Source organism: Chionomys nivalis, chromosome 1 (genome assembly GCF_950005125.1).
Source record: "Chionomys nivalis chromosome 1, mChiNiv1.1, whole genome shotgun sequence".
In the NCBI taxonomy this organism is placed as follows: domain Eukaryota; kingdom Metazoa; phylum Chordata; class Mammalia; order Rodentia; family Cricetidae; genus Chionomys; species Chionomys nivalis.
Window position 1 is genome coordinate 189195556 of NC_080086.1, and position 144179 is coordinate 189339734.

Consider the following 144179-nt stretch of genomic DNA (forward strand, 5'->3'; position numbering starts at 1 on the left):
GAGCGACTGCAGAACTTGGAAACTGGACATGTATGTGGTTTCTTCAAGCTGGAAAAAGCCCACAAAACAGTTCCCCCCTTGAATCTTCAGAAAGAATTCAGGTCTACTAGAAAACAAGTTGATTTTAAAACGATTTTTTTTTCTTTTCTGTTTCTCCCTTTTTTCATTTGCTTTTCTATTAAAGATGTTTTACACCACAGCCTAGTCTGGTCTTGAAGTCATGATCTTTCTCCTCAGCATTCTGAGTGGTGGGGCTGTGAGTGGACTTTTAGGACAAAGGTCTGAGCTCTGCGAGTCTAGAGATGAGTTGTAGTGAGGGCATAGAAAAGGGACAAAATCACTGTAGCACATGTCCATTATGGCTAGATCTGTCCTAAAATGTCTAGCAGGAACTTTCATGTTCCATAGGAAAGGAGTCAAAGGAGATGGTGGTGATATGCATAGTCAGATTAAGAGTTTTGCTTAGACCGGTGGTCAGAATTATCACGGCTTCAGCTTTGTTTCCACAAACTCTAGAGGGGTCACTGCCATCACTCTTTTCAAGAAACAGTGTAGTTCCCAGAGGTGACTACTCTAGTTCCTTGAGACCATTGCTATGACTATTATGGCAATGACCATGGAAGTACAAATCTCTCCTTTAAGTTTTGATTTCATTTCATGTTGATACACCCAGTAGTGGCATTCCTAAGTTATATGAGAAACTTTTTTGAGAAACATCTATAATATTTTTCACAATGGCTGTATCAATACTGTATGAGTTTGATTTTCTCTACATCTATGCCAAATATGTCAATCTTTGTCTTTTTGATAACAAACGTTCTAATAGATATGAGATATGAGATGCTGCTAACTAGTTTTTGTGGTTTAGATATATTTGCATGATGTTGGAATTTTTCTATATTCCTTCATATATATTTTTAGTGTCTTATTTTAAGACATACATATTTATTGAATGGGATCAAACTCAAAGAATTAATTTTTAAAACGGTTGCTTATTCTCTTCTGTGATTAATTTGGATTCTCAGAATGACAGAACTGATCAGTTAACATCATTATGACAAGTGTTTGGAACTAAGCAAAGGGACACCTCACAGGACAAATTACTGCATGATGGAAGTAATAGAAGGATGGTTGCCAACCCTGGTCTGAGTAACTCAGAAGTTGTTGGTCAAAGGATGTAAAGTCTCAGCTAGGTGGGATGGAAAAGCTTAGAAGAGTTAATGTTGGTGTGACCACTAACATCAATTACATGGTACAACTAACTTACTTGAAACTCACTATGAGTGCATCTTAAATACCCTCCTGTGAGAAAAAAGGCAAGTATGGAAAATTATAGATATAGTAGACATGCTAATAATATAGTCACTTCATAGGGTTTATGTTCATCAAAGTAAACATGTGTTGAGCCTGAGAGATGGAAACACGTACCTTTGTATGACCACCTGAATTAGAGACTCCTGGAAAAAGAAAATTACAAGTAGTCTTCTGACAGTCACACTTGTGCTATACCTATCTCAAATAAATACATGCAATAAAAATCCACATTACTATAGTTACTATATATTTTGATTTTTCAATTGTAAGCCTTTACAGATGGGGTGGGGAGAGAAAAGAAATACTCCATAAAGAATGAATGTCAACAAGGTCAAATATAGAGCAACTGATTTTATATTTCCATTTTAAAATAAATATATTAAAACTTTGTCTTATTTTAAGACACTAAATTTGTAATTTGTTAAACAACTGAAACCCAACAATATTTGAAGCCCTAAGAATTATTGTTCTTATTTTTAAAAGTATGAATAAAATTATACAAGTCATTTGAAAGTATTTGAAAGAGTAGATATTGATTTAAATAAACAAAATGACATTCAGAGCATAATTTCACCCCATGCAAATACCATATATGAGCTATTCTTGAAAGATCTTTATGCTCAGGGCTATTAAAATTGTCCAGCTGTTTAGGGAGATTGCTGCATAATCATGAAGACTTGAGATCAGATCCCAGCATTCACTTAACAAGTGAGACTCACCACAAATGCCAAGAATATTGGCTCTGACAGAGCAGGTCAACACATTGGTGTGCTCCTCTTCAAATAAATGCAGACAAACTCTCTCTCTCATTCTTTCATACACACATACACGTGTGTGCATCTATAAATACATATATGTTTGTGTGTGTATGTAAAATAAATCTAAAAATTTCTGTTGCTAGATGTGTTTTCACTACAGATGCAGATATAAAGAGCCCTGTTCCCTAATGAATGGACTTTACTCCCTAGAAGAAAATTGTCCTGGATATAGAATAAATACAGAGTTTACTTTTAATTCTAAAAATGACATAATTGGCGCAAGGGTGATATTTCCTGCAGTGGCTCACAGGGCTTGTAGGGGTCCTGGACCAGTGGAGCAACAACACAATAGGTATCTTTAAGTTTCTTGCCAAACCTTGTTAAGGACTGAACATAGCAGGGAGGAGCCAGTGACCGAGTCGTTCCTAGTTTATGAGAAGGAACAGCAAGTATTACCATTTTCCTAACCAGCGAAGAAAAAACACAAAGAGGATCCAAATAAAAAATTTTGGGGCCAGTAATGGCTTTAGCGTTTTCCTTTTAAAAATAAGCATTACATGATTCCAGGTCTATATGGAGCAGAAATGTTACGAACGAAACAGTTTATAATGCAGGTTTGAGGACATTCTCATTTTAGCTAACCACTGCTTTTCTTCATCACTGCATTTTAATGGAAGAAAGCTGGTCTCCTTTTTATTCATCCACATTGTTCTCATTAACTTTAAAGGAATTAACAAAGAGGAGCTGTTTTCAATGTGGGGAAAAGACTAAGGATGCCTGGCCTACGAGTGAGAGTTTGTTGGGCCGTCTCTCCTATGGTCTTTCAGTTACCTTGTCTATAGTTGACTTTAACACCACTATTAGTAATATAACATTATAATAATTTATGCCCATCACAATTTACTTGGCAAAGACCCAAACTTCTTCTCTCAGAAATTATTTTTTTGGGTAATTTCTCTATGGCCTAATATCTAGTCTAGCTGACCCTCAAGAGGTGACTATTTAAATATAACACATGACAGTATTTTCCCATTCTTTTACTAGTAGAATGCATGAGCAACAAAATATAAACGATACAAGCTAACAATTGTATCATTTATATTTTCTCCTAACCTCCAACAACATTTTTTTTTTAGGTTAAAGAATAGCAACAGAAACAAAATGTCTGTTTTAGTTAGGGTTTCTGTTGCTGTGAGAGAACACCATGACTAAGGCAACTCTTATAAAGGATAAACATTTAACTGGAGTGACTCGTGTTTTCAGAGGTTCAGTGCCTTATCTTTATGATGAGATATGGTGGCACACAGGGCAGACATGGTGCAGGAGAAGAATCTGACAGTTTTACACCTTGACCCACAGGCAACAGGAAGTTATCTGTGTCACTGGGTATAGCTCAAGCATAGGAGACTTCAAAACCCACCCCCACAGTTACATACTTCCTCCAAAAAACAACACTTCCTAATGATATCACCCCCTATGAATTTACATTACATTCAAGCTACCACAATGTCCAAACTCACAACCAAGTCCATGGAAAACATATAAGGAATATCACAGAATGACAGAGATGGATACTCCAAGGAATTATGAGAGGGTTCTCTGCCTGTGTTCTGATTGTTTCTGTTTTCCTCTTTCCCCGATCATGTGCTTTCCTGATCATTTTTTAGGAATGTGATTTATGGGATATTTCCTCTGCAGGCTCTTCCTCGTCTTTTGTCCTCATTGAGCACTCACTGTGCCCTTTCTCCTCTCCACAGCCTTCACTATTTGACAACTCCCAGAGTAAATATGACTTCACATCTGCTTTTGAAATCCCGTATATTCAGCTGCAATGAACCACACAAGTAACCCTATCCATTCTGTGGCAAGAGAATCTTTCATCTTTGTTTGACAGTACAGTGGCTAACATGACTTTGGCAAAAAACAAGAGTGCTCTTATTTAATAAAACATGTGGAATTTGTATAATATAAGCATAATTTCACTGTGTCCTGAATGATGCAGTATATTGTAATAGAGTAATAAAGAGAAACTACATGTCTTTATACAATAAGAGATAAGGAAAGACATAATTACATAGACTTTATCCATTGTTTTAATAACAGTAAATTATCATGTTTATTCATAATAGCTACTCTGAGCCAGGTATTAGACAAAGTGCCCCTTTCTCCTACCCCTTTACCCATGCACAAGCCTACAAACTCTTTTAATTCTTAAACTCTATGTGGCATTATTTTCATTGTTGTCATACAAGAAAAAAATGAAGTTAAGTGGACATGAGCATGGTGTTTGTTGCTATGAAGACAAGAAAAATGTATTAGACATGAAATCAGAATCCAGGTGCCCTGTAATCCCACAGTCATTGTGCCAGTCCACCTGTTATTCTTTCTCTCCTGGTGATATTTAATAAATTTACAAGTTGCATGAGTATTGATGAAGGTGTTATACTTACATTATTTTTTCATCTTTTCAACAATAAAATTCTAAAAAATTGAATATTTTACTGAGTTTTATCAATATCATGGCACATGACAAAATATTTTATTGTTCTTTTATTTCTTTCAATGTATACCCTTCTATAAATGCTTGAAGTTTCCAAGATTCATTTTCACTGAGGAGTGAGAAACATTGCTAAGTAATGTTTAGTGTGTTGCATGTTAGTTCATTTAATTGGAGGATAATTGGTCTTTGGTACAAAGCTAGTGAAAACTCACAGACTGGGAGCTGTAAATCTTTCACTGAGAAAAATAAAAACCCACTGTACTATAAACTGTATACTTACTGATAATGATGTAAGTGGCATTTTTATTCAAGCAAGTTATCAAAATTTATTTTACATATATTTCTATTTTAATTTACGAAGCACTGGCTATGATTTGATCCTGGTTATATTTATTATATCCTGATCAGTCATTTTCATCAGCTTAGACCATGAACCAATATGTATAAATAAATTCAACAGAACCACCAAATATGGGCTTCCCATGCATGCTTCAGCCAGAGTGCAAATATAAAAATTCAATATTTATTATATTATTCCTGGAGATTAAAAAAGCAGATAATCAATGATTTGTTTTTGTTTTTCTTTCTCAAATTTATTTGTAAAATCAAACAGCAAAAAAAAATCACAAATTAAGGAAATCTCTGAGTTTCATCTATCTATATTAAGACTTAGTCTGCAAATCATAATAGACTAAATAAGAAATTAGGTTTTATGCTTTGTTTTGTAAGATTTGGTGCCCCTTTGGCATAGAAGAAACTTACAAGCAAGTTTGGTGTGCCAAAGAGAATTTACTTCCCAAATGGGTTGTTTTCAATTGCTTTCAGTTTTGAGAAATATTTTTAAATGTTTTTGAGACCATTTTTTTTCAAATTTATATATATAAAGGGGATACACCATTTAAAACAGATTTTCTTAATGTTTGTGGCATTGTTTGTCTTCACCATCTAGACTACGCATTTCTTTAGGGAGAATGTAATCTGTGCCTGGGGTCCAGCAGGCTCTTTCAAAACACCTGTTCACCAGTGTCTCCTTTTCCTAGGATAAAGTTCTAGGTGATGGATCATAGGACACTGGCCTCAGCCTTCTAGGCAAAATCTCTGGGGGGTAAGGATTTATTTCAAAACATTAACACACACACATACACACACAGAGAGAAAGAGAGAGAGAAAGAGAGAGAGAGAGAGAGAGAGAGAGAGAGAGAGAGAGAGATCTGCTTTATTTACAGAGGCAAGTACACTTATGAAAACTCACAGGATGGGAAACCATTCTCAGAGCAGCCAGCAAGGTTAATGTGGTCCTCTACTGACAACTGAGTCAGCTCTAGGATTCGTTTATCAGTCCCTTAACTCACAAATTGTTGGCAAGCACCACACTGTTATCACATTGCTCTCTCTTCCCTACTCCCACTAATCATCAGTGAGTTTCAAGATGACAAGGGCATCTCTGGGAAGCATGCTCACCTGGAGAAGCAAAGAAAAGCTGCAGACACAGCTAGAAGATTAAGAATGTACCTACCCGGTCAGAGAAGATAGTTAAGGTAGTAAAATGCTAGCCCTGCATAAGAGTTTGATTTTAATACCCAGAAATTACCCAAGAAAGTTTCCTGTAATTATAGCACTGGTCAGGATCCCTGGACCTTGATGGCCACCCTACCCTATTTGCTATGCTCTAGGCTAGTAACTCTTTCTTAGAATCACATGGACAGTGGACAGCTCCTGGAGATTTAGGTTGGCATGTGGTTTCCACACACAAAAAAAATGCATTTTGACAGGAGTATAACTGAGCCAGCAACCAGAGTCAGAGCATGTCTGAGGCATCAAACTCCAAAAGAGCAGGGCTGAACCAGCAACCTGGGCCAGAGCAGACCTGACACAGTGAACTCCACAGGAGGAGGTACAAGGAAGCAACTGCTGAGCAAGTGGGCCAGAACCAGAAACCGCTGCAGGTCCAGGCATGAATCTGGGACTTTCAAGGGAGTAGACCTGAGCCAGGACCCCTGTAAGTCTAGGAGTCAGTCTAGGACCTCTGAGGAGCTAGGCATGAGCCAGGACCTCTGTGGGTCTAGGTGTGAGTGTGGGACCTCTGAGGGAGTAGGCCTGAGCCAGGACATCTGTGGGCTGGGCATTGGTCTGGGACGTCAAAGGGAGTAGACATGAATCAGAAACCTTTGCAGGTCCAGGCATGAGTCTGGGACCTCTGAGGGAGTAGGTCTAAGCCAGGTTTCTGGAGGTCTAAGAGCACCCAAGTCTGGGACCTCTGTGGAAGTAAATCAGAGCCAGAGACCTTTGCAGGATGAACCAAACCAGAGACAACTGCAGGAGCAGATCCAGACCAGGGACTTTAACAGAAACAGGTCTGAGCCAGCAACCTAGGCCAGAGCAGAAGTAGACCTATCAGAATTACACCTTACTTGTCATTGGAGACAATGAAAGCCAAAATGTTATAGTCAAGTGTTATGCAGACATTAAGAGACAGATGCCAGCCCAGTCTACTATACCCAGCAAAACTTAGAAGGACACAACAAGATATTCCATGACAAAACCAGATCAAACCAATACCTCGCCACAAACCCAGTCCTACACAAAATAGTAAAAGAAAAAATCCAACCCTAGGAAGTTGGCTACATTAACAAAAACACAACTGATGGTCTCATAATAGCAAATTCAAAAAAAAGGGGAAAACACAGAAAATAACATCACCAACAACAAAAACTAAATTAATAGGAGATAGCAATCACTGGTCATTAATATTCCTTAATATAAATGGACTCAACTCACCTAAAAAAGACAAAGACTAACAGATTGCGTATAATCTGTTGTATGCTGCATACAAGAAACACACCTCAACCTCAAAGACAGACATCACCTCAGAGTAAAGAGTTGGGAAAAAATTTCCATTCAAATGAACCTAAGAAACAAGCTGGTGTAGCTATCCTAACATCTGACAAACTAGACTTCAAACTAAAATCAATCAAAAGAGACAAAGAAGGACATTTCATACTAGTCATAAAAAAATCCATCAAGAGGAAATCTCAATAGTGAACATCTATGCCCCAAATACAAAGCCATCCTCATATGTAAAAGAAACACTTCTAAACCTTAAATCATACATTAAACCCCACATACTAATAGTGGGAGACTTCCACACTTCACTCTTACCATTGGACAGGTCAGTTAGGCAAAAAATTAACAGAGAAATATGGGAACTAACAGATGCTACGACTCAAATGGACTTAACAGATATCTATAGAATATTTCATCCAAAAAAAAGAATACAACTTCTTCTCAGCACCTCATGGACACTTGTCAAAAATTTACCAAATACTCAGTAACAAATCAAACCTCAAAAAATACCAAAAAATTGGAATAATGCCATGTATCTTATCTGATCATGATGGCTTAAAACTAGAATTCAACAGCAACACTAACTCCAGAAAGTCCACAAACACATGGAAATTAAACAATGCTTACCTGAATCATCCATGGGTCAAGGAAGAAATAAAGGGAGAAACTAAAGACTTCCTAAAAATTCAATGAAAATGACCACACAACATACCCAAATTTATGGTATACAATAAAAGCAGTGTTAGGAGTAAAGTTCATAGCACTAAATGGCTACATAAAAAAGCTGGAAAAATCCCACACTAGTGAATTAAAAGAATATTTGAAAACTTCAGAACAAAAAGAAGCAAACTCACCCAAGAGAATTAGACAGCAGGAAATAATCAAATTGAGAGCTGAAGTCAACAAAATAGAAACAAAGAAAACATACAAAGAATCAATGAGACAAAGAGTTGGTTCTTTGACAAAATCAACAAAATAGATAAACCTTTATCCAAACCAATCAAAAGACAGAAAGAGAATATACAAATTAACAAAATCAAAAATGAAAAAGGGACCATAACAACACACGTGGAGGAAATACAGAGAAGAATCATCAGGTCGTATTTAAAAAACCTGTACTCCACAAAATTTGAAAACTTAAAGGAAATGGGCAACTTTCTAGATAACTATCACTTTCCAAAATTAAATCTAGATCAGATAAGCAAATTAAACAGACCTATAACTGCTGAAGAAATAGAAACAGTCATTGAAAGTCCCCCCCCCCCCCAATAAAGGCCCAGGACAAGTTTCAGCTCAGAATTCTACAAGATTTTCAAAGAAGAACTAATATCAATATTCCCCAAATTGTTCCACACAATAGAAACAGAAGGAACATTGCCAAACTCTTTTTATCAGGCTACAATTAGCATGATTCCCAAACCACATAAAAATATTATTAAGAAAGAGAATTACAGACCAATCTCACTCATGGACATTGATGCAAAAATACTAAACAAAATACTGGCAAATCAAATCCAAGGACACATCAGAACTATCATCCACCATAATCAAGTCTGCTTCAACCCAGAGATGCAGGGATAGTTCAACATACAAAAATCTGTCAACGTAATCCACCATATAAACAAACTAAAAAATAAAAACCAATGATCATCTCATTAGATGCCAAAAAAGCTTTTGATAAAATACAACATCCCTTCATGATAAAGGTCTTGGGGAAAGCAGGGATACAAGAATCATACCTAAACATAATAAAGGCAATATATAGCAAGCCAACAGCTAACGTCAAACTAAATGGAAAGAAATTCCCAGCGATCCCACTGAAATCAGGAACAAGACCAGGTTGTTCACTCTCTCCACATCTATTCAATATAGTACTTGAGGTCCTAGCAAGAGCAATAAGACAACAAAAGGAGATCAAGGGGATACAAATCAGAAAATAAGAAGTCAAACTCTCACTATTTGCTGATGATATGATAGTTTACATAAGTAACCCCCAAAATTTTACCAAGGATCTTCTACAACTCATAAACACCTTCAGAAATGACCCTATCCTATAGCCATACTGATGAATATCTTGCATATCACCTTAGAACCTTCATCTGGCGATGGATCGAGATAGAGACAGAGACCCAAATTGAAGCAACGGACTGAGCTCTTAAGGTCCAAATGAGGCTCAGAAAGAGGGAGAACATGAGCAAGGAAGTCAGGACCACGAGGTGTGCACCCACTCACTGTGACAGTGGAACTGATCTATTGGGAGCTCACCAAGGCCAGCTGGACTGGGACTGAATAAGCATGGGATGAAACCGGACTCTCTGAACATGGCGGACAATGAAGGCTGATGAGAAGCCAAGGACAATGGCACTATGTTTTGATCATAATACATGAACTGGCTTTGTGGGAGCCTAGCCTGTTTGGATGCTCACCTTCCTGGACCTAGATAGAAGTGGGAGGACCTTGGAATTCCTGCAGGGCAGGGAATTTGAACTGCTCTTCAGTATTGAGAGGGAGGGGGAATGGAGTGGGGGGAGGGGGCAATGTGTGGGAGGAGGGGGGAGGGAAATGGGAAATGGGGAGGAGGCGGAAATTTTAATTAAAAATAATAAAATAAAAAATTATTCAAAAAAGTCAATAAATGGAAATCAAAATTTATTAAAAATTTAAACTCCATATAGTGGAATATGTCATATGATGATGCATACCTCTAACCCCAACTTGCTAAAGATGAGGAGGAAAGGAGTCAGAGCTTTAGGCAAGCATGGGGTAGAAAAAAAATCAGTAGCCCTACTGTACACAGATCATAAATGGGCTGAGAAAGAAATCAAAGAAACATCACCCTTGACAATAGCCACAAATATCATAAAATGACTTCAAGTAACTCTAATGGAACAAGTGTAAGACTTGTATGACAAGAACTTTAAATCTTTGAAGAAAGAAATTGAAGAAGACACCAGAAAGTGGAAAGATCTTTTATGCTCTTGGGTATGTAGAATTAACGCAATCTTACCAAAAGCAATCTGCAGATTCAATGCAATGCCCATTAAAATCCCAGAAAAAAATTTTCACAGATCTCAAAATAACAATACTCAACTTTATATGGACTTAAAGCAAATAACCTCAGGATTTCTGAAACAATCCTGTACAATAAAACAACTTCTGGAGGCATCACAATTCCTGACTTCAAACTCTACTACAGAGCTACAGTACTGAAAACAACCTGGTATTGGCATAATAAACAGAGAGGAGGACCAATAGAATTGAGAAGAACTGGATATTAATCCACACACTTTTGAATACCTGATTTTTGACAAAGAAGCAAAAAAAAATCAAATGGAAAAGAGAAAGCATATTTAACAAATGGTGTTGGCATAACCAGATATCAACATGTAGAAGAATGAAAATAGATCCATATCTATCATCATGCACAAAACTCAAATCCAAAAGGATCAAAGACTTCAACATAAAGCCAGGCACATTGAACCTCATAGAAGAGAAAGTGGGAACTACCCTTGAACACATTGGCACAGGAGACCACTTCCTAAATATAACCCCAGTAGCAAAGACACTGAGAGAAACAACTAATAAATGGGACTTCCTGAAATTGACAAGCCTCTGTAAAGCAAAGGACATGGTCAACAAGAAAAACTATCAGCCTACAGAATGGGAAAAGATCTTCACCAACCCCACATCAGACAGAGGACTGATCTCCAAAATATACAAAGAACTCAAGAAATTAGTCATCAATAGAACAACTAATCCAATAATAAATGGAATACAGACCTAAACAGAGAACTCTCAACAGAGGGAGGTAAAATGGCTGAAAGACATTTAAGAAAATGTTCAACATCCTTAGTCATCAGAGAAATGTAAATCAAAACAACTCTGAGATTCCATCTTATACCTGTAAGAATAGTCAAGATCAAAAACACTGATGACAACTTATGCTGGAGAGGTTGTGGGGTAAAGGGAACACTTCTGCATTGCTGGTGGGAACTGCTCCTTTGGATGTCACTGTGGCGATCTCTCTGAAAATTAGGAAACAACCTTCCTCAAGATCTAGAAATACCACTTTTGGGTCTATATCAAAAGGATGCTCAATCCTGCCACAAGGACATGTGCTCAACTGTGTTCATAGCAGCATTGTCATAGCCAGAAACTGGAAACAACCTAAATGCCCCTCGACCAAAGAATGGATAAGGAAAATGTGGTACATTTACACAATGGAGAACTACACAGCAGAAAAATAATGACATCTTGAATTTCTCAGGAAAATGGATGGAGTTAGAAAACATCACTTTGAGTGAGGTAACCCAGACCCAGAAAGACAATTATCTCATGCACTCACTCTTGAGTGGTTTTTAAATATAAAACAAAGAAAACCAGCCTACAAATCACAATCCCAGAGAATCTAGACAACAATGAGGACCCTAAGAGAGACATACATAGATCTAATCTACATGGGAAGTAAATAAAGACAAGAACTCCTGAGTAAATTAGAAGCATAGGGACCTTGAGAGATGGCTGAAGGGGAGTGAAGAGGCAAGGAGAGGAGCAGAAAAAAATGTGGAGCTCAATAAAAATCAATAAACTTTTAAAAAAGAATGCATTTATAACCAGATGCTGATGTTTCTTTCCTGTAAGCCCACAACTCAAGAGGCTGAAACAGAGCATTGTGAGTTCAAAGGCAACCTGAGTTAAGTTGTGGCACTGTAACACCAAAGAACAAAAAATAAATAAATAAAAAATAAAAATTCCAGACCTCAACAGAACAGTCAAGACTTCTTGGAAAGAATACACGTGAGGACTTTCTTAGTAATTTAGGACAGCAAAACCCTCTGTCAGAGCTACATCCCAGAGATCCAGGCAGGCTATGGTAAAGCAGGTGACATTCTAGGTAAAGTGACATCAACTCCCTGCTGGATGCTGCAGGTCCCCTGGGACAGTTTGGGCGTGGCTTTCAGAGAGGAGCTTAGCCAGGGTTGGGAGGAGGAGTCTGGGGCTGGCGCCAGGGTCCAGAAGTATCACTTAGGACTGGCTTATTGCAGACAGAGGTCTTGCAGCTCCGCTGAAGGCTGAGCGGAAACAGATTTTGAGACAGTTCAGGGAGTGGAGGGCTGAGGCCAGGTTCTCCCCATCTGTGAGACGCGCTGGGACGCACGTGATGCCTGGCGAAGCAAGGGCATGTCTGGTGACCGCGCTGATGCTTCTGGTCCTGGGGGAAGACCAGCAAGGTAGGTGACTGGAGAGGGTAGCACAGAGGCCGCCTGTAACTGCGCATGAGAACAGACTTTTCTGCTGACTCAGCGGTGTGCCCCTGACTTGGCACCATCTGGGCGCCTTTCACAGCCAACTTCTCCCTGCATTTACTTTTACTCTCAGCAGCCGGATCCTCCTCTTCCTGAAACGTCTTGGTCATTTATTGTTGTGGCTTTTGTTATTTTGTTTTTATTTTTTTTAATTCCCTGCGGATCTCTTGATACTTAAATCCCATTTAATTTGCTGCAAGAACTTTTGCCGAATCTGCCGGGTACTATACAGGAAAGTGGGTCCGAATTAGTTAGAAACGAATGAGCTCCACTCTCAGGCCACCTCTGGAAACAATTGGAGAAAGTTGCATCTTCACGTAATCCACTGGACTAGTTTTGTGTATGCTAGCTTTCGCATCGGCTGGTACAGTCAGTCTGCTTCTGCGAAAGCGAACTCGATGGATAGAATACACTCTCCCCCTTCTTCAAACCGTGACAGAAAGGTGTACAGTAGTGACCTTAATGACACAAAACAGAGCCACGTTCCTCAGCCTGTCTGAGCTTCTTTGTGCTCCTACCAATAAGAACATTTTACACAAAAGGTCACTTGTTCTTGTAAGTTGCTTATTCTTTTTAAGAAGTAAATGACACATACAACTACTACCCGCAACTTGAAGAAAAGCCACGTGCACAACTCTAAAGGTTGAAGATAAAATTGTCTTTGCGTCATCTTGTCAATCTTGAGCGCTTTTATTACCGCAAATTTGGTTTGAAAGAGCAGAACTGAAGGAAAAGCAGGCACTTCCCCCACGTGGATTTCTTTCTAAAAATACCATCAACACTTAATTTATTTCTAGAAGTGCATTTCCTTAACCAGGTGTCATTCATCTGTGACTTCTTAGGTTTGCCTGGATTTAGCAGGTGTTAAGAAAAGGCTTTCCGGGGTTTTGATCCTACTTCAGGTTCTGGCTTTGTGGGAGCCTAGACAGTTTGGATGTTCACCTTCCTAGATCTGGATGGAGGGGGGAGGACCTTGGACTTTCCACAGGGCAGGGAACCCTGACTACTCCTGGGACTGGAGAGGGAGGAGAAGAGAAGTGGGGGGAGGGGGAGAGGGGCGGGAGGAGGGGGAGGGAAATGGGAGGCGGGGAGGAGGCGGAAAATTTTTTTTCAATAAAAAAATAAATAAATAATAATTAAAAAAAGGAAAAGGCTTTTCTTAAATTAGCATGATATTTGTACATATTCGTAGGCACAGAACTGTGTGATTGCATCCAGGTACTCTGTGGGTAAAGGGCAAATCAGTCAATACCATCTCAGTCTTATTAAAGCTGTTTTTGTCACTGTTGCTAAGGACCTTTGGATTCTTCTCTTACTACTTCTTTATAAAGTATATGACACATTTGTGTCAACTGTAGTCACCTTATTGTGCTGCAGAACATCATAACCTAGTCCTTGTAGATATTTACAAGCCAATTATTTCATCAACTCTTCCTTCCCCCCTCACCCTTTCTAGCCCATAGAAGAAATGGTACAAACAACTTTTAAAACTCATGAATAAGTACTAAATATCCAGCCATTATATCTCTAGAAAAGGTCTGTAACATATTTATTAATACATTCAAGTATTTAGAAAGATGCTTCTACATTTACTGTAAGTCACATTAACAGCTCTTATTCGGGTGCGTCATAGACCATACATACCACTCACCTAAAGCACATTTGGGCATGACATCCACATAACCAGAGATATGTACAGCTATAGTCAGGATTAGAGTCAAAATGGAAAACCATGCTTTTGGATGTCAAAATTATTATCCCCATCACAATTCTGTTTAAGTGTTTGTCGAGTCTGTATATTTTACATAAACAGGATCATATTAAAGGTATCATTTTTCATATAGTACATTATTTTACAGCTCTAGCTTGATACACTAAGGGCCAGAACTTTATTTGTCTTTGAGTTTGAAAAACATTCCACTGCTAGGAGAAAGTACATTGTGTGTGTGTGTTTTCCTGTTGATGTATTTGTGTTTCTTCTGTCTTTCTGCTCTTATAGATAATGCTGCTATGAGCATCCCTGTACATGTGTTTATATGTACACATGCTTTTATATTTTCCTAGAAGGAGATTTACTGAGTCATACTTAGCTATGATTGACCATTTTTAGAATAGTTAATGCCTCTCCAAAGTGGCTGCACTGTTTTATACTCCTATAGCATATAAAGGTTTCAATTTATTCACATACCTGCTAACACTTAACATTACCTGATATTTTGATTTTAGCTAACCTAGTGGATGTTAGCTGGTATATCTTATTGTGGCTTGATTTGGATTTCCCTGATTAATGATGTCAAGCATGTCTCATTCATATGTTATATTGACATTTCATATATTCTTTGAGAAGAACCCTACTTAGATCTTTTCCCCTAAAAATAAATAAATAAACAAACAAACAAACAATGAGGTCTTGACCTTTTCGTTGACTTATATGAGTTGTTGGCATATTTTGCACTCTTACTACCTACATAATATGCAATTATTTTCCCATTATGTTTAAGTGGATAATCTTTTTGTTTGCTGCATGCTTTGCAGTACACAAGCAATTTTTTTTCTACCCCATGCTTGCTTAAAACTCTGACTCCTTTCCTCCTCATCTTTAGCAAGTTGGGGTTAGAGGTATGCATCATCATATGACATATACCACTATATGGAGTTTAAATTTTTAATAAATTTTGATTTCCATTTATTGACATTTTTTGAATATTTTTTTATTTTATTCTATTTTAATTAAAATTTCCGCCTCCTCCCCATTTCCCATTTCCCTCCCCCTCCTCCCACACATTGCCCCCTCCCTCCACTCCCCACCCCCTCTCCCCACTCCTCTCCCCTCCCCCCACTCCATTCCTCCTCCCTCTCAATACTGAAGAGCAGTCCAAATTCCCTGCCCTGCAGGAAGTCCAAAGTCCTCCCACTTTTATCTAGGCCCAGGAAGGTGAGCATCCAAACAGGTTAGGCTCCCACAAAGCCAGTTCATGTATTAGGATCGAAACATAGTGCCATTGTCCTTGGCTTCTCATCAGCCTTCATTGTCCGCCATGTTCAGAGAGTCCGGTTTCATCCCATGCTTATTCAGTCTCAGTCCAGCTGGCCTTGGTGAGCTCCGAATAGATCAGTTCCACTGTCACAGTGGGTGGGTGCACGCCTCTTGGTCCTGACTTCCTTGCTCATGTTCTCCCTCCTTCTGCGCCTCATTTGGACCTTAAGACCTCAGTCCATTGCTTCAATTTGGGTCTCTGTCTCTATCTCGATCCATCGCCAGATGAAGGTTCTAAGGTGATATGCAAGATATTCATCAGTATGGCTATAGGATAGGGTCATTTCGGGTTCCCTCTCCTCAGTTGCCCAAGGTACTAGCTGGGGACCTCTCCCTGGACACCTGCAAGGGCCTCTAGAGTCAAGTCTCTTGCCAACCCTAAGATGGCTCCCTTAATTAGGATATATATTTCTCTGCTCCCGTATCCACCCTTCCTATATCCCAACAATCCCATTCCCCCAAGCTCCCCTCATCCTCCCCTTCTCACGTTTCTCACCCCATTTCCCGTTAGCCACATGCCACCTCACCTGAAAGTTCCCAGTTTTTGCCCTGCAATCTTGTCTACTTCCCCTATCCAGGCAGATGACTATAGTTTTTCTTTGGGTTCACCTTCTTATTTAGCTTCTCTAGGATCACAAATTATATGCTCAATGTCCTTTGTTTATGGCTAGAAACCAAATATGAGTGAGTACATCTCATGTTCCTCTTTGTGGGTCTGGCTTACCTCACTCAGGATAGTGTTTTCTATTTCCATCCATTTGTATGCAAAATTCACGATGTCATTGTTTCTTACCGCTGAGTAGTACTCTAATATGTATATATTCCACGCTTTCTCCATCCATTCTTCCATTGAAGGGCATCTAGGTTGTTTCCAGTTTCTAGATATTACAAACAATGCTGCTATGAACATAGTTGAACAAATACTTTTGTCATATGATAGGGCATCTCTTGGGTATATTCCCAAGAGTGATATTACTAGATCTTGGGGTAGGTTGATAACAAATTTCCTGAGAAATCACCACACTGATTTCCAAAGTGGCTGCACAAGTTTGCATTCCCACCAGCAATGGATGAGTGTGCCCCTTACTCCACAACCTCTCCAGCAAAGGCTATCATTGGTGTTTTGATTTTAGCCATTCTGACAGGTGTAAGATGGTATCTCAAAGTTGTTTTAATTTGCATTTCCCTTATCGCTAAGGAGGTTGAGCATGACCTTAAGTGTCTTTTGGCCATTTGAATTTCTTCTGCTGAGAATTCTCTGTTCAGTTCAGTGCCCCATTTTTAATTGCGTTAATTAGCATCTTAAAGTCTAGTTTCTTGAGTTCTTTATATATTTTGGAGATCAGACCTTTGTCAGTTGCAGGGTTGGTGAAGATCTTCTCCCAGTCAGTGGGTTGCCTTTTTGTCTTAGTGACAGTGTCCTTTGCTTTACAGAAGCTTCTCAGTTTCAGGAGGTCCCATTTATTCAATGTTGCCCTTAATGTCTGTGCTGCTGGGGATATACGTAGGAAGTGATCTCCTGTGCCCATATGTTGTAGAGTACTTCCCACTTTTTCTTCTATCAGGTTCATTGTGTTCAGACTGATATTGAGGTCTTTAATCCATTTGGACTTGAGTTTTGTGCATGGCGATAGATATGGATCTATTTTCATTCTTCTACAGGTTGACAACCAGTTCTGCAAGCACCATTTGTTGAAGATGATTTCTTTCTTCCATTGAATACTTTTAGTTCCTTTATCAAAAATCAGGTGTTCATAGGTTTGTGGGTTAAAATCAGGGTCTTCTACTTGATTCCATTGATCGACTTCTCTGTTTTTATGCCAATACCAAGCTGTTTTCAATACTGTAGCTCTGTAATAGAGTTTGAAGTCAGGGATGGTAATGCCTCCAGATGATCCTTTATTATATAAGATTGTTTTGGCTTTCCTGGGTTTTTTGTTTTTCCATATAAAGTTGATTATTGTCCTCTCAAGATCTGTGAAGAATTTTGATGGGATTTTAATGGGGATTGCATTGAATCTATAAATTGCCCGTGGTAGAATTGCCATTTTTACCATGTTGATCCTCCCAATCCAAGAGCAAGGGAGATCCTTCCATTTTCTGGTATCCTCCTCAATTTCTTTCTTCAAAGACTTAAAGTTTTTGTCAAATAGATCCTTCACTTCCTTAGTTAGAGTTACCCCAAGATATTTTATGCTATTTGTGGCTATTGTGAAGGGTGATGCTTCTCTGATTTCCCTCTCTGCTTCCTTATCCTTTGTGTATAGGAGGGCAACTGATTTTTTGGAATTGATCTTGTATCCTGCCACGCCACTAAAGGTGTTTATCAGCTGTAGGAGTTCTTTGGTAGAGTTTTTGGGTTCGCTTATGTACACTATCATATCATCTGCAAATAACAACAGTTTAACTTCTTCCTTTCCAATTTGAATCCCTTTGATCCCCTTATGTTGTCTTATTGTTATTGCTAGAACTTCAAGCACTATATTGAAGAGGTATGGAGAGAATGGACAGCCTTATCGTGTTCCTGATTTTAGTGAGATGGCTTTGAGTTTCTCTCCATTTAATTTGATGTTAGCTGTCGGCTTGCTATAAATAGCTTTTATTATAGTTAGGTGCGACCCTTGTATCCCTAATCTCTCTAAGACCTTTATCATGAAGTGATGTTGAATTTTGTCAAATGCTTTTTCAGCATCTAATGAAATGATTATATGTTTTTTTTCTTTCAGTTTATTTATATGGTGGATTACATTGATAGATTTACGTATGTTGAACCAGCCCTGTATCCCTGGGATGAAGCCTACTTGATCATAATGGATAATTTTCTAATGTGTTCTTGGATTAGGTTTACCAGTATTTTATTGAGGATTTTCGCTTCGATGTTCATGAGTGAGATTGGCCTGTAGTTCTCTTTCTTGGTTGGGTTTTTGTGTGGTTTTGGTATCAGAGTAACTGCAGCTTCATGAAAGGAATTTGGTAATGACTTCTCTGTTTCTATATTATGAAATACCTTAAGGAGTATAGGTATTGGGTCTTCTTGGAAGTTCTGGCAGAATTCTGCATTGAAACCGTCTGGACCTGGGCTTTCTTTGGTAGGGAGGTTTTTTATAACAAGTTCTAATTCTTTGCGACTAACAGGTCTATTTAGATTGTTCACCTGGTCCCTATTTAACTTTGGTATATGGTACTTATCTAAAAAAGTGTCCATTTCTTTTACATTTTCCAATTTTGTGGCACACAGGCTTTTGTAGTAAGATCTAATGATTCTCTGAATTTCCTCTGTGTCTGTGGTTATGTCTCCCTTTTAGTTTCTGATCTTGTTAATTTGTGTATTCTCTCTGCCGTTTGATTAGTTTGGTTAGAGGTTTATCAATCTTGTTGATTTACTCCAAGAACCAGCTTTTTGTTTCATTGATTCTTGGGATTGTATTCTGTGTTTCTATTTTGTTGATTTCTGCCCTCAGTTTATTTCCTTTCTTCTACTCCTCCTAGTTGAGTCTGCTTCATTTTTTTCTAGAGCTTTCAGGTGGGCTGTTAAATCTCCAATGTGTGCTTTCTTCGTTTTCTTTAAGTGGGCACTTAGTTCTATGATGTTTCCTCTTAACTGCTTTCATAGTGTGCCATAGGTTTGAGTATTTTGAGTCTTTGTTTTCATTGAATTAAAGAAAGACTTTAATTTCTTTATTTCTTCCTTGATCCAGATGTGGTTCCGTAGTTGACTGTCCAGTTTCCATGAGTTCGTAGGCTTTCTGGGGGTAGCATTGTTGTTGAATTCTAACTTTAATCCATGGTGATCTGATAAGACACAGGTGGTTACTAATATTTTTTGTATCTGTGTAAGTTTGCTTTGTTTCCGAGTATGTGGTTAATTTTTGAGAAGGTTCCATGAGCTGCAGAGAAGAAGGTATATTCTCTCCTATTTGGGTGGAATGTTCTATAGATGTCTGTTAAGTCCATTTGATTCCTTACCTCCCTTAATCCTCTTATTTCTCTGTTAGGTTTCTGTCTGATTGACCTGTCCATTGGTGAGAGAGGAGTGTTGAAATCTCCTACTATTAGTGTGTGTGGTTTGATGACTGCCTTGACTTTTAGTAATGTTTCTTTTACATAAGTGGGTGCTTTTATATTAGGGGCATAGATATTCAGGATTGAGACTTCATCCTGATGAATTGTTCCTGTTATGAGTAAAAAATGTCCCTCTCCATCTCTTCTGATTGATTTTAGTTTGAAGTCCGTTTTGTTAGAAATTAGTATAGCCACACCTGCTTGTTTCTTAGGTCCGTTTGCTTCATAAACCTTTTCCCAGCCCTTTACTCTGAGTAGATGTCTGTCTTTGTGGTTGAGATGTGCTTCTTGTAAACAGCAGAATGTTGGATCCTGTTTTCGTATCCAATCTCTTAGCCTTTGCCTCTTTATAGGTGAGTTGAGTCCATTGATATTAAGTGATATTAATGACCAGTGGTTGTTAACTCCGGTCATTTTTTTTCTTTCTTTCTTTCTTTCTTTCTTTCTTTCTTTCTTTCTTTCTTTCTTTCTTTTTTTGGTAGTAGAATTTGTGTGTTTTCTTTCTTTGAGTTATGCTGGTGAAGGGTCATTAGATGTATGAGTTATTGTGAGCATTGTTGGACTACTTGGGTGTGATTTTCATTCAATTACTTTCTGTAAGGTTGGATTTGTGGCTACGTATTGTTTAAATTTGTTTTTATCCTGGAAAATTTTGTTTTCTCCATTTATAGTGAATGAAAGCTTGGCTGGGTATAGTAGTCTGGGCTTGCAACCATGGTCTCTTAGTTTCTGCATTACATCTATCCAGGACCTTCTGGCTTTCATGATTTCCACAGAGAAGTCAGGTGTAAGTCTGATAGGTTTACCTTTATAAGTAACTTGACCTTTTTCCTTTGCAGTTCTTAATATTCTTTCTTTATTCTGTATGTTTTGTGTTTTGATTATTATATGACGAGGAGTTTTTTTTTTTCCCAGTCTATTCGGTGTTCTGTATGCTTCTTGGACCTTCAAAGGAATATCTTTCTTAAGGTTGGGAAAGTTTTCTTCTATAATTTTATTAAATATATTTTCTGGACCATTGAGCTGTACTTCTTCTCCTTCTTCTATCCCTATTATTCTTAGGTTTGGTCTTTTTATTGTGTCCTAGATTTCCTGAATGTTTTGTGATGAGAATTTGTTGGTTTTGCTGTTTTCTTTGATCAGTATGTTTATTTTCTCTATGGTATCTTCAGTGTCTGAGATTCTTTCTTCTATCTCTTGTAATCTGTTGGTAGTACTTGTCTCTGTAGTTCCTGTTCATTTACCCAGATTTTCCATCTCCATCCTTCCCTTGGTTTGTGTTTTCTTCATTACTTCCATTTCATTTTTCAAGTCTTGAACTATTTCCCTTACCTGTTTGATTGCTTTTTCTTGTTTCTCTTGGTTTTCTTGGGTAACTTTAGGAGATTTATTCATTTCCTCTACCTTTTTGTTTGTAATCTCTAATTGATTATGGCAGTTTTTCACCTCCTGTTTAAGGTCCTCTATTATTTTCATATAATTCACTTTTGAGTCGAATTCTTCTAATTCTTCTGGAATAGGGTGTACAATTCTTCTTATTTCGGGATTCCTGGATTCTGGTGATGTCATGTTGCCTTTCAGGTTGTTGGAGGAATTCTTGCATTGGCGCCTGCCCATCTTTTCCTTCAAATGTAGCCAGGAGAGGCATGGTGTCTTGGTCCAGTCTTTACTGTGACTTACTCCCTGGGTGTATCTCCTCAGTGTAGGAGCAGGAACCGGTCCCTTCCAGATGAACTCCTCAGCTCCAAAACATGGACGCCTGGTAGTCCAATGACCAGGGGACAAAAGGGCAAATGTGGGGGGTAGTTTGGGGTCGAGTAGAACACAGGAGACCCTTGCAGCACAACCTGAAGGTGCCTGTGCTCCCTTTCGGGATCCTTGAGGCCTGCCTGGTAGGCAGACACTCACCACTCTGAGTGGGTAGCCTTCGTGTAGGAGCAGGAAACTGTTCCTCAGCAAAGGACCTTGCAGACAAGGCAGGCTTGGGGGGGGGGGGTCATGTGTAGGAAAGAAAGCCCTGCAGCAGGAACTGGGGGAGGGGGGTTTGTGCTTTCTTCCAGGACAGTCCACCCCTGGATAGCACACACTCACCCGTCCAGATGGAACTCCTCAGCAACTAAACAGGGACGCCTGGTAGTCCAATGAGCCAGGGACAAAAGGAAGAATGTGGCAGGCAGGTTGGGGTCCAGTAGAGCACAGGAGACCCTGTAGCCCAAGCTGAAGGTGCCCTCACTCCCTTGCGGGGGACTTTGAGGCCTGCCCGGTAGGCAGGCACTCACCGCTCTGGGTGGGTTGCCTTAGTGTAGGAGCAGGAAAATTGTTCTTGAGCAGAGGACCTAGCAGACAGCAGGGCAGGCTTGGGAGGGGGGAGCTGGGGGGCTGGGTCGTGTGTAAGAAATGCGGCCCTGCAGCACGAGCTGGGGGAGTGGGGTTTTGTGCTCTCTTCCGGGACAGTCCGCCCCTGGATAGCACACACTCACCCGTCCAGATGGAACTCCTCAGCACCTAAACAGGGAAGCCTGGAAGCCCAATGAGTCAGGGACAAAAGGAAGAATGTGGAAGGCAGGGTGGGGTCCAGAAGAGCACAGCAGACCCTGCAGCCCAAGTTGAAGGTGCCCGTGCTCCCTTGCGGGGGACCTGGAGGCCTGCCCAGTAGGCAGGCACTCACTGCTTTGGGTGGGTAGCCTTAGTGTAGGAGCGGGAAAATTGCTCTTGAGCAGAGGACCTAGCAGACAGCCGACATACTTCTTTTTAAAAAATATTCATTTATTTATTTATTTTGTATAAAATATTCTGTCTGTGTGTATGCCTGAAGGCCAGAAGAGGGCACCAGACCTCATTACAGATGGTTGTAAGCCACCATGTGGTTGCTGGGAATTGAACTCAGGACCTTTGGAAGAGCAGGCAATGCTCTTAACCACTGAGCCTTTTCTCCAGCCCTTATTGACATATTTCTGAAATAACTCTCAGTTTTTGATAATCATGATCTTGACTTTTGTAGTAAGCCAGAAAACAATCCATGATAAGTACCAAATATATCAAAAGGCCGTTTGCATATTCTCCCATTGGGGACCTACCATTTATAATGTGACACATTCTCTTAAAGTATTTGAAAACTAAGTATTGAAGATCTCATTATAAAATTGCTTAACTGACCTAAACAACATCAGAAAGTAGAGGAAGAAACAGGACTGTAAACTTATACGAACTTCTGTTTCCAGCAAAATACACTGAGGCTCTTCTGGAGAGTGTGTCAGTCAAGTCAGGCCACTGATGACTATGAAGGATTTGCAGAGCTATACATTCATTACTTGACCAAGATCAGCTTGCCCTTACACAAGACTCTAGACATCATCACAATGCTTGGTTACCCGTGGAGAGATTCCAGAGCCAAGGCTGTACTAAGACTTTTGCAGGGTGGCTTTTTCATTATGAGTGTTTTTTAAAACTCTCTACTCCACATCCTGTAAGAGACAAGTACATTTTTAAAGAAATAAATTATAAAATATCTAAAAATAAGAACTACTATTAATTCTATTTGCTAAGATTTTTTTCAATAAAATAAAGTGAAATAAAATTCTTATTTAAAAGTATACACTTCTCCAACATTGATAATGTCACATAGTAATGTCTTCTACAATTCTCCCTTCTGATGCTTTGGAATAGGGAACATTATTCAAAGCAGCATAAAAAGAAATGTGAGGAGTATAAAGAAACCGAAGGCGAAATAACACATAGAATTAAAATAGACTTTTGTGTTGGGAAAATTGCTAAGTGGTTAGACCACTCGCTATGCAAGAGTAAAGACCCAAGTTTAAATGTCCAAGGCCCATGTAAATACCCTATAAGCAGCCTGCACACACTTGCAAACATGAGTACACACATCACATTTCCATGCACATGAGAAAGAAAATAAACTTATTTTTTCCTAAAGAAAATCATATTGAAGGTAATAGATCAGTAAAAATATTTCTGTAATTCATGTAAATCCCATTACTATTGCCCTTTAGAATAATGTCTTTAATTTTTAATCAAGTGCATGTTCTTACATTGAAAGGTATTAGAATTTTTAAAAGAGCAAATGAAATTATGGTGCATATGTTTATTAAAATATTTATCATTAATATTTATGATAATTATCAAAGTTATTAGAGTTATGGAGGAGAAATTCTTCCTAAAAATGTGCATCTATGGAGGATTTTAAAATCTTGTAGTAAATACAGTAAACTTAGGTAGCAGGCATTTTACAATTGCAAAATAAGAATGTCATAGAACAAGGTGAGCATATTGCATTCTGCTGTCTAACAGAGGTAGGATTTTAGTGCTTGCTTTAGAGAAAATTTGTTCAGGGAAGGCCAGTAATGACATTGACATCTAGAGGGCTTGAACCAAGAGGAATCCTTTCAGCACTGGTGACTTGTGGTCACAATTAACACATTTTAATTCAAGAGCAAACAGCTCTGTTACTCTCTCTGCTCAAGTCAAATGAAAATAAAGACCTCAGTGCTTAAGTGTCTCAAGCATACACTGTGACTGGCCTTGAGTTGCTTGTTATAGCTACAGAAAGTGCAAGCTAAGTCATCTTTGACTTGCTAGACATCCCTGATACTTTGATGGCCTTTTTTTGGTGTGTGCAATAGTGAGTTTATTTTCTTTATTTGGGAAAGAGAATCAATTTTTATTTAAAGACTTACTATGCTGGTAAATGAATGGCATGGAAATTTTCTGTCTAGCTCCAGAATGCTCTCCTGGGGGCCACCAGTTTCTTCGGAGTCCTAACAGAAGTGTCCACTTTGACTCGGTGTACCTTCAGCATTCCGCTGCTCAAGACCTGATCTGTGATTATTCTCTAATCCCTGGATGGTACCGATTTCTCATCTTTGACAGACCTGCTGAGATGCCAACCAAATGTGTTGAGGTAGGTTTTTCCCTTACTGAAGTGTTACCTTCATTCTTTGTAGATTGATTTAATTTGAAATATTCCTGTAATACCTAGTTCAACGGTAATGGCTATAATAGAAATGTTGTGCTCCATTTAGTCCACAAGTGTTTTGAAACATAATGTCTTAGATAATTTCCACAGCTATGGAACACAATGTAATAGAAATCATTCTCCACAAAATTATGTGCAACAGATATATTCCTGGTTACCTATTAGAAGGTCAAAGAGTTAAATTTGAACATAGACCCAGGTATAACTGCAGGAAAATGCCATTAAGGAATACTGTTGAATTTTTGCTTCAGTGCTTCTTAGTTGCCACCTGAAAATTCCTTTCTTAACTACAGACTCATATATGTCAAAACCTACAAGCCCATCACCTTCTATTCCATAACTAAGGAAAACAGATTGCCAGTGAAGTTGCAGTGTTTTTCAGTGCAACATGTATGATTTGCATGGTGTGTGTGTGTGTGTGTGTGTGTGTGTGTGTGTGTGTGTGTGTGTGTAGAAGCCAGTTGATATTAGATGCCTTCTTCAACTGCTTTCCACTTAGGTTTTGAAGTAGGATCTCTTACTGAATCAGGACCTCCCCAATGATGCTTGACTGATGAGTCAGAAATCCCCAGAGATCATTCTGTCTCTAAATACTCAGTGCTGCCATTTATAGGCAGGTTACTTGTGACCAGTTAGGGTTTCATTCACCCCTGTTATTGCTGTTATAATCCTATCCACATAATCTACAGAATATGACTTAACTCTAAATATCGTAAAAACCTATTTCTTCAGAACCTCTGTTTGTGCTATGAAAATTATGACATTTGGACATGACATTTATTTGGCCACTAACATATTCCTTCACTGTGGATATTATAGGTAGGTAGCCTCACTCGATTTCACAGTGAGACTTTGAGGTAGCTAATGCACCTCATTATAAAAATGTGAATGTAAAATTTGAGTCATGTAACCAAAGTCTTTACAAATAGGAACAGGACAACATGCAATATTGCCAGAGATGAGTTCTTTGACTTATCACAAACCTCCACTGACTCAACAGAGGGTTCTGGGTACTGTCCAGGCACAAGTAACTTTTGGGTGAAATATGTATCTTTAAACTAGTATTGTAACGTTGAATAAATGTGCTCAAGTTGACAATCATCACTAATGATGGTGCTCTGTATCGCTCTGTATTGTACTACTCTTAATTTTTAACCTAGAAGACACAGCTATATATAAGACCTGCAGTGAGAATACATTACACAAAAAGACATCTTAGCAGAATATTGTATATATTATTGTCATATATATTTCAAGGGTTATTCAGATGTTTTTCTTGCTCAACACTAATGAAAAAAAAACCTCAAAAAAAGCATTCACTTTTTTTTTAAACAATGGTTAATGTAAATTTACATCAGAGCTGTCTTATTTTTTCCTTTCTTTCTTTATTTACCTTTTTAAAAAAATCACTTTTGTGACATTTTATTGGAAAGAAACCAAAAGTCATTAGAATTTGAAAGTAAAGTTTGAGGAAAAATTTGGTAGTAATCACAACATTATTAAGTATTTATGCTCTCTTTCTTTAGCTCATTTAGTTGATTCTAGAACCTTACAGACATGTGAAGATGAAACTGGCTATGCTTGGGTTTCCTGAAATTCAGCACATGAGTACATATCATCACGCTGTCTGTGGTGGAGAAGTGTCCACCGCCTACATGGTCTCAACAGTCAAGTGGTCCCCACCCCACCACACAGGATGATACAAGCCTGTTGAAATACATTTCTGTTCATTTGGTGTGAACTAATACACACGAAACCTAGGAAACAGAGCAAAGAAAGGATAGGCATTATAGCAATGTTTTTCATCATTAACATCTTCCTACTCTTTCCTCTTATTTATTTTGTTTGCAACATCCTTTTGTAGATAAATACACTATTAACATGTTCCTATATTGTAAATTATTTCATGTTATTTTAGAAATTACACATAATCATAGTAACTTTAGAATGTTTAATAAATTTTTATAAGTAAAATTAATGAAGACATCTTTTAAGACTTTGAAACATGTTTAATCTATTAGAAATGATGATAATATTTGTTATTATATCAATAGATAAAAAATACATCTCTTGATACTGCATAATCTCATACATCTATTAGACACTTGTATTTCTTCTGAGAATTATGAATTTGTGGTATTAGAATTTGTAAATGAATAAAATTACATGAATAAAATAAATATAATAATATAAATAATATAACAATGAATCACAGCATAGTAAAATACTATTTAAAATGTTTTTCTTATTTAATTCTTATTTAGTTTATATTTTGGGATTATTATTTAATTGTATCTATCAACCTTTACTTTAAAAATTTCCTTTGCTTTTAGTCATTGAGATAGAATGATTAACAACCATACCCTAGATAGTGATTCTTGCTTATTTCTACCTAGATGTTACATTTTCATTTACATTTTATCTGAGCTTTTGAAGACCTCTATTCCTACCAGAGTAGGATTCTGGGAACCTTGCCCGAAGTCATGTACCTTTTGGCTCTTCTCAAAATTGAGTTTTTTTGCCCAGCTTAATTTGCTATTGAATTATGTTTTTCTACCTGAAAATAATGTTGCTAGTAGGCCTCAAACAATGCTTTAATTCTATTTTCCAAGTTGCTAAATAATTTTTCTATAATGGGTTATAAATAGTACCTTTTTTTCTCCACTGTTGTTTGCTGCATCTTCACTCTGAATGAATATCAAATATACATTTTCTCTAGCAATTGTGCAAAAAAATCTCTAAGATCAGCTATATATTAATCAGCTATAAAAATCTCTAATATATAGTGCTCTATATTAATATACTTTTGGTTTAACTTGTCTTGTGTTATGATGCGCTCACTGTTTTAGTAAATTATTTGAAGTTGAATTTCTCATTTATAAAACAAATGTAAAATAAAAGTATATACATTGAATAGGTCATATAAGTATTAATTAATATTATATATTTTTTAGTGCTCTCTAAATTTACTTTCTCATGCAGTAGATATATAAGTGGTTTGGTTTTCTTAAAAGATTTATTTATGAGTATAAGTGTTTTGCTTGTTATATATTTACTTATACAACATGCATGCTGGGTTCATCTATATGTATATACTTATACAACATACATGCCTGGCTCCCAGAGAAGTTAGAAAAAGGTTCTGGGTCCCTTGAATTTGTAGTTAATGGTTATGAGTCACAATTTGAATGCTAGGCTCCAAGTCTATTTCTTCTGTGAGAACAGCAAGTGTTCTTATTTGCAAAGCCACATCTCCAGCTCCATTTTATTTAATTTTAGACTAATTGATAATTTACTACTTTGAAGATTATATTAGATTTGAATATTATTAAAAATGAACAGTTTTTTATTTGTATGAAATTAATTGGATTTTCAATTTCTATTTTCCTTTGATATAAAAGATGAACCACTGTGGAACTCAGGCCCCCATCTGGCTATCTCTGAGTGGTTCAGAAAATCTGCCTCTTCCTGGAGAGATCAAGCAACTGACAGCTTGTGCCACTTGGCAGTTTCTGTTTAGCACTGAAAAAGACTGCTGCCTCTTTCAAATCCCCGTGTCTGTTAGAAACTGTGGAGATTTTTTTGTGTACTTACTGCAACCCACTCAGGGATGCATGGCTTACTGTGCTGAAGGTAAGGAAACATCAGTAATACTTTCAACTGTTAATCGTGGAAGTGTATGTGAGTGCATTTGTACTCTGGACAGGTTGTACTGAGATAATGTTAGCAGGAAACTTGGTCTATCATTATTGCTAAACTGAAGCTAACATTCTGACTTCAGTTTTACAGGTTTGTTTTTAGATATTTATTAGTCTCTTAAAATGCTCAAAATTTTATGTTGCTGTGACTGTATTAAAGCAGACTTACTGTGCATAATGCCTGAAGGTCTTAAGAAACGTGATTTCTTCTTGCCCTTTCCTCTCCAGTTAAAACACGACAGATAGTAAGAAAAGGTGTGAAACTCTGGACTTCATTATTATTTTACTTTTAATTAGAAAAACTTAATGAGTCTTTATACAGATCCAGTAATTACTTTAATCCCTGGTGTTGGTTACTGTAAAGATCAAGATATGTATAATCTCTTCTGTAGTGGAAAACTTCAAACAAGTCATAAAAAGAAGCTTGATGTAACTCTCAACAAAGAGAATAAATAGCTATGTATTTCACATACAAAGTCCCCCTAAAGAAGAGTTTTCCGTCATGTTCGTCATGTTCTTGTATGTTGGAGTGCTTGCCTAACATCTACACAGTTTTAATCCTCAATAAAACAAAAACTATAAAATAAGAACAAACAAAACATTACCAAATAGTATGTGCAGTTTCTGTGTCACCTAGATTTTTGTCTTTATTTTTTGATTGTGGTCTGGACTTCAGAACTTGTTTGCAACTATCAGTGTATGGAAAAGAAAAAAACACCAGTGGTTTCACAGAAAAGAGGATTGCAAGATGCCGTTCTTGATTAGTGCTAGTATTCCTGGTGATAGAACAGGGGCTACAAGGCATTGTCCATGAACTTGCAATAAGGACTCTAGATGTCTTAATCTTCCTCAGAAACCAGCTCCTTAACCTAATCATGAGAAAATTTGTATGATATCAGATTAAGAAACACTCTAGAGAACACATGAATAATATGTTTTAGAAGTAATAAGAGCAAGAAAATTACAAATAAGAATGAGGAACTGTCATAGACTGGAGAAAACCATTCTGAGTGATGCACCATGATTTCCTGGAATGGATATTAGAACAGAAGATAGCACCAGAGGGGGAAATTGTTCTTTTTTTTTGACTAAATTAGTTCTAAAGTCAGTTTCCTAATTTTGACAAATACATCCTGGTCTTATAAAGTGCTGACATTTGCAGAAGATGGTTCAGAGATATATATGAGACTGTTTTGTGTTAAAACTTTTCTTGTGTGAATTTAAAACTCTTTAAAACTAAATATTTATAATAAAGCCAAATAATTTTTTGTTTTTCTATCATGTATTACATCCCCACTGAAGTTTTCCCTCTCCCCTCTCCTCCCAGTTCCTCCTCCCACCTCTTCTCTCCCCCTCATCCACTTCCTTCATTTTCCTTAAGAAAAGGGCAGGCCTCTCATGGATATTAACCAAACATGACACAGCTAGTTGCATTTAAACTGGGCACATCCCCTTATATTAAGCCTGAATGAGGGAAACAGCCACAAAGGCAGTCAAAATAATCAGAGTCAGCCCCACCCTTACTATTAACTGTTCCACAAAAATACCAAGTTATATAATATTAGCATATTGGCAAAGAATCTAGCTCAGGCTATGCTGGATCCCTGATTTTCAGTTCAGATTCTTTGAACTCCTATGAGCCCTCGTTAGTTGATTCTGTGAGTTTTCTTGTGGTGTACTCAAGCTTCTGGCTCCTATGATCCTTTCTTCCCCTCTTCTGCAGGATTCCCTCAGCTTTGTCTAATTTTGGGCTGTGGGTCTTTGCATCTGTTTCCATCAGTTGTTGGGTGATGTCTCTCTGATGATAATTAGACAAGGCATATGAGTATGCTTGAATATCATTAGGAATCATGTTATTGACATTTTTTTTTTTTTGCTGGTCATATTTGGTTTCATCCTAGGTCTCTGGGCTATCCAGCCTAGGATCCTGACCCTCCAGGTAGTGTCAGAGGTGGGCTCTCTCTCGTGGCATGGTTCTCAGACTGGATCAGTCATTGGTTGGTCACTATAAGCTCTGTACCACCTTTACCCCAGCCAATCTTATACGCAGGACAAACTGTTGTTCAAATGGCTGGGTTGATGTCCCAGTCCATTCACTGAAAGTTTTGTCTGGCTAAAGAAGATGTCCAGTTCAGGATTCATATCCCCCACTAATAGGAGTCTTCACTAGGGTCATCCTCTTAGATTCCAGGGAGTTTCCATTGCACTAAGTTTCTAACTTACCCCCAAATGTCCCTTCAGTTCCAGTTGTCTCTCCTCCACTCCTCAAACGTGACACTCTTATTCCCTTCACCACCCAGGCCCACTCCACCTGAAAAGTCTATTTCATTTCTCCTTCCCAGAGAGATCCATGTGTCTCCCTCAAGCTCTCCTTGTTACTTAACCCCTTTGGATCTATAGATTTTATCATGATTTTCCTTTACTTTACTTATGGACAGTTATAAATGAGAACTAGCTATTGTAGATCAGTCTGGCCTCACAGAGATCTGCCTTCCTTTGCCTCCTGAGTGCTGGGATTAAAGGCATGCGCCACCACCACCCAACTGGTTGTTGGACATTTCTTAAGTGCTTCTCAGCCATTTGATATTCCGTGTTGAGAATTCTTTGTGTAGATCCCCATTTTTATTTGGATTCTTTGTTTTGTTGATGTCCGTTTTCTTGAGTTTTTCCCAATACTATCAAATGCAAGGTTGGTGAATTTTTTTTTCTTTTTGTAGACTGCAGTTTTATCTTCTTGACAATATCCTTTGTCTTACAGAAGTTTTTTGGTTTCATGAGGTCCCATTTATTAAATGTCAATTATAGTGCCTGTGCTATTGGTGTTCTGTTAAGTAAATTGTCTCCCGTGCCAATGTATTCAATGGTATTACCCACTTTGTCTTCTATCAGGTTCAGTGAGTCGTTTTTTATGATAATATGTTTGATTCACTTGGACTATAATTTTCTGCAGGGTGAAATTTATGGATCTATTTTCATTCTTCTACATGTTGACATCTAGCTAGACCAGCACCATTTGTTGAAGATGCTTTGATTTTTTCACTGGTTTCTTTATCAAAACATAGGTGTCCATTGCTGTGTGAATTGATATCTGCATTTTTTATTTGATTCCATTTATCAAAATGTCTGTTTTTATGCCAATACTATGCAGTTTTTATTACTATAGCTCTGTAGTAGAACTTCCAACCAGAGATGATGGTACCTGCATGTCAGGGACCAGCCTTGACAAAAATACCTCTTGCCAGGGTAGAAACATGGGGATTTAGAAAATTTTAGTAAAGAATATGAAAACATGAAAGAAAATAATAAAATGGACAAGCATATAGGATAGTATTGGGAAGAAATTCCAGTGAGTATTGGAATTCACGCTTCCAATTACTTTAAATACCCCTGATCCTCCAAAATAGGAGTAAGATAAAAAAAAAACAACTGCATTAGCATGATACAGGAAGTGAATATACCAATTGAAGGTCACAGGCTACTTCTATAGTTAAACATTCTCTTGCTAGACATTCCTGCTCACACCCTTGACCAAAGCAATGTGTAGGCAAACCACTCCCTGTGTGGATTCCAGTGTTATCTCCATAAAGGAACTGGACCCTTAGTCAAATCTTTAGACTTTTGTTTATGGTAGAAACACATCTACTTCTCTATTCCTGAGATACAAGGTCTGTTTAAATGGGTATAACAACAGCATAGAATCTGCCTGGAGAGCTGGATCCTAGCTTGACTGTCCTGGCTCTCAATTTAATACACTTGTAAAAGACAGAAAGAAGAAAAATCGCTTGTAATAGAAGCTTAACAGTAAAACTGACAATACTAGAGATCAGATTAATATATTTTAAAGCAGGATTGTATTGCATATGCAGTAATTTTTGTAAGAGACTTAAAAGTATATACCAACTTTAAACATGAGACTTATTGTTTTTGTAGTCTGGAATGAGATACAATGAACAGATAACTGAGATGCTGGAGAAGGGACACCAGCAGTCCTGTATGCTAGTAGAAATTAGAAAGAAGCTGATAGGGTCACCTTGGTGGGTGGGAGACCGTATAGGTTGAGAGACAGACAGCTACATGATGCAGAGAGGCAAGTTTATTTAGTGAGTTATGGAGGGAAAAGGGAAAGGGGAAAGTGGAGAAAGCAGAAAGAGAGAGAAAGGAGAGAGAAGAGAGAGAGGGAGAGAGGTAAAGAGAAAGGGAGGGGGAGAGAGGAAGAGACAGTAGTTAACCTTTTCAGAAGAGAGATGGAAAGACAGAGAGCATAGATGGAGGAGGCAGGATATCCGCTTCCCTTAGTGGAAGGGGAGGGGTTCGGAGAAGGTGGGGCTTGTCTCTTAAAGGGACTGTGAATCCAGGTGACAGACCAGGCCAGCTGATCACAACACTGAATGTGAAAGATTTATCATGATACACTTCATCCTGAGCCATAAATCAAGGAAACAATATATTTTAAAAATGAAATAAATTAAAATTGGTGTTCATTGATCATTTACAAAATAATTAAGTACCTCAATTTACACATTTTGAGACTAAAGTAAATATAAATGAGTGTAATGTCATTTCAAATGTATTTTAATAAAGACTGCCTCAAGATCTGAGAGTAAACCAGTCTCACTAGTCAACCTTACAGACTAGGTTTTGGTAACACACACCTTTAACCCCAGTAGCCACCCTAGTTGCCATAAGAACCAGGCAGTGTATTCCTTTAATCCCAGTGGTGCACACCTTTGATGCCAGCCCTCGAGAGGAATATAAAACAAAAATGGGGTAGGGGAGGGACAGCTCTCAGATACACTCTCCTTCTGAGATTCCAGGAGGCAGGATCACCATTTAAGACTGAGGTCGAGGTAAGAGCCATAGAGTACTTATAAACTGAACAATCATGACTACAACTTTTATAAATATCTGTGTACATTTTTGTCCAGGAAGTCTCTCTAAAGTCCTTTGGGTAGTTATCAGAAAAAGAAGTATCTGCATTATGTTAAGAGTATATTTAGCATCAAATGAAAATGCCAAATTGTCCTACAAAATGAAGTGACTTGTCACTTTGTGTTTCAATAAAAAGTAAAGACTCCAGAAGCCAAAGAATTTGAAATTATAAGTGTGCTCTGATATTTAATAATGCAGACCCTAAAGGAGGTGTGAAAGCTACAAGTACTTAATACAATCGTTGATCATTGATCATTTCTGTTTGATCTTATCCTTAGAGGAGAAAAACCTTTATGAAAAAAATCCCAGAGAGAGCAACTAGGAAATCCTACGTCCACGTTAAAGCATACTCTCCCAAAGAACTGTTCATGGATATATGTGCTTTTACACATTTATAGTCATTTAATTAAATATACAAAATTTAACCTTTTGCAGCTATTTCTGATGTGAAGTTACACACATGTGGCCCTGGAGAAATAGAAATTGGAGGTGACTGTATTGGTATGTATGGCTTTGGTTTTTATATAATGTAGTTATAAGACAGTGACTTCTGTGAATTTGTTTGTTCTGTGGCTTTAATTTAATGTTGAATTATGCAAGCACCACCAGCCTGGTAGAAATCAGCAACAACAATAACTTATTTATTATGTGTGTAGAACATATCCCTGAGGTTGGCAGAAGCACAGAGTTAAAAACAACTGGAAATATTGGCAGATTTATTCACAAGAAAATTTGTCAATTAAATTTATTTTCATGAAAATTTAAATGTATATGTACCTACCGTTTTACTTTCAAAAAATCTACCTTCTAGAACTATTCAAGGAAGTGTGAAGCACAATAGTTAAAACAATATTTTTTCTTTTCATTTTATTTTGTATATGTGTGTGGTTTTCATGACAGGCTCTAATTAAAGCCTGTGTGTAACCCTGGCTGTCCTGGAACTCGCTCTGTAGACCATGCTGAGTTTGAACTCACAGAGGTCTGCTGGCCTCTACCTTCCAAGAGCTGGAATTAAAGGCCTAACCCACCAACCACTGGCTCATATTCTTTTATAATACGGAAAATATATATATTAAAAAAAACTGTAAATAAGCCAGTACACTGGTGTGCATCTTCAACTACAGTAGAAGCAAGAGGATTGTTGTAAGTTTCTCTCCAGCTTTGGCTCCATAGAGTAACCCTCCTCAAAACAAACAAACAAAAGTTAGTCATTTCATTGTGTCCACAGACAAATATGATTCCCTAAAATTAGGAGTTTTCATCTAGTTACTATAATTAATAGCTCTGGGTTGATTCTCTGTTCTCTTCCGGTTCCAGATTGGTTTGCAGGCATCTTTCCCAGTAATTCTATCAAACAATCATGGTGTCTCAAAGACTCTGCCTCATTTGAGCCTGTGATTTAAATGTTTATTATTTCTTTTAGTTTTTAGATTATAATAGTACAGAAAAGACAGTATCCCTTAATCATTGTAACAATAAGCACGTAATATGATTATTGATATACCATGGACATTAGGCATCTCCTAACTAGGTATCAGTATTAAAGAAATAAAACTCTTTTCCTTTTTGAATAAATACATTTCAGCTGGTGCTGGAGGTGTACTGAGTGATACAGAGACTTTCAAGCCCTGGTTCCAAATCCAAAATCACAGAAAGCAACATACAAACTCATTTACTTAACTTCTTTAATTACTTATTTTTCAAACTGCGATATTTAAAATATTTGTGCAATTACTTAGAAAAAAACCAAGCTATTCAAAACTGTAGAGAACTTAAAGCAACATGAGTGAAAAACTCCCTATGACTATGGTCACTTCGCTTAAGTAATACCTAACATATTTGTATCTGGACCTACTTTAATCTCCATATTTGGGAGGCTGAGGCAGAAGGACCAAGCTTCAGGCCAACCTGAGCTAACCTCCAAAGACCCTTCTTCAAGAGACTTCAACATGTTTATTGTTATTAATTTTGTTAACTGTAAAGGAATCATTTGCTGTTAGTCATTGGGATATGGTGTCTGACAAAATGATGCTTGAAAGAATCTGAATTATGTTTTCTCTATAGAAAGGCGTTAACACAAGCTTTCCAAAATCTGCAAGACAGATCTGGAAGGATAACTTTGTAACTGTCACAAAATAATAATGGATGTAATAGGAAAATGTGTATCTCAGAATATTTTTTAAAGTGTCTAGTAACATTTTATCAGTAGGATATTTTTCTATTTCTAAAACAAAACAAAATTCTTGCAAATTCTTCAATTTAACTTTGCAAATGTCTAGAATTATAAAACAAATTGTGAAGTATTTATATGGGTCCTAGAAGAAAATTCAGAAAAATGGTAAAAGAGTTGTCTAGGACTTCAAATTTCATTGCCAGCATAAGAACCATGCAATGAACCCCAAGTTATGATGAATTGAATTAAAAGCAAATTATAAAATACAAATTTGATTTGTTGTTATGGTAAATAGTTATATCTAAAATAACTTATAATGTCTAGTGACTAAATTTTGTTTGTTCTGTAGTTTAGAAAAGATGATTGCCTAAGAAATGTGAACCACTTTTCACAATCCAGAGTTTGCAAAGATTCTGCACAATTAACCTAAGTTTGAGTTAAGTTACCATGTTGTCAGTCAATATGCATAATAGTTTAAGCACAAGTGTTTCCCTTTGTTGCCTTCTGAAAAATAATCATTTTTCCAAACTTGCATCCCCATCTTCTTAAAGTCAGTCTCAATGCTAACACCAGTTTATTTATTATCTTCAGTTCCCTTTTTAGTAAGGTTGTTTTCTTTCTTCAGGATGCCTGACTCCTTCCTCCCTGTGCTTTCCTCCCACTATCCACAGTATCACCTCCTCCACCTCCGGGCAGTCCGAAGGTGACAGTGGAGCTGGTTGACTCGCAGGTGTTTTGTAGGTGTGCTTTTGATGTCCCCCCCATGAACAACTCAGTAGGATTCCTCATAGCCTGGTCTAGGTTTTCTTCCCAAGAAATCAAAGAAGAGCTGAGACAAGAGAGCACTCTTCAGGCATTTTCCCTCTTAGAACTTGATGGCATAAATCTCAGACTTGGAGATAAGGTATGTAAAGCAATACAAAGAAAACTTTGTATATACTTATCATGAATATATTGATTTTCAGAATTGGATGATTTAAAATTGTTTTTATTGAGTGATATATTTTTATCTTCACCCCTCCTTCTCCCCTCCCTTTCTACCTTCTCTGATGATCCCCACACTCCGTATTTACTTAGAAGATCTTGTCTTTTTCTACTTCACATGTAGATTAGATCCATGTATGTCTCTCTTAGGGTTCTTTTTGTTGTTCAGGTTCTCTGTGATTGTGACGTGTCGGCTAGTTTTTCTTTGCTTTATGTCTAAAGGACACTTATAAGTGAGTGCTTATAAGTGATATTTATGTTTCTGAGTCTGGGTTACCTCACTCAATATGATGTTTTCGAGATCCATCCATTTGCCTGCAAATCTCAAGATGTCATTATTTTTTTCTGTGTAAATGTACTATATCTTCTTTAACCATTCTTTGGTTGAGGGGTATTTAGGTTGTTTCCAGGTTCTGGCAATTACAAATAATGCTGCTATGAACATAGTTGAGTTCATACATAGTGTTCCATGTACCCCATATCCTCTCAGGCATAAGTTGTCATCATTGTTTTTGATCTTAGACATTCTTTTTTAATTTTTATTTTATTTATTTTAATTAATTAATTAAAAATTTCCACCTCCTCCCCTCCTCCCATTTCTCTCCACCTCCTCCCATTTCCCTCCCCCTCCCCCCATTCCCTCTCCCCCTCCATCTCCAGTCCTAAGAGCAGATAGGGTTTCCTGCCCTGTGGGAAGTCCAAGGTCCTTCCCCTCCATCCAGGTCTAGAAAGATGAGCATCCAAATAGACTAGTCTCCCACAAGGCCAGTCCATGCAGTAGAGTCAAAACTCAGTGCCATTGTCCTTGGCTTCTCAGTCAGCCCTCACTGTCAGCCACATTCAGAGAGTCCAGTTTGATCACATGCTCCATCAGTCCCAGTTCAGCTGGCCTTGGTGAGCTCCCATTAGATCAATCCCATTGTCTCAGTGGGTGGACGCACCCCTCACAGTCCTGACTTCCTTGCTCATGTTCTCTGTCCTTCTGCTCCTCATTTGGACCTTGGAAGCTCAGTCCAGTGCTCCAATGTGGGTCTTTGTCTCTATCTCCATCCATCACCGGATGAACGTTCTATGATGATATGCAAGATATTCATCAGTGTGGCTATAGGATAAGGCCAGTAGAGGCACCCTCTCCTCTGCTGCCCACGGAACTAGTTGGGGAAATCCCCTTGGACACCTGGGAACCCCTCTAGAGCCAAGACTCTAGCCAACCCTAAAATGGCTCCCTTGATTATGATAATTTTTCCCTGCTCCCATATCCACCCTTCCTCCATCTCAATTATCCCATTCCCCCAAGATCTCCCAAATACTCCCCTTCTCCCTTCTCTCTCCCCAGCTCCCGTTTCCCCCTAATCCACCCCACCCCCAATCCACCCCAACCCCCTGCTCCCAACTTTTGCCCGATGACCTTGTCAACTTCCAATATCCAGGAGGATAAATATATGTTTTTCTTTGGATTCACTTTTTTATTTAGCTTCTCTAGGATCACGAACTGTAGGCTCAATGTCCTTCGTTTATGGCTAGAATCCATTTATGAGTGAGTACATACAATATTCCTCTTTATGGGTCTGGGTTATCTCACTCAGTAAAGTGTTTTCTATTTCCATCCATTTGCATGCAAAGTTCAAGATATCATTGGTTTTTTTACCACGGAGTATACTCTAAAGTATATATGTGTCACACCGTCTTTATCCATTCTTCTATTGAGGGGCACCTAGGTTGTTTCCAGGTTCTGGCTATTACAAATAGTGCTGCTATAAACATAGTTGAACAAATGCTTTTGTAGTATGATTGGGCATATCTTGGGTATATTCCCAAGAGTGGAATTGCTGGATCCTGAGGTAGGTTGACTCCCAGTTTCCTGAGGAACTGCCAAACTGATTTCCAAAGTGGTTGCACAAGTTTACATTCCCACCAACAATGGATGAGTGTTCCCCTTACTCCACAACCTCTCCAGCATAGGCTATCATTGGTGTTTTTGATTTTAGTCATTCTGACAGGTATAAGATGGTATCTCAAAGTTGTTTTGATTTGCATTTCCCTGATTGTTAGGGAGGTTGATCATGACCTTAAGTGTCTTTTGGCCGTTTGAACTTCTTCCATTGAGAATTCTCTGTTCATTTCAGTACCCTATTTTTTTATTGGGTTATTCAGGATTTTAATGTCTAGTTTCTTGAGTTCTTTATATATTTTGGAGATCAGACCTTTTTCTGATGTGAGGTTGGTGAAGATCTTCTCCCATTCAGTAGGTTGCCTTTTTGTCTTAATGACAGTGTCCTTTGCTTTACAGAAGCTTCTCAGTTTCAGGAAGTCCCATTTATTCATTGTTGCTCTTATTGTCTGTGCTACTGGGGTTATACGTAGGAATTGGTCTCTTGTGCCCATATGTTGCAGAGTATTTCCCACTTTCTCTTCTATCAGGTTCAGCATGGTCAGTTTTATATTGAGGTCTTTAATACATTTGGACTTAAGTTTTGTGCATGGTGATAGGGATTTATTTTCATTCTTCTACATGTTGAAATCCAGTTGTTCTAGCACCATTTGTTAAAGATACTTTCTTTATTCCATTGTATAATTTTAGCTCCTTTGTCGAAAATCAGGTGTTCATAGGTTTGTGGGTTAATATACAAGTCTTCGATTCGATTCCATTGGTCAACATCTCTGTTTTTATGACAATACCAGGCTGTTTTCATTACTGTAGCTCTGTAATAGAGTTTGAAGTCAGGGATGGTAATGCCTCCTGAAGTACCTTTATAGTATAAGATTCTTTTGGCTATCCTGGGTTTTTTTATTTTTCCATATAAAGTTGATTATTTTTCTCTCAAGGTCTGTGAAGAATTTTGTTGGGATTTTGATGGGGATTGCATTGTATCTATAGATTGCTTTTGGTAGAATTGCCATTTTTACTATGTTGATCCAATCCAGGAGCAAGGGAGATCCTTCCATTTTCTGGTATCCTCTTCAATTTCTTTCTTCAAAGACTTAAAGTTCTTGTCAAATAGATCTTTCACTTCCTTGGTTAGAGTTACCTCAAGATATTTTATGTTATTTGTTGCTACCGTGAAAGGTGATGCTTCTCTGATTTCCCTCTCTGCTTCTTTATCCTTTGTGTGTAGGAGGGCTACTGATTTTTTGGAGTTGATCTTGTATCATGCCACATTACTAAAGATGTTTATCAGCTGTAGGAATTCTCTGGTATAGTTTTTTGGGTCGCTTATGTACACTATCATATCATCTGCAAATAACGAAAGTTTAACTTCTTCCTTTCCAATTCAAATCCCCTTGATCTCCTTATGTTGTCTTATTGCTATTGCTAGAACTTCAAGCACTATATTGAAGAGGTATGGAGAGAGTGGACAGCCTTGTCTTGTTCCTGATTTTAGTGGAATGGCTTTAAGTTTCTTTCCATTTAATTTTATGTTAGCTGTCGGCTTGCTGTAAATAGCTTTTACTATATTTAGGTATGACCCTTGTATCCCTTATCTCTCCAAGACCTTTATCATAAAGGGGTGTTGAATTTTGTCAAATGCTTTTTCAGCATCTAATGAAATGATCATATGGTTTTTTTCTTTCAGTTTATTTGTATGATTGATTACATTAATAGATTTTCATATGTTGAACCAGCCCTGCATCTCTGGGATGAAGCCTACTTGATCATAGTGGATAATTTTTCTAATGTGTTCTTGGATTCGGTTTGCCAGTATTTTATTAAGAATTTTTGCATCGATGTTCGTGAGTGAGATTGGCCTGTCATTCTCTTTCTTGTTTGAGTCTTTGTGTGATTTTGGTATCAGGGTAACTATAGCTTTATAAAAGGAGTTTGGCAATGACTCTTCTGTTTCTATTTTGTAAAATACACTAAAGAGTATAGGTATTAGCTCTTCTTGGAAGTTCTGGTCGAATTCTGCATTGAAACCATCTGGTCCTGGGCTTTTTTTTTTTTTTTTTTTTTTTTGGTAGGGAGGTTTTTGATAACAGCTTCTAATTCTTCGCAACTTACATGTCTATTTAAATTGTTCACCTGGTCTTGATTTAACTTTGGTATATGGTACTTATCTAAAAATATGTCGATTTCTTTTACATTTTCCAATTTTGTGGCATACAGGCTTTTGTAGTAAGATCTAATGATTCTCTGAATTTCCTCTGTGTCTGTGCTTATGTGTCCCTTTTCATTTCTGATCTTAATAATTTGCATGTTCTCTCTCTGTCGTTTGATTACTTTAGATAGGGGTTTGTCAATCTTGTTGATTTTCTCCAATAACCAGCTTTTTGTTTCATTGATTCTTTGGATTGTTTTCTGTGTTTCTATTTTGTTGATTTCAGACCTCAGTTTGATTATTTCCAGTCTTCTACTCCTCCTAGGTGAGACTGCTTCTTTTTTTCTAGAGCTTTCAGGTGTGCTTTTAAGTCTCTAATGTGAGCTTTCTCTGTTTTCTTTATGTGGGCACTTAGTGCTATGAACTTTCCTTTTAGCACTGCTTTCATAGTGTCCCATAGGTTTGGGTATGTTGTGTCTTTATTTTCATTGTATTCTAGGAAGACTTTAATTTCTTTCTTTATGTCTTCTCTGACCCAGGGGTGGTTCAGTAGTTGGCTGTTCAGTTTCCATGAGTTTGTAAGCTTTCTGGGGGTAGAATTTTTGTTGAATTCTGACTTTATTCCATGGTGATCCGATAGTATACAGGTGGTTACTACAATTTCTTTGTATCTGTGGATGTTTTCTTTGTTACCAATTATGTGATAAATTTTTGAGAAGGTTCCATGAGCTGCAGAGAAGAAGGTATATTCTTTTCTGTGTCCGTGGAATGTTCTATAGATGTCTGTTAAGTTCATTTGGTTCATTACATCTGTTAGTTCTCTTACTTCTCTGTTAAGTTTCTGTCTGGTTGACCTGTACATTGGTGAGAGAGGAGTGTTGAAATCTCCCACTATTAGAGTGTGGGGTTTGATGTATGCTTTGATTTCTAGTAATGTTTCTTTTACATATGTTGGTGCTTTTATACTAGGGGTGTAGATATTCAGGATTGAGACTTCCTCCTTATAAATCATTCCTGTTATGAGTATGAAGTGTCCTTCTCCATGTCTTCTGGTTGATTTTAGTTTGAAATCAATTATGTTATATATTTGTAATGCAACACCTGCTTGTTCCTTAGGTCTGTTTGATTGGAAAACCTTTTCCCGTCCCTTTACTCTGAGTTAGTGTCTGTCTTTGAGGTTGAGGTGTATTTCTTGTAAACAGCAGGATGTTGGATCCTGTTTCCATATCCATTCTCTTAACCTGTGCCTTTTTATAAGTGAACTGAGTCCATTGATATTAAGTGATATTAATGACCAGAGGTTGCTGACTCTGGTTATTTTTCCTGGTGGTAGTGTTTGTGTGTTTCCCTTCTTTGAGTTGTGCTAGTGGAGGGTTGTCAGATGCCTCTGTTATTAAGGGTGTTGTTGGCTTCCTTGGTTTGTGGTTTTCTTTCTAGTACTTTCTGTAAGACTGGGTTTGTGGCTATGTAATTTCAAATCTGTTTTTGTCCTGAAATATCTTGTTTTCTCCATTGATGGTGAATGCAAGCTTTGCTGGGTATGGTAGTCTGGGCTTGCATCCATGGTCTCTTAGTGTCTGCAGTACATCTCTCCAAGACCTTCTGGCTTTCATGGTTTCCTTTGAGATGTCAGGAGTAATTCTGATAGGTTTCCGTTTATGTGGTACTTGACCTTTTTCCCTTGCAGCTCTTAATATTTGCTCTTTATTCTATATGTTTTGTGTTTTGATTATTATATGTCAAGGGGATGCTTTTTTTTGATCCAGTCTATTTGGTGTTCTGTATGCTTCTTGTACCTTCATAGGAATATCCTTCTTTAGGTTGGGAAAGGTTTCCTCCATAATTTTGTTGACTATATTTTCTGGGCCTTTGAGTTGTAATTCTTCTTCTACCCCTATTATTCTTAGGTTTGGTCTTTTCATGGTGTCCCAGATTTCCTGGATGTTTTGTGTTAAGAATTTGTTGGATTTGTTGTTTTCTTTAATCAATGAATTTATTTCTTCTATAGTATCTTCAGCATCTGAGATTTTTTTCTTCTATCTCTTGTATTCTGTTGGTTATACTTGTCTCTATAGTTCCTGTTTGGTTACCCAGATTTTTCATATCCAGCCTCCCCTCGGTTTGTGTTTTCTTAATTACCTCCATATCATTTTTCAAGTCTTGAACTGTTTCCATTACCTGGTTGATTGCTTTTTCTTGGTTTTCTTGGGTATCTTTGAGAGATTTATTCATTTCTTGTATTTTTTTTGTTTATCTTCTCCATTTCTTTAAAGGAACTTTTCACATCCTGTTTAAGGTCCTCTTTTATTTTGATAATGTTATGTTTAAAGTAGATTTCTTCTACTTCTTCTGGAATAGGGTGTTCAAGTCTTCTTTTTGCATGATCCCTGGGTTCTGGTGTTGTCATGTTTCCTTTCAGGTTGTTGGAGGAATTCTTGCATTGGTACCTGCCCATCTCTTGCTTCAAATGCTGCCAGGAGAGTCTTGGTGTCTTTGTCCAATCTTTGCTGTGACTGACTGTGTACTTGGGGAATTTTCTTGGTCTGGCCTCTCTTGGGACCCTCAGCACTGGAGCCAGGCATGCTGGTGGATCTAAGGACCCCCACAGATGAAAAGGAATTCCCTCTGGCTGTATCTTCTCAGTGCAGGAGCAGGATCTGTTCCTGGGCCAAGGACCTCGCAGACAATAGGGCAGTCTTGGGGAAGGCAGGGTCATGTGGAACAAAGAAGCCCCTGCAGCAGTAGCTGTAGGGGCCCTGTGCTCCTGTCTGGACTTTCCCTCCCCCACCCCTCCCCCACCCCTCCCCCACCCCACACCCCCCTACCCCCGCGGGCACACACTCACCAGTCTCGATGGATCTTCTCAGTACAGGAAAAGGGACTCCTGGTATTCTAAGGACCCCAAAGACAAAAAAGCAAACTTGGAGGGGACAGGGTAGTGTGGAACAAAGAAGCCCCTGGAGCAGGAGCTGGAGGTTCCCTCCACTCCCTTCCAGGAACCTTCCAACCAGGAACCTTCCGACCAGGAACATCACAAGAAATGTAACTTAGAAGACAAAACTCAGAATCAAGCTGAGGAGTTAGATATTATGGGTGACAACATCATTTTGATTCATATATTAAGTAGTACATAAATCTCAATGGTGACATGAAATCCTTGAAAGTAACCAGGTTCTCCTCTGGTTGTGTCAGTAGGCATTTTTAATTTACATTTTTAATTTATTTTATTTTATTTGTGAGTGTTTTGTCTGCATGTGTGTGTACTATGTATGCATTTGATGTCCATGCAGCTCAGAACGTTTATTGGATCCTCTGAATCTGGAATTTTTGAGAGATATGAACCACCACGTGAGTGGTAATTAGAACCTGAGTCCCCACAAGAACAAGTGATCTTAACTATTGGCCCTCTCTCTAGTCTCTATTTCTTAATTTGATCATTTACTAACAATTTAATAAAGGATTTAAGGATAATAATCTTCATGTTTCTTTAATATGTCGCTACTAAAAGAATTTTCTTAACTGTATTCACAGATATTCTGCACTGCTTCCATCTTCTTATTGGAGAAACCAGATGTACAAAGCATTGCTGTTGAAAGCCAGGGATTTTTTGCAGGAATTAGGGTATGTAGCAGTAAGTATGAATGAGAAAGGTTATTTGCTATGATTTTCCCATGATAGTTATTGAACCTTATCAGAAAGTCTGGACTAAATAATCAGCATTTTTGAAGAATAACTGAATAATCTTCATGTATAACAAAGCTTGAAGGCACATGTAAATAGGTTGAATTTGGGGTGTTCCTTGGCTTATGATGGTTTTGTATTCGAGTAAACTTATCATAAATTGAAAATAGTGCAAATCAAAAATCATTCAATGCATCTAAGTTCCTGGCATCATATCTTAGCAATGAGCACACTGTGGAATATTAGATGTTGACCCTTTGTGAACCATGACTGACTGGGAGTTATAGATGGTAGCTAATATTATACTAATACTACGAGAAAGAATGCTGCAGAACATTGCTTGTTTCAGGAAAGACAAATATCAAAGTATAAATTCTACTGAATGTAAAATTATACACCGTGATAAGGTAAAACCTCATAAGTCAAACCATCATAATTAATGGACTTGTGAGAAGAAGGAACTAAAAAAAAACATACCTCAAGTCAGAATAAGCTAAAGTCTCTATCTTTGTAAGTCATTCTACCAGATACTCTATTATGAATTATAAGCAGGCTACTGTTTGGTTATTGTGCCTGCTTGAAGACAAATACCAGATGAACGGCTAGCACCTACGATTAAGCAGAAGTGACTCGCAGTTCTGGGCTTTATGCTTTGCCATAACTGTGGTAACTAAGTCACATAATTCTTTTGGTTGCTGCTGGTCTCACTGGATCAGAGTGATGACTTATTCCAATGGGTAAGAAGAAGTGACAGGAGACTGTGATCAGTGGAAAGAACTGAACACCACCAGGTGGAAGCAGGAGAGCAACGCTGTGGGGGATCTCACTCACAGAATTTGAGGATGCATTGGATTCATTTCCTGTTCAAAGACAATATAGGAAATTGGCCAATTGTGAGAACAGGATTCGGGGATAGGATAAAAGCCTTTGACAAGCTAAAGTCTATGTACACTTGGGTAGAGTGCAAGAAGACTGGATTTCATTGTCCGATGAACTAGTGGTGGGAGAGCAAGCAGAGCTCTGACCCTGGGAACACAGGAGCCTTTTGTTCTGTATTGGCATACACAGTTAAACAACGGTGATTGTCAACCACGGTTTCTTATTAGATTAACAGAGAAATAGCAGTAAGAAGCAATTCTTTGGAGAGACAGCTAGGACTCGAGGCTTTGAGAACAACAAAAGATCTCTGCTACTACACATGACTAGCCTGTGGACTGGAATGACTCACACTGTATCAATACATCACAGGAAATGTAACTTAGAAGACAAAACTCAGAATCAAGCTGAGGACTTAGATATTACGGGTGACATCACCATTTTGATTCATATATTAAGTAGTACATAAATCTCAATGGTGACATGAAATCCTTGAAAGTAACCAGGTTCTCCTCTGGTTGTGTCAGTAGGCATCAGCAAAGAAATGGAAGGGAGGAGCAAAATCTCTTCCTCCATCCTCCAGAGTCAATGAATCCATTTTGGCCACAAGACTGTCCAACCTATGTTGAGGAAGCCATTCAGCCTAAATTCAGAGTGATTGTGAAACTCTCTGAATGGCACTGAATGTTATATATATATATATATATATATATATATATATATATATATATATATATACATACATACATACATACATACTGGTTTGATGTTAATTGGCTGCATTTAGTTAAATAAAACTCAGTGACTGAGTTATTAACAGCTCACTAAGTGAAAGACAATCTGTTGAGAAAAATTGCTTTCAAAATTGATCTTTAGCAATATGTTCTATTTGAACATCACTGACACATGTATTTTTTCTCATATTAGTTAAAACCTGAACTGAGCACTATATCAGAAGATGGGAAGAAATACAAGCTGAGGGTAGAGAGTACAATTCCTATTGTTTGCTCTGAATTTAGTGATCAAGGTTGCAAAATCTCATTAAAACTGAGAATCATCGAACAAGGTACCACATTGCGTTCCTTTCTATTTATTACATTTTCAATACTAACTGATCCCCATTCTCCTTCATAGTATGTCTATGGGCTCTACTCAGATAAGAAAATTTCCATGCTTATATCAAGCAATAAGCCAAGTATATCAACGATCTGATTTAAGGTTGAGTTGATCGGCAATGTGGTTCATGATTTTTCTTCCTGGGTTCAAGCACACTATTGAATCACCTTCTCTTCGTTAACACCTGTCATCTTTCCTTTCCCTACTTCTTCCTTATTACTCATCTCCCTTCTTCTCTGCTTCCCACTTATTCTCTGTGCTTTGTTTTCAGAGATGGGCAACCAGTTCTTTACAGTTTTCCAAGAGTTCAAGCTTATGAAACGCAGGTCTCACAATGAATTCTTCACACTTCTCTCCCCAGTGTAAGCTTCATGTGGAATCTTGGGTCTTAACATTCTTCCACTTAAATGATTAAATGAGTATCATGGTTCATTGTCCTTACACTGTAAACTTTTGAAATGAAGTCATAAACTGTGCCTAAGCGAGCAATATTCCACCTTCCCCTCAGAGAGCTGGCTAAGGAATTTGGATGTTTCCACTTGTTTTAATGTGAATGAGAAAAATGTGTTACCAGGAAAATAAAAAGGAAAACATTTTCCCAAGGATTTTGAATTGAGCACAGTTTACTTTTATGTGACTACTGTAATTTCATACTTATAGAGTCTATGTGGGTGACAAGACAGTGCTAAGAATTTATTTCTTCTTGAGTCTCAGGATGGCTTTTCTGTTCTGAGTTGGATTTGAAAACTCACTTTTTTATATCCACTTTGGGACTGTGTTCTTTTTGTTTATAGAAAGAATAGAAATTACGCAAATTAACTATAACTTTTGTTTGTTTGTTTTGTTTTTTGAGAAAGTGTTTCTCTACGTAACAGCTCTGGCTGTCTTGGAACTTGCTTTGTAGACCAGGCTGTCCTGAAACTTGCAAAATTCTCCTGAGTCCTGCATTTAAAAGTATGCACTACCAGTGCCTGATTGCCATCTCTCTTTTTAAAGTTCTGTTTTTATTTTCTGTTACTGTTTCTTCTCAAAATTCTTTTCCTTTTTCTTTGTTACTTAAGCACAGCATCATTTTGAGTTTCTGAATATATTAGATACTTATGAGAAGAATAAGATTATAACTCATGATTAACAAACCCATATCATGTTCTTCCTAATACGCATATTTATACATCAGAATTTGCATACAATTAATGTTGATGAAGCCATGATACTAAAATGTTTATTAACTTATCATGACTTTATTATTAATTGCTTTTCAATTTTATCTAATACACATATGTTAGTAGCTTATTGAAAATTGTTGTGTTTATATATATTTGTGTAAACATATTTAATGCTAATATTTCTTTGTAAAGATTAAGCAAAATCAGTAGCTTTATTTTAATTTAGACTAACATTACAACATATTTGTTTAAGAATATTATTTTAATCTTAATGTTAATCAAGTAACTGAATTTGATTTATACATATCTGCAAAAATTTAAATGTTTTTTCCCTAAGTAGGTAAAGAACACCTAGGCTTAAATTTGGCACTATCTTCCTGCCATGTGGACCTTCACCAGAATTCTTCTTGTAGCGATGGAATTTGTAGCCATGCTGTCCTGTACTACACTGCTGTGACAGATTTCTCCCGGGATGGAGACAGAGTCACAGACATCACTGTGGAACCCATAGTCAGTGAGCATTTCCTGTGGGACAAATACATTCCAGACAGCATCCAGGTGACTAATCAGAAAAATAACCTTCATAACGTAATATTTTGAAAGATATGTTTATGCCATGGTGTTTACTTTAATTGTTTGGTGGGGCTGAAGGGATGGCTCAAGGGCTCTCTTTTCTCCTAGCAGGCCCAAATTCGATTCCTAGCATCATGCTGGACAGCTAACAATTGCCTGTGGCATCTCCTTCTGGTCTCTGTCATCACCTATTCCTACTTGGCATATATACACACACATGTATATATACATTCTGATTACATATATAAATAAACCTTTTAAAATTACTTGACATTTTTATTTTTAAAATAATTTTGTTTTTAGAAACTATAAAAGTAAGAATTATGTTTAATTGCACTTGCTCAATAATTTACTGCATATCACTAACCAATAATCAATGTTAACCTTTAAACATATTTTTCTTCTAAAGATAAAAGTCAAGGACGTCCCATCAGCTCACTGCTATTCATTTACTGACCCACACATAATTACCTTTGATGGCAGGTAATGTTCTAATTTTTCTCCTTTCATACTCTTTATTTTCTTTTGTTATGCTGTTTTGTTTTAAATGTCACACTCTTTATCACTTCTTTGTCTTTGTCTATGATTTACAAATTCAGTAATTTGCCTCTAGACATTATTGTATTTGTGTTAAATAATTTTGCCTTAACTTCAGTCCTGGGTGAATAATGTAGACAACTAGTGAGCCTGGATATTTGGATTACTACAAGTGCAGATGGAATGACTATAGTTACAACTGTATAATCTATAATCTTTTTTTGCTTGGCCATCTACTTATATTTGATAATGAGTCAGTTTTCACTGAGAATATTTACTGTGCTGTGTGTTTAAATAAAAGCAGAATAATCTTTGAATTATTTTTCTTAATACTATACTTATATTTCTTAATACAATAATTTCTCTTAATTGATGATAAATTCTTTATAGTTATTTCTGGTCTTTGTAGTTAATGGCTAAAGTAATGAAAAAGGGATCAAGTTGATACTGCTTTTAATGTCTGAATAGAAAGATTTAAATTTGGAGATGCTCTTCTGAGAAACTCATGAAACTAAGGTATTTTTAAAAAGAAGACAACTCCTTGTCTAGTAAAACTTTCTTCATGCTGACAGGTGTTTTAAACAAACTATGATAGTTGTCAGCAAAATGATTCCTGAGTGAAGAGTTGTAGAACCCTCTATTATAAATAGTACTGCACAAATTTCAGTGAGTATTTAAAACTGTCAGGACTGATCTTGTATGCAGAAATCTTTCATGGCTGTCTTTGGAGAGTTACAGCCTCAGTGAGGAATCCTCAAGAAAGCACAGTGTGATGTACTTAATCTGTGTTCATTCCATAATATTAGTTGTAAAAGATCCAGGTGACAAGCATGTTCTGAGTGCTGAGGGTTAGGCAGTAAATGAAGTTAGGAAGTGAATGAAGAATAATTCTCTCTGCCCTGGTGATGAACTTTGGATAGAAGAAGAAATACAGAAGCAAAATGAGCAATAATAACAACAGTAATAAAACAGTGTTGGAAACACATACAGGCCAGGAAGAAAATTAAAACAGGTAGAAAAGAATGGAGGTAGAGTTTATGATTAATTAAAAGAGTCTGATTATCAAAAGCCATTAAGTAGTGGTCATGTTGGACAAATGTTTCTGGTAAGAAAAACAGTTAAATGCATACATACACAGTAAACATGTTTGCCTTTAATTAGGAAGTCTGATGGGTGGGCAGAAAGAAAAAAAGTTGTTGTAAAGATTTAAGGTATGTATGGTCACTTTGGGTTATTCATCAACACAAATCAATCTACAGAATTATGAAGGTGCTGAAAATACAAATTTCTTAGTCAAATATCAAATATATTGACTACTTATGCATACATTTAAGAACTTTTTATATTACATTTATATCATTATAATACTTTATCCTGATTTTTAATGTAGTTGACTTTTATTCATACTAGGGTATATGATAACTTCAAGATGGGAACATTTGTACTTTATAAGAGTGTGTCACGTGATTTTGAAATACATGTACGGCAGTGGGACTGCGGGAGTCTTCAGTATCCTGGGTCATGTAACTGTGGCTTTGTTGCGAAAGAAGAAGCTGACATGGTTACTTTTGATATGTGCAGTGCTCACTTGTATGAATCTCCACAATATTTATTTGTAAAGAGCCCAGATTCATCATCGAGCAACATTAGAATAACTGAATCTTATTTACGAAGAAAAATCACGGTATGTGAACAAAGGTCAAAGTTTAATATTCAAAATAGTTTTCTCATTATCATTTACAAATCAAGCACTGTTATGTTTTAATATTAGTTTGTTGAAGAAAACAGCATACAGAAGGTGATGGATAAGTATGGCTAAAACACAGTATATACATGTATATATACAGGATATATGAGAATATCTTGCTCACTGATATGAAAAAGGAAAGAAAATGACTTTAAATTGACTCAGATATTGGAAGAAACCTTCTCTTTTAACCTGCTATTCAAAATGGAACACATTTTTAACAGTTCTAAATTGGCCCTTTAAAACAGGTTAATGTTACAGTTTTGTGGATTGATTCACAAAACTATTTGGCAGTGTCTGATAGATGTATATTTGGTAAAATGACAATGAAAAAATCAATATTTAAGAAGAGTTAAGTGGTTTTTAGATGAATACAGTCTGTTATTACTCCAGAAGCTGGTAGATATATGAAAGAGATAATCATAAAAATCACCAGGCAAAAGACCCCAAATTTTGTTTTATAAATGTTTTATCACTAGTATTTACAAAGATATTATTTCAGACCAGTGAGCAAGATATTTATATCTGAAGATCATGCTCACTTTTTCATCTCTCAAAAAGTAATTCTTGGTAACTATATTTGAATTTAAATAAAAATTTAAATGTGTTAAAATTTTATAATACCTACCGAATAATAACTTGCAAACAAAACATTAATTAACTGAATCCTGTCATTCAAAACCAAATGTGAATCAGGGATCAGAAAAACATTTGCTATACGTATAGCACAATTAGTATGTAGAACATTTGTAATATATATATATATAATCAGTAGTCAATTATAAAGCTGAATAACATCAAAAAGCACCAGGTGTGGCACATGCCTCTTATCCCAACGCTTTGGAAGCCAAGGTAAGAGAAGGTAAGGTGAACTCAAAATGAGTCTGGTTTCCGTAGCAAAACTCAGTCTCAAGGAAATAAGGAAATAAAAAGAAAAGGATAATTTACAGAAGAATAACACTGAAGATATGCCTAAATGTACAAAAATCAACAAAACATTAACATATGTCATCAGCATTTGAATAAATAAATAGCTCTACCTTTCCTATAATATTTTCAAGAGTAGAGATAATGAAAAAGAATTTCATCCTTTCTGAGGGACTCTATGTGTATCTGATCAAATTTCCACTCTGTGAGCTTGTTGTTAAGGATGTGGTCAACTCCAGTGATGCTCTGTGAGGAGAATTTAACAAAAGCTAAATCAAATGAGACACGTAGTTAAAAACATTATGGTCAAGAAAATGAGGGAGTGGGCATTTGTTGATTGTTAGGCAAAAATGCGAAATGCAGAGTTTAGAATAATTTTAACTATCTTAGTGAGTAGGAATGGAAGGTTTGTTTATACTTGAAGAGAAATTTTCATAATGAGTGCACATTATTATTATTATTATTATTATTATTATTATTATTATTATTATATTTGTTTTTTTCTAGACAGGGTTTCTCTATGTCTTTTGGAGCCTGTCCTGGAACTAGCTCTTGTAGAACAGATTGGCCTCGAACTCATGGAGATCCACCTGCCTCTGCCTCCCAAGTGCTAGAATTTAAGGTGTGCGCCACCACTGCCCGCATTATTTTTATAAGGAGTATGATTAAACTGAAAAAGAAACATTATGTATCTTCAGTGCTTTTAGGAAAAGTCATTTTGTCAGTTATTCTTCCAGGTGGTTGCCCTCAGGACACTGTTGGGTCCAGGAGCAGTGGTTCATAATCAGATGGCACAGGCTCTTAGGGCCATTTGGTCTCTGCTTGCTGTGTTGCCACTTTCCCAGGCAACCTTTGTAACTTACAGGCAGCAAAAGAATATTGATTTGCTGCAAGGCCTTGTGTTCCTCTCAAGTATGTTTATTACTGTGAATGAATGACTTGGTAATGCCGTTCTATATTACATTCCTATTCTCTGAAATATGACTTTATGAACTTTACCCTGACTAGTTTTAACTGCTTTATTCACATAAAATATCACATTTAAATTATTAAAGAAGTCACCAATCATTTGTCCCAATGATGTGCTCTGGAGAGAGGGCTCCATAGTTAAGAGCACTGGCTGCTCTTTCAGAGGACCCAGATTCAACTCCCAGCCCTTACATGGTGGGTCACAACTGTCTATAAGTCCAGTCTCAGAGGATCTGACACCCTATTTTCCCTGAGGGTACCAGGCACACATATGGTGCAGAGACATACATGCTGGCAAAACATACATGTTCATGAAAATAAAATTTTAAAAAATTAAAATTGTGACCAAATTTCAAATCAGCATATTATAAAAATACATTGCTTTGAAATGTAATATTAAATGAAAGTTTTCATGTAAAATAATATCAGTGTTTCATTCTTTGTATGTATGGACAAATAACTTTGGTATATCTTTTTTCCCCCTACCATATGGTTGCTGGGATTGAACTCAGGATATTTGTAAGAGCAGTCAGTGCTCTTAACCTCTGAACCATCTCTCCAGCCCTCTTATAGCTTATATACATCTTAACCCACTGAATTCAGCATCTTCCATCCCAGTATCCGTTTCATTGCTTTCAGGTTTGGTTCTCCTCTGGAGCATTCATCCGTGCTGACCTCAGTGTGTGGGGTATGAGTATAACACTCAGGGCCCCTAGTTTAGACTACAGAAACACATTAGGGCTCTGTGGCACTTTCGATGAAGACCCAGAAAACGATTTCCATGACAAAAATGGGATCACAATTGATCATGACGCCAACAATTATCTTGCTTTTATCAATGAATGGAGGTGAGAATTAAGCTATTTTTCATTTATTATTCTGTTACTATGAAGCTTGAACAGTGGTCACTCAACATTCTGCCTTTTCCACAATATATTTGTGGAGAAAATATTCTTGTTCAAATAACTATCCTGTTTTTCATCTGGAAGGCTTTTACCAGGAAGAAGCATGTTTGACAAAAGCCCAGCTTCCCAGCAGTTTCTGGCGAAACTATCCTACTGTAGCTGCTTGGTGGGTACTGCCTCGCAGCATCTGGACAGCGGCTCTCGCTTAGAAATGGCTTCCAGCTGCAAAGACCACAAGGACATCCAGTTCTCTTCCTTGATACCAGGCCTAGATATCACCTCTGAATATATTGATACAGAAGCTCTTGTTAGGAAAACGAGCACTCTTGCACCCGAGGAAGAAAATAATTTGAATTTCTTACTCCAAGAAAAAGTCCATACAAACCTAACCAAACTGGAGTTACGTTTGCAGCATCCTGAAAATGAGACACAAAACCCACTGAAATTTTTCAGTAATGAGAGGCACACACAGGCCTGGGAGATCAGGAGCAATCCACAAAACAGACGGAAACGACGAAACTTGAAGGACTTGTTTCCCATGTTCGATTTCCAGAGTCTCGGACAAACCAACCTGGAAGAGCTTTCTTACTTTTTCCCCGAGGACCACACTGAGGACGGCCAGCAGGAATTTGTGCCCTCATGGCCCACAACCTCGGGCCTCACTGAACTGAGCATCTTGGCTCTCTGTCAGCAGACTCTAGTCAACTCCAGCATCGGGAGGCTCTGCCTTCCCTTTCTTGGAAGTACACTAAACCGTGCTATAGACATGTGTGTGAATGACATTCTGCTGAAGGACGATGTGAGGTGGGCAGAAGCAGGAGTGGCCTTGTTAGAGAATGAATGTGAGAGAAGGGTTCTAGAGGAAGGAAATCACGGCATAGAAGAATACAGGAAGTCAATAGCAGGCATTCTCGAAGTGTTAAAATGTCCCAATCTATGCAGCGGTCATGGCCAGTGTACGGATTGGGGCTGTGTCTGTTTCCCAGGCTACAGTTCCTATGACTGCAGTGACTCATATGGTAGGCAAATGCTCTGAAGCTTTGATATTGAAGTTGGCATCTGATTATGGAAGTGTCTTTGTCCATAGTGTTTATTAAGTCTACAGTAAAAAGCATGTCAGTTAATATCTTAATGATTTCCCCCAAGTGGTTCATCTTATTCAAAGTCAAGGCAGATGTCCCTGTAACTGCTCCACCAGCACCCTGCCATTTGATGGCCTCTTTCTGACAGCTCTTGATCCTTTGAAACCACTTTCATCTCCGTTGCTATTCCCTGAAACCGCCAGGCCCACCCAGGCGCAGGTCTTTGTACACAGTGGGTGCTCCTGTCTTCAGAGAATAACCTTTTGCCTAGACTTCATCATTTAGTATATCTTAAGCACTGTTTTATGTTGTTCTACTAAGTATACTAATTTCCTTAAAATTGTTTTTCTTTAGATCCATTTTAGGAGCTCTTTTGTCTCAGTATTTACTTTAAAAAAATTTCTAGTAGTTTTTCTCACACAGCCCCATATTTTAAATCTCCTATAATTACAGTTAATACAAAATTTCTGCACATTACTGAAAACACACATTTATACATTTTATGTTTTATTTTACTTTTTTAAACAATCTTTCCATGATAAAATTTAAATTATATAAGGGCTTCATTTGCTTTATTCCCGTACTTCATGTAATGACACTGTATGCAAATATATTTGTCAATAGACATTTGTTGCAGATGTGACAGAATAAACTAATACAATTTTTATGAGGATTTTGACAATTCTGAGTTCATATGCTTACAATTTGTCCCCTAAGGCTAGCTGTTAGATTCACTTAAGTTTTGCCCGAACTTAGGCAGATGACTGAGCTGTTTCCCATGCACACTTCCATTTTAACAAGCTGCTCTCTCTGAGGCAGGAGAGATGTGTTCCCTAAGGCCACAGTCAGAGAAAGGCCACATGAAATCCAATGACCTCTGAGTGCTAAGAGAGGTATTCCCTGCCAGGGATTAATAAACTCACAGGTATGTTCATCAGACAACAAAAAATATGGGTGATACTGTAATAGGAGTGTATACACACTTTGATATTTTTTCTAATACTGAAATAATTTTTGAAATATAAATATTGCATCACTAAGCTAATTTATTACAGCACCATATTTTACCAACAATCCATCTATTTCTCGCAAACCAATGTGGCAAAACCAAGAGGTTTATTTTATGATAGTAGTAATTTATTAACATCCACCTTTTATTGATAACAAATATTACTGAAACAGTGAATTTGTGTTTAAGAGTTATCAGTATGAAAACTCTATTCTTTCAATGGTTAACGATAGCTCTTTAAAACAATATTGTTAAATGTTTAAGTAATTAATTACCATAAATAATGTTTTGAGTTTATTTTGAAATGTTATTTGACCTATGTTTTTAATTTAGACTTTCAAGATAAAATGCAGAGGATTTTTTTTTCTGTAATTCGCAAAGCAAGCGCTGCTTGTTGTCATTTTCTTTTCTAAAGACATAGCTCCTGAAATTACAGAGCTTGAGAATGCCGGATTCTGTGATATTCAGAAGCAGAATTGTGTTACAGTGAGAGTTTTTGGTCAAGGCTTCAAAGAATCACCTTACATCAAGTGTGAAGTTACTAAGCTAGAGGTATGATAAGCACAGACTACAGGTGCAGTGTTTAAAATAATTTAGTTATGATTTCTTTAGGTTAATTTTGTCTATCAGATACCAACATGATCCCAGGGTGTTCAACCCACTGGAAAAAATTTGGGAAAATGGCCAAGCTGCTTTTTCAGAAAAACTACCCAGTGAACTTTACTAAGTGTTTTATATCTTTGGGGGGATCATTGAGACATGATTTTCAGTAATGATTGATAAAAACTAAAAGAATATCAAACTTGTTCTATGGAAGTGTCTTCCTTTCTTGAGCTGGAAAGCACAGTTGGTTGGCAATGGTTTCCAGGTATGGTATCTGGCAGGGCGTGTAGGCGATGGAACTCCCTGGATATGCCTTTACAACACGGACATGGGGATAACTGTGTTCACTGTTCACATCCCTCACCATGGATTTCAGATTCTACCATACTCCCAGTCCCTCCCCCATCAGTGTTTGTTTCTCAAGGCTACAGAAGCAGAACATTATTCTGTTGAATTTGAGCATATCCTTATGCAACTTTTTGTGAATTGTATGATCTTCCTCTTCTTTATTTAAGTAAAACTCATTGTAAGGACATGTTTTTAAATTTGGGTGTTCATTTGGACAAGTTGAAAACATAAAAGAGTCCATCCTATTTTTGCATTCTTACCTTATCTCTAAGGTGCTAAATGGAAGTGTGAATCTGACACTGAGAATTTACTGAAGGAAATAATTGTTGCGTATGCTTTACTTACGTAGTTATTGCACAAGGATGCTCATGCCATGCTGTCATGCATAGCTCCTCTAGGGTTTCAGTACCAGTGGAGTAACATGTGGCCTTGACAGAATTGATAACATGAGATCATGTAACCATAATGTTTGAACAGAATATTTCACACATTTATAGTCTCTTGGAAAGTACTTCTTGTGCTTACTTTGAGATATATTTTATTTGCTATGATTTTCACGTCTCTCCCTTCCAAATATCTGACATGGAATTTTTTGAATTCCCTAAACATTATAGTGGCTTGTAGGAGAAAAGAACTAAATTTAATTGTCAAACCCAAGGTTGTCCTATGTAAGAAATATTTATGTTATACTGAAGTTGAATCAGTCTCTGCTCTCCCTAATTTTAAAAATTGAAATATAGTTATATAGCTTTGCCCTCCTTCTCCTATATTAAACCTTTCTTATATGACTCTCTCTGCTCCTTCTCAAATTTCTCGTCTATTATTTTTAATAACTATTGTTACATAGCAATCAAATAAGAGTTAATTTAACGTTGTTTGTATATGTATATATATATATATATATATATATATATATATATATATATATATATGTTTATATGGCTGTCCACTGGGTGCTGGAAAACAACTAACTAGACCTAATCTTTACATCCAAGCATAAATCCTGTCCAAAGTGGGTTTTAAAGGCTTTCTTGACTCACTGTTTATCCGGCATAATTTGGAACAATTGAAAAATCATGTAGCTATAGTCTTTGGAATTTGTTGAAAGCCACAGGCTTCATTTGAATGGATGATACTATGTTTCCCCTAAACAGATGTCTTCTTCTTTGTTACAGCTAGTCACTGCTCCTAAATGCTGGCAATGTATAGAGCATGTACACATGTCTTTAGGTCATCTATCATCTTTTTATCATCTATCCATCTATTTGTCTGTCATCTATGTACCTATCATCTACCTTCATCATCTCCATCTATCTACTTAGAATCTCTTTAATCTACCATGTTCGGGAGCTGACAACAGTGTCTTTGATCCTAATGAAATGGCATGGGTTCACTCTAGTACCCTTTTCCACCTATTTTTTCTTCACAAATAAAACCCAGTTTTACATCCCCAATATATAAACCTATTTTGTCATCCTTGTAATCCTAGATTATATGTGAGGCTTTTGTAATATACCTTATTTCAATCTCAGTTATCATTACAAAATGGTATATTCTATGTCTTTTCTGTTGTGTTTTTCTTCATTAGAATACCAGTGTGTATATGTGTGTGTATGTGTATATGTATAGAGTTTAACACATAGGATTGGATGGATATGGTTTAAATGCAGTACACATGGAAGAAAGTCTCAAAAGTTCAACTATTTAAATTAAAAAGAATATCCTCAGCACATAATAGACACAAAATATAGAATATGAAGTATGTAGAAGCATATTTAGTCATCACTTTGGGTCTACATTTTTGTAGAGGGGTAGAACTTTTATCTTAAGGATGAGTCATTGACTGCAGCCTGGTTTCACACAAGAAATCAAGAGATCCTACATTCCTTCCCCACCAGACAGGGTTTCTCTGTGTTGCTTACATTCCTTAAGGATAGCTATAATGACAGTCTTGAGACATTCCTTTCATTCCTTCTCTGCTAGAGGAACCACTGACAGAACTAACAGACTGCTCCTCCATGACTGTAGATCTCTGCACAACTTCAGACTGTCAATCACCAAGTCTTCAAACCTAGGTAGACTATTCCACACAAACTGCAGTAATGTCTCTGTCTTTGCCTTTCCTGCTGACCTAAATGCTGAGGCACTATTAAGTTGTACAACCAATACTACACGTTTGAAAATCTTCATGCAATCAAAATGTATTTTTATAAATATGAATTCAGATGTTATCAACAAAATACATCTTTCTAGATTTTAGTATAGTTATCAGTGTTCAGAAAATTATTCTGTCTCTTTCTCTTCACACACAAAAACATTTTACAGTACATAAAATAATAGGGAAGGTTTCTTCATTCATCAAATTATATGATGTATATATTTTTATTATTCTGAGAAAACTTATTTTAATGTGATGATTTTCTAATTATATATCCCATTATATATATATGTATATATATAATTTCTATATGGACCATATGTAATTTAGTAACAAAAGTACTTCTATGATTTAGAAGCAGTTAATTGACTTTTCATTACACCTTCAGTATAATGGCAGTGAATGGATGCTTGGAGCAAGTGTCTACACACAGACAGTCTTTCAAGACAGCAGTGCAGTTGATTGTCAACTACTCACTGATAGCCAGCATTTTGATACTGTGGATCTCATGGGGGAGAAGTTCTTTGCAAAGTTTCAATTAAAGGTAACAAATAAAAGTTGTCATTTATGCATAAACAAAATTTCCTGGTGGATTGATGAGGCAATGTTTAGAAGAAGAATTAATCTTACTGTAAAACTATATCCCACAGGTATCTAACGATGGTTATGCATTCAGTAATCCCAAGATAATGACTATATATGATGGCACTTGTCAAATTTGTGAACTCCAGGAGAATGACTCATGCATTATGAAGGTATATATCTTATTTTCATAGTATAATGCATGCATTCACATGTCTTTGGCATATTATGGTACTTTTCCAACTTTCTGGTTAGAATGACATCAGCAAATTCCTACCTCACATTTGCATGAGTCTAACTGAAATTGATCACCTTCCTGTAACTCTATCACTTGGGAGATGGAGGCAGGAATATCAGAAGTTTAAGGTTGTCCCATCAAGGAGGAAAGCCTGGACTACATGAGTCCCAGGCCCTCTTCTCTGTACTTCTCACAAAGAATCAGCGAAGGAAAGTCATGTTGAATCATTGACTAATGTGGTCCTATGTACATCATTTCCACTGTAGTAATATTTTTTCAGTAAGATTTGTCTTTGTGATTAGCTAGTCCTTATTGTAGCAAATAGTTTGTATTTGAAAAGCATTTATGAAATGTATCTAATGCCTTTACAAAAGCTGTACTGTTTTTGTTTGTTTTCTGGTTTTTTTCATTTCATTGCCTAGAAGGCTTTCTCACATGAAAATTGATGACTTGATGAACACCATTGACCTAATATCATTCAACTCTTCAAAATCAAAGAACATAAAACTAGTATCCACACATATGAAGATAAAACAATTTGTACATTTTATTTTTTCTTGAGATAAGCATTCAGATTATGCCAACAAAATTTTAGTTGTATAAAAGTGAATATTTTATATTTTATCTAAATTATTTTGTTTCTGCTTATTTGAAAGTGCTTTCAATGATGATTTTCAAGGTTGTTATATCCTTTCAGCTATTTGTTCTGTTTTGTACAGCATTGTCAGTAGTATCAATAGAGTTGGTACAAAATGAGCAAAAATGATAAGTAATCATTTTTATATAAATCTTTTGAGTAAGTTAAGAGATGACTGTACCCCTGTTTTCTCCCTGTGGCAAGTTCCCTTTCAGGGATTTCTTGAACTGTATCTATTATGAAGTGGAGGTAATTATGTCATGAATCTGGGCTAGTAGTAGAATTCAAAGGACAAAGTTGGCTACAGAGGGAAACAGAAGATAACTGTTTTCAGATGTACAGAAAAATGCCATCTTTATTAATAAAATACTGCCAGGAGGAGCTGATAGACAAAAGTGGTGACTGTACTCCCTGTTTGTTACTTATAAGTCTTGTGATAGTATTTCATGGCTTACCTACATTTTTCTTCTTCTTCTTCTTCTTCTTCTTCTTCTTCTTCTTCTTCTTCTTCTTCTTCTTCTTCTTCTTCTTCCTCCTCCTCCTCCTCCTCCTCCTCCTCCTCCTCCTCCTCCTCCTCCTTCTTCTTCTTCTTCTTCTTCTTCTTTTTGGTTTTTCAAGACTGGATTTCTCTGTAGCTTTGGAGCCTGTCCTGGAACTAGCTCTTATAGACCAGGTTGACCTCGAACTCACAGAGATCTGCCTGCCTCTGCTTCCCGAATACTGTGATTAAAGGTGTGAGCCACCACTGCCTGGCTTACCTGCATTTTCTTATTCCTCCAAATTAATCAGTTCCGTTGGTTTTACATACAATGAACAATTTTCAAAGATGTGTTTGTGTTGAGTTTATGAAAACTCTTTCCTAATTCAAATATATGTGCTTCTGTCTTTCTGTTTCTAGTTTTTATGTGTTAGCCATGGGATGTCTTATTAATATTTTCTTTTTTCAAAATCCACTAGGATAATGTTTGTGTTATTAATGGTCTCTGCTACAATGAAGGGGATAAAAACCCTACCAGCTCTTGTTTGGTTTGTAGACCCCAAATATCAAATTCTACTTGGTCATTTTTGGAAAGTAAGTTCTTTATTAATTCAACTATTTCTTACCCAAAAGTTTTAAGGTCTTTTTAAACCATAACAGATACTGATGTATTTCAGATAGATGAACAATGTATTTAATTTAATATCTTTTGTTACTTTATAAATTTCTTTGCTTTAAGAAAACAAAAGGCAGGAGTATGTTTTTATACATGACCCCCAAACACCAAATATCATCTTTGTTAACAATAGAGTTGACATGTGTTTATATTACCAAGTGATTTCATAGCTGTCATAATTTGTGACTATACATTCTGCGATGGTACCATGATAAAACTGATTAACAATGTATTTCTTAGAACTTATTTTAATGTTAAATGATACATGACTATATATAATTTATATCATCATATTGTAATATTATAAGAAATATTTTAATATTTAATAGTGAAGCAATAATTGTTCATGGAAGAAAGAAATGGGAATTTTTATTATTTCAGGTACACAACATTTTATAAGTCTAGCTTTACTCTGTTCAGTTTTAAGACAAAGAATTCAGCTATTTCAGTTCCAACATATATGAATTTATCTTTTATTATTTAAGGTATTTAGACTCAGTACTCTGTAACGTGCCTTTCAGTGCCCTTCTTATGTGATCCTATGACTATAATCCTGTGTACAGATACATTTAGAATAAACTGTTCCCTTCAAATTGTAGTCATATGGCACAGCTTATTCACTTTCCCAAGTACTACGGTAGTTCTGTATGAGTGAGTTCTTTCCCCATGTGGTGATCAGATATTATTAGTTGCATGGGCTAGTAAGATGTAGTAAGACATGATTCTCAGAGACTATATACTTTTTACATAGGTAATAAACTTTATATTTACACAGTAGTTTGTGATATTACACATGTCACTATAAATGTAAACTTCATTGCTTTGTTAGATAACATCATATTCACCACCTACGAACACAATTTAAAGCCAAAGCCAATGAAAATTTGAGGAAAAATGGTGAAAGAGTTAAAGAAAATGGAGACAACCTTCTGAGTTGGAGTCTGTCTTTTAATGGCTTTAGTATGACAGATTTGTGAATAAGCCATAGTGTTCAATGACATAAGGAGTCTTAAAATAAATCTCATGTGGAGAATGAGGGAAATAAGGTCACTATGAGGCTGCTTTTGAAGTATACAGGGAATGATGGGGTGTCGGAACTGGGGTTTCTTGGCATCGGTGTGTCCTGTGTACACATGATGTGCTTGCAACCCAGATGCCATGGTGAAGTTGCTCTCTTACTTCTGCTTATCTAGCAGATGAGCAAACTACACACACTAAAATATAAGACAGCTTAAACTACATTTTGAGATGTTTTCAACATGTAAAGGAAACATTCCCTATTCCTGACACAGCTCCACTGGAGTGTGAGTTTGGCCACTGGAAGAGGCTCAGAGGAACAGGAGTTTAGTCTGACTGTTTGCTCCCAGTGGTTTCAAGTAGGGTAGCATGTAGAATAAAGAAACCTTAAGGTCCAGATTGAAGGGTATAATCACAGGAAGTAACGGGGGTGCCAAGAGAGAAAGTGAAGTTGAAAGAGTGAGCACACACAGAGTGACGGTCTAAGAGCACCCGGGATTCCTAAAGAGTGGAATGGTCAACACAGAGTTATTTAAGACAAAAGAGGAATGTCTCCAACCCAGAGTGGAAAGCTGCCTGTATGTCTTATGCAGTATCCAAAGTATTTACAGATTTTCTTTGCTAAACTGACCATAAACCTGCTGGTTACTTTTTTATTTACACAGAATGGAATAACATTTAAATAACAACATCACCAACAGAGCAGATAATAAAACTTTAATCAGAGTTAAGTTCTTATTAGACACTTGTCTCTGTGGGAACTATCACAATCAGGCTTCTCTCCCTTCCGACTTTCTCTGTTGCAGATAACCAGCCCCCTGTGATACAGGCACTGCAAGGCACATTACAGGTATTTTACGGAGAAGACTTTGAATACCAGTTCATGGCCTGGGATCCGGAAGGTTCTGAGATACATTTTACATTGGATTCCGGTCCTGATGGGGCAAGCATTTCCTCTGAAGGACTTCTTACATGGAAAACAGAGTCACTGACTCCTCAGAGATTCACTGTCCATCTTAAGGATGACTGCGACGCTGAAACTACAGTCACAATGGAGGTCATAGCCGTAATTGTATACATCACTGCCTCTTTTACAAATACCACCATTTCATCTTAAATCCAAGCCTAAGACAGAGTCTTAATGTCAAAGAGCAACGAAGTCTTAGAGACATTCTTATGGGTCTAAACTGAAAGCAGACTTTGTACTCTGTACATGATAGACAAGGATGAGAATCTCACTCATTGCCACTCCCAGGAAAGTCCTGACTAAAATGAGATCGATAATTATACTTTTTTCCTTCAAATGAAAGACTCTTGGATGCTGATTTAGAAACCAAAAATAGAGGGAAAAAGGCATGAAAGAACTAGTTGACAACTTTTTCTTTATTGATATATGTAGAATGCCAGTCATAAGGCTTATAAACTTTTTGTGATGTGCATGTGGGTTTGAAGTTTGTCATGTACACTTTCACATAGACACGTGATGAAAAGTAATTGTGTTTGGTCATATTAACCTGGAAACCGAAGTCATGGTCTGCTCTTAAACTGGATATACATGGGTGCTGACTGTCTTTAACGTTTCTGATTTTGTTTCCTAGAGTTCTATTTGCATTATAGAAATTGATCATTCTAGCTATGGAGTATGCTATTACATGCCTAAAAATATGTGTACTTGGAAAGCTGAGGAAGGAGGTCAAAGGTCAAAGGTTACTCTGAACCCAATAGAATCTGTTTGAAATATTAGAAAGTAAGAATAAATTGTTCTACTTGGAATATTCTAAAAGTACTCCCTCTAGCACATATATTTTAGTTGTACTCTCAAGAGTGGACATAATTTTTAAACAAGCATTTTGCAGAAATATGTAATTTGATTATACCTGTACATAGGCCCTCATGCCTGTCATGATTTCATGTTTAGCATTAGCTAAACATAATTCCATTAGAAATAAAGCACTTGTTATTTGTCTTTTATAGGTGACTGTGAAGCCTTGCGACTGCTTGAATGGAGGCTCCTGTGAGTCTGATAGGAAATTTCCTCCAGGAAGTGGAGCATACCTGTGTGTCTGCTTGCCTGGTTTCCATGGCCGCCTTTGTGAAGTTGATGCCAGTGGGTGCCAGCCAAACCCCTGTAACCCTGGCAAATGTATTAGAGACTTAAACAGTTACTCGTGTGTCTGTCCTCCTGGGCTCACAGGTCAGTGTGGGTTCATTATGAACCAAATGAAAATGTGAATGAAGGACACGTTCCTTGGAATATTATTTGTGGAGCCATGCAAATCTATGCTCTTAAGATTTTGATGCATATTTTTAAAGTCTGGCCAAAAGTATCACATAATACACACTGCTTATATTCTTATTATATTAAATCATATTTTTGATTGTTTTTAATTACTTTCCTATACTTTTGCAATTTTGTGTTCATATATTCTTGCAATTTTGTCTAATTTGTAAATCTTACAGCAGTCAAGGATACTCAGTTGTATTTTATAGGCATTTCTACTTCTATCTTGAAAGTAAAAAAACATTTAAACATATTGATATTGAAATATAACAGATCATGGAACACTGTGGACAAGGAGGCAGGAGGAGTGTGGGAGCCAGAGGGGATGGAGGCCACCAGGAGGACAAGGTCCTCTAAATCAACTGAGCAAAGCTCTTATGAACTCGCAAAGACTGAAGAAGTCAGAACAGGGCCTACATAAGTCGGCACCAAGTTCTCTCTGTATATTTTACAGCTTCAAGTTTAGTATTTTTGTGGGAATACTGAATGTGTGAATGAATGGGTCTTTGATTCCTGCGCCTTTTCTCAGTGGTTCATTTTCTTCTGTGGTTTTGCCTTGTCCAGCTTCAATGTGATGGTTATGTTTTATCTTACTGTACTTTATTTTGTTAAAAAAAGAAACATGTATATATAATAACAATTATTTCAGGGAGAATACAAATATTATCATGTAACAAATGCTCCATTAATAACTTACTTAGAGATATCATGGTTAAATCAGAAATGGAAACAAATGAAATGCTAGCATACCCCCTAATTCTTTACTTGTCCTAAAACGTCTGGTTCCAGAAATAACACATAAACTTAATAAGCCTTTATTTTATCAAATATTCAAAGGTATTACTTATATAAATAGCTCTTCATTTATATAGATGTAATTATTAGATTAATATAGTCATTAAACTGACTTTTCCAAAATATATCAGTTTTATACTATATGAACAGAGCAAAATATTTACTTGTCTTTTAGTTTTTTATAATTTTAAAATTATCACTTAGACATATGAAAGTAGATATTTCTTTTGTGTTTTGTTACAGACTGTATTTGAAAATGTTCAAATATTGTCTCAGAAATATATGTGTAACAAGGGATAGTATCTACTCATAATATGGATTTATTCATTCAAATAAGATGTTAAGCTTATCAAAGGGCACTATATCATCTCAAAATACCTCATTGAGAAACTTTTTACATTTTAGCATGTATGATTAAAAATTTCAAAGTTCTGTCATTTGACTGAATAAGATATTTTTAGCCTAAGTGAGCAATGTTCCAAAAGTTAGAGTTTTAAAAGAAAAGTATATATAGTAGAGAATTATATGTTATATACTGTAATTCTTAGCTCAAATATTAATAGACTGTTTCTTGAGACAGATCTGGTTATGATACTCATGCTAACCCATTCCAGGTCCACATATCTGGTCCTTTCTCATGATGAGAATACTCGTCTTCTGTGTAGAAAAACGAATTTGTGTGTGTGGATACCTGAGTTTGCTATTAAAAGAAGTGTTAATGGTTTTATACTAGATTTCATAGCAGTTTTTAAAAAAGAGTAAATTATTTCCTTGGCAGATGCTCGGATTCTCTAAAGAAAGATTAGGAGAACATGACAGGTGTGGTGGCATGTGTTTGCAATCCCAGAACTCCAGAAGCAGGAATATCACACATTTTAGGTTAACATGAGATACACAGCTAGTACCACAACAGCCTAGTCTACATACTAAGCTCTGTCTAAAATTTCAGCAAAATAAAATGGGAGTGTAAGTAACCAAAGAGTGGAATGTTAAACATATACTGGATTTCAAAACAAATAATTTGAACTATCCGTCTGTTTTTCCTATAGGCAAGAACTGTGAGAAAGATGTTGATGAGTGTGAATCTTGGCCTTGTGTCCCAGGTGTGGAGTGCATCAATGTCTTTGGCTCCTACCATTGTGGCTCATGTCCAAAAGGATTTCATGGGGATGTGAACATATGCCATGGTAAAAGTTCCCGCTTGTTGCTATGCTTTGTGTTGCATTTAACTAATTCAGGTCACTTACTTGCAAGATCTTCTACTCATTTGTTCCTTCAGTATCTATGCATCACGCTGTATGGAGAACAGAAGCACAGCATACAGAAGTGTGCCGCATATGTCTTCCACTTAATAGATCACCATGTGGTCAAGAAACATGATGAGGAGCTCTATGGTGCCGAAAAGATGTTTTGTGTATTTTGATAGATGTCCTGAGGCACACAAAATTACTATGCAGGGCCTCTTTCCTCCCAGGCAGGACAATGGAAGACTTTAAAAGAGGCATGACTCTCATCTAGATAGAAAGAGGCTACATAATATTTGTGTAAAAACTGAGGGAGGAGTGAGTGACAGATGCAACTCTCATGGTCATTATACAGGGACACAGAGATTTTGGAGGAAAGGGGACAAAAGAAACTAAGGGACATTAGTATGTTAAAAGTGAACTCCAGAAAACAGCATCAAAGAATGATTTTTGTGGTACAATTAGGTGAATAAAGATATGCTTTTGATGGAAATTTGATCCCTCATCACTATATCATCTTGGGCCTCTATGTCAGGGTAACAAGTGAGAGAGTCAGTACCAACCAACTGGTTTTCAATAAGACTGAAATAATTACTCCTGGGGTATTTTTATTCTTTGGAATAGTAAGGATTGTATAATGTCACACAAAATATGTGCTTTTCATTGATAATTTTAATTCTGGCATCAGGAAGCTCAAGAGCAAGGACCTAGTCTGGTAGGCTTTATGGAAACTGTCTTCTTGGCTGATAGAGAGCAGTATCATCAGTGGGCCTTGTGTGTGTGTGTGTGTGTGTGTGTGTGTGTGTGTGCATGAACTCTCCGGGTATCCCTGCTCCCCTTAGGATGATTGTCTTCATCTTCTGAGATGGGATATCACTCTTCTCACCGAACACATCCAGAATTCCTTTAACAAAGACCCCCTCTCCAAAGACAGACATGGTTAGGATTTACACTTTTACAGATAAATTTTCAGAAACACAGGTCATTCTGTATCTGAATATTTGGTGAAAAAAAAAAGAACATCTTAATTGAATCTTTGATCTAATTTGAAAAGAGTTAATTTCAAGTAACTTGTGAATCCTAGATAATGATTCACTGAGTGTGAATCCTAGATAATGATTCACTGAGTTTGGTTTGCAATAGTTGAACTTTATAGTTGAAACAGTTTTTTAAATGACTTTACTACAAAAATTATGATTCTCATGAGGCCTGATAAAAGCGTCACTTGAAGAAAAGGTTGGTAAAACAGCCAAAAACATACAAATCTTGCTGGGCCAATAGATGGTCTTGGTTCAAGTCTAATGCAGAGTACTTCCCAGTTGTTTTTCCTAAGACTAACAAGTTGCACCTCAGGCATTTTTACTTTTAGAAAGATAACAAAAGGGTTATATAATGCAACTTGTAGTATATCATTATCCTTGCTAATCTTCTTCATTCTTGGATATCTATTATAGAAAAACGAACAAAGGGAATTTCAGGGAATCTTATTAGTGAGTGTTCACTTTCAAGTTAGCTTATTTTCTATGTTACCTTGTGTATTCAAATAGGCTACCGTGTCCTTGAAGGCTGGAACACTATTACGACTTTTCATTACTTTATGATTCTTAGTCTTACATATTGTAAACCCCACATAAAAGAATGAATAACTTGGCACCAAACTGTGAATATCTCAGAACATTAATAATGAATTAATTTCAAATGAAATTTTAATTTAATATTAATTAAATTAAATTATAATGGATTATTAATTTATTGATAATTAATATTTAATTCTGGTGAACATTTATATTCATTTTTTGTTGTTGTCTAGATTTGAGCTTTCAATCACCATTAGAGGAGCGTCTACTATCAAGGCCAAGCTTTACTGAGAGTCCTGGAACAACTACCAATGAATTCTTAAACTCAGCAGGCACCTCTCACTTGTCAATAAAATCAGCTACAACTCAAATGGATAATACAAAGAAGGCCATTTCTCATCAGACACTTGCTTATGAGCATGCAGATCACATTCTCAGTACAAATCTTACTCTCAATGAGTCACAAGTTCCTGCACAAAGTGGTGCTCCTTCAAGCAATAATCCCAGCAGATCTCTTGGACAAATAAGAGATGATATTCAGGGTACTGTTCAAACAGACAGGAGAAGGGATAATGCTCAAATTAGCAAACCTTTCCAAGGTTTTACTCAGTATGAGTTTGCATCATTGACTACTGAAGAAAACACTGTCTTGCCAGAGAGCTATGGATCAACCAAAATATCAAGTTGCACAGAATCATCTTGTTTTCTGGGTGTTTCCTGTGTGCCAACCATCGATGGTCACTTCAAGTGTGGACGCTGCCCCATTGGGTACTATGGAGATGGGACCAAGTGCAGAGGTACTGTGAAATTTTTTGGAACATAGAGTGAAAATATAAAGCTTAGATAACTAAACAGTTATACTTCTCTATCTGATGATTTATATTCATTCTGTTTAATACAGTTTCAAAAAGTGGATTTTCTGAAATGCTCTTTTTAAAATACTGTTACTGCTATAAAATATCATTGCTACATAAGTATTATTAATACGATGATACCGGCTCTAGTCTAAGTTCTACATAGCATTCTATTTTAACCATCATATAATCCACAACAACCTCATATATTTAGTATTTTCTGTGTGTGCAGATGAGGAGTAGAGCTTTGTGAGTCTGGTTGTCTAGAATCAAGCAGCTAAAGAGACGGGTCACAGTTGTGAATGCAAACCTGGTCAGTATTGTGGCCCAGTTTCTTTTCAGAACACAGTTGGCAGTTAACACCTCAAATTACTAACTCTGACATACTTGCTTATTTTCACAAACTGTGATTTTCTGTAATTCCTCAAATTCTTTCGGCATTTAAACAGTTTTTTTCTGTCAGTTTTACAAGTGTTGTTTATATCTTTGCCCTGTATAGTCATTGTTTTTGTTTAATAAAAATAAAAATTTTAGTCCTAAAACTGAGAAATTGTGTTTTAGGTGTTTTGTCATTGTTCCTGCTATATCTTTATTACTTTTATTGTTGTTGTGCATTTTGGATTGAGACTAAAATTAAGCAAAAGAAACATTTCAGCACTTCTATGTTCTTGGTATTACAACAACAAAATATAACAATAACAACAACAAAAAAAAAACAAAATAAAAAAATGAGCACTCTTTCTTTTTCTGTAAGAATATAAAGTCTCAACGCCTGTATGTATATAATCCAAAATTGTTTATTATTAACAAATAAAATGCAGCCATCTCATGTAATATGGCTACACAAGAGGTGTTATATGCCCACCGGAATATGTCAGGTGGCTGAAGATGCTCAAGGAATCCAGCCGCATTAACTTTTGACTTCCTGGAAACTTGCTCTTTGGGATTCTGACCGTCACTGTGCTATTATGAACATTTAGCTGTACAGCATCAGAAACCACATCACACTCTGCAATATGAGTGCACAGCTGGCTGCTTCCTACGCTGTGAGCTAGTGCTATTGGAATAATTGCCACACAGTGTACTTTCTTGTCTTGTAATAATTTTTCTCAATCACTCTAATCTTGAAACAGTATAAGAAAAAGAATTAGAATTAAATGTAGTAGATGTAGTAGCTGGGGTTTAATAATTAATTAAAATGTTTACACTAGGAAAGTTTTTAAAAACTTTTTCATATAAATCTGAAGGCAAGGTGTATATATATATTATATATATACATATATATTTATATGATGTAGTACATCTCCAGTTCAGACATTCTTTCTTGATTTTTGCAGCATTTTGTAGACACTCATGTGGAAGAAACAGGGAATGTGTTGCACCAAATATATGCAAATGTAAACCTGGTTACACTGGTTCCAACTGCCAAACTGGTAGGTACATGATTCATTAGTTCATATAATAAATTTTCTTTGATAATCAATATTTCTAAGTCATGGGCTTTATTTTTATGTAGCCATCTGTCAACCTGTTTGCAAAAAACATGGAAAATGCATTAAGCCTAACATCTGTGAATGTCCTCCAGGGCATGATGGAGCAACCTGTGATGAAGGTGATAATTCCAATTAAAATCTCAAAAATGAGCCTAAATACAGTGTTATTTCCTTGAAAATATTTTAAAAGATAATTTTCTTGCTATGTTTATGCTAATGAGTACTTATCAATGCTTGGATAAAAGTTCACGGTTTTAAAAATATTCACTATAATAATTCATTTTAGAGTTTTAACCACATAGTGTTTTACCAGAATGTGTGTTTGGGCACCATGTACATGCAGTTCCCATAAAAGCCAGAAGATGGTGACATATACCTTAGGACTAGATTTACAGAAGGCTATAAGGTGCCATGTGTACTGGAATATCGAGAATTCGGGTTATCTAGAAAGCAGCAAGTGGCTCTTAACCATTGAGCCATCTCTCCAGTCCCTAATTTTGGAATTTTAAACTCTCAAACTTCAGAAATCAGTGATCCAAAAAACAAATGTTTGTCTTCCAAAATTTTTATTTTTGAGAGTTAGGTACAAGGTAACACTTCAAATATTTTTGGCAAAGATAATTATTAAATGACTTTTGTGTAGTAAGAAGAAACATAAAAAGTTGTTTTAAAAAATACCTGTAGCCATATACACATTGCATGGTTTAGGCTGAAATGTTAAGTGAAGAATCTACAAGATAAAATTGATAAAAGTAAGTGACAATTTTTTAAATTAATTTGCTATTTTAAAACGTTTTTGACACTAAATTTGAGCAAGTGATACATATAATTGTGAAGGATCTAAGAGCCGTGTTAATTGCCTAAAAAGCCAAGAAAGCCACAAAGTAACAAAATAAATCCGGAACTAACAGACATCTTCAACACTAATAACAAATGAAAATAATTATGGAAGTAAAAAAACCTATTTTTAGGAGGACAGTAATTCATAAGTCTATGCTCACATTTTAGAAAAAAGCTGAAGGTCAAGTATTGCCATCCAATTAACCAAAGCTTTAATAAACCTTTCAGCCACCTACATTGTGTTTTATGATTTTCATTCATAAACCAAGCATGGTGCTGATTGATGATTGCTTTGTAATAGTGAAGTCATGTAGTAAATTCCCACAGAAAAGTAACTACACAGTAAGAGGGAACAGAGTTTATCCCAAATTGTTCTTATAGGGGGCTTTATTGTAGCCATTCTGTACGAGTGCATATGTATGGATTATTAAACCTGACTTAATAGTGTCTGTGTCTGCAGAACGTTGTAGCCCTCCTTGCCAACATGGGGGCACGTGCCTGCCTGGCAATCTCTGCACTTGTGCTTATGGATTTGTAGGACCAAGGTGTGAAACATGTAAGTACAGCTCCCTTGCAATCTGCTATAAAAAGCTTCTCCTTTGATGAGTTGATGGTTTAGTGATAAATAAAACAAACCCACCCCTAAAAAATGTTGATGCACTAGAGGAACTAGGAGTGTCCAGAAATGAGGTAAAGAAGTTCAAATGGACATGGTTGTAATCCTGCTGTTTGGGAAGACGAGACAGGAGAATCATGAATTGAGAAGTAGTATGATTGACATATAGTGAAACCCTGTCTCAGGAAAAAATGGATATAGAAGTTTCTTCTGAATAAGAACTTATCTTGTTCTTTGAAATAAGTGAAAATAATACATATTAATTTGTGTATAAGTTTGTTTTATTTTATTTATATTTTTATTGTGTTCACCAGTTACTAATAATTTCCATAAGTAACTAATCCTCATTCAATGCTAATAATTTTCTACTTTTGCCATCTTTATCAGTAAGAAAATAACTGAACATGAGAACAGAAGTGCATCTAAGCCAGAGTGTGAATCATCCTGGTCCTTCTCTGGTAGAATTTATTACCAGAAGTATTTGACAGTTATGAGCTAAATTTGACTTTCTTTTGTCTATGTTCTGTGATCTTAGTGGTCTGTAACAAGCACTGTGAAAATGGAGGCAAATGTGTTGAACCAGATATTTGCCAGTGCAAGTATGGCTGGTATGGACCCACCTGTAGTACAGGTAAAAATCAGAACTGTGTACAATAAACGTATCAACAACAACAACAACAACAAAATATTCGAATAGCCCAGAAAGTCACACCTAAAAAAAACAAAACTGAACTGATGAGAAAGATATGAGATAGTTATATGTAATACATTTTAAAAATTCTTACCTTTGGTGGCTGGAGAGATGGCTCAGAGGAATAGAGCACTGGCTGCTCTTCCAGAGGTCCTGAGTTCAATTCCCAGCAACCACATGGTGGCTCACAACCATCTGTAATAAGATCTGGTGTCCTCTTCTGTACTGCAGGATACATGAAGGAAGAAACATAATAAAAATCTGTTTTAAAAAATTAATACCTTTATCTTCATGTTTTTCTGTTACCTGGAATCTTATGCTGTCTTACATGTGATGTTTCCTATTCAGTATTGTCTTCCTTTTGTTTGTCCATCATTCACTTCACTTACCTGATATGGGCACAGAATACCTGTCTTTGTTTTAATTTCTCCATTTAAATTTTTCTCTCTTTTTCTCATCAGGATATAGACATTCTACTTTATTAAACATCTATTCAATTCTGGATATTAAGCACAGCCATCACATCAATCCATTTATCGGTATCAGATGTGCTTCTGATGACAGAGGTTTCTGCCCCACCAGGTTCCATGGCCATTCAATCCCAAAGAAACACACAGAGGTCTACATTAATTATAAACTGGTTGGCCTATTAGCTCAGGCTTCTTATTAACTTTTACATTGTACACTAATCCATAATTCTTGTTTGTGTTAGCCATGTGGCTTGGTACCTTTTATCAGCAAGGCATTCTCATCTTTCTTTCTCTGTGTCTGGGTGACCACTGCAGACTGAGCCTTTACTCTTCCCAGAATACTCCTGTTTTGGTTGCCCCACCTATACTTCCAGACTGGCTACTGGGCAATCAACGTTTTATTAAACAAGTACAAAAGAAAAATCTTTACAGGGTACAAGACCATTGTCCCACAGCATGCTACCTCAGCAAAAATGTTTGCAGTTTGTCTGTTTATTCTAATTTACTCTGATCAAATGACGTTTCTCAATAAAAATAGTCCACCATTTATAATGTGTTAGTTATACATGAAGCCTGCTACAAAGAAAAACAAAGATTAAGTTGATTCTTTCCCTTATTTCAGGTTTAATATCATTAGTGAAAAAGACATGGGATGCAATTATTTTGTAAAAAAAATAAGACCATGAAGCAAGTTGTTTTATGATATAAAATGTAAATAAACCACATATTACAAGAAGTAAAAACATCTATTAATTCCAGCAAGTTGAATTTGGAAGAAAACTATCTGTAGTATACTTTGGAGACTGGATGAAATCTAGTCTGAAAATAGAGTTAGAAGTACAATCAAAGCAGAACAAAGGTGATGAAACATCAGCCATTTGGGGCATGGAAGGGCTTGAGTAAAGCAGCCCTATTTTATTTGCAATGGGATAAAGGTCTATGCATAGCCACATCCAGCGGTCAATGCTGTTGAGTTGCGTTGCCCTTTCTTAGCCTGTGATAATTAACAAAAACATTCTGAATTTTAATCACAGTCACTCCACATTCTCAGCTTTATTATTAATATTACTAATGGAACAAATGAACATACTTTCAAAGCAATTACAAACTTATTTTGCTTATTTTTGTTTTTTGAAGCCTAAAATATAGGCTATTTTTACTTGTTGTTAAAATATATCATTGTGTTTCCTTCCATACATCTGTGCCACATTCAGTTTAAAATAACTACACTTTGTCATCCCTTCTTCCTGTTGTGCATTAGCTCTGTGTGAGCCTGTTTGCCTCAATGGTGGTTCCTGTTATAAGCCAAACAGTTGTTTCTGCCCCAATGGATTCTTTGGTGCACAGTGCCAGAATGGTAAGTCTTCTTTCTGCATAATGAAAAAGGCTACTAAGAAACTAGGAATACAAGATAGGAAAGTGAGCTTTGTAGAAACACGTCAAGTTTCAGAAAAAGATTGTTTCCCATCTGTTTCTTATGATTACGTAGATCTGGCCACAAAAACTAACTCATACAAATGTACCAGAGTTGTCAATCAACGTATGTTAGGTCAACAGCATGGGTACTGTTTGTGAAGTTTTGTCAAGGCAAGATGTGACTTGTACAACATACTAGTGGAGATCATAATGAATGGTGGTGTTCCCATTGCTTTCAGTTCAATGATTTCTGAGACGTTTTATTTAATGTCGTCTAATATTTTCCCATGATCTTTCTTAACTTTAGTTTCATTAAACATTTGGGAAGTGCACCTGGGTACAACTCTATGCAAGATGATGTGGAGACACAAGAATCATTTTCCTTTTCTGCACCATGTTTTAATACCTTTCCCCATGTAGTTAACTCTATTAGGGCAGTGTTTCTCAACCTTTGTAATGCTGTGGCCATTTAATACAAATAGTTCTTCATGCTGTGGTGACCCTCAACCATAAAATTATTTTTGTTACTCCTTCATAAATACACTTTACTACTGTTATGAATTGTAATGTAAATGTCTGAGATGCAGGAAATCTGACATGCAGTCTCTGTAAAAGTGTCATTTGACACAATAGGGGCTGTGACCCACAGGTTGAGAACCACTGCTATAGCAATTTCTCCTCTCTCTTTCTCTCTCTCTCTCTCATCTTCCCTCCCTCCCTCTCTCTCTTACAGATTAATAGAAATATCTCAGGCATGAGCTTATTGATAAGAACTAGGAACTAATTCCAGTGAATTAAATGCATGAAATATTACCTGTATCTTTATTCTTAGAATTATACCAAATATATTTTAGAACATGTTTGAACATCTTCATAATTAGATTTACAAAATTAACATTATTATGTGATACAATATGATTTATTTTGCAGAAAATAGTATTTTGATTCAATATATTCTGATTACAGTTTTCCTTCCCCATCTCCTCCCTGGTCCTCCCTACTTCCCCTCACACCCAAATTCACACTTTTTTCTCTTATTAAAAAAAGAGAAAAAAAGAAAACAAACAGGTATCTGAAGCATAATAATAAAATAAAAATAAACTCGAATGGAACAAAATAAACAAGAAAATAAAAGGAAAGGAGTTTTTTTTTAAAGAAGCACAATAAATACACATAGATGCAGACATACACACACGCACACACACACACACATAGAAATCCCATAAAAGAAAAGAAAATGCCCTAATAAAATGCTGGGTGGTTAAGAACCTTCAAAGACAAGATGCTATTGAGTCAATGTTGTGTTGGCTGTCTACTGCTGGGCACAGGGTCTGTCCTTAAGAGTAGTTTGTATCCCCAGTGAGACTCCATTCAAAAAACTAAAACAAAACCACTGATTTTTCCTTTGTGGGTAAATCATTAAATCTTCTGGGTTAGGAATCGGGAGTTTCCTCTACTTCGACTCTCAGAGCTGGGAATCCATCTGTCTTTCCAGGCTCTGTGCAGGCTGCTATAGTTTCTTTGAGTCATATATGCTTTGATCATACTGTGTTTAGAAGACTTTATTTCCTCGGTGGTCTCTATCTCCTCTGATCTTACAGTCTTTCTGCCCCCTATTCCTAAGCCCTACGTAGAGAGATTTGTGGAGATATCAAATTTAAGACCGAGTATTCCAAGATTTCCTTACACATTGTCAGGCTGTGGGCCTCTGTGTTTGTTCCCATCTCAGTGATCCATGAATATAGCGGATCTCTGATACCTCTTGAGTGGCCAAGAACCAGAGATAAGATAAGCCAGGACCTAGATGAAAAAGAAATACTACTGTTCTGCTAAAGGAACAGAACAATAAAATGACTCCTAATGACATTCTGTTCTATGATGTGATTTATAATCACATACCTTTATCAGGAAGTTGATTCAGGTTTATACGATAAAACTGGAGCAGAGAAGAAAATATCGCTTAAACACTAGAAAGATGGGCATAGGGAAAGTATTCCTTTCATTGAGATTTCCTCGGAGGAACTGGGTTGTGAAATAGAAAGAGGATTAAATTAAGGTAAATCTTGGAAACTAAGGGAACATGACCAAATCTATACTAAAGCATTATATTGTTTTCAGCAGAGAAAGTAAAGGGAAAGTGGCAAGCTCACAGTACCAAGCTACTTACAGTAAAGGTAGGACTGTAAAAAAAAATATTCCTCCTCAAAATGCATTCCAATAATGAATACAGGAGATGATCTCTAATCTATGAAGTTAAACCAAATGAGTATATGCCTTGTTATAAGGGACTGTTATAAAGTTAAAGCCAGTTTTAAAACTAACTAGTCTCAATAAAGCATGATAGGACCTTGGAAACTCCTATAAGTCCGTAAAGGCCCAGATTTCGTGGCTATCATGCTTGATGTGATATGATTGTACCCCTTATGAGATTGATCATATGGATGGAAGGGAAGGTGGCTGACATATTGAGGGCAACTGAATCAAAATAGACTGGTTATGGTTGAAAGTAAGATGGGCATATACACCATAGAATTTCAAAAGATAAAAAGAAATTAGGCTGCAAATTGTTGCATAAATTCTATTTTTTAATAACAAAAAATTGGAGTCAGATATCTATCAGAGGGTGAACACTGAAGGATCAGAGAGTCAGAGTGGTCTGTCACTAGAGTTCTTACCTTTACCCATGCTCAGGCAAAAGAGGAAATCCTGTTCTCAGACTGCTGCCTCAGAATGCATCCTCAGACTGACTGTAATAAACTCCTATCTCCTCCTGCCTTATATTCTTCACTCTTCCCACCTATATCCCTTTCTGTCTCCACTTACTTAGTGTTGGGATTAATAGCATGTAACTCCCAAATGCTGGGATTAAAGGTGAGAGCCACCACCACTTTGCTCTGTTTCTATTTTAGACTAGATCTATTTGTGTAGCCCAGGGTAGCCTTAATCTAACACAGAGATCCATTTGCCTCTGTCTCCCAAGCGCTGGAATTAAAAGTTTGTGCCAACACGGCCTGGCCTCTATGACTAACTAGTGTGGCTAGCTCTGTACTCTGATTGTTAGGCAAACTTTGTTAGATCACAAACAAAATTTCACCACAGTAAATATTTCATAAAATTACTTTCTTAATAAGCATGGTTTCAAATATATGGCGGGAGAGATATCATCTTAGTCACTGTCCTATTGCTGTGAGGAAACATCATGCTGAAGGCAACTTTTTAAAAGAAATCTTTTAACTGGGCCTTGCTTACAGTTTCATAAATTAATCTATTATCATTATAGTAGGGAGCATGGTGGCACACAGACAATAACCATGGTGCTCGAGAAGGAGTTAGGAGCTACATTCCAATCCACGGGGGGGGGGGGGGGGAGACTGTCATGAGCTCTTGAAACCTCAAAGCCCATCCCTTGTGAAACACTTCCTCCAATAAGACCATACCTCCTAGTCCTTCTAATCCCACCAAAGAGTTCCACTCCCTGATGATGAAGCATTCAAATATATAAGCCTATGTGGGCCATTTTTTCAAACCACTACAGATGTACAAGCATGGTTTATAATTTTCTTTTCCATAACGAACAAATTATGTTGGGTACATATTTAGAAGATAATTTATCAGTAGGGCCAATGAGATGAATCTCGGAGTACAGGTGCTTGCTATCCAACCTGACAACAGAGTTCAATCTTCAGAGTTTACACAGTGGAAGGAGACAACTGCCTCCTGAAACTTGTCTCCTCTGATCTGCATGCCCCATAACATGCATACACTGCAAACTCATGTGCATACACATGCACACGCATTACACACACACACACACACATGCAAGCGTGCATGGATCAAAGAGTAGGCTCAGCATGAACCAGAAGAGGTTCGACCTAGTGTAATATAAACTGTCTATTCATTAAAATATCCAGTTTCAAATTTTGTACTGAAAGTGCTATTTTTGTATTTTAATCTTGTTCAAAATAATTCTAGTTTTAGAGAGGCTGGAAATATAGAAAGCAGTTGTTAATGGGGATATAATACTGGCAGGCTATCCAGTTCTTTCCCCAAAACACATTATTTGAAATTAATTTTTGATACAAACTAAAATTTACTTCATAATCTATCAACCAGTGTGGTTTGAATGAAAATGGCTCCCATGGGGTATGGCACTATTAGGAGTTATGGCTTTGTTGAAGTTTATATGACATTGATAGAGTAAATATGTCACTGTGGAGGCAGATTTTCAGGCCTCATAAAAGCAAGCCATGCTCAGTGTCACAGTTTTCTTTCTATTGTCTGAGGATCAGGATATAGAACTCTCAACTCCTTTTCCAGCACCATGTCTCCCTGTATGCCACCTGGCCTGGTAATGAACTAACCTCTGAACTGTAAGCTAGCCCCAATTATATGTTCTTTAAAAGAATTGCTGTGGTCATGGTGTCTCTTCAAAACAATAGAAACCATAAGACAGAAGTTTGTACCAGGGATTCAGGTATCACTGTGATAGGCCTGACCATGCTTTTTGTTTGGAGGAATTTCGAATCTGGGTGTTTGGACTAGGAAAGCAGTGGAATACTTTCAGTACTGTCTATTGGACCACCCTAGTAGCAGCATGGAAAAAAAGTGATGCTGAGTGTGATCTGATAAACTGTGGGGGCCGGGATCAGATTTCTGGTGCCCACATGGCCAACTAAATCCATGTAAAACCTGGGAGGGCTTGAAAAGGAATTCTAGACAAAAAAGTATAGAGTTTAACACAACTTTTTGCTGTTTGCTGGCAGTGTGTTGAAGCTCATTTAAGATAGGTTTTCCTGACTCAACAGCAGCAGCAGCAGAAAAAAGCTGTGCCATTTTGAAATGCAGGCTTTCTGGGACGTACTGCCAGCATGACTTCTGGCTCTTTCAGAAGACCAAGTATTTGGATGGGGTTTGTGAGCAGAGTATTGTGGCTTGCTTGATGGCAACTTGGGCAAGCTTTGTGCCTGGAAGTTGAGCGGTGTGCATGGTGGCACTCAGAGGTAGCAAGTGGCTCTGCCATACTGGACTGTGTGAAGCAAGCCAGCATACCATATATAATCATAATAATGGTGCAGCTTAAGTTTTAGACTGGGTGTGCAAGCAGAAAGTACCATATAAACCCAAATAATGGTGCAAATTAAATTTTAAGAAGGCTTACCATTATAAAATTGCTCCTGCACAGTAAATAATTACAGATATGCAAGAAAGACAAATCCAGATGAGTCGCAGTGTTGGATAAATGTACATAGCCTTGTGAGAGAGAAGAAAAAAATTATAAAGAGTCAGAAAATAAAGTTAATGCTTTAAAAAGGGGTAGAGTCTCTAAAGAGAAAGAGTACAGATAGCCATAGATTTAAAAAGTAAAGAAAAATAACCCACATGAAAATGCAAAATTCACAGAGAGTCTGGATAATATATATTAATGTGTTATCTTTAAATTTTTTGATGGTAAAGGAACTAAGTACAGAGAGACATTTAATGGTAAGGACTGCTAAGTTAAACCAACATAAAGGTTTCTTGATTCCAAAATTTGAGTGTAAGGTTATGCTGTTTTGGAAAGAGCTTTTTTTTGTTTTCACAGACGATGAGAACCTATGAATTGCTTCTAGATCAATATCATTTATGAAACAAGATCCCCTGAAAGGTTGTAAACACCCCCACAAAGAAAGTTCTTCACCCAATAAACAACAGGAAAAAGTTTGGAGAAAAACTATGCCCATATTCCCAAATATTGTTTGTAAACATTTCTTTTTTAATTTTTATTTTTTTTATTAAAAATTTCCACCTCATTCTCTCCTCCTACTCCCTTCCCCTCCCATACTCTCCCTACCCCTCTCTCTCCAGTCCAAAGAGCAGTCAGGGTTCCCTGCCCTATCGGAAGTCCAAGGTCCTCCCCCCTCCACCCAGGTCTAGAAAGGTGAACATACAAACAGGCTAGGCTCCCACAGAGCTTGTCCATGCAGTAGAATCAAAACCCAGTGCCATGGTCCTTGGCTTCTCAGTCAGCCTCCACTGCCAGTCACATTCAGAGAGTCCGGTTTGATCATATGCTCCATCAGTCCCAGTCCAACTGGCCTTGGTGATGTCCCATTAGATCAGTCCCACTGTCTTAGTGGGTGGATGCACCCCTTGCAGTCCTGACTTCCTTGCTCATGTTCTCCCTCCTTCTGCTCTTCATTTGGACCTTGGAAGCTCAGTCCAGTGCTCCAATGTGGGTCTTTGTCTCTATCTCCATCCATTGCCAGATGAATGTTTTATGGTGATATCCAGTGTGGCTATCGGATAATGTCAGTTCAGGCACCCTCTCCTCTACTGCCCAAGAAACAAGCTGGGGACATCTCCTTGGACACAAGGGAACCCCTCTAGAGTCAAGTCTCTTGCCAACCCTACATTTAAAGGGGGATATGCTATAGAGATTTGCATTGGTATAGACCTTGGTTTATTGATATAAATTTAAGGTCTATTTTGTTATATTTTATTTCTGATCTCGATTAAGGTATTGTGTTTGTATAGCTCATTTAAAAATGTAATGTATAATTAAGAAATGTAAGTTAATAGATACTCATCTATAATAGTCAAGCTTGTAGTCATGTTAGTTAGATTTTCTAGACGCATAGAGATATATTTCAGTTAGGTATTCAAATCACTCAGAGACCTTCAGAATATGGCATTTAAAACGTTTAAGAAGTTAAGACTTCATAACAGTAAGACACATCTGCTCCTGGCAGCATAAGCTATTTCAAGAGCAAGATGGGCATCAAAGAGGCTCCTTATAGAATTTGCTAGACATTTTGCCAAGAAACTGCTCTTGCCTGGACTGTTTAACTGAACATGCAGCACCCGCAGAAAAAATGACTGCTGAACTTGCCTAAAGGTGAGATGGTCCTTCAGGGTTTCTGCTTCATGAAAGACTCTACTAGAAATTCTGCAGAATACAAAAGAAAGTGACTGGCAAACTGCCAATATAGACAGAACTGTCTTTAAATTTTTCTTCTTCATGGAAATGTCTGCTGGATACTATGGGCCTGTAGGTTGAAGATGGATGCCCCAACAGTACAAAAACTTTGGGTAACTGTCCAGGCAGCAAAATGTCTCTGTCAATTCTAGAGGTTTAGAAGTTGCTTACAATGCAATTCCTGTTTACTTACATAATATTATATCCTTCTGGAGTCTTTGGTGGAGTTGAAAAGTAGATAGTTATTATTATAGTTTTCCTCAGTTATGATAAAAGATCAACCAGATATAAATATTGTAATTGTTGCTTGATAACTGTTTTGTTATATGTAATTTTACTGTGTTAAAACCTTCCCTTTTGTTTAAACAGAAAAGGGGAAATGGCATGGGAGGTTTTTCTGTCTTTGTGTTGCTTTTATTGGTTAATGAATAAAGATACTACCTTGGCCTGTTGGTAGGGCAGAACTTAGGTAGGCGGGAAAAATTGTACTGAATGCTGGGAGAAGGAAGGCAGAGTAAGGGGATGCCATGGATCGGCTGCCAGAAATAGATGTGCTGAAACTTTGATAGTAGGCGACGACCTCATGGTGATACACAGAATAATGGAGATGGGTTAAATTAAGATGTAAGAGTTGGCCAATAAGAAGCTAGAGCTAATGGGCCAAGCAGTGTTTTTATAATACAGCTTCTGTGTGATTATTTTGGTTCCGGGAGGCCAGGAACAAACAAGTGATCCTTCCCCAAACAGATTTCAAAGGAGAAGAATTTTAGTATGATGCCTAAAGATCACTCTTGTGATATTTTGGTAGCAAATGTGACTGCTTTTTACCCTTGTTCAACAGGTCTGCCTGAGGCTAACGTGGAGGGATTTAGATTAATCCTGTAGTCAGAGGAAATTTCAAAACAAACCGGTTTAGATTCTGTTGTGTGGCTATTAGTGGTAACTTTAGTGACGATTTATAATGAAAAGGAGCAAGCTGAATAAGGAAAAATACAAAATGTACAACTTGATGAGAAAAGGAGCCCCTGAAATGAGAATGGAGCTAAGTCCTATTTTCAAAGAAATAAACAGATTAGGAATTGGAATAAAGGGAGTGGTGACCCCGGGGCTAGATACCACTAAGCCATGTTTCCAACTTTTGAAAAGGAATTATAGAAAAGTTTAGAACCAGGTGTGGTGGTACACACTTTTAATCCTAGTACTCCAGAAACAGAAACAAGAAGATCTCTGAGTATGAGGCCAGCCTACTCTATAGATCCAGTTTCAGGACATACAAGCTTAGTCAGTGAAGAAAAATCTTGAAAATAGAAAACTGGTGAAAATTTAGTTAGGTGAACATTTAGCTGATATTCCAGCCCCCCCAATAAACAGTAAGATTTGGCATCTTTGATCAAATGGTTCTGACTTTAGAATCAAGGATAGAAGAAAAGGGTTATAGAATCTTCCTTTGTGACTAAGGTAAGCTGCTGAGATCAGGCCTGTATCAGAAATGTCCCTAAATGGAGCCCTAGTGAGGCCCTTTTGAAGCTGTGAAGTTGAAGCCTGGATTGCCTTGGAGACCCCAAGATGATGGAGATGCCAAAGTGATGGGACACCTCTCAAGGAAAACTGAAAATAGGTGTGGGACCAGCCCAAGAAAGAGAAGCATGTAGCAGTCAAAAGAAGATAAAATAAGTTTGAGATTGGAAGAGTATTTTGACATCAGATATGTAGAAGCAGAGTTTGAAGTTTGTCCAGCTCATTTTTCTGTCTTTCTTTGGTCCAGTATTCCCTTAATATCCTCCTTTTCCTCCCTTTTGGAATGGTAATGTATATCCTGTGCCATTATATGTCAGAAGTTTATGATCTTCTTTTTCATTTTGATTTTACAGCAAATTATAGTTAAGAGATTGCATGAATCTTAGAAAAGATTTTGAAATTTAGACTTTCCAATAAGTTTGAAACTGTTATAGACTATGGTGACTTTTGAAATTGAACTGAATTCATTTTTTGCATTGCAATATGGCTACAAGCCTTTGGCAGCCAAGGAGTGGAATGTTGTTTGAAAGAAAATGGCCCCCAAAGGGAGTAGCACTATTAGGAGGTGTGGCTTTGTTGGAGTAGATGTGGCCTTGTTGCAGAAAGTGTGTGAAGTGAGGAATTAAATTTTAAAATTTCTGTACAAGATAGCTTGGGTGCAATTAAATAAAACAATTAAATAGCAAAAGAAAACCCAATATTTAATGTCTATAGTGTAGCTGGGGTAGCATTTACAGAGCCCCATCTTAATCTTCAGCAGTGGATAAGAAATAAAATAGCATTAAATTTTAATATATGGAAGAAACACAAAGCAATAACCATCATCTCATTAAAATGACAAACATTCAGGTTTGTTTCCTAGCATAGACACCCCTGTGTGGTCAATACCAGGAAAATGAACACCAAACAGCTAACAAAATTTCCCAATAAAGCAAAAGACACCGAGTGAAAGATTTTTACCCAGCATTCATAGGAACTAGTCATATAAAGTTGCCTCATGACCATATTGAAACCATTTTAAAGTATTTCCTCACAATTTTATGAATTAATGTAGCAAATAGTAAGGGTCATTCTAATCTGCACAGAAGGAAATATTTTAGAACTTTGAGCTAAACTTTGATTCGTTTTCTTGGTTCTGTCTACATCAATTCATGATTTGCTTTGCACGCTAGTGAAATGTAAGTTAAGGTTCATAATCATGCAGGATTATAGTGAAGCCTCCGAGGCTGTTAACCTGCTAGCAACGGATGGCTCTGAGTTCTGCATTTTATTATTTAGAAAGGACAGTAGCAATGACTTGCAGTTGTGATCTTTTATTTGTATGGCACATTTCTCTATCTTATGGCCCCAGAGATAACAAGCCTATAAAGCAATGTATAATATATAATAATTGAATATGTACTGTTCACACGTTACTGTTGTGTATTCTTTTAGCTGTCTGTCACCCTCCCTGTAAGAATGGTGGTCACTGTATGAGAAATAATGTGTGCACCTGTCGTGGTGGGTACACCGGAAAAAGATGTCAAAAAAGTAAGACACCAGTAAAATTTTTGCATCCTACAGATAAAATTGAATCTTTGCTTTGTAACACATCTACTTCTTTCTCTTATTTTAACCTTAAGGCATCTGTGAGCCTATGTGCATGAATGGAGGAAAATGTGTGGGACCAAATATTTGCTCCTGTGCTTCTGGTTGGAGTGGGAAACGATGTAACACACGTAAGTAAAGCAAAGACTAGGACTCCCAGAGTGTGAAGGTCTGCCTTCCTGAAGGTGTACAGCAAAATTTAAGACAAAGAGAGTCCCTTTGTTTTCATTCTTTCTATTTCATTTCTGTTGATTCATTCCTGCTTTAGGAGATACCGTTTTGAAATAGTGAAAGACAGTCATCTGAAGATAGTGTGCAGTGTTTTTCAGTTTGGCCACCACATATGCTAGCACAAACTCCAAATCTGGATTTGTAATCTGAAGTCAGGTTCAAAGGAAGGTGTGAAAAGAAGCACTGATTTCTTAGCCCCTTTTGAGTTCAGCAGTTCAGATCTTCCCAGGGTGGGATACTCCATTCCAACAGATTAACTGCAGAGATGGTGGTAACTCCCTTCAGTCAAATGTTTTCTTTATTTTTTGTATAAATCTGTTATTTAATCTGGGTATGATACATGCCTTTAATCTCAGCACAGAAACAGAGGCAGGCAGATCTCTATGAATCCAAGGTGGTCTACATAGTGAGTTTCAGGCTAGGCAGGACTACATAATGAGACTCTATCCCTAAACAAACTAAAATTTTTTTTGTATTAACAGTTATTATAGCTATTGCTTAACATAAAAATAATTGTAGAACCACAACAGTTGGGGAAGAAGTTAGGATGAGCCATGATGCTCTGAAAATTAGTAAAATCACGATTTTCCCCCATTTTTGAGAATATAATTATATCATCTCTCCCTTCTCTTTCCTCCCTGCAAACCCTCCCATATGTATGCTCCTTCTTGCTTTCTTTCAAATTCATGACATTTTTCATTGATTATCTCCCCCCTCTGTGTGTGTATGTATGTGTGTGTAGATAGACAGATACACAGATGATAGACAGATGATAGATAGATAGATTGATAGATTGATTGATTGATTGATTTCTAAATACAACCTGTTCAGTCTATATAATGTTTCTTTTATTTATGTTTTCAATGAATGACCATTTACTATTGATAACAAATTGGTGTGCTCTTCTCTGGGGAAGACTATTTCCCCCACACTCCACATTCCTTAGTTGACTATAGCTTTATAGCTTTTTATGTACAGTTCAGGCTCCAGGTCTCTCTCCCATCTAGTTTAGCATGTCAATTAGTTCCTTGTTCAGTTTTTGTTTAGCTAGAAATATTGGTGACACTTTTTTCAAGAATATGATTAATTGATAAAATATTTTCTTTTCCTTCTAATTTTATTTTCTTTTACTTGAGTCAGGGTCTCATATCACCCAGGTTGTCTTTGAACTTGCTGTGTGGCTGAGGATAGATTTGAACTTCTGATCCTACTGCCTTAGACTCCAAAATGGTGGGATTACAGCTGTGTTTCATTTTTCCCAGATGAGGAAAGATCTTTTAATTCTTGATTTACCGATTTTTCTTCTTGAAAATTGCTTTGTGTGGTTTATGTTAAACTTTGACTAGCAGTTTAAAATTTTAATTTTTCATCCTTGTGCTTGCAGCAATCTGCCTTCAGAAATGTATGAATGGCGGTGAATGCATAGCTCCCAGCATGTGCCATTGCCCTTCCTCCTGGGAAGGGGTACAGTGCGAGAAACGTAAGGAGCCTTTCTCTACTTGATGGCCTGAGTATGAACATGTGGAAATAATTGACCCGTAGCTCATTGAGAAATCCACAGTAAAAACAGAATTATAGATTATTGATCCCTTTGTAAATGAAAAGATGGATCCATAAGACGGCTCAGTGAGTCAAGATGCTTCTCCCCAAGACTGAAGAGAACACTAGAAGACTTCCACATATGTGCCATGGCATGGGTGTGTCCTGCCCCTCCCCACATACTTTCCTAATCCTATTGTATCACTCTAAAAAATATCCTGATAAAAAGTTACTTAAGGAAGGAATAATTTGTCTTAATTTACAATTACAAGTCATATTTTATTGTTATCTGGTAGTCACAGTGACAGGAGCTTTAAGTTTGTATCCATCCACAGTAAATAAAAGAGAGAAATCAGTACTCCAGTACTTGGATAACTTTCTTCACTCTTCTACATTCTTGGGCCCTAAATCTGGGAAGGGTGCCATCTGCTTTCAGTCAGGCTGATTGTTCCCACATCATAGAGATGTAATCAGGACAACCCCTCATAGAAATGTACAAAAGACAACCTGATCTAAGCAAAACTTCATTATAGCTTCCTTCCAAAGTGGTCCTAGGCTGTGTCAGGGTGACATTAAAAACTTTCCCACATAATAAATAAATAAATAAAGTTAAATAAAATAAATATAAATAAATATACTTAAGAATTTACAAGTAAAAATAAATGTTAGCCAATTTTTTGCACATTTCAAAAGAGTGAGAAGTTCATTTGATGGTTTATTTCCCTTAATTTCTTTTAAAGTTTTAAAATAGTATAATTATTATACAAATAGTGGTTTCATTATGAGATTTTCACACATGTGTAATATCTTCTGATCATATTCACCTCCATTTGTCTCCTCTGTGCCTCATGATCTGCCATGAACTTGGAAGTTTCTCCCATAGTTGTAGAATGATGTTCTCTAAATATAGCCTGAAACTGGAAATAGGGTTTCTGCACCCTGAAGGACCTTTATGTGAATCAAAAAACAAACCTTCTTCCTCAAATTGCTTTCTTTCCTATTGTCCAGAAACTATCTAATGTACTGACAATGCTAACTGAATATAAATGTTACTGCTATCTAAAGGGAAATGCTCAATCAATTTTATTATATCTAGATAATAGAATTTTCTTAGTCTAGAAACTGTGAGTGTTATATTCCTAACCAACCACATATAGCAGACCTGATGAAAAAATATAGCTTGTCAATTCTTCAATTATATGAACTTTCAAAATTATATGCTACAACAGTGTGACTACTGTGAAAAATAACTACATATATAAAATTTTATGGTATGCTTATTTTCACTCGGTATTACTTAAAAACATATTACCTGCCCTTAAAACATTATTTTAAGTATTACATTAAATTTTGTAATGCCACTGCACGATATTTATATTTAATGCAATGGCCTTTCCCCTGTGGTGGCCATTTTATGTAGTAACAAATAATTATTTTATTACAAGCATTGTTTTGCAGATGATGATGCATAAATAGTTACTGAGATACATATAGATTATTTTAGATTACCTTGAGATGTATTTCCATGAAAATCTTTCTGATATGGACAGAGAAAATATGTTTAGGAAGTTCCTGAATGAGCTGGGCATGATGGTGCACACCTGTAATCTAAGTACTTAAAAGACTGGCCTGGGAGAACAGCAAAGAGTCTGAGCCAATGCAAGCTACATAGGGAACACAATGCCACTGAGGGCTTATGGCAAGTTCCTGTCTCCATAAAGAACAGAAATGGACGAAAAGGAGTCAGTGGGTTTCCAATTAGAGACTGTCCAAAGTAGGATATAAATTGCTTCACAAACATGCCACAACCAGTGGTATCTTTGGAATCCTTTAAAAAATATGTACTTCGAATAGCTTAAAACATTACGAATACAATTTTAGTTTAATTTAATAAATTATCCTTTGAGTTGGGTGTGTGGATTCTAAAGTACGAGAGCACATAGATGAGATCTGGAATCCTTTAAAAATATGTACATCGAATAGCTTAAAACATAATGAATACAATTTTAGTTTAATAAATTATCCATTGAGTTGGGTGTGTGGATTCTAAAGCATGAAAGCACATAGATGAGATCTGCCCATAGGCCGATCACTGGAAGATTCTTTATATTACCTGCTTCTTTTCTACTCTAATTCAACTACCAGAAAATTTAAGTTTCACATTTGTTTCCATTGCATTTCTTTCCTATGGTCAATTATAATTTATTTTCATATGTCACAGAAACTTTACATATCTTTGTGTGGTATTTCAGTTCGTGTGCGTGTGATATGCAGTAATGGCTTCAAGAATCACAGTAAAGGCTCCAATCAAAAAATAGCTCCAGGCCAATGGAATACTGTGCATTTCAGGATTCTATTCCAAGTCACAGTGAATAAAATCATTTGCATTTTGCAGCTGTCTGCACCCAGAAGTGTCTTCATGGGGGGAGATGTGCATTTCCCGGCATATGCTCTTGCCGCACTGGATACTCTGGAGTAAAATGTGAAAAGAAGATACAGGTACCCGATAGTACAAATAATAGATACAGGCTTCTCTGTGTGTCTTCTCCTTGGTAACGGACTACTGTTAATATTTATTTCCAAAGGAGAACACACATGGATTCAACATTTGCCTCCAAACTATAGCTTAAATCATTTTACACTTACACAAATGTCTTATGTGCACCTAATTGAATGCAATGTTTATGTCCCATTGTACAACGGGATGCTGAGTTCCAAGATAGAGTGCAGCTACTCCACAGTAAGGCATAGGACAAAACTAACTTATGCTCTGGTCAAATGCAGTCGAAAAGCCAGCATCACATCTCTCAATATAACCATCACTTTAAATTAAGTTGTCATTACCTCACTGGTTAAAGTACAGCCCTATACATTTCTCATGGCTGCATACCACAAAAAAAAAATGTTTTCATAATTTTCCCTGACCAAAATTCTTTCTCTTTTTTGTTGTCTATTAAAATGCAGTTCTAGGAAAAGAAATGTGCCTATCACTAGAATTTGACATTCCAGAATCACTGAAATTTGTATTTTGAAAGCCAAAGATCCAAGGCATGGACAGGGTTCCTTGTGATATGAAGGCTGACCTCACACTGACTTGTAAGGCAGCTTCTGTAACACTTTTGTTCCAAAGTTTCTCTGTGAAAGTTTGCATTATTACTCTTCAGTTATCTCTCAAATTCCAGATAATCAAGATGCTGTTTGGATCTAATTTATTATTGTATATAATTTATATACATATTGGAGATGTGTAGTGACAACACACAGGTATACACATATGTGTATGGACCCCCCAAAATACCTTACAGTATGATTTTTAATATAAAGCTATCATGTGCTACTTAGCACTTCAAAAGGCTGGAGGGAAAAACACTCGAGATGTGAGGGTGTGAAGATCAGAGGTTCAAGTTCATCTTTAGCTTTGTAGTGAACTGAGAAACTATATCAAAACAAAATAGGCTAGAGGTCATCAAGATCTAAATATGCTGAAATATTATAATGCTTTACATGATAAGAAATTTTCTTCTTGAAATTTGAAACTGAATCAGTCTGTGTGGGATGAAAAATCAATTTCTGTATGCTTTTCTCCTGGCACCAGGATATAGTATCATCTTGAAAAGAGCAGGGGCAAAATAGAGCCGTGGTGCGAAATTCAGAAAGCGAAGTTGTTCAATGCTGAGCTGGTAGACATGAGTAAGGCCTATATGAGTCTGCTATTGTATATTACCTTGAATAGAGGCGAGAAGAGTGGTGGGGAAAAAAAGGACGTGGAATGAGGCTTGAGAGAAATGTGTAAACTATTCTGAATATGTAGTCCTTCCCAAATGATATAAAAGTCAGTTTTACTGGACATTGAGTGTTTTAATGGTATACTGTTTTAGAATTGGTCACATTATGTATGTCAGCTTGGCTTTACATCTGATCATGTTTACATCTATTTTATGAAAGCAGTGTTGAATATAGCAGCTAACAGAACTGAAAGGGTGTTTTGTGTCAGGTCAGAGGAAGAGAAAATAAAAAGCTAACAAAGGTCAAACTGTTTACAGGAACTTGGCTTTCTTTTTCTATTCCAGATGAAACATCACTGAGGTACAAGCGCTACTTACAAGCCTCTGTCATTGGAGATGAAACTTGATTCAGAAAATGGTGAAGTTTAAATAAAGTTTATTTGAACATTGCTTAAAAATATTATCAAGACTAAAATAACTAATAAAATATGGAATGACCTAAGTTGTCAGTATTAGAGAAGAGTAAAATAAGAACTTTCAGTAATTGAATTTGGCTTTGGAGTGTGATTTGACCTTTGCACATTAAGCTGGTATTTCTGATACTATGAACAACGTTGCAAATTTGTGTTTTTCTCAGTTCCAGCTGTGACTACGTCTGCATCAGAGGCCAGTCAGAATGACATGCTATTTGATGTCTCCCAGATGCACAATATTTAATAGACAATTGGAAATTGTCAAGGCTTTTTATAAGAACTGCACATGAAGACAGGGAGTGAGAGCTTGGAAAAGCAGCTACTGATGGTCTGAAAGGTTGATCCAGAAGATTTCAGCATAAAGCACCAAACCAGTGATTTCTAGAAGTATTGCTGTTGCAGTCTTAAATACTCCTCAAACTCTAGCAATAATTCTCGGATACAGTAGGTTATTCTTAAACATATACTATAATGCTGCCACAAGGCTTTCAATGATCCATCACTTAGGTATAGATATCAGTGGAAAAAATTAGTAGCTTGGATCATGGAACACCAGGGAAGGGATGGTAGAAAGAACACAGAAGCTGTAACCTGGGGAGGAGTCATGTCCAATGCTGCCTTCTGGACATGACATTGGTATCACATCTATGAACTCAGAGCAACTGCAGTCACTGCACACAAACTACATAAGAACAAGACAGCCAAAATTCCAGCATGAATGGATTGGGTGGTTTCTGGATCCCACCTCTGTTTAGCTGTTGGCAGTAAATAGTTGCTAAGGAATCATTTCTTTCCATCCATGGATATCATCACTGGTCTCCTGCTGGATGGTTCCAGACCTGAGAACACACAGGTAGTGCTAAGTAGATTGGGCTATCCAAAACAAACAAAAAGACGGAAAGTTTCTGGGGGGACTTTTTTGGAAGAATGTTGGGAGTTGGAAAGTGTAAGTGGGGGTAGGTGCAGAATACCTTTGCATACCAGGAGAGGTATTAATAAGAGCACAGTGTAGGCACAGGGCTGAGACAAGAGAGCCGTGAATGACACACACCCAGCTGAAGCCTGTGACAGGCAAGCCACAGTTGCAATTCAGCTCCAAATTATGGCTCTACCTCATTCCATGAATGTAGACTTATGCAGAAAATTTTATCTCCTTATGATCTTGAATTCCTTCATTTACAGCACAATTTTGTGCATACTTACTTTCCAGGACTGCTGGGTAATTTTAAAATTAAATTGTGGTAATTGTAAATTTTTAAAGTGACTAATATGCTTTAACTGGACAAAGACCAAGCATAGTGCTAGAGTATAGCTCAGGGGAGAACTCTGGTCCATCATTCATGAACCTCTTTTTTTTTTTTTTCCAAATAAGAGTTTATTTGTCTTCCATAGCAAGACACCAAATTAGGCAGGACAGGGCAGGAAGTCACTGAAGCGTGTCCTCAAAGATCAAAGTCTTAGATCTTCATCCTATGTAATGATATATCATCAGAGAATGACTGTTACACCTTCAGGGAGGAAGAGGGAAAAATCCAAGGACAAAGTGATTTGACTTTAATTTGAATTTATTCATGAACCTCTTGGTTCAATCCTCAGCACTAAAAAGGAAAAACAAAGCCTAGAATAGGAATCTTAGTCTGCTCTTGATATTATTACTACTGGAATGTATCAGTTAAACAAGCTGGGGCATCAGTAGATGCCAGTATCTGGTTTTATATTTTCTAGTGATTACTACATTTGGTAGATATGGTTTGTTGCCATGTTTAAGTATTTACTCATTAAAAGCACCAAGTCAGCAATGTGTGAGTTAAGCAAGTAAAACCAGATAGCATAAACTTTAAGTCAACTCAAACACACAATTCTTTGTAGCTAGTTTTTCTTGTCAGTCAGTTTCCAGCTCCCAAATAGTTACACAGAGATTTATTATTAATTATGAAATTTTGGCCTTTTGCTTAGACCTGTTACCAACTAGCTCCTATAACTTAAATTGTCCTGTTTCTATTAATCTATATTTGACCATGTGGCTTTTACCTGTCTCCCATTCTGTACGTCCTACTTGTTCTGCATCTTCCTGGTGTCTTTCCTCTGGTCATTTTCAGAGTTCCTCTCTCTCTGCCTATAAGTCCTGCTTAAACCAATCAGAAGGTACCTTCGGCAGAGACACATCTTTAAAGTGTACAGAAGGATTTCCCCACAATAGTTCTTAGTAACTAGATGGCAAAGAGGCTAACAAGGGCTGGCATATAAGGAGGAAAACTGTAGAACTGAATGTGTACTGAGCTGTTCTGTGTAGCTGACAAGTGTTCAGTTGATGGGACCATGAGGCTTCCTGTGTAGCTTCTCAGAATCTAGTATTTGAACTGCAAGACCTGTGTGGCTCACTGGGCCTTTAGCACATTTGGTGACACATGCGTTTTCTATTTAAAAATATTAAATATTAATTCTGAGTCAGGGGCTCAAAGGGAGTGTACATACTCACCATTCAGGATTATGTGGTTATAATCTCCAGCACCAAAAGTAAACAAAATTATGTTTTAGAGTCAGGTTGATATAAAAATGAGTGTATCAGTGTTATGTTAGAAGACCACACCTGAAGTTCGATTCTTCTACTCCCCAAGGCTATTTAAAGCATCGTGGGTGACAGATGCTGCTCCTCTCTGCTGATCAGAAAGGGCCTTGCTGCAAGACTGATGTAGACTTATGCACATGGCTTCATAGACTGTGCAGCTTTTGTTTGGTGTTGTGGTGTGTTATTTTTCTGGGAAGTGTCTCAAAGTTTAAGGCGGTCACACACTCAAACCCTTTCTGCATAGTACTCTTTAAATATCCACTGAAGATATTTCAAGATGATAAAAAGAAGAGAAAGCTAGATGTTATTCCAATTTGTGTGTGAAAGAGGGAGAGAGAAAGGGAGAGAGAGAGAGAGAAAGAGAGAGAAAGAGAGAGAGAGAGAGAGAGAGAGAGAGAGAGAGAGAGAGAGAGAGAAACCCAGACCGAGACAGAAACAGAAAGCAATGTCTCTCATTCTAAAACCATTTAAATCTTCATTGTAACCTTAAGTAGTTTCTATGGTGAAGTGAAATTAGCAGACTTGACCTGCAGATGGTGCTACAGAACCTCAGTTCTCATATTATGCATCCTAGGGACAAGGCAACCTCTTTGATAATAACATTTAATGCAAACATGACATTTTTCAATAAGAAAATTATTTACAAGCCTAGACTTCTCCATTACAGCTAGTGATTATCTGATAATTGTAGGCTTTGGCAATTAACAATTCCAATTGTGCTAGTAAAGATGCGATGACGTACTGAACTGACCAGAGGCTTACATAGTCTTGAGTAGTAGTCTGTTAGACAGAATATATTTTCCCCTTTATTCTGTCAATTTGGAAATGTTGATCAATGAAAACAGACAATGCTCCAGACAGTTGAGAATATGCATATTTTCTGGTGCCATTGAAAAAGATTATAATCTGTAGTAAAGATTATTTGTTTCCTGGCTGCCCAGACTCCCAAAATAATCACACAGAAACTATATTATTTAAGTCACTGCTTGGTCAATTACTTAAACATATTGCTAGCAAGCTCTTACATCTAGAATTAACCCTTCTTCAATATTTTATATTTTACCACAAGGCGGCAAAGTTACACAATATGTCTGTCTCTGGTGGTGGCTCCATAGCTTCTTGTTGACTTTACCTCCTTTCTCCCAGCATTCTGTTTAATTTTCCCCACCCAGCTCTGTTCTACCCTATCAGGCCAAGTCAGTTTCTTTATTAACCAATGGTAATCACAGCATAAGAGGGGAATTCCATGTCACCTCCCCTTTTTCTGTTTAAGCAAAACGGAAAGCTTTACCACAGTAAAATTGCATATAACAAAATAGGTATCAAGTAAGAATGTGATTATAATATTTATATGTACTTTATATTTTAGCATAGCTAAAGAAAACTATAACTATAACTATATATTCTTCAACTCCATCAAAAACTCCAGAAGAATATAATATTACCTAAGTAAACAGGAAGTGCATCTTAAGCAACTTCCAAATCTCTAGAATTGACAGAGACATCTCACTGCTGGACGGTAACTCAAAATTCTTCTGTATCTTTAGGACATCCAACCTTCAGCCTACAGGCCCATAGTATCCAGCAGACTTTTCCATGAAACAGGAAATTTCAAAGACAGTTCTGCCTGTATTGGAAGTTTGCCAGTCACTTTCTTCTGTATCCTGCAGAATATCTAGCAGAGCTTTTCATAAAAACAGAAACCCCAGAAGATCATCTCACCTTTAGGCAAGTTTAGCAGTCATTTCTCTGTGAGTCCTGCATATCCAGTTCACACAGCATATCATCAAGCAGTACAGGCAAGAGCATTTTCTTGCCCAAATGGGTAGCAAACTCATGAAAAGCCTCTTCAATGCCCATCATCCTCTTGAAGTAATTGATGCTTCCAGGAGCAGATGTGTCTCATTGTCATGAAAAGTCCTAAGTTTTTCAAACCTTTTAAATCTTTTATGTCTGAATCTGTCTTATTGTGCATCTGTAATTCTTTTCTGTCAAGGAGACAGAAATGTTAATGTTAAGCACTTTTAAGTCTGCTTTGCTTTTTGGCTCCACCCAGTCCAACATGGCGGGGCAGAGGTCTGTTTAGTGTGAACCATGCTCATAGCCCCATTTTTAGGCACACAACAGGACTAACACCTGCTAAAAAGGCCTTGCTTACCAAGCCAAACCTTCATCCATTGTTCTTCAACTTAAGTGATGATAGAACTAGATAAAATATGTGAAGAGTTATGGTATCAAATTAAATTATCCTCACCACAACATCAGTGATACCTCTTGTCTAGTATGGTAAAAAGCTATTATAATTGTCTACTTTGATTTTTTATTTTGTGAACTTAACATAAACTCCTGTTATTCCTTTAGTGTCTTGTCTCCACGTTGCTCAAGCTAAAGTCCTTTCCTGGATTACAGCTCTGATGACTACTAAAAGCACATTCTTGGGTGAATTCACATTCTAGGGACTAAGGTTAGATCATCGGGGAATAATAACCGTCAATTCATGTAGCCAGTTCTTTATTGACTAAATTGATAGAGGGGTTATGCTTTAACTTTACTATCTGACTGCTCTATGCCCTGCCAGTCCTCACTGTTGACCCTCTGATGACTAGAATTTTCTGGTGACTATAGGATTTGAGAGGAAAAAAACTGAAATCTCTTTTTGAGACAGGACAGTACTTTCTTTGGATTTCAACTGAAACCCATCTCTCTATATAAAGCATAAATACCTTATCAAAACATTATAATTACAGATAAAAAAGATGATATCAATGAGTTTACAGTCTGATTGTTCCATCTATGGCAGGAAGCAGTTTGCTCAGAGGAACTGAGGGTGAGTGGTTTAAGTTAGGAGAAAACTATGATGCAGCTTCAGAACTTGCTGAGAAAATTTTGACTCCTAGGCAAACATTTGGAAACACTATCATTTTCAGTCCCTCACTATAAAAATGACAAAAAAGCTGTAAAAGATGGGAATTTGCACTACCCAAATATAAACCTAAATTGGTCATTTTGAGATTGTCATTCAGTTGTGTGCTTGGCTCTGTTCACTAAGAATGGGATACTCTAAAGCCTTAAGGCTGCATCAAGAAAAGCATGGGGCCAGAGAAGAAGGAAGATGAACCATAGTTAAATGCAGATGTTCAATATAGGTATAAAAACTTTCAAACATAGGTCTGAAGGATTAGTCTGAGAAGAACACAGAGTCAAGAGCTGTCCCTATCAGTTCTACTCAAACGAGTCAATCTTACAGTTATTTCTAATAATTTTTTACATTATCACTGCTTTCAAGGTGAATAAGCATTGAATTTCCAAATCATTGCGAGAGTCCTTTGTGAATGCAGACACAACCCTGCCAGTCTCTATTACTAAGCACCAGTGAGAGGACTTGCTAGGAAGATGCTCTGTTTCCTCCCTCAGGGACTGCTAACATGACAAGTATGCTCGAAGCAAAAATGAATAACCAGTTTGTAGCATCCCACAGAACATTCATGATGAAAATATACATGTACACATCTAGCTAATTAGGCCCCAAGTTATTCTTAAAAGCCACATTGCGATTAATTAAAATGACTGCCACTCATTACTTTTTAAAAAGAAAACTGAGTAAATTTTTTATTATGTGTACATGAAAAGTAAGCACACTTAAGCTGCCATATTACAATTTCTGGGCTGAACTATTTATAAGATTTATTTAATGTCAGTATTCAGCTGTTTGAGTTAAAACTGTCATAATATTATAAATCCTTTGCCAAACATTTACCAGTATCGAGCTAACAACTGAAAACTAAATTCAAGATTTGTAATTTTTTATTGTGGACCAGTTTAGGAAGAATGACCACATCCACTTTGGGTTCAGTGCTATCAATGTCGTGCAGTTTCCAATCAGTGGAAACTTTCACCATTAGAGACGAAACAAAAAATTTTAAGTATGTGTGAGGACCCAACTTTAATTTCTAGCACCACAAGTTATGAGACAATTGACTGGGGACATAATCTCAATATCCACATATGTATATGTTTATTTACACACTTAATGAGATATTCTTATAATGACAATTGTATTGCCAACAGTATTTATTATATCAATTTTAATATAGAATTAAATTTAATAAATAAAATTATTATAATTGATAGTACAAACTTACAAAATGAAAAGTGACAAGTATTCAAAGATTTTAAATAACCATCAAATGGAAAACAGTTAACCAATTATATATCCTGCAATAGAGTTTCTATGCATCTTATATAACAATGACAAAGTAAACTATCTTGATTAAACCAGTCTGGGTTAATGTAGATGAAAAAGATGCAGCATTAATCTTCAGATTAACAGTACTGAAACAATGAATAAATACCACCAGCATTATTATGTTGGCTAACACAATATGATCTGGGTAGCCCAACATGACTGCGCACTGGAAAGGCTGAGAATCCACAAGACTGGCTAGCTCAGGAGTGTCAGTCTGACACTGAAGTTTGGGAGAGTGACTAATCTTCAGCCTGTACTGGAAGTAAAAGAAGTTGGGTTCCTGCTGTGAAGTACAGCAGTGGTGGAGGCAGCAGAGCAGATTCACACATAGCAAGGAAGAAGGCCAACAGGTGATGCAGATTTCTTTCCCAGCCTCTTACATCAAGGCAGCAACAATCTGATGATGAATGTACTGGGGAAGGGTCTTCCCTTCTCAGTCCTCATAAGAAATATCCTTTTACATTTATCTAGGGTGTATACCTAGTTGACCCTAGAGCAAGACAAGTTCATGTCTAACTATTTCAGATACAAAGGAAAGTTTCCAGACATAGTAACAATGTACTTTAATTTTGAACATATTTTCCAGCTAAGTGGGAAAGCACACACCTACAATCCTGCTCACACTTAGGTAGTCAGATAGGAGAATTAGAAATACAATATTATCCTAGCTATGTTGTAGTAAGTTCGATGTCAGTCTGGGCTACATGAAAATTCATTGCAAAACAAAAGCAAACACTTACACAGATGTAACTACATACAACTTTTAAAAGTCATGTTAAAGGTAAAAAAAGGATGGATAGTTGACTTTCTTTGGGGGGTGCTGTTTGTTTGATTTTGTTTTTTGAGGCAGGGTTTCTCTTTATAACAGCCCTAGCTGTCTTGGATCTAGCTCTTGTATAACAGAATGGCTTTGAGCTCACAGAGATCTACCTACCTCTGCCTCCTAAGAGTACTGGGATTAAAGGTGTGTGCCACAATTGCCTGGCTGGATAGTTAACTTTTAAAATTGGTTATCTCAAGAGAATAGGACTGTGAAACAATGAGAAATGGGGAAAACTTACTACTTTATATGTAGCTGTATTGCTTACTAATTTTTAAAATCATTTTATCTATATAGGTGTTTTGCCTGTGTGTATGTGTGTGCATTATGATGGTGCCTGGTGTGTGAGATGTCAGGAAAAGCCATCAGATCTCATGGGTTTGAAGTTTCAGATGCTGAAAGCTACAGTATGGATTCTGTGAATAAAATTCAGGTCCACTGTGAGAACAACTTGCTGTGGGACAATGGTCTTGTACCCTGTAAATATTTGTCACTTGCATTATTTTAATAAAATGCTGGTTGGCCAGTAGTCAGGCAGAAAGTATTGGTGGGGCCACCAGAACAGAAATAGTCTGGGAAGAGGAAAAGTTCAGTCTGCAGTTGTCACCCAGAAAGAGAGGAAGCAAGATGAGAATGCCTCACTGGTAAACGGTGCCAAGTCAAATGGCTAACACAGACAAGAACTGTTGGTTCAGAAGTAAGGGTTAGTTAATAAGAAGACTGGGCTAATAGGCAAACCAGTTTATAAATAATGTAGTGGTGTAGGAGGTCCTTATGTCTATGTGTTGCTTTCATTGTTGAATAAATAAACTGCCTTGGCCTTTTGATAGGGCCGGACTTAGGTAGGTGGAGTAGATAGAACTGAATGCTGGAAAGAAGGGCAGAGTGGCAGATGCCATGAATCTCCTGCCTGAGACTGATGCCGGTTAGAATCTTTCCCGGTAAGCCACAACCTTGTGGTTCTACACAGATTGGTAGAAATGAGTTAAATCAATATGTAAGAGTTAGCCAATAAAAGGCTAGAGCTAATGAGCCAGGCAGTTATTTAATTAAAACAATTTCTGTGTGGGTATTTCAAGTGTAAGCTAGCTGGGATATATATATATATATATATATATATATATATATATATAGAGAGAGAGAGAGAGAGAGAGAGAGAGAGAGAGAGAGAGATGGATGACAGGAGAGGGCATTGAGCTCAAGGCTTTGTGTGTTCCAGGAAGCAAACATATCACTGAGTTATAGTACTAATCTTTTTTTTTTTTTTTTTTGGTTTTTCGAGACAGGGTTTCTCTGTGGTTTTGGAGCCTGTCCTGGAACTAGCTCTTGTAGACCAGGCTGGTCTCGAACTCACAGAGATCCGCCTGCCTCTGCCTCCCGAGTGCTGGGATTAAAGGCGTGCGCCACCACCGCCCGGCTATAGTACTAATCTTACCATGGTCTTAAATTAGTTTTGCACTTTTTCTTTCTCTTTGTCCTCTGACCCCCCCACCCCAGTGTCTTTAGTTACAACTACACTTTTGATTGGTGTTTGGTTGCTATGATAAAACAGCATAACCAAAAGAAATTTTGGAGGAAAGAGTTAATTTCAGCTTGCAGTTTCACTTCACAGGCCACCATTGAAGGGAGTCAGGGCAAGAACTCATAGAGGGTAGAAACTTAAAGGTAGAAACTGAAGCAGAAGCCATTGAGGGGTCTTGCTTACTAGCTTTCTCTTTGTGGTTTGCTTAGTCTGTTTTCTTATACCATTTAGGACCACCAAAACAAGATTGATACTACACCTTGTGGGATGTGCCCACCCATATGAATCAATCAAGAAAGAAAACTTACCGCAGGCTTGCCCATAGACCAATATAGTGGGAGTATTTTCTCATCTGAGGGTCCTCCTTCTAAAGTGACTATAACTTCAGCAGAGTCTTTACAAAATTATAAAATTAGAAACGTTCGGAATAAGAGGAATTGAAAGGCAAACACACCAAATAAAACAGAAAAAACAAACTACACTGTTTTAATTATATATGAAATTTTTTGTGTAAAATTTTAGTTTGAGATGGGTAAAATTATACTCAAACATTAAGACACTAGTTTTTTTAAAGTCTTAAACTTGGGAACTGTGCTATTTAAATTAAAAGAAGTTGCTTGTAAACCCAGAGATTAATTACTTGGTTTTCCTGTGGGGCCAAACTAGACAAGTATCAGTTACAGGCTGGTATTTTTTTTAACCATGATGAACATCACCAAGCTATATTTCTGATATCATTAGAACAGATAATTGGTAGGAGAAAAATATATAGACTTTGGAATCAAAATGACATGGTTTTGCATGCATTAGTTTTAGTGTTTGAAGATCTCATTTATATCAGAATTAAAAATATAGCTGAACAATTCAAGCAGAAAGCTCATATCTATATAAACTAATGGGCATAAATAAAAATACAGCTAGTACTTTTATTAAGCTTGAAGAGCAACTTTCACTGAAAATTCTAAGGCATTCAAAGGACTGAGCCACTAATATGGCAATATTAATCAATTTTTTTTCACTTAAGTGGCAGAATTAAAATGCACTATTAAGTTTATTTGAGCTGTGTGCAGTATTCTGGAATAAAGCAACATTCTTGGAGACCAACAAACCAGATGACATATGATCATCAACTCATTGTAAGAACAAGTCTTTGGGAATCAATCTCTCCTCCACCCCCACCCCTGTTTATAAAGCGGATATCCTTTTCTCCTAAAATATAATCTGAATATAGTTTACTTTCCCTCTGCTCCTTTCAGTTCTTCTCCATCTCTAACATATGGATGTACTTCTTTTCTTCCTCTCGTTATAAAAGAACAGGCACCTAGGAGATAACAGTAAAACATAACAAAATAGCATAATAAGATAAACCAAAGATCATCATATTAAAATTGGACAAGCCAAGCCAACAAAATTTAGAGCAGCCCCAAGGAAACAGCACAACAATCAAGATCCACTTGTTTACACATTCAGGAGTCCCATAATAGTACATAATAGTACATAATGGTACATATGTGGAGGACTTAGTGCAGACCTGCATAAGTCCTATGTGTGCTGCTTCATTCTCTTTAAGCTTATATGAGCTTTGCTCAACTATTTTAGAGGGCTTTTTCTCCTGGTCGTCTCCATCCCCTCTGTCTTCCCCACTTCTTCTGCCTCCTCTTCCTCGGGTTCCCTGTGCTCTTCAGGGAATGGGAAAACAAGATTGATGGGGAAATATCATTTAGAACTGTGGGTTCTAAGGTCTCCCTCTCTCTCCACAAAATGTCTGGCTCTGGGTCTCTGTGTTCTGTATCTTGCTCCATCTCCTACAAGAGAAAGCTTCTCTGATGATGGCTGAATAAGACACTGAGCTATGAATATAGAAGAGTATCCTTAGGAGTAATAATCTTTTCCTTTTAAACCAGTAGAATTTGGTTTTTATCCTAGGTTTCTATCATATCCAGTCTCTGGTTCTTGGTCAACCAAGAAGTGTCAGGTATGTGTTCAATCTCATGGAGTGGGTCTTAAGTCAAATCAGATATTGATTGGTTACTCCCATAATATTTGTGCCACTTTTGCCCCAGCATATTTTGCAGGCAGGGAGGATTATAAATCAAGGGTTTTATGGTTGTGTTAGTGTTTAGTTTTCTTTTTTGTAGCCTGCAGAGTACCTTTCCATTTTATAGACACTAGAACATGGGGGTGAAGATTCTATGTAGGCACCAGTTTGACCTCTCCTTGTTCAATCTATTGTCTTGGCAGCAGGCTGGGTTGTTTGGAGACTTCCGTAGAACCCTCTTGGCCAGCAACTCAATTTGATGAAACCCAATCCTGGTTCTGGAAGCTTTGTTTGGTGACAAGTGATGGCCAATAGACATTCTGTCTCCATTATTTGGAGATTTCTTTAGTATTGCTTTCACATGTCATAGGAAGTTTCTATTGCACAAGGTTTCTATATCTCCCTTGAAATGCTTTTCAAATCTAGCTGTTTGTGCCCATATTCTCTCCCCCAACCACATCTTCCCTCTTCCTTCTTACCTGCCCTCCTTTATCATGACTCTTGTCCCATTCCAGTTCACGTATAAAATCTACTTTTCTTCCCTGTCCAAGGAAGATCCATGAGTGTCCCTGATCCCTTCCTCTATGCCTAATCCCTCTTAATCTATGTATGGTAGCTTTGTTATCATTTATATAATGGCTAATATCAAGATATAAGTGAATACATATCATATTTATCATTCTGACTCTGGGTTACCTCATCCAGGATGATTTTTTTTCTAGCACTGTCCATTTGCCTGAAAATTTCATGATGTCATTTTTTATAAAGAATTGAGTATCACATTTTCATTATCTATTCTTCTGTTGAGGAGCATCTAATTTCTGGCTATTATGAACAGAACAACAGTGAACAAAAGGTATGCACACATACAAAACTCATGGAGTATGTTTTGTGTTGGCTATCTACTTCTGGGCCTGGGACCTGCCCTGGAGTGGGGTTTATATACTCAGTGACACTCTCTTGGAGAAAACAGACTTTTCCTTTCCCAGCAGGTATCAATTGCAAACAGCCTCTTGGTTAGTGGTGGGGATTTTGTTTACTGACCCTTTACAGTAATGGGACTTTGTCTGGTTTGAACTTGTTCAGATTTTCAACAGCACACTGTCACAGACTCTGGGTTCATATATATTAGTGCCTTGCTATTATAAACTTTTAGTCTCCTCTTTTATATGGATTCCCAAGTCATGAGGGGAGGGGTTTGATGAAAACATTCCAAATAAAATAGAATGCACCAAAATCTCACTCTCTGCACATTGGCTGGACAATTTCTTTACAACTATTTTTTAAATTCCTCATCATTTTCAAGCTGTACCTGTTGTTATGTTTGGCCCATCTGTGCTGGGTTCAGCCATGTGAACACACTGCCCACTCCACCTGCTACTGGGCTCTGCAGACTGGTTTTCCAGAGAACCTCAGCTGTGCTTCCTGGTAAGATGTGAACAGTAGGTGTCAGCATCTCCAGGGACAAGGTCAGGAAGAGATGTGTCAGAATCCTTAGTCCTTTCCTTAACCCTGTGTTAGGAAAACACGTGTATGTTACGAGTTAACACGTACTTCATTGGGAAGCCGTGATCTATTTTTTTTAATATATGAAAGACACAAAGAGTACTTTACCTGAAATATGGCCAGGTTAAATTCTGCAGAATCATGGCCAATTCCTAAATAGATGAGAAAACGGAAAACATCTTTGCTTCACTTTTCTATTACCATATCCATCATCAGTGTTTTATTTGAAGTCGCCTCAAAACTGTTAAAGATAAATAAACTCTTCCCATCTAAATGAGAGGCAGAGCAATTCTCTTTTGAGGCACCACATCTGGAAACAGAATGGCCATTGTTGAGTGAAGATGGGGAAACCGATTACAGAAAAAGAAAAATGTTCAGTGACTGCAAAATGTGATCACAAGCTTTCAGAAAGGAAATAATGCAGACAGATGAAGGGGAAATTTTTGAAATAACTTTTTTTTTCATTTTGCTCAAGTAAAATATGAATGATGATAATAAAAACACATTCCTTATTCTGTATATTTTTATTACTTATTAATATATAAGTGCTACAATATTAATAGGACAAAAGTAAAGTTGAAAAATTATGAGTTACCTTCTAAGAAAATTAAGAAAAAGCAGAAGTGACCCCACCTTATACACTCCTACATCATGATTTGGAGCAAGAAACAACAACAACAAAAAAAGATAGCATGCTTTGTTTATCTTTCTAGGTCTAGTTTACCTCACTCAGTATAATCTTCTCTAGGTCCATGCATTTACCTGAAAATTTCATGACTTCATTTTATTTACAGCCTAATGGTAACCCATTGTGTATTTGTACACATTTTCTTTGTCCATTCATCAGTTGAAGGGCATTTAGGTTGTTTCCATTTGCTAGCTCTTGTGAATAAGGCAGCAATGAACATGGCTGAGCAAGTATCTGTGGAGTAGAATGTTGAGTTGTTTTTTTCTTATGCCAAGAAGTGGTAGAACTGGGTTATGCATAGATTTATTTTTAGTTTTTGAGAGTCCTCCATCCTGATTTCCAGAGTGACTGTATCAGTTTGCATTCCCCAGTAGTGAGCTCAGGAATCGTTTCCTCCACAACCTCACCAGAACTTGTTCACTACTTTGTCAATCTTGGCCATTCAGACTGAGGTGAGATGAAGTCTCAAAGTCTGCAAATCACCACATGGAAACACATGTTTCACATGCCCCTTTTCTCTCCTGATGTTTTAGAAACTCAAACAAATGGGTACCATTTGGTGGAGAGACTTTCAGCAGGGAACTCCATAAACAGAAGCTTATCCAAACCAAAGGCATAGAAATGTACTGATACATGAGAAAAGAAACTATCAGGTCAGTTTGTGAGGCCAAACCTTATTAGGTAGCCTCCACTTGTGCTTTCTTTCTGACTTGACATAACTTTTAAATAAATAAAATGAACAGAAATAAAAAACAGAAATAAAATGTCTAGTAATAAGTGCTTCTATGCCTGGTGTCTAACTTACCTATATTGGGTTCTAGTGTTAGGTAAAAGGTCGCTTGCTACTTATGTGAAAGACATTGTCTAAATATAAGGCATGATTCTCCACTTAAAGTATCAAACATTTAAGGGAGATATTAATTAAGTTGAAGCCTCAAGTTCCCTGTACTTATGTAGACAGACTACATGGACACATACTAGACTGCAAACTAATGGTACAAAGAGTTGAGTTCTAGTCATAGTAGCTGAGCTTGGATCAACCTTAGATTGATTTCAACAGAGTACACACCCATGTGTAGGCAATTATGCTGTGTACATGTCATTTTTATTGACTGTCTAAAATATCACGTGACCACTTAGCCCTACCAGTGTTTGGATCTGTACAAATGATATAAAGACTGTTCTCTTCTAGAACTGAGGATCTATATTAATTAAGAGTTTTTAAACTAAATAGGTTACAATTTTGCCTTTAGATATAGGAAATTCAAGTGAGATATGACCCAAAATAATCCAAAAATCTAAAAAAACGATGATGTTAGAGAAGGTGAATGAAGCTTTCTTTAAAAATTATAGATTTATCCAGTCAGGAACCTGAAGTTCACCATCTTATTTGTTAATGCAACAGTGCAGGACTTGCTTCAAGTCTAGTCACGCGTTGTTTCCAATGTGCAGAGGACATAGCAAGCACGAATAGTTCTAAAACCAAATCCATTTCATTCCCATTCTAAATAAATTAACTAGAGAATAGCATCAGCATGACTTCATGAAGTAGCCTTTTCTAAAAGAGAAGCAAGCAAAACCACAGGAAAAATATATGTGCCTTGAAAATTATATTACTAGATTCAGAAAATGAAATACATTTTATTAATTATTAAGAAGGTATGGGGACTTTGTTCATCATACGTTTTCAGAATTTCCCATCTATGTTAAGTATAATTTATTGTTCTCTTTGTGCATTCTAGCCCCAGAGTCATCATAAAGGGGACAGCTAAAATTAAGGGAGTAAGGAATAGTCTGTCAGTATTTGCCCCTGGCTGGAACACAGCCATGAAAAAAATGAAAAATGAAGCACCATTAGGAATAAATTGTAGGTTTTTAGTATGCTTTTATTCTCAAAATGGGTTTCCTTTTTGAGATTCGCCTCTTTCCATTTGCACTAGCTTGTGTTATAAGCTGACGGTGGCGTTCTCTTTCCAACTGAGTCTCCCCAGATGTTCCCGACATTTACAGGGTAAATTTCTACTTCCCATACAAAGCTCTGTGTTCATCAGCCCCATCTGTGCTGTTAGGTTTAAAAGCCTTAAAAAGTTTTCAGAAACTTCTTAGAAAACTGTGAATGTGTCAACAACTTCAAACAGCTCTCACCCAGAAACAAATAAAGAAGACATAGTGTTTTGAGTCAAATGAGATCAAACACAATAGGGGATATAAATTCAGGTAACCAGAATGACATGTTCCACCATGGAAGTGGTTGCACGAACTTTTGTGATCTCAGAACAAAAGACACTCATGCACAAATGCATTTACAAAGAAGCATGAGTGGGGACAGCAGTTACAGCAAGTCAAGGAAAACTGTTACAGCTTCAGAGGCTATCTGATGAAATCCTTGGAAGTTTTTGTTCACTGTAAGCTAGTGGTCTAAGAATAAATTGTAAGCTTTTTACCTGGTACACAACAGCATGAGGTCCGATACAAAGGTGACTTACAAATGTGTATCACTATAACCCAAATACACTTGGTTCTCCCCAATCACAGTCCTAGCGCTTATGCAGAAGGCTGAAGCAAAAGGATCACCTCAGTTTGCAAGCCAGCCAAGGTTATATAGTAAATTCTTAGCCAATATGAGATAGAAAGTGAGCCCCTATTTTAAAAAATTAGAGCAACAAGGTAACTGGAAGATAGTACAAAATAATATGGCTCTCAATTTGCAACACTCTAATCTTCACAAGCAGAAAGTTCTAATTAGTCAGTCAGTATACAGAATCATCAGGACAAACTACTTTCTCCAAAAAACATTTCACCTCACAGATCTATACCATGATTTCTAATACTGATAGAACATGTAAGTGAGCCGGGCGGTGGTGGCGCACGCCTTTAATCCCAGTACTCGGGAGGCAGAGGCAGGCGGATCTCTGTGACTTCGAGACCAGCCTGGTCTACAAGAGCTAGTTCCAGGACAGGCTCCAAAACCACAGAGAAACCCTGTCTCGAAAAACCAAAAAAAAAAAAAGAAAAAAAGAAAAGAAAAAAGAACATGTAAATGAGATACGGGCTGGCTTTTGTTTCATTTGGCATTGCAACTTGTTTCTGTAAAACCTATGGCAATCCTCCTGCCTCAGTCTCTCAAGTGCTGGATTACAGGCATAAGTTACCCTGGCTGACCATTTATTCGTTTTTTTTTTTTATTTCTAATGTAAGTAAACATGTAAGTGTATTAAGAAAATTAATGGGTTGTAGTAGTCAATAAGAACCATTGTAAATTCTGGTTTATAGAATAAATAGAAATAATTTCAGACTTTTCATCGTAAGTCTTCTAGACTTTGTGTCAATTATCGTCTGAGTCCTTTGTGGTACATACACAAACTTTATCCAAACCAGCATTAGATATGCTCTACAAGTTACTGGGTAGAAGGGACAGTGGCTGCTGCTGTTATCTTGTCATTCCTTCATTGTCTCATGACATTAAAGCACCACTGTGGTGCCTTATCTCTTCTTTTTAAACTAAACCAATAACATAAGATTTGCAAAGAGCAGAAATGTTGTTAGTTATGCCACACTTTGTTAACATTAAGCTTCACTTGGCTGTGTGTGTTCTTGAACATTTCCAGAGCCACTGCCACCACTAAGGGCTTCTGAGTCTACCTTTTACTCTACCTAGACTCAGTCTTGCAACTTTCACATTCCTTCGTGACTGTCTGTCTCTGTCTCTGTGTGTGTGTGTGTTTGTGTGTCTGTGTGTATTTGCAAAAGCAGAGCAAAAGTTCTTCTTTTTGTCATCCTTTTATCCCCTTCAGAATAGCTAAACTTTCTTGTTTACTATTTTGATTCCACAGAAGACGTCCCATCCTAATTTACATTACCATGATCTCATCTTTAATAGTGGCAATTTCTTGGAAGTAAGTCTGTGAGTAGCAGCTATGGAGATTGTTTTTCTTACAGTCTCAGTTAGTGCTATCAATGTGAAGTGATACTGTTGATCATGGTAACTCTTATAAAGGAAAGCATTTAATTGAGGGTGGTTTACAGTTTCAGAGTTTTAGTCTATTATCATCATGACAGGAAGCAAGGCAGTGAGAAGACAGACATGGTGCTAGAGAAGGAGCTGAGAGTCCTGCATCTTGACCCAGGGTGTAAGAAGGAAAAACTTCCACACTGGGCATAGTTTGAGCATAAGACCTCAAAGCCTGCCCATACAGTGGCATACTTCTTTAAAGAAGGCCACACCAACACCAACAAGGCCATACTTCCTAATAGTAACATTCCCTATGGGACAAGAATTCAAATACACTAGCCTATGGGGGTACACCTATTCAAACAACCACACTTATAAATGCTGTATACATTAGTGAATACATTACAGAGAATTACAAAAATATTGTTTCCTAAGAGGGAGAATTATACTGATAAATCAAGGCACAAGCAAAAAAAAAAAAAAAAATCAGGTTCTATCAACAAGTGGCTAGCACATTGGAAGACAGTAGAAAACACATTTCTCAGGTTAGCTTTGGTAGGAACATCAACAGGACCAACATATGAAACTAGTAAAATTACTTTACCTAGGTCTCAATAAAACTTAAACAAACGTCTTCAGGTAAGCCCTAGAACCTGCTAGAAGGTTGATGCTTTAATTCCTATCACAGCAGGAAGATGGATGACAGGCCTCAGCAAGAGCAATAGGATCATAGACTCCTCAGCAGGTCAGCCACCATCCACATTCTGTCTTTTTCCAATATCATTTCCTGAGGGGTAGTGTCCTCCTTTAAGGCTTATGATTTTTCAGTTTAATTCTTCTTGAGGTGCTGCAGTATCTGAAGACACTGTGAATACCTTCCTTCCTAGTCCATTTGTATTTCCTTCATTGGAAATTGTTGAGCCGCCCCCCCTCCGCCAAGAAACAGATTTAAGTATCAAGAGTCCTTGAATCTTGTGCATATTTAATTTCTACTGTTGTCATATTGCGTCATGAATGACCAGCAACTGTCATTCATACCTCTCATTTAAGAGGTGATCAGAAATATTTGGGGAATTCGTAAAACGATCAACAGATCACTTCTTTCTATTTAAGCTCTCACTGATACAAAATGTAAAAAATAAAAGCGTATGTGAATTAAGGTAACTCTTGAAGTTCTTAAATGTGGTCACCATCTTCATAAACTTTTAAGACATACTATAAACCATGCTATAAATGCACACACTATCAAATCTAGATGTAAACTTTACAATGAAGAAATAATATATGTTGGGGAATATTGTTTTAAGGTATGTTAATTTTATTTATGCTGTGGAAAATTTGTTTAAAGATGTAAAGATGTGTTGCTTTTGTTTATGCAGCATTTGTTTAACTGTGAAGATGTGATTCTTTGCCTGTCTAAAGCATCTGATGGTCTAATAATAAGCTGAGAAGACCAATAGTGAGGCAGGAACAAGGATAGGTGGGACTGGCAGACAGAGTATAAATCTACGGAGAAAGGAAGAAAAGAAGGAGCAAGCGAACAGGGAGAGAAGGACACTATGGGCCAGTCACACAGCCACAAAGCTAGCCTCAGAGTAAGAGTGAAATAAAGACTACAGAATCAAGAAAATGAAAAAAAAAAAAAAGAAAAAGAAACAAAAGGTAGATGGTATAATTTAAGATATAAAAAGCTAGCTAGAATCAAGCCAAACTAAGGTTGGACATTCATAACTAAGAATAAGCCATGTGTGTGATTTATTGGGGTTTGGGTGGTAGGCCCACCAAAGAGGAGAAAGAGTAAGAAAATCAGCCAACAACATATAAATGATACTGCTAGTAGCTGTTGCATTCCTGCTGCAGCCTGGGTTCAGGTCCTGAGTTGGTAAAGGGGCGTCGGCTCAAAGAAATGAACTATCCAACCACCAGATGAATTTCACACAAGTGATGGGGAAAATATTCAAGAAAAAGATGGACTTTCAAGGAATGATGAAATCTGTACTGGGCATGATTGAAAAAAATGACACTAAAACTGCCAAACGAGTCCTCAGTATTACCAGAGAGGAGAGAGCATGCACGCCAAGCAGTTTCAGCAGTATTCTGTGCTGTCCCAGAGTACACTGGTCCTTGCTGAGTTAAACTGTACCCATGGACTGTTGCCTCATGGAGACCTGTTGAACAATCATTCATATACTGGTCCAAAACTAGACCACACAGCTCCCAACAATTAGCTTTTATGGATTCAAACATTGTTTTTTATATATTTGAAGAGGTAGGACTCTCAGTTACTCAATGATGAGCAACTTTGAGGGCATCAATTTTGGTCCCATTGAAGAGTTGAAGAGTTTAGTATTTTTGTCATAAATAAGCTTTGAGACCAGAATGGAAGTCACCTACTAGACTCATTGTGATTTGAAATATTACCCATCAAATAATCTGAACTTTAGTTCCTATTTCTGAGTTGTTCCAGGATATAAAATTACAGAAATATTATTTACAGATTTTTGTGGGTCAAAAGTTGAACTTATATTTGGAAAGAAAATAATTATTCTGTGTTTTTATGACAGACTGATAGACTTTTGGTAAAGTCCAGCTCCCAGTGTTCCCCGGGACTATTTCCTCAAGCCTGAGTCTCTTGTGGTATCTTTCTTCCTCCTTTGGGGTTTACCTGAGCACAGGTGGCACATCTAAATGTTGTCTTTATTGGCTTTTCAAATTTGGAACATTATGCCTTTGTCTGAGAAAGTAATTCTCTTAGTCCCTGGTTAGACTTGGTGAAAATGCCTAACCAATTGACTTCCAAAACTCAGTTAAGGAAGGGTCTATTCTCCAGCAGGATCTACCATGCTTGTGTCTCCTGTTTGAGCAGTTCTTGTCTTGGCCTGGGGTTACATTCCTTCATTCTGGGGAGTATAGTAAGTTAGGGTGCAGCAAGATTACCAAGACTTGTGTTAAAGGTGACTAAGACTACTTTTTTGTCTCTGACTATTTGATGTCTTTGCCATGGGCAATGACCACCCTATTATTAGGTAACCAGAAAACATCTAATAGGGCTAAGATTTTTCTTATATCTTACTTTTTTCTAATGAAGGTAGCAATCCTCTCTCCCTGTATAGAGCCCCATAGATATGGGCCATGGCAAAAGAGTATCTGTTATCAGTGCATATGTTTACAGTTGTCCCTTTCCCCTAGTGAAGTGCTTTGTTTAGAGCTAAAAGTTCGGTTCAGGTACCCCCTGCTTAAAGATTGTCATCAGATAGTCTTAGTTTGGGCCATAACAACTGACCCTGAATACCTGTTCCCATTTGGGATGAAACTATACCTATCTGTGAACAATACCTCATTTGGTTCATCAGCAGTCAGATCAGGCCTGATGTAGTGGATTAGGAAAGTCACCTTAGGACAGTTATGCAGGGTATTTGTGGAAGTGTCAATCAGCAGAAGATTGGCAGGGTTAAGGGTTAAGGTCTTATGGAAGTGAATGCCGGGTTCATCTAGAAAACTAGAGCTTGACATTAGTTCTAGACACAGTCACCATGGATAATCATCTCTCAGGTGCCCACCTCAAGGGCCTCAAAAGAGTGTGGGGCTATCATAAACAGTTCCTGTCTTAAAAGTTAATTTGTCAGTTTCTTTTACCAGCAGGGCAGTGGCAACTATAGCCCTTATATATGCAGACCATCTGGTTATGACCAGGTCTCTTGCACACATACACCCTGGCTATTTTCTGGGATTCCAGGGCTTGCTTGAGAACCCCTATGATGTGGGATTCCACTCTGTATGCTGTGATTACCTTTGAACCTATGGCAGGGCAGAGCAGAACTAGGCAGGAAAATCTAGGCTGAATGCTGGGAGAAAGAGGGTGGAGTCAAGAAAAGCCATGTAGCCCTGCTGGAGACAGATGCCAGAAATTTACCCAGTAAGCCACTGCCATGTGGCAATACACAGATTAATAGAAATGGGTTAAATTCAGATGTAAGAGTTAGCCAATAAGAAACTAGAGCTAATAGGCCCAGCAGTGATTTAATTAATACAGATTCTGTGTGGTTATCTTGGAACTGAGCAACTGGGAACAAACATGTGGCCTCACACAACAAATTGGAGCTCCTAGGTAATGCCTCTGACCACATCCATGTACAAGTGGAATGAATTAGTAATGTCTGATAGGGCCATGGTCAGGGCAGACACAAGGGCCTTTTTTAGGACTTTGAAGTCCTCTGCTCAATCGTACCGCATTCCAAAGACTGTGTACCACCAGTGCAGTACTGGCATAGAGGGGTTTGACTATCTCAGTTAATCCTATTATCCATAGCTGACAGTATCCAATCACCCTCAAGTCAATGTGGGAGCAGGGATTTGCAGGATGCCTGAAATACAGTTGTGGGAAAGCTTTTGCTTTCCTTCCTTGACATTGTAGCCTAGGTATGGACATGAGGGACACAGAACTGAGCCTTCTTAGTTGACTCTGTACACCAGGGCTATGAGTCCCTCTCAGAAAGCTTCTGTTCACTTTCTACAATCTGCGGTGGTTGGAGTCATGAGGTAGTCATCCACATACTGGAGCAGGGTGCTCTGTGAATAATTTTTTTCTAAATGCCAATAGATCTCAGGACCCCATGATTTTGTAGAATGCATGCACCCCTTATCTATTCTCCACATTTCCTAACTTGTTTATTTCCCCAAGTGCAGAGATCTATTCAGGAGAGAGTTTCTCTGTCTTTGGTTTAATCTCAGTTGTTGTAAACTCTGTGAGCAATTTTCAAAAGATATTTCTTCATCCCTACAAATAGCTCTAATTTCTGTAGCTTTTTATTTATACCTTGGTTGAGTGCAAGACAAACACAATCTTAGTGGCTCACTAGTTTGGAGGGGAGCATCTGGGACTATGAGGGTAAATACCTGGCATTCCCCAAAGAGCCTTTCCAGAAACCCCTCAGGTTCATGAGACTTGAGTTTCTTTAAGTCAGTATGTTTTCTAGGTCACTTTTAATCCTTCAAATAACACTTGTTGAAAAAGGTGTCCAATATTCTTTTACCTTAAAACAGTTTTAACAGGCTGATCGGGGCCTGTGGTTTCTTCAAACAGTGGGGAGTTTGGGGTCTTCCAATTATACAAGTCACTGGCAGAGAGATGACATGAACCATAAATGAGGAAGAAGATGAACTTATACACACACACACACACACACACACACAAACACACACAAACACACACCATAGGCCATATGACCTGAGGAATTACTTTTCCCTTCCCTGGTAAAACCAGTTGTTGACTGAGATTTTTGTCCTGCCTGGTTCCAGCAGTCATTATTTCTCAAAGAAATCACACGCAGAGGTCTATATTAATTAGAAACTGATTTGTCTAGTATCTCAGGCTTCTTATTAACTCTTATAACTTATTTTAGCCCATAATTCTTGTCTGACTTAGCCAAGTGGCTTGATACCTTTTTCGGTGAGGCAGTCACATCTTGTGTTCTCTGCATCTAGATCATGACTGGAGACTGAGCTTCTCTCCTCCCAGAATTCTCCTGTTCTCATTGCCCAACCTCTACTTCCTGATTGGCTACTGGTCAATCAGCATTTTATTAAAAATAATACAAGTGACAGGATACAGACCTTTGTCTCACAGCAACCATTCACTTAAAACAACCTGGGGAGCATATGGCTCCAGGAACTATTTCCTTCTCCTTGTAGCAGGCAGGCCTGAGAGAACAGCCAGAGTTTTGGGGTTTGTCTGGGTGACATGGTTGGGCCAAAAGGATTCCAACTGAAGAGAACACGGGTTTTAAAACAAGTGGGGGTTACTGTACCAAAGAAAACCATTGATTTTTACAAGGAAACTATAGTTTATCGGAGGGAAATTGATGTCTATATCTGCTGCTTGAGACTCAGCATAGCCATAGCAACAGTAGAATCCACACATGCATAGAGGCAGTTGGTATGGCCTGTCAGCATGCAGAAAATTGTGTACCACCTCAGGGGCGGCTGTAGCTGTGGTCTTGGAATGCCTTGCTTCTTCCATTTTAGATCTGTTTCTCCAGTCCACAGAATGGATAGAAACAAACAAACACACACACACACACACACATACACACACACACGGAGACATAGTCATACAAGGAGACACAGGAAAGGCAAATGACAAACGGGGTAGGCATCACACATTTCAAACACCTGAACAGATCAGAGGATCTGGTGACATCTTACACAAATCCTGAATGCAGAATCTATGCTTGCGTCCAAACTCCCTTCTTGTGTCCTAACCAGATGGTACCTCTTATAGACCAAACTTACCTCTAGAGGTGTTCAGATAGCTTTAATTTAATTATTTTTTTGGTGGTGTGGGTGGGTGATGTAGGAGGCTTTTCTGTTCATGTGTTCTTTCATTGGTTAATGAATATAAAAAACTGCTTTGGGCCTGATAGGGCAGAACTTAGGTAGGCGGAGAAGACAGAACTGAATACGGGGAAGAAGGGCAGAGTGAGAGACATCATGGATCTTCTGCCTGAGATGGACACTGGTTAGAATCTTGCCGGTAAGTCAAAGTCATGTGGCGATACACAGATTAATAGAAATGGGTTAAGATGTAAGAATTAGCCAGTAAGAAGCTAGAGCTAATGGGCCAGGCAGTGATTTAATTAATATAGTTTCTGTGTGGTTTTTTTTTCAGGTGTAAACTAGCCAGGCAGCCAGGACAAACAAGGGGGCGCTCCCTCCTCATGCAACAGGTGGGTGTGTGGAAGTATGAAGGTGCCTACAGAGGACATGGCAGCTATTGGTCAGGCATGGTTTTCTTGGGACCTTGGAGTGTCTTCGATCATGTGACCCTACAAGTCTTCTCCAGCTTGTGTATGGTCCCCTACTCTGGGGGGTTCAAAGAACACCTAAGTGTCTGGATCCTGTCTCTGGGATCTTGGTGGAATGTCAAAAATATTAAAGGTAGTCCACCAAAGATGACCACTCTGACACAGTTTATAGCCACTTGAAAGTCTAGTCTAGTGATCTGGCACCTCATCCAAGGATTTGGGGACTCATCCATGGCCCTAAGTGTCTAGAATAGGAATTATTAAAGGCAGAAACCACATTGTGAATTTTAGCTGAAGGTAGTGGGGGCTTCATAGAATCAAGCACTTTAACAGAAACCAAGTTAGCTAGGACATCCTGTAAAAAGAGACTGTGTTTTGGTTTCCCAGTCACCCAGACCTGAATAATCACACAGAAACTGTCATAATTACACCATTTGACCAATGGCTCAGGTGTATTTTTAGCTAGCTCTTATATATTAAATTAACCCATTTCTCTTTGTTTTCATTCAATACAGCCTTTATTAACACAAAGTACCATTTGCTGTACCATATACAAATTGGCCTAGTGTGTTACAATTTTGATGCCCTGAAGTTAAGGTTACTTCTAGACCTAACACACAGATTAACCCACAAATACCAGTACAAGCTAAATTTTATTTCTAGCTATGCTATAAATCTGTCTTTTGGCCTTTGATTGTAGCTATGTGATACAAAGAACAAACCCATGTTAGTTAGAGCTTGACTGTAAAGCCTTGTCATGGTAGCACTACCACTGAGTTCAACATACCCCCCAGCCCAGAACATAATTCCTGTGTTTTCATTCTATCTATACTATATGCCAGTATACCATGAAACATTACAAAGGTGACCAATTTATATTTAGTCATTTCTAATATGCTGGAAGGCACAATGTATAGGCTTTTTTTTAAAGGAGAGGTTATGGTTATGATTTTCCTAGCTTCCAGAAAAGCTGTTCTGTGTTAAACAAGTCCTAGAAGAAAGTGAAGGCCTGCAGTGACAAACCTCAGTGACAGCATGTTCTAGTACAGCTGGTCCATCACACTCACTTCAGTCAGATATTTTGTCTGTTTAGTATAAAAGCTGAATGATTATGCCATGAGTGTGACTTCAGGAGAACCACAGCTTTTAGAATGACTGACTGGAGCATGCGCTAATGGAGGGTAGCTATCTAAGTGAACAACAGGGTCTACACCACATCCTCGCTTCTTGTTTTACAGCATTCCAATAACACAGGAAGACTAAATGAGCTCAGAATACCTAGATTCTGAGTGTAGATCAGGTTCATGAAGTGCTGCAGAACATGTTTCAACACATACGAGTGTAATCCCAATGGACCATGAAGAATAAAAATGCAAGGGACCCGGGAGGCCAGCAGAAATCGTGCTTTGGGCTATTCTAAATTCACAACACACAGTGATTCTAGTAAAGTCCTCATTTACTTGACTACATGTCTACAGTTCAAATAGTTACTACTGTTCAAAAAGTGGAACCTGGTAATCTTCCAAAATTGCTTTTAAATAGTTTTTAAATTGCAGTAATAAACAAAACGCAAAATACAATTAAACAATACTGAAGTTTATCAAAACACACATAAGAAATTTCAACTATTATTCTTTGAGTTATGAAAATCAAGGTTTGGCTGAGTTAGGCTGGAGAGATGGTTCAGAGATTGAGAGCACTGACTGCTCTTCCAGAGGTCCTACGTCCAAATTAACCCATTTCTGTTAATCTGTGTATTGCCATGAGGCTGTGGCTTAGCGGTAAGGTTCTGGCATCCTTCTCCTTGGCACCTACATGGTGTCCCTTTGACTCTGCCTACTCTATCTCCTTATTTCTCTGTCCAAATTTCCCATCTGGCTATATTCTGTCCTTCCATGGGCCATAGCATGTTATTAACCAATGGCAATAAAACATATTCACAGAATACAAAGGGGAATCCCACATCATCTTCCTTTTTCTGTCTAAATAAAAAAGAAGGTTTTAATTTTAACTTAATAAAATTGCATATAACAAAACAGTTATCAAACAAGAATTATAGGTACAATATTTTGTTCATTTACATTTGGAAAATTAAGGAAAATATTCTACCTTCTAATCCTATCTTTGTGAGTCTAAAGTTTTATATCCAATTTATCTTTTATCATAACTAAGGAAAAACATAATTGTAAATACATAGTGTCCAACTCCATCAAAGACCCCAGAAGGATACATTATTACCTAAGTAAATAGGACATGCATTGTAAGCAACTTCCAAAACTTTGAAATTGACAGAGACATCTTACTGCCTGGACAGTCACCCAAAGTTCTTCTGTAACATTGGAGCATCCACCTTCATCCTACAGGACCATAGAATCTGACAGACTTTTTCATGAAGTGGGAAATTTGAAAAACTCTTTCACCTATATTGGCAATTTGTCAATCACCTTCTTCTGTGTCCCGCAGAATGTCTGACAGACTCTTTTATGAATCAGGAACCCTGAATGACCGACCATATCACCTTTAGACAAGTTCAGCAGTCACTTTTCTGTGGGTCCAGTTCATGCAGCATACCCAAAAGCAGTCCAGGCAAGAACAGCTTCTTGCCCAAATGGCTAATCTTGTCATAATGAAAGCAAATTACATAAAGAGTTTCTTCAGTACTCATCAACCTTGCTGAAGTAATTGGTGCTGCAGAAGCAGACATGTCTCACTGTTGAGAAAAGTCTAAGTTCTTGAAACAGTTTAAATGTCATATTCTGCAGATCTTTGAAGTGTGAAGATTATCTATTTAACTTAAATATATCTCTGTACATCTGAAAAATCTAACTAACATGAATATAATTTGACTATTATAGATGACTATTAATCCATAATTTTAAATTATTTATTATATTTTTAAATGGGGTATACAAACACAATACCTTAAATAAGTAGAAATACATATATACACAATGTAACAATATTGACCTTAAATTTGTATCGGTTGACCAAGAGCCATAACAATGCAAAATATTTATCTTTATATCATATCCCCTTATTTATTTATTCTTTTGAAATTGACTGTGATCATTAACCATTTATAATCAACCCTCTTTAAATGAAAATCAGTATTTATAAACAGTCATTTTGGGAATTTTTGTGTTGTTTTCTCCAAACTCCTTCCTGCTATTTGTTGGATGAAGTATTTTTAAGGTTCATGGAGACCTTTCCCTGCGTAGGGGGTTGTTTCATCACATTAGTCTTAAAGAAATCCACATGTTCCTATTCTCTGTGGAAAGAAAGCAGAACCTCTTTTCCAAAGTAACATATCCTAAGACTCAAATTTTAATACTTTCAAAATATATATGTTGGTTTAGCTTAGCAGCCCCCAGAATCAAATGTTTCTCTGCTGTTAAGAAATTAAAAGAAAACACAGTAATACATATAATCCATTCTCTTCATTATTTTTTATCTTTACGTGGCTTGTTTTTACTGTACTACTTTTAATATTTATTTTATTATCTTTACTTCTTTAGTCAATGACTGTCTATACTCTTTCTTCTCTCTTTTAAGCCCATGTACATTTATCCAACACTGTGACCCATTCAGAGGTCTTTTTCATCTGAATCTGTCTCATTGCATATCTGTAATCATTTTCTGACTAGGAAAGTTTATTTATTTATTCATTTATTTATTTATTTATTTATTATTTTTTTGAAATTTTTGCCTGTTGTCTCTGCCAGATCCAACATGGCAGAGGTTTGTTCACTGCCTCTGAGAGCTACGTTTACCGCCCCAGCTCCAGGGATGCAGCAGGTTTGTATCACCCTTAAGCAATTTGTAACATGCTACTCACAGGTCCCATTTAAGTGCTATGTAACAGTACCTCCTAAAAGAGACAGAGCTGTTTATGCAACCTGTTGAAATATCGAGCGGCGGCGCTGCGTCCCCGGCACCCAGCCGCCCACATGGCTAGCTTATGCCCCGAAATAATTATACAGAAACTGTATTCTTTTAATCACTGCCTGGCCCATTAGTTCCAGCCTCTTATTGGCTAGCTCTTACATATTGATCTAACACATTTTTAATATTCTGTGTAGCCCCACGAGCTGGCTTACCAGGGAGAATCTTAACCTGCGTCTGTCTGGAATGGGAGAATCATGGCGACTCTTTACTCGGCTTTTTTCTCCCAGCATTCTGTCTGTTTACTCCACCCATCTAAGGGCTGGCCTATAAATGGGCCAAGGCAGTTTCTTTATTAAATGAAAGTAATTCCTCCATCATTTCCCCTTTTTTTGTTTAAACAAAAAAGAAAGGCTTTAACTTTAACATAGTAAAATTACATATAACAAAACAGTTATCAAGCAAGAATTACAGTTACAATATTTATATCTATTTTATCTTTTATCATAAGTAAGGAAAACTATAACTATAACTAACCATTCTTTAACTCCATCAAAGACTCCAGAAGGATATAATATTACCTAAGTAAACAAGAAATAAGAAAACTCTAGAAATGACAGAGACATCTTGTTGCCTGGACAGTCACCCAAAGTTCTTTTATACCGTTGGGGCATCCATCTTCGGCCTACAGGCCCATAGTATCCAGCAGACATTTTCATCAAGCAGGAAATTCCAAAGACAGTTCAGTCACTTTTTGCTGTGTCCTGTAGAATGTCTCGTAGACTCTTTTATGAGTCAGGAACCCCGAAAAACCATCTCACCTTTAGGCAAGTTTAGCAGTCCTCTTTCTGTGGGTTCTTTGTGTCCAGTTTATGCAACAGTCCAGGCAAGAGCAGTTTCGTGCCCAAATGGCTAACCAACTCCATAAGGAGCCTCTTTGATGCCCATCTTCCTCTTGAAGTAGATTGGTGCTGCCAGGAGCAGACATGTCTCATTGTCATGAAAAGCCCTAAGTTATTAAAACATTTAAATGCCATATTTTGCAGTCTTTGAAAGATATGAAGAATGCCTATCTAGCTGAAATATATCTATGCACATCTAGAAAATCTAACTAACATGACTAAAAGCTTGACAATTATCGATGATTATCCATTAACAACCTATATATATTACATTTTTAATGAACTATACAATACCTTAATTAATATCAGAAATACATATACATGTAATAAATTGACCTTAAAATCCACACCAATGTAAATTATTTATATCCATCAGCAACCAACACAAACCAGGAAGCCTTCTCCTAAAGAAGTCATGCCTCTGCTTGCAGCCAGCAAGTAGAGCCTATTTAAAAAAATGTGGCTACCAAAAAGTTCCAATTGACTCCCATTTTTTGGGTCTACAAGTCTTTTTTAAAGCTTTCATAGGCTTTATATGGATGCATGTTGCCAAATGCTGGGCTTCATTGTATAAACGAAGACTGTGTGTTGGTTTCCTGGGCACCCAGACCCAAATAATCACACAGAAACTATATTAATTACAACACTGTTTGCCCAATGACTAGCTGTATTTCTAGTTAACTCTTACATCTTAAATTAACGCATTTCTATTAATCTGTGTATTGTCATGAGACTGTGGCTTACTGATAAGTTTCTAGCATCCTTCTCCTTCAACAGCTACATGGTGTCTCTTTGACTCTGCCTACTCTCTCTCTATTTCTCTGTTTAGATTTTCCACCTGGTTATATTCTGTCCTGCCATAGGCCAAAGAAGCTTCTTTAGTAGTCAATGAGAATAAAACATATTAATAGCACACAGAGGAGAATCCCACATCAACCATCCTGACCTTTGGCTTTTAGAACAGAGTTGGTTAATTTCCCAAGGTATTCTTCATTAAGGGGATCAAATTCTGATTAAACCTGAAATGGCCTCAGCAAGAATACAAAGAGGGGCTAGGTAGTAGTGACTCATGCCTTTAATACCATCACTTGAGAGGCAGAACCAGGCTGATCTCTGTGAGTTCTGGATCCTCCTGGACTACTGAGCTAATTCCAGGACAAGTAAGGCCTATACAGAGAAACCATGTCTCAAAAACAAAACAAAACCAAATAAACCAAGAATGCAAAGGGGGAACCTTTGCACTGTCTTGCCCTGTCACAGAGTTTCTCAGGCAGTAATTTGTGAGAAGGCAAATAAATGACAGATAGGACAAGCCAGTAAAGCTTGCTAATGTAAATGCCTCTGGTAATATATTTAGAAGAGTTTAAATTTGTCTTCAGTTTTTTTAAATCTCTGTTCTGTAGAAAATAAAAGTACTCTTTTTCTTGTCAAGCCATCTCAATTTAGACAAATGAAAGAAGAGTAGCAAACTCTCTAACATCTGTTGCTTCGAATATCCAGCTCATATTTCTCAGAGTTTTAGTAGAAAACTCTGATCACCCATGTATTTGTAATAGTGATGCTGAGGCAAAGGAAACCCTGAGACTTTCCAATAACTGTTGCAGATGGGATGGAGCTGAACCTAATACTAAGGCACCATTTAACAAGAGTAAGTGCAAGGCAAGGTATCTAGGGATCATAAGATTATCCCATTCAGCAAAACTGCTAGGCTAAGAAAACTTTGAAGTGGCTTCTGAAGAGACAAAGGCTAGCTTAGAAATTGCAGTATGATTGTTATATATTGTCCTTTGAAATGCAGTATATAATTTAAGCTGGAAATTTAATGATGGTGCTATTTTCTCAAAGTTGGAATGCATGAGCAAGAACTGCTGGTGTTAGACCCCTATGGACCATTTTTTTTTCAGCAAAATATGACTTGTATTTAGGAAACACAATAAAAGTAAAATTCTTTTCATTCCAAAAATTTGTCTATAACGTAGAATCATTACTACAAAGAGAAATAAAACACATCTTTAATTAAATACGTGTTAAGCCTAGAATAGGGAGCTGACCCCAGGCAAACTTCCGAGACTATAAAACAAGAAAGGAATTCTACTCTTTGATGTAACAAAGCAGGCACATGTGAACAAAAGCTAGTCTTTGAGAAAGAACAGTTCACAGCACTGCCTGTCTTATATAACTTATTCTGACTTGACCTGATTGTTTTGGTAGCTATTTGACTTTATTCAAAAGAAAATCAAGCCTCTCCCATCTTTATGATGAGGTGGTTTCACAATTTAGGGCAGTGGATGCATTGTTAAGTTCTATGGCTGCATCAAAGCTGGGAGTTTGGAGGGTAGCTCTCTCTGTGCTTAGATTTCAAGGAGATCCACCTAAGTCCCTTTGAAGGACATGCCTCAGTCAGAGAATTTGGAATTTTGAAGAGTCATATATATCTCAAAAATGGGAAAACATTTAGAAAATTTCTAAGGTAAAGGTTCTGAGCAGGCAATATAATTTGAATTTTTTCATAGTTTCAACAGCTTCTCATAAAATTTAAATATTTTTTAAAATTAGACAGGATGTCCTAAACTTTTCCATATTGGATTCCAACTCCTGGGATTAATGAATTTTCTTGTTTCAGCCTCACAAGTAGACTGAACTACCTGTATATGCCCTCAGGTTTAATTTAATTTTGTTTTTGTTTGTAGTATAATTGGCTATGTACAGGAAGAAGACAGTATGACGAACTTGCAAGCACACACTCCACTTCCACTACCTCTTTTGGTCCATCTTCCTAGTACTAACATCTTCTATTGGTATGGTATATTTCATACAATTATTATCCATTGTTGTGAACCAAAGTCTTTGGTTCACAACAAGGTCTTTCTACGTATTACAAAGGTGTCTAGCAAACCAAAATGGCATGTACCACATCATTATGGGATCATATAAAAGAGTTTCATTACTTAAATATCCCTGGATTCACTTACTTATCCTTTTCCCAGTCCAGCCTCATGTTTTTTTTTTTACTTTTTCTATTGTTTTATCTTTTGAAAATTATCATATAATTAGTTTTCTTTATTTCTCAGATTAAAGCCTTATATATTTATTATAGCACTCAAGCATCTCCAATAATCTTCCTGTGCCTGAATCTTCTTATTATCATTATCCAAGGGAAACAAGTATATTTGGAAAAGTTTGAGTCACATATGCTGAAACTAATAAATTATTGAATTGTATTAGCAGAACACTGAACAAGAGGAAGCCTAAGAGACATGTAGGGATCCCCCTAGAACTGCGGCCATGGTTCCTCACTTCTCAGTTACCAAAGTTATCCTGGAAGTTTTTCCTCCAGTTTATGCACCAGTAACTTCTCCTCTGGAGACTCTGTGTTGCCTGTGAGTCCCTTTATTTCTAATGAAAGATGATGGGTAGCAGTTTGCCTGAAACTGTAATTCTCTGATGAATCCTAGAAAAGTGATTATTGAAAATGTGTGTGGAGGTGCTTCTTCAGCAAGTTTCATTGTTGTAAGAATTAAAGTGATGGCTCCTAATCACTTTATTTATCTGAAGTTAAACCAGAAATTTGCAAGCAAGGCTGGAGAACTTAAAATCAATAGGTCCAGAAAATGATGTGCTTTCGTTTTGCTATACTTTCAAAGTGGAGAAGCTGTTAAAATGTTTGATGTTTTTAATGTAATTTCCTGAATTAGTATGTTTAGGATCTCCAAATAAAATCCTTGTTTCTGGAGCTGGAAAGATGGTTCAGTGGTTAAGAGTGTTGACTGTTCTATCACAGGGTCTGAGTTTGTTTTCCAGCCTCCAACTTGGATGGCCCACAGCTGCCTGTTAACTACAACTCGAGTAGAATCTGATGCCTTTGCTGCCCATGACTTGAACATAGATATATACACACATGCATAATACATAAAAACCTTTTTAAAATATCCATGTTTCTTTTTACATGGCATTATTTTGGAAGTTTCTCTCTAGTAAAAGTAATAAACCTTTCTATACTCCATGCATGTCTCAGACAGTAGAGATGAAGCAGTAGTGCCATGAAAATGTTTGGAACCCAGAGCATTGCATTAAACGTCCCAGATGCTGGACATGGGGCTATAGGATTTGATAGCTTTCTTGCTATATTTCTTGCCCATTTTTTTTGTTGTGCTTACACTAAGCACGCTGTGAATACATCCATTGTTTTCGGTTAAAATTATTAACTGCAATTTAAACATCTTAGAAAATATGAATGCTTTTGAAAAGATGTCCTCAAGATTTATCAGAGAAGTTGCCCCTATTTTGTCTATCCAAATGACTGATCATTAACTAATGTAGATTGTGTATTATTTATCATTCAAATTCTGCCTCTATGGTGATTTGAGTATTTCTTTCCTCTCTAAAATTAATGTTGAATCTTAAGACTCAATGTGAAAGTTACTCAATGTGAAAGTATTAAAACTGAGAGGCTTTGGGAAACAAGATGTTACAGTTACATCATGAGTGATCTGTGCTCTTGAGTGGAGTCTCATCAGCTAAAATGCTCCTCCTGATGAGAAGACACAACAACATTCAAAGTGACTTCTGGAATGTTTAGAGTACACCCTCCACAGTCACCTAGCCCATTCCCTTCATCTTGAACTTCTTAGTCACCAGAACCATAGAAACATATATGTCTGTTCTTTATAAGTTAACCAGGACTGGGAATATGACTCAGAAGGTCGACCATGCAAACCTGACAGTGTAACTTTTGATCCCCTGATCCCATGCAACAAGCTAGATGTTGTAGCTCACACGTGCTTGTCTTTCTATCATGTCCCTACCAGAAGAAGGAAAACATGAAAGGAAAGTCTCCAGAGAAGCTCACAACAGTGAACAAGAGTCACCTTGTCTCAAACAAAGTAGAAGTCTAAGACTGAGACAGCTCTCTGACTATCACACTTATGCTGTGGCACACATATGCATGGATACACATAAGTACACATTCAAATACACACATTGGTACACATACACAAATACTAATTGACTAATCTTATTTTTTGAGCAATAAAGAGCAATCCATCTAGTAGATAGCTAAAATTGTTTTGAAACAGCAGTTTTGATGTTTGATTCATCAATATGGGCTCTTGGATCCATTACATTTTATAAATTTAGCAGTTTATGACTTAACTAATTGCTGTTTATTCAGAATGACAAAATATTAATCATTTTTTAAAAGCGATTTTTAATTTTTTATAAAAAAGCATTTTACTTTATTTTATTTTTGTGTTTTGAGACAGGGTTTCTCTGTAGCTTTGGTGCCTGTCTTGGAACTAGCTCTTGTAGACCAGGTTGGCCTAGAACTCACAAAGATCCGCCTGCCTCTGCCTCCCAAGTGCTGGGATTAAAGGCGTGCACCATAAAAAAGCATTTTAAAAGGTCTTAAATAATTTTAATAGACTCAACTACTTTCCAAAGTAATTTCTTTTGGGGGGTAAATTGTCTTTTTTTTATTGAAAAAAAAATTTCTGCCTCCTCCCAGCCTCCCATTTCCCTCCCCCTCCCCCCACTACTCTCCCCCTCCCTCTCCAGTCCGAAGAGCAGTCAGGGTTCCCTGCCCTGTGGAAAGTCCAAGGTCCTCCATCCAGGTCTAGGAAGGTGAGCATCCAAACTGGCTAGGCTCCCACAAAGCCAGTACATTATTGGAAAACAAATATACAACTTGGAATGGATTTGAGGCAAATTGTGCCATAAGCAGATTTTTAAGTGGCTAAATAAAGTTTTAAAAGTAAGTAACAATAAAAGAAAGTGTTTCTGGTACAATACCAGCAGTACAAAAAAATGGTGTACGAGTACCTGGATAAGACACCCGTTTTGCAATAGTGCAACTTTGAAGAACATATTGTTGACTGTCCACAGTCCACGCAGAGTTACAACTCCACACTTCAACAATAACGTGCTGACAGTTCCTAAAAACTACTTTAAAAAAGGCATAACCCAGTTGTTGCCTCATTTGACAAACTCCATCTAAGTTCAGACGTGCAGAAGGGCTTGGATATATCCAGAGTAAGCCACATGCAACATGTTACTTGGTCAATTTTCTAAAATAAGGTTTAAGGACAATGACAGAAGATAAGGGAAAAAAACATGGAGGAATGAAATCCTAATTTCTATACATGCATATTTTTTACCTTTTACAGATAAGATACAAACAAAGAAAAGACAAACTATTTTTGTACAAGAAATTTGACACATTCTGTACAATGTCTTCACTTTGCTGTCATCATTTGTACAAACCCTTCATAGTTTACCTCACCGTCACCATCAATATCTGCTTCCCCGATGATTTTGTCAACCTCTTCATCTGTCAGCTTCTCTCCAAGGTTTGTCATGACGTGGTGAAACTCTGCTGCACTGACATAGCCATTGCCATCCTAATCAAACATGTGGAATGCTTCTCAAATTTCCTCTTCACTGTCTGTATCTTTCATTTTTCTTGCCATCATTGCCAAAAATTCAGGGAAGTCAATTGTGCCATTACCATCTGCATCTACTTCTTTAATCATGTCCTGTAGCTCTGCTTCTGTGGGGTTCTGCCCAAGAGACCTCATCACAGTCCCTAGCTCCTTTGTTGTTATAGTCCCATCATCGTCCTTATCAAATAGTGAAAAGGCTTCTTTGAATTCTGAAATCTGCTCTTCAGTCAGTTGATCAGCCATGCTGCAAGGGCTACTACGGAAACGGGTTTCCGAGACGCAACCACACAACCACTCGGCTCACTTGCTCTGCTTGAACTCCAAAGTAATTTCTAGATAGTTTCATTACAGCTAAGATTTTATGGGCAGGAACAAAAGTCAACACACTGTTGACTCCAAATTTTAACATTATCTATCCTGAAAATAACGTGATATTCAAGACCTGAGCCAGGACCTCTCTGGGTCTGGGTGTGAGTCAAGGACTTCCAAAAGACTAGACTTGAGCCAGGGCATCTGTGGGTCTGGGTGTGAGCTCGGGACCTCCAAGGAAGTAGGCCTGAGCCAGGACTTCTGTAGGTCTGGGCGCACCCAAGTCTGAGACCTCCGAGGGAGTAGACCAGAGCCAGAGAACTTTGTACGACCAAGCTGAAGTCAGGGAACTCCGTAGGAGTGGACCCAGACCAGTGAGTGAAATTTACTGAAACATAACTGAGCCAGTGACCGAGGCCAGAGCAGGCCTGAGACAGAGACTTCACAGGAACAGGCACAGGGGAGCAACTGCTGAGGGAGTTGGCCAGAACCAGAAACCTCTGCGGGACTGGAATGAGCCTGTGAACCCTGAGGAAGTAGACCTGAGCCAGGACCTCTGTGGGTCCAGGCATGAGTCTGGGATCTCTGAGGGTGTAGGCCTGAGCCAGGACCTCTGTAGTCCCAGCATGAATCTAGGATCTCAGAGTGAGTAGGCAGGAACCAGAGAACTCTGTGAGTCCAGGGCATGAATGCAGAACTGTGGAAGGTGTAGGCTTGATCCAGGATCTCAGAAAGACTTCTGGTATTGCAGAGCAAACCCCAGGAGCACCGAGTGACCTCTGGAACTGTAACCCTGACTGCACCACAAGGAGCAATCATCTGAGCCTTGGATCCACTGTCACATGGAAAATTGATCACCAGAGTCACAGACAGTCCCAAATATACCAATCAGAAGAAAAGATGGGTAGGCAAGGTAAGAACACACGCAACACCACAAAGAGCAGCACGACATCAGTAAAAACTAGTGAACCTAAAACAGCAAGACTTGAACAACCAAATATAGATGAACAGAAGAAAATTTCCTAAAAAGTAACTTTAGGAGAATGTTTGAGGCACTTAAAGAGAAAATGAAAAATTCCCTCAAAGAAATGGAGGAAAAGACAAACAAAAAATTGGAAGAAATCAACAAATCCCTTAAAGAAAACCATGAAAAGAAATCAAACATATGAAAGAAACTACTTAAGACTCAAAAACTGTAATAGAGACAATAATTAAAATATAAGCCAAAGGAATTATAGAAATAGAAAGCAAGAGAAAATGATCAGGAACCACAAGTGCAAGCATAAACAGCAGAATACAAGAGATAGAAGAGAGATTCTCAGCGCTGAAGATACAGTAGAGGAAATAGATTCATCTGTCAAAGAAAACATTAAATCTAACAAAAGCTTAACACAAAATATCCTGGAAATATGGAACACCATGGAAGGACCAAGCCTAAGGATAATAGGTACAGAATAAGGAGAAGTTCAACTCAAAAACACAAAAATTACAGTTAACAAAATCATAGAATAAAACTTTGCCAACCTAAACAAAAATATGTCTATGAAGATACAAGAAGCTCACAGAACACCAAATAGACAGGATCAAAAAAAAAAAAGTCCCCTTGCCACATAATAATCAAAACACTAAACATACAGAATAAAGAAAGCCTATTAAGAGCTACAAAGCATTAAGTCCAAGTAACATATAAAAGCAGACCTATCAGAATTACACCTGAAATCTCCACTGAAACAATGAAAGCCAGAAGGTCCTGGTCAAGCATTATGAAGACACTAAGATACCACAGATGCCAGCCTAGACTACTATACCCAGCAAAACTTTCAGTCACCGTGGAAGGAGAAAACAAGATATTCCATGGCAAAATCAGAATGAACCAATATCTTGCCACAAACCCAGTCCTACACAAAGTACTAGAAAGAAAACTCCCACCCAAGGAAGTTGACTACATCAACAAAAACACAGACAACAGATGATCTCACAACAGCAAATACCAAATAAGGAAAAAATGCACAAAATAACATTACCAACAACAAAAAATAAATTAACAGGAGATAGAAATCACTGGTCATTAATATTCCTTAATATAAATGAAATCAACTCACCTATAAAAAGACACAGGCTAACAGATTGAATACAAAACCAGAATCTGTCCTTCTGCCACACACAAGAAACACACCTCACCTCAAAGATAGATATCACCTTAGAGTAAAGGGTTGGGAAATAATTTTCCAATCAAATGCCTAAGAAACAAGCTTGTGTAGCTATCCTAACATCTAACAAAACAGACTTCAAACAAAAATCAATCAAAAAAAGACAAAGAAGAACATCTCATATTAGTCACAGAAAAAAATCCATGAAGAAGATATTTCAATACTGAAAGTCTTATGCCCCGAATACAAGGGCACTCTCATATATAAAAGAAACACTTCTAAAGCTTAAACCACACATTTAACCCCATGCACTAATAGTGGGAGACTTCAACATTACACTCTCACCACTGGACAGGTCAGTAAGAGAAAAAATTAACAGAGAAATAAGGCAACTAACAGATGTTAAAACTCAAATGGACTTAACAGACATCTATAAAACATTCCATCCAATCATAAAAGAATATACCTTCTTCTTAGAAACTCCTGGAACCATCTCAAAAATTGACCACATACTCGGTAACAAAACAAACCTCAACAGATACAAAAAAAAAAAAAATGGAATTACCCCATATATCGCATTGGATCACCATGGCTTAAAATTTGCATTCAACAGCAACACTAATTGCAGAAAGCCCACAAACACATGGGAATTAAACAATGCTCACCTGAAGCATCAATGGATCAAGGAAGAAATAAAGAAATTAAAGACTACCTAAAATTCAATGAAAATGACCATACAACATACCCCAATTTATGGACACAATGAAAGCAGTGTTAAGAGGAAAGTACATAGCACTAAATGCCTACATAAAGAAGCTGGAAAAATCCCGCACTAGTGAATTAACAGAACATTTGAACACTTTAGAACAAAAAGAAGCAAACTCACCCACAAGAACTAGCTGGCAAGAAATAATTAAATTGAAAGCTGAAATCAACAAAATAGAAACAAAGAAAACAATACAATGAATCAATGAGACAAAGAGTTGGTCTTTCAAGAAAATCAACAAAACAGACAAGCCTTTATCCAAACTAACCAAAAGGCAGAGAAAAAATATCCAAATTAACAAAATCAGAAATGAAAAGGGGGTCATAACAACAGACATGGAGGAAATCTAGAGAATCATTAGGTTTTACTTCAAAAACTTGTACTCCACAAAATTGGAAAACTTAAAGGAAATGGATAACTTTCTGGATAAATATCATTACTAAAATTGAATCAAGTCTAGATAAGCAAATTAAATAGATCTATAACTGCTAAAGAAATAGAAAGCCATCAAAAGAAAAAAAGCCCAGGACCAGATGGTTTCAGCTCAGAATTCTACAATATTTTCTCTTTTTTGTTTTTTTTTTAATTTTTATTGCTTTATAAATAATACTATTCAAAATGTCCACTTCCTCCCCTCCTCCCATTTCCCTCCCACTTTCCCCTCTCCCTCCTCCTTTCTCCTTCCTTCCTCCTTCTCCTCCTCCTCCCTTCCCTTCAGGGTACCCTGCCCTGTGGGAAGTCGAAGGCCCTCCCCCCTCATCCAGGTCTAGGAAGGTGTGCATTCAAACAGACTAGGATCCCAAAAAGCCAGTACATGGAGTAGAGACAAATCCCAGTGCCATTATTATTGGCTTCTCAGTCAGCCCCCATTGTCAGCCACATTCAGAAAGTCCAGTTTGATCACATGGTCATTCAGTCCCAGTCCAGCTGGCTTTGGTGAGCTCCCATTAGATCAGTCACTCTGTCTCAGTGGGTGGACCAACCCCTCGTGGTCTTGACTTCTTTGCTCATATTCTCCCTCCTTCTGCCCTTTAACTGGATCTTGGGAGCTCAGTCCAGTGCTCTGATGTGGGTCTCTGTCTCTATCTCCATCTGTCGCTGGGTTTTCAAAGGAAAACTAATGCTAATACTTCTCAAGTTATTCCACACAATAGAAACTGAAGGAACATTTCCAAAAAACATTTTATAAGGCTACAAGTACCCTGATACCCAAACCACATAAAGACATTACTAAGAAAGAGAATTATAGACCAATCTCTCGCATGAATATTGATGCAAAAAAAAAAACCTCAATAAAATATTTGCAATCCAAATCCAAGAACACATTAGAAACATCATCCACCAAGATCAAGTGGGCTTCATTTCAGAGATGCAGGGATGTTTCAACATACAAAAAATCTGTCAGTGTAATCCATCATATAAACAAACTGAAAAATAAAAACCACATGATCATCTCATTAGATGATAAAAAAGCTTTCAACAAAATACAACATCCCTTCATAATAAAGGTCTTATAGTAAGGATACAAGAAACATACCTAAACATAATAAAGGCAATAAACAGCAAGCCAACAGGCAACATCAAACTTAATGGAGAGAAACTCACATCGATCCCACTGAAATCAGGAACTAGACAAGGTTGTTCACTCTCTCCAGATCTATTCAATATAGATCTTGAGATCTTGGCTAAAGCAATAAGACAACAAAAGAAGATCAAGGAAATACAAATCAGAAAAAAAAAGAAGTCAAACTCTCATTATTTGCTGATGATATGATGGCTCACATAAGTGATCTCAAAAATTCTACCAAGGAACTTCTACAACTCATAAACACTTTCACTAATGAAGCAGAATACAAGAGTCAGTCAAAAAAATTAGTAGCCCTCCTGTACACAGATGATAAATGGGATGAGTAATAAATCAGAGAAACATCAGCCTTCATATTAGCAACAAATAGCATAAAACATCTTGGAGTAACTCTAACCGAACAAGTGGAAGACCTGTATAACAAGAACTTTAAATCTTTGAAGAAAGAAATTGAAGAAGACACCAGAAAGAAAAAGATCTCCCATGCTCTTGGGTATGTAGAATTAACATAGTAAAAATGGCAATCTCACCAAAAGCAATTTACAGATTCAATGCTATGCCCAGCAAATTTTTTTGCAGAACTCAAAAGCACAACATTCAACTACATATGTAAGGGCAAAATACCCATGATAGCCAAAACAATCCTTTACAGTAAAGGAACTTCTAGAGGCATAACAATCCCTGATTTCAAACTCTTCTACAGAGCTACAGTACTGAAAACAACCTGGTATTGACCAAAAACAGACAGAAGGACCAATGGAAACAAACAGAAGACCCGGATATTAACCCACACTCCTACAAACACCTGATTTTTGACAAAGAAGCAAAAAACATCAAATGGAAAAAGAAAGCATATTTAACAAATGGTGCTGGCATAACTGAATATCAACATGTAGAAGAATAAAAATAGATCCATATATATGACCTTGCATAAAACTTAAGTCCAAATGGATCAAAGACCTCAACATAAAGCCAGTCACACTGAGCCTCATATAAGAGAAAGTGAGAAGTACATTTGAATGCATTGGCATAGGAGACCACTTTATAAATATAACTTCAGTAGCATAGACACTGAGAGAACCAATTAATAAACGAGACCTCCTGAAACTGAAAAGCTTCTGTAAAGCAAAGGACATGGCCAACAAGACAAAACAGCAGTTTACAGAATGGAAAAAGATCTTCACCAACCCAAAATCAAACAGAGGACTGATCTCCAAAATATACAAAGAACTCAAGAAATTTGTCATAAAAAGAACAAATAATCCAATAAAAAATAGAGTACAGACTTAAACAGAGAGCTCTTAACAGAGGAATCTAAAATGGCTGAAGGACATTTAAGGAAATGTTCAACATCCTTAGCCATCAGAGAAATGCAAATTAAAACAACTCTGAAATTTCATCTTACACCTGTAAGAATGGCCAAGATCAAAAACACTGATGACAACTTATGCTGGAAAGATTGTGGGATAAAGAAAACACGTCTGCATTGCTAGTGGGAGTGTAAGCTGGTACAGCCACATTGGATTGTGATTTCTCAGAAAATTAGGAAGCAATCTATCCCAAGACCCAGCAATACCACTTTTGGGTATATATCCAAAAGATGCTCAATCACACCACAAGAACATATGCTCAACTATGTTCATAACAGCATTGTTTGTCATAGCCAGAACCTGGAAACAACCTAAATGCCCCTTGGCCAAAGAATGGATAAGGAAAATGTACATAATGGAGTACTACCAAGCAGAGAAAAAAATGACATCTTGAAATTTGCAGGCAAATAGATTGATCTAGAAAACATCATATTGAGTGTTAAAGACAAATATCATAAATATCATAAAGACAAATATCACATGTACTTACTCATAAGTGGTTTTTAGACATAAAACAAAGAAAATCAGCATATAAATCCCAATCCCAAAGAACCTAGACAACAATGAGGACCCTAGGAGAGACATGAATTGATCTAATAATCTACAAGGGAAGTATAAAAAGACAAGATCTCCTGAGTAAATTAGGAGAGCATGGAGACCATGGGGGAGGTTTGAAGGGGAGGGGAGAAAAGGGAAGGGGAACAGAGAAATATATATAGCTCAGTATAATCAATAAAAACAAATTGAAAAAAAAAGTGATTTACAAAATCACCACATGAAAAATGCTTGCTTTATTTTTAATTAGGCATCAAGATATGTTTAAATTAGAGTAAGAAATGGCTTTATAATCTGTTAAAGAACAATGAATTTTCAAGTCTTTATGTGAATTTATTAAGCCAAATTTTCTTGTAAAAGACAAAATACAGTCTATGTTGCAAAAAATACTTATTACTAAATATGCTGTAAACAGAAATATATTAAAATACAGCTTAAAGTGGTCGGTGTGGTGGCTCATTAGTTCAAGGTTCATGTGCCAAACCTGAAGACCTGAGTTTGGTCCTAAAGGTCAAATGGTAAAGAGAGAGAATCAACTCCAGAGAGCCATCTTCTGACTGCCCTCCTCTGCACACATACACAGTTGACAGACACAGAATAGACACTCAAAATAAACTAATGTAATGGTAGTAGTAGCAATTAACAATAATAATGATGATGATGTGTGTTTGTCACTTTGTGTAAGAGATTTAAGTATTCTTTCTGTAAGTGAAGAGCTTCAGTTTTTCATCTTTGGTTTATAACCAAATATTTTAGCTACTAGAGCAGAGAAGAAAAAATAAAACATCTTTGTAGTAAAACTATAATGCAGGATTCTGGTAAGGAGCACATGTCTCTTAAAGACTGAATGTGAAGGAGATCTGAGGACCATTACTGCCTGGGCATCAGTACACAATGTTTAGACAGAAAGCATCAAGAAATAATGCACAGAGTCAATCCTGAAATAAGAGGGGATTCTTAGTAGCTCTAGCATGAAGTTTGGGTGAAGACAAACACCTGGAGAAGGCTACCTGGGAACAGGCAACAGACAAAAGACATGATTAAGCACTGGAAATGTAAAGGAATGGGTGAATATATTAATAATATCCTCCTCTTACTCTCTAGGTTTTGCCTTTTTCTAACCAAATGAAGCCAAAAAAGGTGGCAAAAAGTTGGAGAAGGTCTGTGTAAAGACCCTCAAGAAGGTCCCCATCATAGCAACAGAAGCAAAGTATAAGAGTGCGTATGCGTGTGTGTGTGTGTGTGTGTGTGTATTACCTCTTGTTGGAAATGATAATTTACATCTGTACTCTTAGTAATTAGGAGGCTCAGGAAGGAAGTTCATAAGTTTGAGAGACCCACATCAAAAAAAAAATTACTTCTTGAGTGAAAATTCTAATGAATTTTTTTACTAACGAATTAACTGAATTGAAATAAAATATACAATAGTGGTTGAAATAAGGTTTCAACTTAGAATTAAATTGCTTTATTGGATATCTGTAATGCACCCCACAACTTTTTAAATAAGTTAGTGGAAGGTTTAATCAGAAATATGAAAATTACTTTAGAGAAAGTATCAGTCTTCTTAATGACTGTGCAATAAGCCAATAGACTAAAATGTCCCTGCATGGGAACTGACTTGGCCTGAGCTTCCAAGCCCTGTGGGGCTCAATAAGAGTTCTATGAAGTGGAATGAGAGGATGTGGTGAAAGAGAACTTTTCAAATGATTTTAATAACCTTTGAAATTAGAAATAGATGTTCTCTGACAAATAGCTTAACCTCGATTTTCTGTTAAAGTTTTATTGCACAGTAACTTTTCAAGAAAATCGTGGTATCATAAAAAAGTCAATTTTATATATTCAGCATTCTCTCTTGCTAATTGTACATTACTCAGAACACGCTTTTTAATTAAAAATCATATTCCAGGATAACAATGGAGATTGAAAAATAATGATAACAATTAAGCCCATTTAAATTTCAGTTGTGCTTTAAAACTTCTGTTTTACCCACTGTCTTAAAATTCTTTGTACCATTTCAATGCCACATATAAAGTGTTTTCCCTACCCTTGTGTTATCTGATTTTATGCAATCTGTTATTAGGACAATTTAAGTTTGTACCTGTATAGCATAACATGGTGAGTTATGTTACATTATTGTCAGTAATATTTGTTAGTATTATAGCACATAGGTTTATTATTTTCCTTCGTATATCGTATAATTATATAGATACATTATTAATTTTTCTGTAATTTATTGCTATTTTCTAGTTGAACTTCTGGTAATTAATCTGTGCTAAAATTAGTGCTGACTGAGATGAACAGAGAATTCTCAACAGAAGAAGATCAAATGGCCAAAAGACACTTAAGGTCATGCTCAACTTCCTTAGCGATCAGGGAAATGCAAATCAAGACAACTTTAAGATACCATCTTACACCTGTTAGAATGGCTAAAATCAAAAACACCAATGATAGCCTTTGCTGGAGAGGTTGTGGAGAAAGGGGTACACTCATCCATTGCTGGTGGGAATGCAAACTTGTGCAACCACTTTGGAAAGCAGTGTGGCGGTTTCTCAGGAAATTCGGGATCCACCTACCCCTGGACCCAGCAATACCACTCTTGGGAATATACCCAAGAGATGCCTTATCATACAACAAAAGTATATGCTCAACTATGTTCATAGCAGCATTGTTTGTTTGTTTGTTTTCATTTTTTTATTCTTTTTTAATTAAAATTTCCAACTGCTCCCCGTTTCCCATTTCCCTCCCCCTCCTCCCACATATTGCCCCCTCCCCCCGCTCCCCTCCCCCTATACCCACTCCTCTTCTCCTCCCCCCAGTCCATTCCCCCTCCCTCTTGATACTGAAGAGCAGTCCAAATTCCCTGCCCTACAGGAAGACCAAGGTCCTCCCACTTCTATCTAGGTCCAGGAAGGTGAGCATCCAAACAGGCTAAGCTCCCACAAAGCCAGTTCATGTATTAGGATCGAAACCTAGTGCCATTGTCCTTGGCTTCTCATCAGCCTTCATTGTCCGCCATGTTCAGAGAGTCCAGTTTCAACCCATGCTTATTCAGTCCCAGTCCAGCTGGCCTTGGAGAGCTCCCAATAGATCAGTTCCACTGTCACAGTGGGTGGGTGCACGCCTCGTGGTCCTGATTTCCTTGCTCATGTTCTCCCTCCTTCTGCTCCTCATTTGGACCTTAAGAGCTCAGACCGTTGCTCCAAATTGGGTCTCTGTCTCTGTCTCGATCCATCGCCAGATGAAAGTTCCCGTGCCATTCTCCTTGGCCTCTCGTCAGCTCTCATTGTCTGCCACATTCAGAGAGTCCGGTTTTATCCCATGTTTTTTCAGTAGCAGTCCAGCTGGCCTTGGTGAGCTCCCAATAGATCGGCCCCACTGTCTCAGTGGTTGGGTGCACCCCTCATGGTCCTGACTTCCTTGTTCATGTTCTCTCTCCTTCTGCTCCTCATTATAACCTTGGGAGCTCAGTGCTCCAGTGTGGGTCTCTGTCTCTATCTCCATCCATCGCTAGATGAAGGTTCTATGGCATTGTTTGTAATAGCCAGAACCTGGAAGCAACCTAGATGCCCTTTAAAGGAAGAATGGATGAAGAAAGTATGGAATATATACATATTAGAGTACTACTCAGCAGTAAAAAACAATGACTTCTTGAATTTTGCATGCAAATGGACAGAAATAGAAAACACTATCCTGAGTGAGGTAAGCCAGACCCAAAAAGAGGAACATGGGATGTACTCACTCCTATTTGGTTTCTAGCCATAAATAAAGGACATTGAGCCTATAATTCGTGATCCTAGAGAAGCTAAATAAGAAGGTGAACCCAAAGAAAAACATATAGGCATCCTCCTGAACAGTAACCTTCATCAGGCGATGAAAGGAGACAGAGACAAAGACCCACATTGGAGCACCGGACTGAAATCTCAAGGTCCAAATCAGGAGCAGAAAGAGAGAGAGCACGAGCAAGAAACTCAGGACCTCGAGGGGTGCACCCACACACTGAGACAATGGGGATGTTCTATTGGGAACTCACCAAGGCCACCTGGCCTGGGTCTGAAAAAGCATGGGATAAAACCGGACTCTCTGAACATAGCGGACAATGAGGACTACTGAGAACTCAAGAACAATGGCAATGGGTTTTTGATCCTACTGCACGTACTGGCTTTGTGGGAGCCTAGGCAGTTTGGATGCTCACCTTACTAGACTGGAATGGAGGTGGGTGGTCCTTGGACTTCCCACAGGGCAGGGAACCCTGATTGCTCTTCGGGCTGCTAAGGGTGGGGGACTTAATTGGGGGAGGGGGAGGGAAATGGGAGGTGGTGGTGGGGAGGACGCAGAAATCTTTAATAAATAAATAAATAAATTAAAAAAATAAATAAAATTAGTGCTGAGCTATGTTAGCACATTTTTAAACATACACTGTTGGTTCCTACTCAATTTCCATTCCTGTAGCCTTCTTGCAAAGCCTTGGCTTTGTTTATGTAGTGTTGTGTCCAAATACATATTTCCCTCCTGATGCCTGTTCTATACAGAGTTCTCTCCTGGAAAACAAGGCAGGCGGTAGAACACCTTTGCATTCCTCATGGAGATACCACCTCAACCTCCTTTATTTTCCATCTTGCCTGCAACATGGACACAAGCAAGCACCTCAGGTTATGGGTTGGGAAGCCTGAGAATGGACAGCAAATGCTTAACCAGCAAACGACAGACAACAGGATCTCCCCTGCCATCCCAGAAATACACTTAAGCTCTCAGCGTCTGGAAATGTTAGGGATGAAGATTTAACCTATGTTCGACTTCAGTGATTGGGTCTTATATTATTACCAGATGAATGTGATTCTAATGGCACAGCTTTATCTTTATTCTTGGAACTCTGTCTAGGAGACCAGCCAAGTGACCAAACGCAAAGGATCAGGAAACACATGGTGGACCTGTGTAGCAGGGCCACAGTTCAGGGGAAGCACCACAGCTTTCTTAGCAATGATGCCGGGTCATTTAGAATAGTCACACTTTTGAGAAATACAAACGTTGGTCCCCTCATAGTCTGCACCAAATTGTTTAAAGATCAGGCAAAGTTGTAATCATGAAAGCAAAAGGAAAGACCAACCTTTGTTATATATGCATGCAGCAACCATGGAAGTGTTGAAGTTTATTAAAATAAGAATTCCTACTCATTAAATTGTTTAAAGAAGGAAAGGTAAGTCAAACACAGGAAATATTTACAATGTATACATACTCAAAACAGATTTCTTTCAAAATATAAAATGAAACCCTACTATTAAATACATAAGAGAAAATTCATTCGTAAATGATTAAATTTCAACAATACCTCCCACGAGAGAACAAAACAGCACACACATATTGCCAGTTATAGTATATATTGCATATATTATATTATACACGTAGTTCGTGAAGCAGTATATTTTTTTTTCTGAAACACAAGCCAAATCCTGTTTTTGCCATAAAACTGACTAAAAAAACCCAAAGCATTAAGGATAACTGTGGATGTGGAATAACTGGGAAGATTTGGGGCTCTGATTCTTATCTGCCTTACTCGCGTAGAATGGAGTGTGCTTTTAAAGTTATATCTCCTAAGATACAGTTACATAACGATCTTTTAAATTTACTGTATTACAAGCATCTACATAATAAGCACTCATCTAGGTGGGCTTCTTAGAAATTTTATCCCTTTTCATTTTACGTATAGATTAGTGCTTTGCTCAAGTGAGAAACACTTCAATAGGTGCATTTTTTAAGTACGGGTTTAGAGAGACTTCAAAGGTCACATAACACGCCTCTATTCCATTTCTTCTTTTATAGTATACTGTGGAATATTATTACTATACCTAATAATTTACTCTCTCTGCTACCAAACTTTGATCCAATGGAAGGTATGATACCTGCTACATAATCAGATTCAGTCCCTCAAAATAGAAAAGAATGTGCTGGACTTGGTGGTGTAGATTGGAATCACAGCTTCTGGGCTTGGGATCTGAAGCTGTTGCAGAAAGGTCACAAGATCAAGGCCAAGGCCTACCTGAGTTTCAGAGTGAGTTCAAATCCACTATGGCAACATGGTGAGACCTTGTCTAAAATAAAAAAGGGGGAAACATTTCTGGTGGTAAAGCAGCCTGTGGGAAACTCTTGCTTCAATTCTCACCACTACACAAGCAAACAATAGTTAAAAAATAAAATGTGAAACAGCCACAAAGCTGGGTACTGTGGTGTATATCTTGGCACTTAGGAAACAGAGGCAGGAGGATAAGGAGCAGCCTAGGGCTGTGTGAGAATCTGTCACAAATAATTCAACAAAACATTAAATAAAATAGTTTGTCTTTTCCCTACATAGGAACAAATCAAGTTTCATAAGAACAAGGATTAGCAAGAACTAGTACAATTCTAAGTTAATCCCATTATCTATCTAGAACACTGAGGGGCAAAGGTACACATAGAACTGTGGGACAATGGTTTCCTGTTTCTTTGTGGTATGCCTGTATTGAACTTGTCCACATATGGAATCATCTACCCACATGGAGACTCCACTGCTAAACCCATTCTTGACTTGTGTTTTAAAATCATAGAGCAACATGAATCTGTGAATCAGGTTCTATTTCAGATTTTCCAGCCCTTTTGTCCTATAGCTGAATGGAGTACTCACAGAATCTGGACTCAGACTCTACTTTCCACACTCATTATTTACAAAGCTTCCCTCATTTCCCGTCACAACAGCATCCTAGACTGACCTTGGTCTCTTGCAAGCAGCACACTGTCAATGCCAAGATCAGTGGTCACCTACACTAATGCCATTTCTAGTGCATTACATATGTGGACTATCCTTGCATGCAAGCTAGCAGGAGACTCCAGGAAAGTGTTCAGGGGGTTGGGTAGAGAAATGGGCTTGAGGATTATGAAACAGATATTTCAGTCCTAGGCTCTAGGCACTGATGGCATGGTCCAGTGATGCACAATTAAGAAAAACTCAGTGTCAGAAATTGGGGTTCAACCTGAAGGTATGGAAAGCAAAACAGCCAGCCACTGGCTCTTACCTTGACCTCAGTCTGAAATGCTGATCCTACCTCCAGGAATCTCAGTACTAGACTGTGTGTTGAGAGCTGTTTCCTCCTGTTTTATAACCCTTTCTAGGGCTGGGATTAAAAGTATGCACCACTATGATTAAAGGCATGCACCACCCAGTTTCTATGGCAACTAGTGTGGTTAATGGGATTAAAGGTGTGTGTTATAAGCATATCCAGTGGACTGTCACTACCTGATGTATTTGAAAACTTGAAATTAGTTCAGGTTCTGCGTGACCAATAAAATATATTTTTTATGATGATTCAGGCAGCTAATGGGAAAAAAAAAAGGTGTGTGTTTGTGTGTTACCATAACCTGGTCTGTAAGGCTGACCAGTGGGACTGTTTTACTCTCAGATCTTCAAGCAGTCTTTATTTACTAAAATACAAATGAAATGCCACTACAGTCCAGAAGGCAGAACACAGGTGTGGAGGTCACAAATCTTTTTACAATGTTCCCACAGACTTTGTATTGATGTCCTGCCATCAGTCTCTCTTGTTATGTGACATTTTTTCTGGAGACACACAAACAAGTGTCTACGCACTGCTGATAGGGCACCAACGGGCAGACTAAAGTACAATGTCATCCCAGTCCAACTTGGCAAACAAATGAGTTTGTTAGGCTTGCATACAGAACACGGGTGAGGGGTTGCTTACAGGAGTGTAGGTGACCTCAAAACACACACTACCAAAACATTTCACCAAAGCATGAACAATGACTCTCCCATAGCTATATAGATGGAGTCCCCCATTTCAGTTAACTTCAATTGTTTTGTAAACTCTGGATCCTCTTGAGACCATAAGACCCTGTGCAGATAGGGCAGGGTTGCATATAGCAGAGAGAAGAAAATAGGCAGCAGTGACCTATATAAGAAGACAGTCAACAGTTCCAGCACTGAGTCTCTTGCCTGGAGGGAGCTGCTTTGATGAAGTTATTAATGGCTGTGAAACTTGAATGACAGCAGTGTACAACATCTGCATTCCTGGGGGAAGACAAAACTCCTCCAAAACTTTGTATGGAGCTGTTCTAAAAGAAACAAATTCCTCTCCTCACCAAAAGGCGATCCAACTGTTTGTCCTTTTCTTTTTACCCCTAGAAGCTTTTTCTGTCTGGGTGGTAAATGGTATTAGCTGGAGAAAGGGGAAAAGGTACAGACGAAGATAGTTCTTGCCTTCACAGAATCTCTTTGGAGTTTTCATGTTACAGGATGACTTTTCCGGCCATAGTGAACCTTTGTGAGGTGAAAATGTGGGTGAAAAGATAGTTGCATTCTCTGAACTTTATTTTTAGCTATCTCAGTTTAAATATTAAACACTATTATAATTCAATAGTATATGCTAATGATATATAGGCTGTGGATATATCTCCAACTGATTGGTTAGGAGTACTATGATATCATATGGACAGTGTTAGTGATGGAAGATGAAGAAGCATGGTGGAAGGCATACAAGGACCAAATATGAAATTTATATCAAGTAATCAATTACACAGTGAAAATAAAATTTCTTCAATACAAAGAACTGCCAAAAACCCCTTCTGTCTCCTTCGTAAGAAAATAAATCGAGTGTTTTCCAGGATCTTACAGATATTTGTATCAAAAATTTTTATTCCACAATCTCATTTTCTTGATTTTTGCAGCATAGAAATTACTTTTTAGAGGGGGCAATTAATGACCTCATTCTCCTTCAATACTATGATAGTATAATTATTTTATTATTTCTCCTGGAACTACTACCATATATTATTCCATATTTTATTTCTCCCATTGCTTTTCATATAGTCCCCGCCTTATAAAGTTGTCAGGAAAGATTTAATGCAGAAATAACAATGGGATACAATGCCTCTACTTATTCATTTATGCTTATATAACTTCAGAGGTGCTCAAAAGGTTCCACAAATATTGAGTCATTAAAGCGTAGTGCCCCTGAGAGCTGCATTTGCTATTACCATTATGGTTTATTATTATTCAGACAAACCAAGTTTCCCCCGGAGTCCAGAACAACTCTTGCAGAAAGGGTTGGCTTTTTAACATCCCGCATCAGAGAATCACGATTCAGGTTGTTAAAATTAACTCATTTTTCCTCGGATTGTCTCTGGTGAGATGTCAGGCTTTATCTGCTTCAGGTATCATAGCTGAAATAGTGCTTAGTTGGCTCCTAAAAAATTTCTAGTTGAAATGCTATTTCTTCCCCTTTCAGAGCTACAAAGATGAGACAAAATGCTTTAGGAATTGAAAGTACTTGGTGCTTGAAATGAAAATTACTGATGTATTTGTTTGACTAGCATATGGAAGGTTGAGAGTTTAATCCTCACCACTGTGAAAGAACACACACTGACATACACGCTTCTGTTTAAGTCTCTCCCAAGAACATGACTAGTCTATGTAAAGCAAAGACCTCCATGCTTCTTTAAATTGTTTCTTCTCAAATCTTGTTTCTACCATAATCACATTCATTCCCAGGATCAGCCCTAGACCTTGTCGTTACCAGTTTCTGGTATGAGCCCCCCCTCCCCAATCTCAGTGTCCAATCTCCCCAGCACAATCTTTGAGCACCACCCACAGAGATTTGCAAGCCCCCAACTTTCTTATTTATAAATGAACATCAAGCACCTAGTGTTATAATTATAATTATACTGGCCTGCCCTGTCACCTGGGTACCCTGTCCCTTTAAGAGACAGACTCTGTTCACTCCCAATCTCCCCTCCCCTCCTCTCAAGCCTCTTCTCTTCTTTTCTCTCTGCCTATTCTTCTGAAGAGGCAGCCTCTGCCTCCCTTCCTCCCCTTCTTCTCCCCCTCCTTTCTCTGTTCCACTCTTTCTCTCTTTCTCCCCAACCCCCATACTGCCTATCCTCCCATACCCTCCAGTACCCACTCAATAAAACTCTATACCTAAGCTCTCTCCACAAGGCTTATTTGTCTGTCTTCCACTGGCTGTGGTCTCCTACCCTTAATGGAACCTGCCAGAGTCATCAGCTCCATAAATCCTAACACCAAGCCCCTACCATCATCCCCAATTATAGCATCTTCTTGACTTTTGTATTTTTCTTCCTTTGTCATTTTCCCTTCAGAAACCAAATTTATAGTTAAATCCCTTTCTCCAATTACATTGGGCTCGAATACATGACTGGAGAGGATCACTGAATGTGTCTAGGAGACAAAATATGTTAATTAGTTTTAATTTTATGAATTTAATTTCATTAGTTAATGAAACAAGTGATTGGGGCAATCATTCACTTCCTTCCTGACTCATTCAACTTTCTCGTTTCAAGTGAACTTATTACTTGTGGAATCTAAGGTCTGTTGGAGATGCACTGAGGATATGAGTTTTGTAAAGAGAGCAGAGAATTGTTAATTTTTGTTAAAGAGGGAGATACCAGGCTTAAAGGACTGTTTTCTTAAAGCCTGGGATCTGCTTCCCGATCCACACTCCCTGCTGGAGCTAGAATCTTCCCCATAGCAAGGTGCTCACTGTCTTTGTGAAGCACTGCCTCATTAGACTTATCAGCCAATGCCAATGGGCAGATGATAGGATGTCAAGAAGACATTCCTGCAAAGGGCAGCTGCCTTATTAGTCCTTAACTGCTCTGTGCTTTGAGCTCACATCAATTCAAAAGCTGTAAAAAACCCTTCACAGTGTCAGCATAATACACCTGCATTATCTTGTTTGTTTATAATTCATAAATGACATACTAATTTTAACAAGCATGGTTCACGTAATATCAAGTTGCTTTTTCATAATCTTCAGTTGTCAGGCCAGTGCATCTCATGGTTTTTACTCTCTGAAAATCATTTACTAATATGGAGAACAAATATTACAGCATTCTCAAGTAGAAAGCAGATCTTAGGCACCACATTGTTTGAATTTTATTGGTTGTGAGACCTAAGTTTAGTTGATTTATGAGATATTTCTATGAAAAATATTTTGTCAATATAGCCAACTTGGATCAGTTTTGATTGTAATTGTGAACAATTATAAAAGTAAGCTTTAGTGATTCTGTTGCTTACACTGGATGGAACTAAATGATGATATATCTGTCTCTCTTTCTCTCTCTCTCTCTCTCTGTCTCTCTCTCTCTCTCTCTATATATATATATATTTATATTTTTTATATGTGTGTTACAGTGTTAAAGATAAAATTCAGAGTCCCTTATATGTCAGACTAAGCTATACACTTATCTCAACACTTTTTCTAAACATATTCAAATGTAAAACTTTAAGACAACTCTGAGGCCATTTCTGAGGCCTCTCAGCAGTAGTGCTCCCCCCACACCTGGGAACCAAGGACCTAACAACTATACATGCATGTACTGAAATGTTGGGAACTTTCCATTTCCCTGAGTCCTTGTGTATGTTCTCCAAATAGAACTCAGTTATTGGAATAGGGGCAAGATAACCCTTAGGTGTTGACTCAGTTCCTGATGTTTTGACTTAGTCCCTGGGAAGGGGTCAAAGTAACCCTCAAATGTTACTCAATTGATCTGGCAACCACCCTCCAGCCCTGAATCAGACCAATCATTGTTAATAGCCCTTTGAATAAGCCAATACTACTAGTTGAAGAACAACCCCTGTGTACCCCCCCCCCCGTTTCTATGACTTTTTGCTTTAAAAATGGCGTGTGACAGGCATTCAGGGTCTTTTGGCTTCTCGAATGCTGAATGACCCTGTCACAACAGAATTAATTAAATCCTCTTGCTTTTACATCAACTGTGGTGTGAGAGTGGTCTCATGGGGCGACTCCTCCT

At 37.4% G+C, this 144179-nt stretch overlaps 1 protein-coding gene and 1 pseudogene across 1 annotated transcript; one reads left to right on the forward strand and one right to left on the reverse strand.

Annotated features, from left to right (window-relative positions):
• The first annotated feature begins 24526 nt into the window (after positions 1-24526).
• Vwde (von Willebrand factor D and EGF domains) lies at positions 24527-90199 on the forward strand. The gene is made up of 29 exons (XM_057754099.1): positions 24527-24739; positions 28216-28447; positions 33877-33957; positions 36286-36518; positions 44167-44256; positions 46120-46258; positions 47815-48032; positions 48457-48530; positions 49995-50268; positions 52867-53075; positions 53217-54151; positions 55639-55775; positions 58721-58876; positions 58983-59087; positions 60747-60861; positions 62767-63017; positions 63935-64154; positions 66086-66223; positions 68091-68654; positions 70049-70144; positions 70228-70323; positions 71505-71600; positions 72196-72291; positions 74083-74178; positions 84145-84240; positions 84333-84428; positions 85913-86008; positions 88463-88576; positions 90138-90199. Exons 1-29 carry the CDS (start codon positions 24527-24529, stop codon positions 90197-90199), a joined length of 5328 nt encoding a protein of 1775 aa, XP_057610082.1.
• Positions 90200-125423: 35224 nt separating this feature from the next.
• LOC130870525 (calmodulin-1-like) lies at positions 125424-125873 on the reverse strand (annotated as a pseudogene).
• Between the last annotated feature and the right edge of the window lie 18306 nt (positions 125874-144179).

Coding starts and splice junctions, on each gene's coding strand:
- Vwde (XM_057754099.1), top strand. CDS start 24,527: ATGAATGGCATGGAAATTTTCTGTCTAGCTCCAGAATGCTCTCCTGGG. Junction 54,152..55,638: donor TGACTGCAGTGACTCATATG/GTAGGCAAATGC, acceptor TCTTTTCTAAAG/ACATAGCTCCTGAAATTACA. Junction 88,577..90,137: donor GAAGATACAGGTACCCGATA/GTACAAATAATA, acceptor TTTCTATTCCAG/ATGAAACATCACTGAGGTAC.